We start from the raw sequence: 144,179 nt of genomic DNA on the forward strand, positions 1-144,179 counted from the left end.
ATAAATACGCCTTTCAAAATCCCATAGAAATGAATTGAGAGGTGCGGAATTTCACTCTAATGGCGGAACTTCACTCTTTGATAAATTTACCCCAATGTATTTTGATTTATGAGTTAGCCCCCTCCATCTTTAAGATAAAGTTTATTGTTCATTTTACTAGATTAGCTTCTGAATAAATGTGATAAAAGTGAAAGCAGTAAAAAATCTGGAGGAAAAGAAACGGGCAACAGTGACAACAGCATTAGGGTCGCCATTAGTTACTGAAGCAAGGATTCCATGATGAACAACCTTGAAAAGGCCAATAGATTATATGCAAGTACATGTAAGTGCTGAAGTTAATTAATGGGAAACATAGTTTGAAGGAGTTAAAAAGTGACTTTTGAAGCAGCTACTATAATGAAATATACACAATATCATTTATGGTACATAGTATAGCAACTTCCAAGGGGAATGCAAAAAGGAAAAGCAATAGTCTAAGATAATTAATGACAGTGTATTCTGTGAAAGCATAAATATGTCTTTGTGTACCTCCCTCCTCAATACAGATCTTCTCTCTCTGATGTCATTGTGTGAGGCGCCAGGCACATGGGTCCCATTTCCATCTGTTGTCATCAATGTGTTGTGCTGCATTACTATATACCTCAACTACAGTATGTATAGTTACAGAGTGTAGCTCCTAATGGGCTTCTGACCACTGTTGCTCAAAAAGCGCAGCCTTGTAAAGTGAAGATGCAGAAAACATGTGAATGAATCCGTTTTTATGATCTTGAACATCAAAATTTAAACTCTGCATGTCAGCATGTTCTGGCAAAATCTTCCCATTTGCAATGATATTTACATCCGATATATACAGTACCTCTCACTGCAAATACAGGGCGAGAGGGGGACATTATCCATGGTTTATCAGTACATGTTTTTCCTGTGGTTGTTAAAATTAGACTCAACCATCAGTGGCCAAAACAATGCAGTGGGTATGTACAGTATAAGAAAAGGAGCTTGTATACATGAGGCTAGAAGGGACATTCTAATATGAATGTACTGTGCATCAAATAAATATCTGATATAAAATTCTTACTATGGACACCAGGGCAGCCATTAAGTTTGTTGATGTGTATTTATTCCCGGCAAAATTAGGATTACTTATGTATGATCTCGAGTTGGAAAAGCTCTAGCTGTTACATTTATATTAAATAAGATAGATTTTGTGCAAAATTCATTAAAAAGGCAACAGTTTTGATGCCAAAATACTCATCAAGCTCGAGTGAAGGATTCGAAGTAAAAAAACTTCGAATTTCGAAGTGTTTTTTGGGCTACTTCGACCATCGAATGGGCTACTTCGACCTTCGACTACGACTTCGAATCGAAGGATTCGAAGTAAAAATCGTTCGACTATTCGACCATTCGATAGTCGAAGTACTGCCTCTTTAAAAAAAACTTCGCCCCCCTACTTCGGCAGCTAAAAGCTACCGAAGTCAATGTTAGCCTATGGGGAAGGTCCCCATAGGCTTGCCTAAGTTTTTTTGATCGAAGGATATTCCTTCGATCGTTGGATTTAAATCCTTCGAATCGTTCGATTCGAAGGATTTAATCGTTCGATCGAATAATCCTTCGATTTGCGCTAAATCCTTCGACTTCGATATTCGAAGTCGAAGGATTTTAGTTCCTAGTCGAATATCGAGGGTTAATTAACCCTCGATATTCGACCCTTGATGAATCGGCCCCTTAATGAAAATGCAAGCATCCATAAAACCATAAAACTTCTCTCCAAATAAGTTTGATGTAAAGCTTATTACTGCCTTCTGTGATGGTGATATTAAATCCTTATTTTTGCTTTTTGTTTTTTTTAATGCCACCTCTGTCATGTTACCTGGAAAAAATATACCAAAGGCTTTCTGGTGTCCTTTAATAAACTGACAGCTAAACTGATGTGGCCACAGTTGCTATAGAGATAATAATTTTCTTTTTCCTGTTCTCGATATTGCAATAATTGATGTTTTTGAGCCTGCTTTGAACAAATATTTGTCTGCCCTTAAGCGTGTGAAATCACATTATACACGTCTGGTATTGCAATATTAGTTATATTTATTATAAACTGTGTGTGTTTTAAAGGGCTGATGTGAGATTTGATGTTGCAGTGTACTTTTTGGAAGATTTTGCATAATTCCACAATGTCCAAACCAATAACCAAATATACTGTAAATACCAGTAGTACATATCATCTAGTTCTGCCCAAATAATTCAAAGGTGATGGTGCATTATGCTCTTTTTATTTCTTAACTCTCAAGTCTAAAAAGCATAAATAATCCACATAATTATATAAATGTGAAGGAGTATGTTTAGTAGGATATAAAAAATATATTTCATCAAAATGTGAGATTAGAGCTAACCAAAGACATCCAGCGTGAAAAGCTGAAGTCTGGCTTGTGCACATTAGTACCGTGAATTTACAGAGAATGAAACTGGAAAAATGGAAACCCGGAATTATATATTGTCAAATATGTTTTAGTTCACTGATGAGAATGATGTATACAGTAGTCTCTGTAAATCGCTGCAGAATTGCGTTGACACTATATAAATAGATAAAAAGTGTTTCAGCTACCATGTATGTCAGACAATAAAAATTAATATTCCTTTAAAATGCATAAATCCTAAAGTTTGAATGTAGTTCTCTGCGTTTTCCTGTTTTCCTAAAGGATTAATGCAGTCCCTATAAGACTATATTGTTTTGAAAATATGTTCTGTAGCTTTGCAGAGATTGATATAATCCTTATGAGACAGGAGAAGACCTTCTTTCCCTTGCTGATTTGTTTTGCTTCTGATTCACCCTGAGCAACCTTCTTTCCTTAGTAGAAGCACACATACAGTATTATATACAGCAGGTGACCCTGAAGAAGACATTATAGTTGAAAGGATTGAAATATGTTGGGATATTATTTTGATGTTATAAAGCTTCTTTTTTCCCAATTATATTGTTGTATCGATTCCCCTGTTTATACTATGTAATGATCTACCTATTACAGTACACAGGGGTGTCCAACTAATCCCCTACTCTGAGCACCCAACATATTAGTATTTTTATAGCCTCAGAGCTGTTTTACTTCCATCTACAGTACTTTACATCTTTAAAGGAGACACGAAATGGATGGTTGGAGAATAAAGGAAAAAAAGTTGAAGGAAATAAATAAAGGGACGGTAAGGCATGAAAACAGCAAGCACAGTTGCGCTGACATACTTCTCTTAACAGTCAGTTGAAAGTTCTTTAAAGGGACTTGTATCAAAATGCGCTCTTTGCTCTTATGGATAGTTGTGCTTGGAGCTACTCTGTCCTCCCTGCCTTCAGTTCTGAACGTAGCACAACTGCTCATATTGAGGCAGTATAACCCTGCAGCTACTGCCTGGTCAGGATCTGGCAGTAAAGGTGGTCATAGATGTTACAATTACAAGATTTTTCCAGCAAAGATGGTTCATTTCAACACACAGCGGAATCATCAGAAACAGGTAGAAACAATAAAATTCTACCTGTTTCTGTCGATTCAACATTAACAATGTTCGGGTGCCTTCAAATGGGCCTGATCAAAATTTTCTGGCCAGCCCAACCAACGAGCTGACCGATATCCAAGTCTTTTGCCGATATCAGTCGGCTCATCTCCCACCATACACATACCGAATATCATATGTAAATTAATTTTGTACGATATTATCAGTGCATCTATGGCCAGTTTAATTCCAAGGTTCCCTTCACACCCAGCATCAATAGCACAGCATACTTGTGCCTAAAGAATTGGATGCTGAATACCAGAAATTGTCAGCTGGGCTTTGTCACAATTACATCTGATTCATGAGGAAATGCACTTGTAGTTGAGTTCATTTTAGTAAGTCAGATGCAACACCCCATGCAAGACCCCCTTCCAACCTCAGCGATGCTGGAATTCTAGAAAAAAACACTGGATTGCACTTTGCTCACTGCGCAATTGGACGCAAATGAGGCCTACATTGTTAATAGACTTATACTAGCATAAAATGTATAGGTTGTGATCACTGAAAAAATAGTAAAACTAGAAGGGAAAAGTAGGAGATCGATAACTAAGGAATATTACACTTACTACTGTCATTCCATCAATTTTTATGGCTTGGTGAGAAATGGATGCGACTGTGGCATATTGGCCAAATTAGAGGCAACTTTGACTAAACATTAAAGAGAGCCCTGAGCATAAAGCTGAAGTTATTTTCCCTGTTTGTGATACTGTATCTAAGAGTAGACATATGGTGGTGGTGTTGAAGATGCAGTTCACATTTTAAAGGAGAACTAAAGCCGAACTAAAGAAGTAGACTAGAAATGTTGTACATTATGTTTTGGGCTTCTGTACCAGCCCAAGGCAACCATAGCCCTTTAGCAGTAAAGATCTCTGCCTCAAAAGATGCCCCAGTAGCTCCCCATCTTCTTTTCTGCTGATTCACTCCACATGCTCTGTGCTGCTGTCACTTACTGATCTTAGAGAATGACTCACAATATACAGTACACATAGAATATAAATGTCACAATATAAGACTGATTAATAAGTAATGCAGATAATTACATGACAGCACAGAAACCAGTGCAATTGGCATCGGAATTTAATAATCAGCCCTGTACCATCAGCTTATATTACAAGCCAACCTCATTTTTCTTCTTGATAATTTGTGAGGACCCTTAAAGCGATCCTGTCATCCGAAAACATGTTTTTTTCAAAACACATCAGTTAATAGTGCTACTCCAGCAGAATTCTGCACTGAAATCCATTTCTCAAAAGAGCAAAAAGATTTTTTTATGTTCAATTTTAAAATCTGACTTGGGGCTAGACATTTTGTCAATTTCCCAGCTGCCCCTGGTCATGTGACTTGTGTCTGCACTTTAGGAGAGAAATGCTTTCTGGCAGGCTGCTGTTTTTCCTTCTCAATGTAACTGAATGTGTCTCAGTGGGACATGGGTTTTTACTATTGAGTGTTGTTCTTAGATCTACCAGGCAGCTGTTATCTTGTGTTAGGGAGCTGCTATCTGGTTACCTTCCCATTGTTCTATTGTTTGGCTGCTGGGGGGGGGGAAAGGAGGGGGGTGATATGACTCCAACTTGCAGTACAGCAGTAAAGAGTGATTGAAGTTTATCAGAGCACAAGTCACATGATTTGGGGCAGCTGGGAAATTGATTATATGTCTAGCCACCTGGACAGATTTCAAAATTGAATATAAAAAATCTGTTTGCTCTTTTGATAAATGGATTTTAGTGCAGAATTCTGCTGGAGCAGCACCATTAACAGAGTCATTTTGAAAAAAAAGTTTTTTTCCCATGACAGTATCCCTTTAAGCTTTAGTTCTCCTTTAAAACACATACAGTAAGTATTTGCTTTGAAATGTACATAAATGGGACTACAGACTTCCTGTCTATCCAAACATTTATATTAGACTTTCCTCGATTTTCCAGTTGTATTTCTGAATTTTTACATAGAGTGTAGCTTCGCACTTGGATTCCTAGACACCCCTTTAATATCAAGTGTAATTACTGTATTTTATATTCACAACCAGCGTGTAAAAGATTTTATTGTAGACCTAACTTAATATTAGAATAATTATATTCACTGAGATTCACACATTTCTATTCTATGCATCAAAACTGGTTATTATTTAATGAGTGAGACTTATTAACCACATATATATTCATGAGCAACAAAAGGTATTTTAGATTAATCCATAGTTAATCCATATTTTTTTACGGAAACGTAAAGAGCAGGACTGATTTGTATTCCAGCCTTTCCTCGCATGATCGCATTTGTTTATGTTTTGAAAACACTTGTCTTTTTCGTTAAGGAACAAAAATGAATTTACAAACAAAAATCATAAACAAACACATACATAACTCATTTCCACCCACATGAAACTGGAGTGGAAACCCCATGAATAAAGCACATCTCCTCTAAATATTAATACAAATATTTATCCTCTAGGAGCTAACGTTTCCTAAACAGGATTGCCAGTCATCATGACAATTACTTTTTCTATTTCCCAATACTGAAACTGAGACAGAATATTCTCAGCTTAGACAGCCGGTTTTCATTCAGTGATCCCATACCTTAGCTTTTGCTCAAAGCACAGGGCTTGTTAATGTATGTCAGTTGCTGTTTATTTAGAATATTAAAAAAATCAGCGGCAAATAAAGCTCAACTTTTGACAGATATAGTAGAAATCGAGTTGTTTTCCCATTCTTGATTTCAACATTGAATACATTTTTTACCCCACATATTTTTTTCTCATTCATGAATTTTGTTCTTTTTTATGAAAGTTAAATACATTTTTCATATTTTTATGTTGTTTTGCCAGTGTTGATTTTGTTCCTACAGTATTTTTGCCATAGTTACTAAAGCATTTTCTCAACAACATTTTTTGTGGGTTTGGGCAAAATTGTTGCATGTTTGAACCCAGGTAAAAACATCTCACATTGGATGGCTAAATAAATACTTTTTTTTATAAATAAATGATGATAAGAGATTATATACAGGGTAAATCTGAGATATTTGTATCTACACCGGAAAACTACATATAATGGGAAAAAAAATGTGATTGTCATTTTTGCTGTAATTGCCAAAAATTGTTGCAAGACACAACCGCAAAACATACTAAAGGTACTCCTATTGGTCAGTCATTAGGTTAATGAGCTTTATCAATGGCAAAATCCCATAGAGTAAAAAGGCGACTGTAAGGGGTATTGGCACAGACAGGTGAGGGCATTTCTCAGCAGAGGATTTAGATTTTTGAGGGGGGTCTTGGAAGAGCCAGTGACAATTCTGAAATTTACATTACTAAAGGTACAAAAGTATCTGGGAGAATGAATATGTTTAGGATATGACGGCATGTTATGATATTACATTTAAATTTCCAAAACATTCCACATACTGATGTACATTGTTTGGCAGCTGCTACTATCTCTGATTTTTATGGAAAGAGACTGCTCAAGCACCTATATATTTATGATGCTCTGAAAGCCTTGTTTTTTATACTATTATTTGCATTCTGTTAACATGCTACTGAAAAAATCAAATGTGCTGTCTACTTAAAATCAATATGCATATTTCTTGTATGAAACTTTTATTACTTAAGGCAAATAATATAGGATTTCTCTATAAAAACACAAATATTGCACACATTGTATCTAAATCTGGATAAAGGTACCAAAATGCTAACTCATTTTCTAATATGCAGATTATCTGGGGTAACCAGAGGTCTATAGCCTCATTAAAGGACATCTAAACCCACACAAAACATTTTAATCAGTGAACAGTCTCTACAAACTGTTTGTATACCTGCCACCTGGTTGTTAAAAGGTTAATAGGAAGGCTGCAGCATCGCCTTAATCAGTTTGAATTACTTCTCCTCCTCTAACCCACTCAGCCCCCTCCCTCAGGAATTTGCTTTGGCTGTTGGCTACTGGGCTTAGTTCTTTTCAACTCAGGTTACTTAACAAGCCCACCATTGTAACAGCCAATGAAGAGATGATATTGCTGGTTTCCATAGAAACTCTTCTCTAGCTGTGTGGTCCTATTTTGCCTCCTAACTTCCTCTCCAGAGCTCAGCTTAACAGTGCAGTACTCATTCCAAGCAGGACTTTTTCTGCAGATGTCACTGATAATGTGTCAGAGGGAAAATGGCATCTGGTGAAAGATTCTATTTGTTTTAGAAAAATGTGATGGTGCTTGCAAACGGAGGGGATATATGTTGTACAAATTATGCCGTTTAGGTGGGGATATGTGCCCAGTTTAAATGCATCATAGGAAAATGAAGCATTCACATGTCCTTTAAATCATTCAGCCAAATCATTTAACCAATTGTAAAGATATCCCTCCTATTTGTGAATATCACAAGGGTTATTTTTATTTAGGAACATAGCTGCAAGTGGTGCATCAATAGGTGTCACAAATGCCTTTTTAAATCCCCGCACGACTGCAGTTAGACTCGAGTTCTGTGAACACTGCATTGTGAATAAAAACAAAATGGCAATTTGCATTGGAAAATTGCAATTTGCACACTGCACTGATTTCATAGATGACCATTTACATCTTTATCAAATACAGCACCACGATGTAAAGTTTTAAAGTAATCTGAACACAGCAATACTCCCAAAATGAATTCATTTCTAAAACATAGGTTGAGAAAGAAGATTATTTGTGGTGTACTACTCGAAAATACATTTTGTGACAGTGAACCTTCATAAGCTAATGATATATGTCATTATTATAGAAAGATTTTATAGAAAGAGGGCACTACACAACAGTGCCTTTTAAATGGCAAAATCCTTTATTGGGGAATGTTACACAACATGTTTTGAGACCACACACTTTTTCAAGTGATAAAAGCAAAATCAATAATAATCATATAACAGTTCATTTATATGTAATTTGTACAGGGGATTTTCCTGCCAAGGGCTGATTTTTGAGTATGCTAAGCCAGAGAAATTGCCCTCTTTGCTCTCCTCTAAAATCAGAATCTGAAAGAACTGACTAGGATAAACATAAGTTAGTGGTGTAGTTTGTCTTACTTTTCTAACAATATTGTAAAACCAGTTCTGCTATTACTTTTGTAGGAACAGGTGTCCCAGATTTCTTTCTTTTCCTTTTTTTTTTTAACTGTGCCATCAAATTAAACAGTGTGGTATCTGTCTCTGAATGGAGTGACACACTGACAGTTGTTGTCAGCAAGGTGCCTAATGACTGAAAGATGTGCTTGTCTTATAACGGAATTCAATAAAGCGTAAAAGAGAAGCAAAACGCCAGCATTGTGTGTCGCTTGGTAGTAGGTGGCAATTCATTTTGTTAGCTGAGGAATCAGATAATATTTGAAAACTAATATAAAATACTCACAGTCAAGGAAAATTGGAGGGATTGTATGGAATAATCTATTTTTGTTTGGGCCTGTGTATCACAATACAAATAAATAGCCTTCCCTTGCAGGTATTACGATTTCATGAGTGAGGCTGAAATTCAGGTTTTATAACATATATTTTTAACTGATTCGAGTGTGCATGGTGGATTATTGAGCTTCAGAGCATCTTTCAGGTTAAATAGCAATAGTGCGGAGGGAACTTTGCATACATAGCAGTTCTAAATGGACTGTTATCTCTCATTTTCTCCTGCTGCTTAGATGCACTGCTATAAGCATCTTCTCAGCAGTCTGTATCCTGAGCATGCTGTGAGTCGTTTCACCAGCAGCATGACTTCCCCTCTTCATCTCTCATCTTTATTCTGCCCTCTGAAGAAAATAGAGAGTTAAATGTGCATTTGTGCAGGCAATGATCACATGTTTAGCTGAATACTCACTGACCATTTCTGCTCTTCAATTAGTTAAGCTGTCACTTTAAATAAAGCAGAGTGCTCTGTTTGACTTCAGTCATCGGCTTCCAGTACATTTGCAAACATCAGAGAAAAGATTGCTTGAATCATATAAGGAAAACGAGGGCATGCCAATAGGGACGTATTTATCCGATTTCAAAGAAGTTTAAGAATAATGGTGTATTAAACCTTTTCTCTACCACTCTGGGCCATTTAAGCAACATCATATGCATCGTGCTGCTTGCAAGAGAGGCTTTTATGCCATTTAATTTGTCTTTTTTATACTGTTTCACTCCACTTTTGTGCATTTATATTTAGTTTGAACTCCTTAGAGAGTGTAAAACTTTACATAGCATAGAACTTTACTAGCGCAGAGATATACTATGCAGTAGTTACAAAAAAAATAAATACATTTAAAGGCCCTCTAAATCTCAGTAAATGCTATTTAGCATTGTGCAGAGTCTAACATTTCTGGCATAAAATGAGATGTAAAAAACAAGAACCAGTGTAAGGGGTAAAAGTTTTGCCAGCCTTTATTTCATGCAGTCCCCAGGAGAGTTTTGACCTGCTAAAGGTTTGGCCTGTGCTTTGCTAGTTCACTATTTGGCCAGGCTGTGTCAGGATTTGCTAGTCTTTAAAAAAGGCACCACATGTTCTGTCTCTGTAGTCTCTAGTTGCTGGAGAAGGTAGTGTGGTAAAGGGCCTGGGAAAGAGGCACGTCCCAGCAGGAGAAGTACTGTAAGGGGGTTATTTACTAAACTCCAAATGCAAAAATCACGAAAAATTTGTGATTTTTTTTTTTACAAAATAGGACTTTTAAAAAAAACACACATTTTTTGGAATTTTTTAAACCCCAAGGATGGAAAAGTCTGAATCTGAAAATCCGGCATCTCAGACCTGTCAAGATTGCATATAAGTCAATGGGAGAAGTCCCAATGATTTTTTGATGTGCACTGGGTTTTTGGCAATACCCAAAGTTTTTGTAGTTTTCGGACAAAAAATCCAAAAAAATCGTGAAAATCTGATTTTTCATGATTTTTTCCTGCAAACAAAATTTTCGGGAAAGTGTATTAATAAAAAATTTGTGCGGATTTGGTCGCAGTTTTTTTAAGAAAATATTGAGATAAATTCAGACTTACCCCCTTGGTGTAAGGAAAGATTTAAATGTACTCTCTAGGAGTAGGTAGCAGGATCAGGATAGTTAGTAGAGCAACCAGAGGCTCCAATGAGGAGCCTAGTAAGGGTTATGGCTTGTGGTTTCAATGCCACTAGTATATGGACTTAAGTGGTTAGGCTTAGGAACAGAGAGGTTCTAGAGTAATATACTACTCTATGCTATGCCTATCAATGGGGATTGTTTAACCCAATCATGAGTATTGTGAACATTACAGCTGTGATTGTGAGTACTATCCAGGAGTAGAGTATTCAAAGCATTCGCTGAATTGATTTATGATTGGACTATCGGAACTACTCTCACCAAGAATATGTGTAACATTTGTCCAATAAAAAGTCATAGTTTTGTTTCAAGAATCATTGGTGCCCAAGTTATTTGAAAGAACAGCTTGGTATGCGTGATTCAGTGTGGTTAACCCTTCTTCCAGTAGTACAGCAAGGACCCACCTGATTAAAAATGTTTCCTGTAACACATACTCTACTGGGATTTGCAGAGAATTGCAACTCGGGTAAAACAAAACAAGGTAAAAGATACTAGTAAGCAAAAAGGTTAGAGATGCACCAAATCCACTATTTTGGATTCTTTGCTAATCTTAATTTGCATATTCAAATTAGGGGTGGGAAGGGGAAAGAATTTTTTTCTTTCATGTTCAGTTCGGCCGGGCAGAAGGATTCGGCTGAATCCGAATCCTGCTGAAAAAGGCTTAATCTTGGCCGAATCCCAAACCAAATGCTGGATTCGGTGCATCCCTAAAATAGGTGTTAAACTAGTATTGAGTTGTAGTCACTAATTTAGACAGTATTTTCCACCACATTGCAATTTCCTCATCTCCTCATCAGTCTGTTGCAATGACTTTAATAGATTAAAGAGTGAAAAAAACTGCATAAAAGACAATGAAATTCAATACAATTTACATTCATTAATGTATTGTTTTAACATTATTTGGAAATGCAGAAACTATTGACAATTTCTGTCTGTATATTTTACCTGACTCATACCATTGCAATATTGTATCAGTAGTTAGCTCTCCTCAACACTAACTTGCAATTCCCACAATTCCTTGCATAGGTTCTATAATTGCCAGACCTGAGGTGAAGAATAACAGAATTGTGATTCAGGTGTTATTTCAATTACAAATAAATCATTGAAAATTGAAGCAACAGAATATTAAAGACGTGTTAAGAATACAGTTTTCTTTCATGATGGTACAGGTATGGGATCCATTCTCTGGATACCCATTATCCAGAACTCTCCGAATTATGGAAAGGCTGTCTCCCATTTCAAACAAATAATGCAAATTTTTAAAAATGGTTTCCTTTTTCTTTGTAATAATAAAACAGTACTTTGTACTTAATCCAAACTAAGATATAATTAATCTTTATATGCATGATTTTCTAGTAGCCTTAAGGTATGAAGATCCAAATTACGGAAAAATCCGTTATATGGAAACCCCCAGGTCCTGAGCATTCTGGATAACAGGTCCCATTCCTTTATATCCTCTTACTTTAAGACAGATCAAGATTATAAAAAAAAAAATTAACTATGAACCATACACACCTTTATAAAAACAACGATGATTAAGTAATTGTAATAATATATTATTTCCATGATCATGATGCATGGTGTTAATGTGTAAGGACACAAACAGAGCTTTACTAATATGCAGTTTATTTATACTAACTTTTACACCTTTTGACTTAAATTTTTTTATATAACTATACAAATATTCTCATTTGAGTCTTCTATACTGAGATTATTCTGAAAGGATTGCTTAAATAACAAATAGGACTGTCAGAAGTATATTTCTCATGTGTGAACACCAGGGGTTCAACTTGTAATTCTTGGCTAGATGTTCATAGATATAGAAAATAATTGCAGTTGTTATTCAAGGCTTTTGTACTGTAAATGTAGATAGTGTAATTCTTTGTATTCTATATGCAGTCATTACTATATTGTTCCCAATCATTTGAGTCCTTTTTTAAATTCAAGCATATTCATGTAATATGTTCTATAGATTTCAGTCATTTTTGGAACAAGGAACAAATCTTTTCATGGTAATTTTTTTATACTTTATGGGGTCTATTTATAAAGCTTCAATTTTTTGGTCAAGTTTTTAAAGCTGAAAACTCAATTTTTTACATTACTGTCGAGGTCATGTAGCAGTCAATGGCAGATGATCCCTTTAACAGTTGAAACATGTTTTTACCTTCAGAATTTTCAATAGTTTCAGGTTGTTTGCACTGGTTTTCATTTGATAATCCAATAAATTTGAGTTGTTGTGGTGACTATTCGATATAGTCGAGGTTCGATAAAGTCGAGTTGTTATGAAATAATTCACAAGGCTATTTAATCTAATGAAGCCTTCAGATGAAATATATCTCCTCATTTTGTTTTCTTATCATAACAATGAATTGCCTCACTAAAAAGGCATTGAAATTGTTCTACCTGTTGGATTGGGAGGGTGCTGATTCCTCCATCATTGTGCACCAAGCTTCTATCATTTTGAAGTCCAGGGAGTGTGGGTTTGGATACAATTTGTTGGTATGACACAATTATTTCCCTATTTTAATGGTGACTACTGTTGACTCTAAACCCACTAACACCTTTTTATGGTTTAGGACTGTCAAGCTTGCTAGCATTCTCTATATAGTACCTACCATTTCATTTTTCCTCCATGCTTATTACATTATAACACAATGTCAGTCACTCTCTACTAAATATAATAAAGTGCTACTTTGCATAAAAAAGGACATTAACATGAGGGATGAAAACATATTTTTGACTCTTTATGAATCTCTGATATGCCTTACTTTAATACAGTATGCAAGGGAGGTGCAAGTAATGTACTGTTCCAGGGAATTTATGTAAATAAATGCAGGTAGAGAGAGCAGGAAAGAGAAAAAGAAAGGAAGAGTGGGGAATATGTTTTGAGGCTGGGGAGAGAAGTCAGGGCTGATACAGCAATGACTGCTTCTGGGGGCAGTAAGCTGGTGTGAGGGCTACACACCCTGGTGGTCTAGTGGGCCGGCAGGGGCGCCCACCGCACTCTCAGTGGAGATGCCCACCACTGCGTCCTGTTGCTTCAGTGTGTGCCGGTAACTAGGGCGCGCCTCTTCTGTATTTATAGGTGCTTGCGCGCTGGAGCCTATAAAATGTTTTTAAAGAGACATTTTGGATTTTTGCACTGCCCGTTATAGGATAATTTCTAGTAATTTCCTGGTGCTTCTGAGCCTGTATTCTGTCTGATTTCTGATACCTGTTGTGACCCCTGCCTGTTTTTGACGATTCTGACTTCCATAATCCTGACCCTGCCTGGTAACCGACTCTTCTGTATCCGTATCCCTTCTGATTGATCTCCTGGTTTGACACTTGCCTGTCTGACTCCGCTTGTACACTGCCTGCCCTGACCCAGCCTGATTGACTATGCCTTCTGTCTATGCCTTGTACCGTGACCTTCTGCCCAAAAGACTTTGCTTTACCATCGTGCCCCTTTGCTCGTCCAGAACCCTACGCTTGGCACCTTTCTTAGTAAGACCTGGCGGCATCCGATTCGAGGGCTCCTCCCGAGGTGAAAGGTGGCTGTTAAAGGCAGAAGCGAGAGCCAAGAACAGGGTGCTTAGCATTGGTTCTGGATTTAGGGTGCCAACTGTGACAGCTGGTCATGTTAGGCTGATAAAAGCTGTCAGCATATTGTAGTGACCACCAGAGAAGTACCTAAATCCTCTACAATTGACTATTTACTTAAATGAGAAAGATATGACATCACTAATAAAGGTGCTTTCAAGTCCCAGTGAGAGTTTTTGGACTAAAAATGCCTATACTAGGGCAGTCAAACATATCTCAATCAAGCATATAGGAGGGGCTCAAATACTATTCTAGTTAATTCTACTTTCTTGCCCAGTAAACACCATCTTCTTTACCTTTTTTAAAATAAAGGTTGTCTTTTAATGCTAATATAGCATCAAGGTCTTCCAGGCAACAAAAAGAAAATCCGAAAACTGAGCTGCTAGAGTAAAGGAAGGAAGATTTACAGTATGTACAATGGTCTTTCAGTCCCTGGGAGAGAAGATCTGAGGTAATCATGGCAAAGACAGACTAAGAGAATAAGGTCTGATTAACTTACCATCCAGTCAGTATAGTACTAAGCTAAGTAAGTCTGCCCTTTTCTCTAAAATACTTTCCTTGAATAATTTACACTGGAAAACACTTGAAATGAAACTGCTGCTTGGCAAAAGAAATAGCTATATAACAAACTGTTTGTTTCACAGTTGTGGAGTCTAACAGTCAGCTTAGGTTTTTATTAGGTTTAAATAATTGGGCTCAACAATCCCTTTGTATGGCATATTTTACTTAGAGGAAATAAAGATTTAATACTTTTCTAAAAAGAAGAATATATTTACATAATGCGATTTGGAAACTATTTTCAAGAACATTTGAGGCAATAAAAGCTTCAGTCACAGTATATTGAGGTTATTAGCTTATATAAAACTGTAAACAAACCAAGAGGTCTATTCAAGGATACTCAAAGTACATATGAATTCTAAACCGAAAAGAAAGTCAACACACTTTTACAGATTATTAGACAGGCCAATAATTGAAAGCAATAAATACACATTTGTTTAAATTAGTGAATGTCTATCCCATAAGATAACATCTTTATTGCTGGTTTTCTTATTTGCTTCATTGTTAGTCTGATGCACAAACAAGTATAGTCCAAATATACTGCACTTCACCATCTGATTGTCAGCCATTATAAAAAGCTTATTTATCAAGCTTTGCATTCATTTTCTCCATTTATTTTATTCTTTATACTGTTTCTTTTCAGCATAAATAATTTTACACTGCGTGAGAAAGAGGCCCCAAATCTTTCAACAAACTTCTTGTGTTCTATCTATACAATCATAGGGTGTATTTTTTTCTGTGACATCAAATTTTAAATCTCATTCGAAGACTGAAGCTTTCACAATAAGCTGCGTTCAGACTGGATTTTATAAACGGATTTCTTATGTACATGTCACTGCTAGCCTTCTAGTGAAATAAGCAAGGGCTCAGCTATCCTTGTTCAACATGAATACAATGAACAGGGCTTGCACTGAACATACTTTTTACCTATTGTTTTAACCACTATCTATGTTTTTTTGTTATTTCTTCAACTAATTAGTATACAATCCCTCCGTCCCCTTTGTTATAATCTTATGTAAGAGTTTTTTTTAGATTTTAAACATGCTTTATGAAGGTGAATGCATTAACAATACAAGTATGGGATCCACTTTCCAGAAAGCTCCAAATTAGAGGAAGGCCATCTCCCTTAGACTCCATTTTATCAAAATTAAATTTTTTACAACTATTGTAGGGTCCCAAATGGTTAATATGCTCCTATGGCTTTAAATCCCTACACTCCTTATCTCCCTAGTTGCTGGGCAGATGCCCATGTATCTAGTTGTTAATTTACATATTTGTGCTATTGTCCTACAGGCCTTATGACCACTTCCTGACATACTTTTACATAGTGCTCGGTTAGGGGTGGATCAGGGTTGCCAGATTGGGCTATTTTTAAAACTAATTGGCGGGTTTTAAGTCCAAACCTGCCACAGTACAGATTTAGGCTAGTTTTGGAAGTTCCAAACAAACAATGAACAATAGTTGATAGTAGCAGTATATATATAAAAAGTATTTCTGATCTCTATGTAACTCACCAGTTGTGAGAGGAGGTCCAGGTGCACCACTCTGAACCCTCAGCTTAGGGGAGTGGACCACTGTGTATAAAAAAGAGCAGGCACTTCCAAAGGCCAATCCTCCAGGCAGACTTGTCAAATCATGATTTTCGGTATACAAGGGTACAGCCTTATGTGTTTCATATCATTCAGATACTTAATCATAGGCTGTGATTAAGCATCTGAATGATGTGAAACGCGTAAGGCTGTACCCTTGTATACCGAAATAAAATTACTCATGATTTGACAAGTCTACCTGGAGAATTGGTCTTTGGAATTGCCTGCTCTTTTTCCTACATAGTTTTGAAAGTTGCTGAAGGTTTGGACTTTTAAAACCCTCAAATTTTTAATGCAAATTGAGGTGACACCGGAGTTCGAGTGATGGCCCCACTGCCCCAGCTCCCATTTTGCGGTTCATTGTTGTATTGAGATTGGGCTCTTGTTCAGTCTGTAGAGTGATTAAACTGACACACACAAGTAAAACAAACATAAGAGACCCCTCCATAACATAAGAGGGACCCCTCCATAAAATGGCTCAGCAGCTATTCCAACATAACCAGGCACTCTGAAGTCCGGGCAGAAGTCAAAGAGCCTCCCCCCAAATGAAGCTTTATATATGTTTCCCCCACACAGGATATAAGAAGATTTATACATTTTAGCAGCTAGCATACTATATATGGTAAAAACTACACTTAGCATACTATATATGGTGAAAATCAAGCATTAACCAGTGACACATTCCTTGAATTGCCAAAAGCTCTAGACGCCATCTTTAAGGTGTTGTTCTATTCTCTCTATCTTCTGCTCTGTGAATCACTCATTTTCCTTACAATTGTTGCTGCTGGAGGAATTTGCTTGACTTAGAAAGCCTACTAACATTAGTACCTCCCAGAAGCCCTGCTGTGGTTTCAACTGCCAGTCTCTGTGAATGTACTACCTGTATAAGGTACAGGAAATGTAACTGGCAGTGTATGAATTGGGCTAGTTTTAGGCTACTTTTAAAATTGCTTTTGGATACCTTTTGGCTAGTTTTTTTATAGTCTGACTGGTTTTGAAATATAAACCTGGCAACCCTGGGGTGGATCTTCCTCGTTGTCTTCTGGATGTTGACCCAGCTGGATGTGTTCTAGGGAGCCTGGGTACAACAAGGCCCAGTAAGGTAACTTTGCCCTAGAGGGACCAGTACCTCTAGTGATAAGTCAGGAAGCAGGGACCCAGTAAATGAGGCTAGCGAGAGATATGCTATTCCTTTCATAGCACTTTCTAGGAGAGCAAGACAGATAGGTTAAACAGCATGAGCAGCTTGTGCTCCTACAAGGATTGTAGCAGGGAGTGGTTTCCCTAGTCTATATGATTGCCTATAGTGAAGGGACAGCAGTTGGATAGTGTATCAGGTTTTAGATTCATTCTCCCTGATCACTCCACTGTATGGGATCAAGACCACTTTTAAGGTATTTCATCCTAGAGGTGTAACGTGTTACCTTGACTACTTCCACAGGGTGCCACGCTGTGCTGTCTCTGTCTTACTGTCGTGGAATTCATATTGAGTTCTGCAATTGCCTCTGTAGATTGTGAGTATTAACCCTGCTGATCCATCATTTCTTTTGTAAATAAGGTGTTTGGTTGTTTGCTGCAAGAACCTCCTAGTGTCCTTTATTTTATATTTAAGCACAGTATCCTATGGGAGTTGTTGTTCCACTACACCCTTCCTTCATTGCTTCCACTTAGCAAAGGTCCTGCCTTAAGTATTAGAGTCGAATGGAACCCATGCTCTATAACTTGAGCTTCATATAGCCCAAAATAAAATTACACTATTCACTTTTTCTCTGTAATAATAAACCAGTAGCTTGTACTTGATGCAAACTAAGATATAATTAATCCTTATTGGCAGCAAAAATATCCAGTTTATTTAACATTTAAATGATTTTCTAGTAGACTTGAGGTATGAAGATCCAAACTACAGAAAGATCTGTTATCTGAAAACCCCCAGGTCCCAAGCATTTTGGATAACAAATCCCATACGTAAAGGGTATATAGTGAAGTCAAAAGTATAGTGACCATTCATACAAAAATGGTTAATAGTAAAAGCAAGAGGAACAATTTTTAAAAGTAAGAAAAAGTCTCATAATACCATCCAATATTTGTATGTTAAAGGTTGCTTTGTATGTATTATTGTTCATAACTTCTCATAATAACTAATACACTTGTATGCACATGTATAAACATGTTGTTTTCTCTCTTTAGTTTAATCGCTGCAGAGTACATATTGAGCACAAAAATGCAAAAAAAATAATATTCTTTGCAATTGTCTTTATTTACCACTGTCATTTATTTTCTTTTGTTCTAACTAATGAATGATGTATATCAATAAACATATGCTCATCCAAATGTTTAGCAAAAAAGGATGAAAGAGTTGTGAGGTCTGCTAGCAACAAGCCTTTGGCAATAACATTTCAAGCATTAAAAAGGGAAGAAGTGTGAGAATGTATCAGTATTAATACAATATCCTATGGGACTACTAATTATTATAAACAATGCACACTTAATTTAGTTTGTATGATGCCTATGTTCACTTAAAGGACAAGGAAAGTCTAAAATAGAATAAGGCTAGAAATGCTGTATTTTGTATACTAAACATAAGTATGAACTTACTGCACCACAAAGCCTTATCAAACAATTGATTTATGCTTTCAAAGTTGGCCACAGGGGGCTGTCATCTTGTAACTTTGTTAAACATCTTTGCCTGACCCTGACCCTGCACATGCTCAGTGTGGTCTGGGCTGCTTAGGGCTTGAATTCTGCATGGCTGGTAAGTAAGACGGTGCTCCCCCTGCTGTTCATAAGTATGATTGTTTCCCTGCTCAGCAGTTAGGGACATCTGACAATTCCTATCCACAGCAGTAAATGAAGGGAGATTTTCACTGCATACAGTCAGGTTTCATATAAAAACGGTACACATTTTTTAATTAAAGTATATTGAAGATAGATTTCTTTTTCATTAAAGAAAGTAAAAATGGGATTTTATTTTTTTGCCTTTCCTTGTCCTTTAACCTATAATATATGTCCATTGGCCTCAAAGCTGGGTAATTGGGAGGCACAAGATGCAAGAGGAGATAAAATAAGTATTTTAGAGCATTATACCCAGTCAAAACGTTGATCATAGGAGACCCTACATGGATAGGGAATCTTTCTATATTTACTGGGATTGTCCAACCACCGGTTTAGCAAAAACTGCACTATATACAGCTAAGAGACGGTTGCACTGATGGTTCTACCAATACAATGGTAGACAGAGGAAGGGATAAGAAGTGCATTTTGCAGGGATGGCTCTCTTTGTACTTTGTGTTTTCTGAACTCCTATCAGAGGATAACCCCACATGGCTCCCACTTTACCTGGCTTTCTAGAGATTGCTCTGCCACTTAATTAGTATGTTATACAGCTAGAAGATATACAAGTCCCTTGGATAAGAGGCCTAGTAAAGTATATTATAGCACACCTGGAACCTCTAGAGATTGCCTATGACTAAGTGCTAGGTAAGCATGAAACGCGTTAGGTGGCATAATGGGGTAATTTTTTACTTCTAATATGTGAAAAAAACGAATACTTTTTCTCTTTAAGCACGGTTCTGGGATTATTTTTCAAAAGTATACAGCTAGAAGATGGCTGTACTCTTGCACCACCAATGTAAATTTAAACAGGGAATGGAAGAAGAAAGAGTGAATTCTTAATGTAAATGTATTTAATGGAAGATGGCAGTAGATATCGCTCACTTTTTATAGAGTACTGTAGATGTTTGTTCCCATCACTCACAGTACATAGTGGGCTGTACATGTCAATACCTGCAATGTGCTATAAATAATGTACCAATGGCTCTCATTGAAGAATACTCTGTAAATATGATTCACTATTGCTGTCTGTACAGTGCAGTTCATGGTTTGTTGCTCTGACTTTCTAACTTGTCGCCTCCTGCCTAAACCAGGGAATATAAATGATTAATATATTTTAATAAGGGGATTTGTTGTTCACAATTGTACACTTTTTGATGGATGTGGGTTAGAAATCTGCCTGTTAGTTTAATTTCATTAATACCAAAGGATCATGGAAAATGTATGACGTTATATTATAAAGGGCAAGGGTTCAAGCCAAATAAATATAGTTTATTTCTACAATAACCTTTTATTGGACACCATTGCTTCAGGCCCTAACTTGAATGCTGAAATTATGGGCAATAGTCGTCCAATAGATACCATGGTGTTGGCAAGTACTAGGTAGAATAACACTGTAAATCAAAATAACAGAAGTATTGCTGTAAGGGAATGTAATAAATTTATAGCAGTTTATATTGTAAACTTTGTCTATGGCTTTCAATAGTTGAAATATAACTTCAAATGAATGCATAAACCTTAGTATGCGATCATTAAGTTTTTTTTTTTCTCAAATGTTCAGTTCAGGTCACTGAAAATTTCATTACTGCAAGCACATCAAATAAATGATAATTCTCCCCCGCTGTAAATTACATTACAAGGATTTTGAAAATCACAGGAGTTCTGTGACCATATAAAGGCTGAAGGAGAATGTTAACAAAATATTATAAGCAATAATAGTGATTGGATTTCTGTTATCTGTAGCCATAAGGCCTAATGGACTGCTGGATCAGTTGTTATAGAACAAATCAACGAAATAGGAAATAGAAAAAGTTGTTTGTTCAAAGAGGAGACTAGGGGAAATGTATATGTAGATATATATATATATGTGTGTATATATAACAGTCAATATGTGCACCAGCACTCACCAGAAGTTCATCGATTTGTGGGTGCTCCTCATTTGAGAACAAAAGCTGGCTCTCGCATACCCAGTGTAAAATGCGAAGTCTGGTGCTCAGTGGTAGAGGTTCGGCCACCTCACAATTGAATCCATAGAGAAGAAATCCACGGCACACAGGCTGCTGCAAGCAAGGAACCCCTTGCACGTTTAATGCGGAAGTGAGCAACGTTTCGGGGTCACGCCCCTTTGTCAAGCCCTTTGTCAAGGCTTGACAAAGGGGCGTGACCCCGAAACGTTGCTCACTTCCGCATTAAACGTGCAAGGGGTTCCTTGCTTGCAGCAGCCTGTGTGCCGTGGATTTCTTCTCTATGCTCCTCATTTGAGTCATGTATTAGGAAGTATCAGGAGCACTCACGGATATAATACTAAGGGGCACATTTACTTAGGGTTGAATATTGAGGGTTAATTAACGATCTTCTGTCCAAAGACTTTGCTCTACAGTCGTACCCCTCTACCTTCCAGAATCCTCATCTTGCACCTCTCGTTTAAGTCCAGGTGGCATCCAAATAAGCCGAGGGCTCAACCCGAGGCCCAAAGGCGGTCACACTACTGGTGAAGCACGAGCCGAGACCAGGGTGCCTGGTGTTTGTTCTGGTGTTGGGTGCCGACCGTTACAATGTTAATCCATCGATCAAACGATTTTCCTTCAATCAAAAAAAGCTAGGAAAGCCTATGGGGACCTTTAGCATAGGCTAACATTGAGGTTCGGTAGGTTTTAGGTGGCGAAGTAGGGGGTCGAAGTATTTTTTAAAGAGACAGTACTTCGATTTTTAGTTTGAATCGTTCAATTCGAAGTCGAAGTCGAAGGTCGAAGTAGCCAATTCCATGGTCGAAGTAGCCAAAAAAATACTTTGAAATTCAAAGTATTTTTTATTCTATTCCTTCGCTCAAGCTAAGTAAATGTGCCCCTAAGTGAATTTATTGAAGTTTTACAAACTCCCCCACATCAATTCATTTTGGTTCTCCTTGAACTGTCATCAGGATGACGGTTCAAGGAGAACTGAAATGCATTGATATAGGGGAATTTGTAAAACTTTAATAAATTCACTTTGCATTATATCCATGAGTGCTCCTGATGCTTCCTAATTTATATATATATATATATATATATATATATATATATATATATATATATATATATATATATATATATATATATATATATATATATCTATATATATATATATATATATATATATATATATATACAATATCAAAACAGGGGGGTTGTGGGAGCACTCTAAAGGCTTTAAAGTATATATAAGTATAATAAATGCTATTGCATATGTACCCAAAACAGGGGTTATTTTGTTACAAAGTTATGATCATAAAATTGATAAGCCACCATACCACGTCAAGGTAAACCCCGAATGGCGGTCCCTAACTTGTTTTATATTTTATGTGCATTTTAGCATTACCTGTAATCAATGTCCGTTGAACGCTGTTTTTTCACTAAGGGCTAAATCCTCCCCAGCCAGCAATCAGGCTTTTAAAGGAGAGATATTCCCAAAACAAACGCCCAATTTTAAAGGCATAGGATCACCACTAGTTTAAAGGGGGGGTATGGGGTGCTACAACCACTGAAGCTATGCCACAGCTCCTGGCTAAATATACAATATCAAAACAGGGGGGTTGTGGGAGCACTCTAAAGGCTTTAAAGTATATATAAGTATAATAAATGCTATTGCATATGTACCCAAAACAGGGGTTATTTTGTTACAAAGTTATGATCATAAAATTGATAAGCCACCATACCACGTCAAGGTAAACCCCGAATGGCGGTCCCTAACTTGTTTTATATTTTATGTGCATTTTAGCATTACCTGTAATCAATGTCCGTTGAACGCTGTTTTTTCACTAAGGGCTAAATCCTCCCCAGCCAGCAATCAGGCTTTAGCCCTTAGTGAAAAAACAGCGTTCAACGGACATTGATTACAGGTAATGCTAAAATGCACATAAAATATAAAACAAGTTAGGGACCGCCATTCGGGGTTTACCTTGACGTGGTATGGTGGCTTATCAATTTTATGATCATAACTTTGTAACAAAATAACCCCTGTTTTGGGTACATATGCAAAAGCATTTATTATACTTATATATACTTTAAAGCCTTTAGAGTGCTCCCACAACCCCCCTGTTTTGATATTGTATATTTAGCCAGGAGCTGTGGCATAGCTTCAGTGGTTGTAGCACCCCATACCCCCCCTTTAAACTAGTGGTGATCCTATGCTTTTAAAATTGGGCGTTTGTTTTGGGAATATCTCTCCTTTAAAAGCCTGATTGCTGGCTGGGGAGGATTTAGCCCTTAGTGAAAAAACAGCGTTCAACGGACATTGATTACAGGTAATGCTAAAATGCACATAAAATATAAAACAAGTTAGGGACCGCCATTCGGGGTTTACCTTGACGTGGTATGGTGGCTTATCAATTTTATGATCATAACTTTGTAACAAAATAACCCCTGTTTTGGGTACATATGCAATAGCATTTATTATACTTATATATACTTTAAAGCCTTTAGAGTGCTCCCACAACCCCCCTGTTTTGATATTGTATATATATATATATATATATATATATATATATATATATATATATATATATATATATATATATATATATATATCACTGTCACTCGAATTTCTAATGAAAGACTCTCTTTATTATTCATTCATTTGAATTCCTTTGAGTGCTTATAGTAGTATTCACACATGAGACCGGCGCTTGGGTTGTATGCTTGTTAATGGTGTTCACCATATATTCATACTCTAGGGTTGCACTGAATCCTCTTTTTTTGGATTCAGCCAATTCCCAAATTTTTCACTAAGGATTTGCCGAATCCCAAACGAAATCTGAACCCTAAGTAACAGGGAAAACACCAACCACAACAGCTGAAGACTATATTCCAGCAGGTCCAGATTATCACAGTAAAGTAATTAGGTAATTACAGTATGTGCAACTAAAACATAAAATGTAGGTCCATATGGGATACGGTATTTAAACCTAAGTGGTATGCAAATAAAATTTATACTACTATACATACTGCTTTTGTTGCTCATCTACCTAATTACTATACTGAGATGCTTGGGACCTGCCAGAATATAGTCTTTAGCTGGTGTGGTTACTATATTTAATGTAATTAGGCACAGATCAGGCCCCAAGTCTCTAAAGACTTGTAATTCATCTTAAAGGAACAGTAACATCAAAAAGTAAAAGTTTATTAAAGTAATAGAAATATATAATGTAGTCTTGCCCTGCACTGGTAAAACTGCTTTGTTTTCTTTAGAAACTCTACTATTATTTATATAAATAAGCTGCTGTGTTGCAATGGGGGCAGCCATTCAAAGGAGAAAAGGCTCAGGTTACACAGCAGATAACAGATACGCTCTGTAGAACATAATGGTGTTATCTATTATCCACTATTTAACCTGTGCCATTTAGCCTTTTTTCAGTTTCACCATTGCTACACAGCAGCTTGTTTATATGAACTATAGTAGTGTTTCTGAAGCAAACAGATCAGTTTTACCAGTGCAGGGCAAAAGTACATGATATTTTCATTGCTTTTAAAACACTTTTGGTGTTACTGTTCCTTTAAGTGTTGATACAAAGAGGGAAAAACAATCTGTGAGTGTGTGACAAAGAGACCTATTTATCAAAGGTCAGATTTTAGTGGTTTCAGAGGATTTAAACCAATATTAAACTCTATCCCCCATATGTAATAAAAAGCACTACCTTTGCTCAGGAGCAGTAACACAAAGCAACCAAGCAGATGTTTGCTTTCAGACAGGTGACCAGTAAATGCTACCTTCTGATTGGTTGCTATGGGTTACTGTTACTGGGCAAAGTTAGTGTCTTTTATTACATAACCCCCTATTTCTCTAAAATCATGAATGTCATGAGATTTATCAAAAGATCTGAACATAAGTATAAACATAAAAAAAGCTGGACAATGCACTTAAAAATACAAAAGCCCCTAAGGTTTTTTGGACTATTATTGGCAAAAAAATTATGAAAACCTCTGAAAGTCTAAATTGATTAAAAATTGTCCAACAAGATCAGCATAACTCCCACTGACTTCTAAAGGACCTTGACAGCTTTTACCTGGCAAATTTTTATATTAGAGGTTTTCGTGGTTTTTATACTTAATAAATCTCGAATTTTCAAAGTTTTAAAGAAATATAGAAAAACTAATTTTTAGTGAAAAAAAATAAATAAAGGATTCAGTTTGGCCAGGCTATTGGATTCCACATATATATATTTTCATATTCTGGCTTCTTGCAGCATCCGGGTTTAATAAATCTAAAAAAAATTGAGTTTTTTTTCCCTATGAATAATGTGTATTTTTGCACCAAAAAGCCTGACCAGATAAATTTGAGGTTTAGTAAATACCTCCTTAATGTCACTTGTGTCAAACAGAAGTGAAAGCTGAGCTAATATGTTAGAGATACAACCAATAATAACGAAGGTTATTATTTTGTTTGCTGAAAAAAAGATTGAAGTGTATCATAGGGTCAACAGAGGAAAAAGACAAAGAACCAATGATAATTCTGTCTATCTTTAATCAGAGATGGGCATATCAAATTGCAGTGGAAAGTTAAAAGCTAAAAGAGTATATGATAGACTTGCTGCAGAATATTTTATGGTAACAAATACAGTGTGATAAAACAGACTTGGATTAAAGTAGAATTGCATTATTTTAAGATGATGAAGAAGAACTGGTGAGTAAAGGTTGAAGCTGAGGAACCTACACTGAGGTATGGTGTGAATGTACAATTCTTGTGTCATAAAAAAGGCAAGGAAAGGCAGGGATGTGCTTGAATAATGCAGCAAAGGAGGGATTTGGAAAGGCTGCGGATGAGAATGAAGTGTAAGTTTGGGAATATTTATTGATGGCCAAGAACAGCTGTAAAACTAGTATGACTCAGTTATAAACTCAGTTTATTTCCCTTTCACGGAAAAAGTGCTATGCATTTCTGGCCGAGTTTCACTCTTTGTTTGCTTATCATCTAAAGTTCCACGAGAACAAAAAGATACAGTAACACATCAAAGATGAATTTCCATCTTCCGTTAAACTACAAAGCTACTAGGAAAATGAAATCAACTGTGTCTTATCAGAGTGCAAAGTCAATATCCTTTCTATGTGAGGGCAACTAGCATGTGATAAGTTGTCCATTGCTCCATTATTATGAAGGCTTTCCTGTACTTGTCTGCTGTGTGAACATTCTGTGGTAATAGCAGGATGAAATTAGCACACAGTAATTTACAGCTACCGCTGAGTGTCAGCAGGTAGTAGTTAATTGAACACCAGTTTATCTCTAATTACCATTCTTTATAATTCAGAACATTCATTCTGAAATGATAATTTCTTTATAGTGGTATTTGTGACATCTTAAAGTAGGTCTAAGGAGACTCAGGATTTTAACTTCCTCATTATACCGAAATTAGTGAATCTTTAAAGTTGAAGCAGTGGGACTTTATGGAAGGGAATACTGGCTTTTACAAAATGCTTTTGATTTCAGATCTGTGCTGGGTTGTAAACTCTCCCAGGCAGGGCCCTCTGCCCTCTTTCAATAACAGGAATTTGTTTCTTACATTATACAGTACTGCATTTGGCAACTCTATGGCTATCATAGTATAAATATTAATACAGTATATCAATAAAGTCCCTCTGGCATCTAAAAACCTCTGTTTATGTTCATAACAATATTTTCAAATTACTTGCAAATATGCAGTCTTTTTAGTTTTATATTAAGGATGTGGTACTTTAAGTTAAAAATAGTTTGCATTTGTTCTATTCCTGTGTAAATAATACACAACAGTACACAAATCTGTCAGACAGGTCGCGTGCCACAATGACATCAGGGAAAGACATCAGTCTGTCTACATCAAACTCCTGCTCAAAGAAAAAGAAGGTAAGGCACATTAATAATCATAGGTTTACTTTTGTTAAAAGTATGGTTGCCAATAACAAACAAATAGCATTTAGCCTAGAACAGGCAACAAAAAAATTATAGCCTGGTCTGCTTTTTTGCTATGGGTAAATGCAGTGTTGCAATATAGCACCTGATTCTCTAGATGTAATGTTCCCAACTGTTGGGACGTTTAGGGGCAGGATTATGGTTTGGAATATTTGGAATCGATTGGTGCATTTTTGGTGAGGAATGCACTGATTTATACATCGGGGAGACAAAACAACTGCTCACCAAGCGAATGGCTCAGCATAGGAGGGCGAACTCTACAGGGCAAGACTCGGCTGTTTTTCTACACCTAAAAGATAAGGGACACTCCTTTGAAGATAGCACTGTCCAAATATTGGATAAAGAAGTCCACTGGTGTAAAAGGTGGAGAAACCATCCCTGAACAGACGCGGGCCCTTCAACACCACCTGTCTGCTATATACAATGCTGTTCTAACATCTGGACAGAACAGAACACTTCACACATCCATTTATGCAACTCTCACAAGTAACACCTGTTTCTAGGAGTTGCATGACACATTGGTAATCCTATCACAGTAACTACACAGAATCAACACCTCAGTTACAATGTGCCATTGTGATTGGATAAGTGGAAGAGTCTATATGCGGAGAACTTCCCACACCAGTTTTTTTTAATTACTTATATAAGATATACTATGACCTGGATGAATGAAAATCTTCATAGTCACATAGTTACATAGTTTAATCGGGTTGAAAAAAGTCAATCACACACACCTCCATCCCCTCAAATTCAATCAACCCCTTGGTGGGCCTGGCCTGCATTTGAAGGAGGAGTTTGGATGTTTGTGCTGTGCCACAGATTGTTTAGAAATAGTCTGTTTGGCATCTGTTTATCATCTTTATTGGATTTCTGATCAAGTGCTGCTCTAATTGTGGCGCAATGCAAGCTGATCCTTTCCTTTAGTTTCCTACTGGGCAAGGACATTTAATGATATACACCATGTTATGAGTGGTGCAAGAAAGTCTGTGTCTGATGGAAATGCCCTCCCGGGTCATTTTCGGGAAATCAACTCTTTATTTCTTCTGTGTTCAAAGTGAATCTTCATACGATTGATTGCTGTCAACTCAAGATCAGTCCTTATAATTGGCCGTGAGAATGCATTACATACAAAGCATCTATAAGGTTTTCCGAGATCCAGCAAAGTGAGCCTGCCTCATCCAATATTGATTAATCACCGTTTACTCTAGGACATCTTTGCTCCATGCCGTGGTGGTCAACCCCGACCACTTCCTACTGTTCTTGTGGCCGCTGCGTCGCCTCCTTGCCTGCTGGTTAGCTCCTTGCCATGCACAACCTCTAAAAAAATTGTGCAAAGGCTGTGTGTTGTGTCTACTTCCTGCTCCAATCCAATCCCAATCGTGCTGGTTTTACTAACAATATTTATATATACCACGGGCAAATCTGCCGGTACTCACGTGTATGAGAATATAGAATGCCTTGGTGCAGTCCAATGTAGTAGTAGCAAAACCAACAAGCCAAAAAGGTCTGCAATCACAGGTCTTATGTAGAAACAATTAGGTAATTTTATAAGTGATGATGGATGCCTTTCTCAAAGTGAACAACCACAAACAACTTGTGTCTAATTAACATGTGTGGGGGGAAGGTGCTAGTTGTGACATCATATTACATCAGCAATGAGAGGTAATTTGAGCAATAAACATTTGCACATAAACTTTTCATAATGAATATTAGACCCATCGCAAAGACCCTGCAAATTTTGTTCAGAGTTTAAACTCTTCAGGAACTCCTGCAAAGGCTGTAATGTGATCTGAAATGTTGAACAATAAATCCTTTTTTATTTTTCATTAAGACCTGGGAGTGCTGGACTTTGTACTATTGTGTGATATCCATTTTTAATGTAAGAAATGGTGCGAAAAGTTCACACGATGCATCATGTGTTTCACTTCATACTTTCTATATAAATTGTATATACACATACTGTATCTACTGCACTGATGATGTCACACAGTGATTTTTCGCTTAATTTCTTGCATTTAAACTTGGGGGGAGGCACTGTGTGCTATGCCTTGAGAAAGGTCCCTACCTAAATGTTGACAATAAGTATCCGTTTCTTCTTCACCACATTATAAAGTCCAGGAGTGAGTGATATATATTTTGGATTCCTTCTACAAACGGTTACCGATATTTAAACACATTGAGTTGTTACTCCCAGAACCTGATTTTCTGGACATAAGGCTCAGGTATAATTAGACATCATGACAACATGCTAGAAGGGTCATGTGACTCCCTAAAACATGTGTATTATAAAAAATAATGTATCCCCTATTGTTACATATGAATATATTAGAAGTCAATTTATAGTTCTATGCCCTCTATAGAAGCACTATACTCAGCATGCCTTTTTATGTGCACAGAACACCTCAGTGATGTGTAATATACTTAGTATAATACACAAAAGCCATGAATATCTTGTAAATGATATCCTTATAAATGGTGAGTAGTGATGTCATCAGTTATAAACGGTGAGTTCTGATGTCATTTCTGTTACATGACTCACTAAAATGTGTGTATTATAATAAATAAAGTACCCCCAGTTGTAAAATATGAGGATATTAGAAGTTACCTCAGAGTTCCATGACCTGTATAATATGGTCATGAAACTCCTCGGTAACTTATAATATCCTTATATTTTACAAGAAGGGGTACTTTATTCACTATACAGTATATTGAACAACAGAGGGTACCATATTCCATATATAACCCAATAGTGAATTGCCTTTCCAATTATGATTTAGTAGCTTAAAAATGAACCATTCCTTCTCAAGTAGGGTTCATGTTATTACATCCACCCCTGAGCACACCAACTGAATCAATGACATTTCTAAATTTGGATTGAAAATGCTGCATTTTCTCACCATTTATCTACCATATGTTTCTTAAAGGAAAGCAAGGCTTATTTTCATGCTGCATCATCTATTTCACTTATTTGCTTTGCTGATTTGTATTGGCTTTGGCTTGTATTGTTTTTTATAGCTGAAAAGACTGACGTACACTGCTCACTATTACAGAATTAGCAAACCACACAGTAAAAGGCTTTGTGTTTCATTTTATAGGAGCTTACACTAAAGGCTATTTTAATACTGCAATACACACTAACATTATGTATAGAAGTTACTCAGTGACACTGATTATGGAATATCTAAATTGCACTATAATTTGTTTGTTCCTACTTACGTCTACAAAAATGCCCGCACTTGATTCATAAAAATGTGATTTCCAGCCATGCAGAGAAAGCAAGAGCCTGATTTCTGTGTTGAAAAGGGAATATGGGTTTCTGATGGTTTATTTTTTTTTTATTTTAGTGTAATAATTGTGTCTGGGGTCTGGGGAGGAGTTCTTTAATATGGTATATTTTTGGAAATTTGTATAGAGCTTTATATATGGGGTTGACAGTAACTGGGTTGGCGGGTTAGGTTTTTATGTTACTGCTTAATGTAAGAGCAATCACATATAGAATTCATTATATCTATTTATTTTCACCTTTATTTGGAACTTTATTAGCCTGGAACAATATAGCAATAAGAAGGCTTTATAATTGTGATTTAAAAAGCTTAACGGCATAGAATTGAATAGTCAGGCTGCGGTGAGGTTCAGCATCACAAATGGTTTAACACAGGCTCAACTCTACACACTATATCTGTTTAATTCAAATTTTTTTATCAGTCCATTGCAAACGAGACAGTGTCTGTGAGATAACAGGTCATGCGTGTATTTGTGCTTAAAGGAAGATTACATGGATTGTGTAAGTGGGAGTCTATGCAGCTTCCCTTGCAGAGTAAAGAAATAGTAAAGAAAGAGGCTCTCTCCTTAATGTGCTATGTTTAAAGGTAAGAACTAATATTGGTATTGGACATGTTATGCAGAATGCTCAGGACCTGGGGTTTTACAGAAAAGGGGTCATTCCATAATTTAGATCTCCAGAGTTTGTCTACTAAAAAAATCATTGAACATTAATTTAAGTCAATATGATTGGTTAGCCCCAAATAAGGATAAATAATATCTCAGCTAGCAACAAGTACAATGTTGTATTTTATTATGACAAAGAAAAAAAGAATCACTTTTCAAATTGATTAAGTCTATGGGAGATGGCCTTCATGTAATTCCCGTAATGGGTTCCTGTAAAATGGGTTTCCAGATCCTATACCTGTACAGGAAAAGCTATAGGCACAAGAGTTAATGCGTGCCCTAATTAGGGACACAATAAAGAGATAAAAATCTACAAATAAAGATTCCCTGGCTAGAATAAACTGTCAATATATTTACATTAACTTTTTTGGGAGAATTTGTGATTTTAAAAACTGCTTAAGCGTATAACGTATTTTATGTTGAATGTTGAAATGACACCATTTACGTTTGAGCACATATTTATCCATGATTTCCAATTAGTTTTAATGAAACCCAAGGGAACTCATCAACAGTTGTTTATCTCTATAATTTTAGAAAGTCTGAGGCATAAGCACAGCAGGCACTAACTTCTTAAACTTTACAACCAGAAGGGGCAGGACAATATTATTTCTTCATGCAATTTGCTATTTAGTATTTAAATCTTACTTATGTACTGTACTGGTATGGGACCTCTTATTCAGAATGCTCGAGACCTGGGGTTTTCTGGATAACAGATCTTTCTGTAATTTGGCTATTCACAATTTAAATCTACTAGAAAATCATGTAAACATTAAATAAAACCAATAGGCTGGTTTTGCTTCCAATAAGGATTAATTATATCTTAGTTTGGATCAAGTACAAGCTACTGTTTTATTATTATTATTATTACAGATAAAAAGGAAAAGAAATTAAACTATGAATTATTTAGATAAAATGGAGTCTATGGGAGACTCCCTTTCTGTAATTCTGAGCTTTCCAGATAACAGATTTGCAGATAAGGTATTCCATACTTGTACTCCGGTACAGTTGTTAACAGGGTTTCTTTGATCAACATGAAACACTGACTGAAAAAAGGGACTGTTCAATTATCACAAATGTGCCACAAAATATCAATGGAAATTCATGGACCTAAAGGTGTCAGTTACTTTTTAGAAAGACAGTATGCAAAGTGCAAAAACTGGTGCAAGATGCTTTTTTTTACACTTGGCACACAACTATTTTTAGTATATCATTGCTGCAGGTTTCTATGCTCTGTTTCGAAATACAGAGACCTGTGGCCAATGAATAAGCAGTGTTTTATTTGCCCCCTGGACTTACAGGACATTAAGGTAGTGAGAACAGCAGCCCCTGATGCTGCGCTATTCCCCTTGGGCAGGATTTTTTGATCCTGGGCAGACATGTTCCTTAGATTCCTCAGATTGTGCTCCTTAATGCTCCTGTCCGGGTTAATAGTAAATTACCCTTATGTGGGTTCTACTATATGTTAGATGTTTGACATGACAGGGGCAGCGCCAATCTGAATGGCCCCTCCCAACAACACGTCCGCACGTCCGCACAAATAAACAGCAAGGGGTCACCCTGCACTGCAATTTACCTTGTGTGCCAGTGTATCTTTCCTGGAACCCTCCCAACAACACCAAGTTCCTCCCCCTTCCTTTAAGGAGAAGGAAAGGCATGATTACAAAACAGTCCCAAAACTTTGGCAATTACACCCTGTGCTGAAACGCTGCATTACCTTTCAAACTTGCCTACATTTCACTAACTTAGCTGGTGCCCAGGCCCGGATTTGTGGCGAGGCCACAAAGGCCTGGGCTTAGGGCGGCAAGTCTGTAGGGGTGGCATGCCGCCCAGCCACCTGCATGCGCACACATGGACCTGAGGAGGGAGAGGGGGTTGCGCGCTGCATTTGGCGCGTCGGGTGCTAGGACCCTGTGGCGCAGAGCAGCCTCGGGGAGGCAAAGGCTGAAATCCGGCCGTGCTGGCGCCATGTTCTAAAATCTCCACGTCACTTCCCCATAAAACTTAGTTGCCCACTGATTTCCCGTGCTTGCGAAATCATTGGTTAAACACATAAATGAATGCTTTACTGATTATAGACCTCAGTCAGACTAAACACACAGCCTTTCCTCCCCTGTTCGCAACACAATCTTCAAAGCGGAGCAGGGAGTTTAGAACGCCATTACATCACTATGGTAACAGAAGTTCTCTCGGACTGTGAAGAGGCATGCGTGGCAACCTATTACTCTTAACCATTCTATAGCATAAAGAACCACAAAGACTTCCATTTGAATAGGTGAGGGTCGACAGATTTTATTTTGAACATGTTATTATTCTTCCTGTTAACCATAACAAAACTTGCCATCACCAAACGTCAGTCATCCAAATGCCAGCCACTGAGGCCGGGGTGGGCATGTAGGTAAATCCAATACAGCATCTATAACAAATGGCAAAGTTTTTTACCCCGTCAGCTGTGACAAAGCAAAGCCACGTATGAACAGACCATGGAAATATATATATATATATTTAAATACATACATAAGCATTAATATATTGAATATTGACAAATAGAACAGATGGGAGGGTGGGTGGTCAGTTCCACCAGCGCTCCAGGAATCCAGCAGAGAAGAAGAAGAGGGTAAGGCACACCTATCCTTTATACCAACCCTCCGCTTCCTATTCCCACCAATCCCCATCTGGAAAACCCTTCCCAGAAATCCCTGCTTCCCTCAGACCACCCCTCCTTACAGTCCCAGGCACCTTCGCTAGGCACCCTTTGGTGCCCTCCACTCTGCTTACAAGATAGTGTTGCGAACAAGGGAGGAAAGGCTGTGTGTTTTGTCTTTTAGGTCTGTAATCAGTGATGCATTTATTTTTGTGTTTAACCAACGATATTGCAGTCACAAAGTTTGAATAGACTGTTACAGGTGATATGTGGCACGAATGTCATTTACTGCACAGGGAAAGCATTAGATTTAATTGCGCGTGCCCAGGGCTTGGGGGAATGTTGTGCGCATGTACAAGCCCATAGATTTTTATTAATAGAGGGATGGTATATATTTTAAATTTACTTCCCAATAATTTGGAATTTGATTTCAGAATAATTTCTCATGGCAACTCAGTGAGAGAAATGTTTCTGGTAAGCAGATGTTAACATACTGGCCAATACTTTGAGCTGTATTTGTATTTTAACTTTAGTTCTCCTTTAAGATAACATGCCAAATCCATGAGATATTTTGGGTGCAAAAAGAATTAACAAATTCACATAAATAAGCACCACATACCTCCCAACATTTGAAAAATAGAAAGAAAGAAAACATTTTGACTGAGCCCATTTTATGGCCACACACCCTAAATACCACATCCATTTTACAAAATTTGGCAGGTTATGGCAAGTTTCAACACATTTTTTGGGGTTTCAGGGCAAATTTTTATGTGTTATTACAGTTTTGGGCGTTATTCACGCTCCTCTATCCTCCATCTGGCCCCTTTCCTCACTTTGACCCCAGGCCTAACCCCTGTTACCACTATAATTGGCTCCCCCCAAAGGGAGCCCCTCCAGCTTCGACACTACCTTGATACCACCCCCTACACCACTACCCCCTTGCTGGGGAGGGTTGACAAGAGCTTTTCAAGGTAAAGGAGAACATCCCCATTACTTCCTTCCCATGTGTCTTGTCATGGCCCTGTCGTTACCAATTCCTGGCTCTCTCCCCACAGGCATTCTTTACGGACACATTTTTCCATCATATGCAGTGCATGTTATACAAAAATGTAGATTTCCATATGATAATATTTATGTGGCCTTGTACAGTGATGGTTAACATGTAATCATGGTTAAAGAGGTTGTTCACCTTTCTGATGTAGAGAAGGCTATTTTTAAACAATTTGCAATTGGCTTTCGTATTTTATTATTATTCCAGTTATTTAGCTTTATATTCAGCGTCTCTACAGTTTGAAATGTCAGCAATTTGGTTGCTAGAATCTAAATTACCCTAGCAACCATGCACTGATTTGAATAAGAGACTGGAATATGAGAGGCCTGAATAGAAAAATGAGTAAGAAACACAATAACAACAACATTTAGTGAACACATCTTTAAACAAAGATCTGTGTGGTGCGGGAATATGGGAATTTGTTCTTATGATCATACTCTAAAAAGTTTTCCAGAAGTCTCTTTCAGAAATACCCAGTACTGCTGCAAGCTATTTTAGATCAGAATGTACCTGTAACTATCTGAGCCAATTTGAAAAGCAGACATAATTTAATGCCAGTAAAGTAAGCCAAAGAGGATAAGGCAGGTAGAAAAGGCTGACACCACAAATTTACTGTATAGACAGAAATCTTGAAGAGACAAGTAGATAAGAGAGGCAAAAGCATATTTAGCAGAATAATGCAGGTATTCAGACTTTTGTGTGGCATTTCTCCATTAATATTGCTAGTATGCAGTAACTGTTGTTATAAACCAAGGGAAAAGAGATTCATTTAGATATTATTTGGGCAATTAATAACATAGAAACGCATGTAGCCATGTAGCTATGTATGTAGGTTAATAAAGCCGTGAAGAGATACTGCAATAAAATAACTCAAATTTTGTTGCTAATAACTGGATTAATATTTATCTACCAGTCCCCTCCATATATATAATAATATATCTTCAGTATCCGCACTCCAGTCAAGCGATCTCAGGGGTGCACGGCCAATTCTCAATCATGTAATCAAAGTTTGGAATAAAGCATTCCTGGGTCAGCACTTCCCTTAGTGAAACAAGTGTCTTTTATTTTACACACTGAGCACTGTGATGTGTGTAAAATAAAAAGTAATTTTTCTGCAAATTGTTGAGTGCTGCCTCATTGATTTGTTTGTATGCAGGTGGAGAGTATTGGCTAATAAGGCCACACACCACTACCTTTGGACTTTATCATTCACATCAGTCCCTGCCCCATGTAGTGTCACATACATTAGGTTTGTCAGGAGCTTGTGTGTATGTTTTTTGAGGAAACATGGAATACCTAAAAGAAACCCAGCATATAAACTCCTTGCAGGTAGTGCCCAAGCCTGACCTCACCACTGCAAAACAACATTGCTGAAAGTAGACCCCATGGCTGCGGTTGGGCCCGGGAAAAAGAGGGGCCCGGACCCCCCCTGAGTGTGGACTCCAGGGAAGTAAGATGCAGGGAGGCAAGAGGTTGGGCCAGAGCAGGACAGGGGGTGGTAAGGGGACAAGAGTAAGTGGACATGGGGTGAGTAAGGATGGCTGTGCACAGAGCCCCTCCAAAGATTTCTTTGGCGGGGGAAGGCACACATGTTATGCCACTGCTAAATTCTGGGAAAACTGGTCAAAATGTTTAATTGTTTTTCTTAGAGGAATGGTATTTTGATCAAAATAACTTTAATCAAATATCTAGACCTTGCTCTCAGTTGTGGTCACTTGCTGAGCTTCAGGCTTTATGCACCCTCCACATCAACTTCCTCTCACTTCAAGTTTCATCAAATGATACTTTTCACCGAAAGCTGACTCTTATTTTCCAGACTCAATCTGATCACAAAACACAGCAATAATGCTAAGATTCCTTTTAAACGAAGAAAATGAACTGGTAAATCAGCAGATTATAACTACTGTTTAATGAGGTATCTAAAGCATCCAATGGACTCATTGTTCTAGGCTGAAACATGAGCGTTTTGGGATACATCATTTGATAAGTGAAATGCTGATCTGACTTAAATTAAAATACTTTTATTAAAATGCAGATGAAAATATGGCAAACAGCACACAGAAGTGTCATTTTCTCTCATACTTTGACTATTCTATTCAGTTAAATGTAAGCTCCATTAAATTCCTGTCATAAAATTAGTTTTGCGTTTCTTTGTTCTGTAACACTACTAATCATGCTTGAGGAAACCCAGTCTGTAGCAATGATATATCTGGGAAAAGGTACTCTACAAGAGCAAATGTTTAAATTAACACACAATGTTAGTTCATGTAGCTGAAATTGCAGTGGAATCATTTTCAATAATGGCCAATTTTGCACAAAAAAAAATTCTGTCTCCATTTTTTAATTTTGATCATGACCTTTATTATATTCCTTGTTCAAATATGTAAGACATATTGAAACCCAAGTACCTTATTTCCCCCAGTGCTCCACAGCTTGCACTTTCAATGAAGCACAAGCTACGAATCACATATTATATGTGTGATTTTTTCCATTTTTTTTCTATCCTCTACAGAAGAGAACCACACTGCCTCTAAAGATTTCCTTTTTTTCGGCATGAGTGCTTTGTCCACACGCAATAAGTGAAAAGCAAGAGGGTAGAGATAATTTCATCATTTGTGATTGAAAGATTCAGTAGGATTTGAGATTGATTATTTATATCCAATCCGAAATTAGTTACTTTATTAATTATAAAAATTACCGTCCTCCAAAATTGTTCTAAGACTGGACATGTAAGCCAAATATGCTCCAGCACATCCTGGACATGGGCAGGTACATTTTACTTAATCTAACAGGGGTATAATGCCATCTAGTGATTCATTTATATGTCTATAGCCCCATATATCCTTAGGGTGCCGACCCCACCTATTCTGAATCTCTACAAGGGACATCATTTTATTTTCGATAATGAGATCACTAATACTCGTGAGTCTATTTTCCCACAAATTCCGTCTATCGAATGATCCAGGTTCCATACTGGGAGCAAATTCCAGATTGTACATTAAAGGGCATGTAAAGTCTAAAATTGAATAAGGCTAGAAATGCTGTATTTTGTATACTAAATATAAACATGAACCTACTGCACCACAAGCCTAATCAAACAAATAATTTATGCTTTCAAAGTTGGCTACAGGGGGTCACCATCTTGTAACTTTGTTAAACATCTTTGCAAGATTAAGACTGTGCACATGCTCAGTGTGATCTGGGCTGCTTAGGGATCGTCATAAACAAAGCTGCTTGAGTTCTGCATGGCTGGGAAGTAAGGCGGGGGCTCCCCCTGCTGTTCATAAGTATGATTGTTTCCCTGCTCAGCAGTTAGGGACCATCTGACAATTCCTATCCACAGCAGTAAATGAAGGGAGAATTTCACTGCATACAGTCAGGTTTCATATAAAAACGGTACACAATTTTTTAATAAAAGTATATTGCAGATAGGGTTATTTTTCATTACTATCACCTTTACGTAAGGGAAAGGTGATAGAACACATTTTTATTTTGATGCCAAACTTATAATGTTGCCTTAATTAGAGGATGGTCCGAGATACCCCCCAATAAAGATTTATTCTCTATCCATAAAGTGTTTTCTATTGGGTAATGGACTAGAGATCGCTCAAGGATAATCCAATCTTTTTCTTTTTTTGCAGAGAACCAATCCAGGACCCTCGAAAGTTGGACAGAGACGTAATAAAGGTATGTGTCTGGTAGACCTAATCCCCCTTTGTCTTTGGGTAGTATCAATAGTTCATGTTTTAATCTAGGGGGTTTCCCCTTCCAGATAAATCTGGAGATTAAGGATTTAACAGAAGTAAAAAAGATTTGGGAACAAATATAGGGGGTACTTGAAACAAATAAAAAAAAAACAATATATATATATATATATATATATATATATATATATATATATATATATATATATATATATATATATATATATATATATATATATATAATCAATAGGGTGGCACACCGCTTGTTGGTTCTATACCTGGGTGCCCGGTAAAAAAATATGTAGTGCAGAAATGATCAGCAACACCAGGGTTTCAGTGAAAAAGCAATATATTCACATGTGCATATGTAGCCACATGTATGCACATGTGAATATATTGCTTTTTCACTGAAACCCTGGTGTTGCTGGTCATTTCTGCACTATATATATATATATATATATATATATATGGTTTATTTTTCATTGGGAAAATAGAGCAGAATGAAGACCTGCTGAAAAATTTTCCTCTTGTTATTTCCTTACAAGACCCCAGGAAGGGCACAAACTAGTAGCCATGGGAACATGAGCTAAATTACTCGTAAATCCATAACAGGCAAAAAAATCACTCATCCCTATTCTTAATAAGTTTAATTTCAGCATTCCCTTATTAAAGAGGTCAACTGATCAGGAGAAATATTTCCATTCTAAACTGGAAAATTTAATTTCACTGATTGCACTGTAGCTGATTTATCTGGTTTATTAAAGCAGTGGTTTACCATTTAAATTAACTTTTTATTATTCACCTTTCCATTCAGACCCGTGCCTATTCATATTTCAGTCTCTTATTCAAATCAATGCATGGATGCTAGGGTAATTTGAACCCTAGCAACCAGATTGCTGAAATTGCAAACTTGAGAGCTGCTGAATAAAAAGCTAAATAACTCAAAAACCACAAAAAATAAAATATTAAAAGCAATTGCAAATTGTCTTGGAATATCACTCTCTACATTACACTAAAAGTTAATTTAAAGGTGAACAACCCTTTAATAACCTGGTTAGTCTTGGGTGCAGGAATATTTTTGATGATATTTTAATGACGTTTATCATGCAATACCATAAATCATTATTTATCATTGTTCATACTGGGAATAAATGAAAAACATTTGGTCTGCAGTTGGAAACCCATAGTAAGCTATGGGCAAGTAGGTTTGATCAATAATGATGGCAATTAAATTCCAAACATCAATCAATCCATAATAGATTCATTGTGCAACAGACATTAAGCTAATAACTACTGATATGTATACACAGTGAGAATTCTTCTTTTCTTAAAGATTATTGATAAATTAGTCTTTACTTTTTCTCTGGTTGTACAAATCAATACAATGGGACAGCCTTTGTATACGTATATACCTACATGACTGCAAATATCATTTTACCTGTATAATGGTTACATTTTTTTAGCAGGGCTTTGCTTTCCTTATAAGGAGTCCTACAGTATGGGGCAGATTTATCAAGGGACGAAGGGAAATCGAGGGAATTTTCGAAGTTAAAAATTCAAAATTCAAAGTAATTTTTGGATACTTCGACCATCGAATAGGCTATTACGACTTCGACCATCGAATAGGCTATTACGACTTCGACCTTTGGTTCGAAGTAAAATCGTTCGACTATTCGACCATTCGATAATTGAAGGACTTAAAAAAATTTCGACTTCAATACTTAAACCTTACTTCAACTTAAACCTACCGAAGTGCTATGTTAGCCTATGGGGACCTTTCAGAGCATATTTCTACGTGTTTTTTGTATTTGAAGGAAAATCGTACGATCAAATCGTTCGAATCGTATGATTCGAAGTACGATCGTACGATCGTACTTCGATCAGAATACGATTGTACGATGCAAAAAATCCTTCGAATTTAACTTCGAATTTCGTAGTATTCAATTTGATGGTCGAATTTCGAAGTATTTTCCACTTCGAAATTCGACCCTTGATAAATCTGCCCCTATGTATACCATCACATATGTTTAACCTTTGACCTAGGCACATTCCTAAAGGTATGTGAAGTTATTCAGTAGTCAAGCAGAATCTACTACTTTAACATCTATCCAATGAATTCTAAAAAATGGCCATTTGTAAAGTTGAAATGGTATAAATATATTTCTTAAAGATGTGCTTGGCATCAGCAACATTCTGATTCTCACAATTGGTCTTTACAATTGTGTGTAATAAATCTTCCATGGCACACTTTTCTTTGTCTCATCTTTGGTTTATACAGTTTTAAAGGTGTTTATAATGTATACATGAAAATGAAGGTAATAACAATAATAACAATAATTATAACAATAATAGAAAGTATAATATTTACACCTGCTCTGTTATGAATAAAGGGGGATTCTTCTATTTAACCCAAGCAGGAGAAGGGGTGGGATGGTTATTTCTTTAAATCAGATGCAAAAATTGAACATGCATAAATGAAAACAAACAGTGGTGCTCATCAAATTTAATTCCATGCAGCATGTGGTGTGTCTGGATTTTAGGATATAATAGCCCACACAGCAGTGATTTTTTATGAAAAGCCCTTGCTACAAATATGGGACCTGTTACCCAGAATGGTCAGAACCTGGGTTATTTCCCTAATTAAGTCTACTAAAAAAACATTTAAACATTAATAAATCCCAATGGGATGGTTTTGACTCCAATGAGGATTAATGATATCTTAGTTGGAATCAAGTGCAAGGTACTGTTTTACTATTACAGAGTAGTGATGAGTTAATTTGCCCTGTTTCACTCTGCTGAAAAATTTGAGTAACTGCTGAAAAATTCGCAAAATGGAGTAAAATTCACAAAATGCATTAAAGTCTATTGGCAACTTTTTTCTTGTCGGGGTGACTTTTTCATGGCAAATTTTTTGTAGCAATATTTATGGGTGTGTGAGTCTGTAGGCGACATTCCAATTGCATTAAAGTCAATGGGAATTTTTTGTCAAGTATCTTCTCACTCCAAAAGCATTGGACGTTTTTGTTTTCACTTCAAATGCATTGAAGTGAATGGCCGTTTTTTTCTCTGCCAATTTTTTTGTCACAGCTTCGCAAAAAAACCTGCTGATGGCGAAATGTGGAATGTCTCCACAAATCTATGCATGGTGAACAAAATTGTCTCATCACTGTTACAGAGGAAAAGGGAATTATTTTTTAACAATGTGTATTATTTGATTAAAATGGAAAGTTTTAAAAGTGCACCTGTGTGTCATACCTGTGGTGATTCTCATTAACTACAATGGTACACAACCTGCAGTGCTGCCCTGTAGTTTGGTGCTACCTCTAAGTATCATGTTGTTTAAACCAGTGATTGCCTTGCCAGAAGTAGAAAGGCCGTTGCATGGTTTTCTTGGAGTGAAACTTCTCTGAAGGATTGTCCTGATGGCTGTGTTAAGCTCCTAGTTTTGTATTTTGCCAGTGCAGCTGTTTTTCTGCCTCCATAATAACTTGGAGCCCAAAATGTTCTCAAGGGACAGATAGGAGAATAAAGCAGCCTCGTAGGGAAAATCCAAACTGACTGTTAAGGCTACTCAAAGAAAATATGTGGGCTGAAATCCTGCAGTGCTGCAATTGCCTCACTCAGCATAAATGTAGATTTCTTGGAGCTTGTTACCTTCACTGTTTCCTTGCTCTAATTACTGCTTCCATGCGGCATGCTATAGTTTTGCAATTAAAGGAATTCTAATTCTATAGATCAAGATCTTAAAAGAGAGAACACATTGTCATGTATATATCTATTGTGGTATGGTGACAAAAAGGTCCCCAGTTTCCTGGGGAAAAGTGATTGATGGAATGTATGTTGGGCCTCGGATTCTCAGATATTGTTACTGAGGTGAGACCAGTAGTGCTGTTAGCAGAGAAACACTATGTCTCTCTGCAAGGTTTTTGTTATTGATGATCCGGGGCTGGTCTTACTGGGAATCCGCAAGAGTAGGGTGGGACAGATTCCCAAATCCGTAGGCCAGGTTTTCAAGAGGCCCTAGGCCTATTTAGTACACCTGATGCTGAGCAGCAGTGCTGAATGTGTGTGAGACAAACTGCTGGAGTGCTCAGCTTCAGGAGAGAAAGAGAAACATTTATTTTGTGTTAGCCAGAAGGCTGCATATTTCTTTTGAACTGCTGTTTTTCGGTTACCTTCCCCCTGCAAGGGGAAATTTCTGCAGCCGCTGGAATCCCTTAAACCAATCCTGGTGTGTGAAGTCGCCTCATTTACAGCCTACCAGTGAGTGAACCCCCACACTATATACAGTCCTGCAGTTAAGAAGGTGTTTACAAAAGCTCAAAGTAGAATTGTTTCTTTGGAAGAGGTCATGCCAAATAAAGTGAGAAGCAGGTATGGTCTTTCTCCACCCAAAGAAAATACTCTTTTCACTTCGTTAGAACTGATGCATGGACACTGCCTTGATGGGGGATGAGCTGCATTCTTTGACTTTGATCTTTCTTTAATTTGGATCTACATACCTAATCAGTCTAGGAAATCATTTAAACATTATTTAACGAGGTTGTTCACCTTTCAGTTATCTTTAAGTATGATGTTATATTCTGAAACAATTTGCAGTTGGTTTTAATTGTTTATTATTTGTAGTTTTTTTTTAGTTAATTAGCTTTTTATTCAGCAGCTCTCCAGTTGGCAATTTCAGTACTCTGGTTGCTACGTTCCAAATTAGCCTAGCAAACATGCATTGCCACAGTGACTAAATTCATCTTACATCCCCAATTGTTAAATATTAACATTTAAATTAACCCAAAATAAGTGTCAAGACTGCGTTCACACTTCTTGCTTTCTACAACCACTACTTTATTCAATAAGGCATAATACACAACACCAATAAATACATTACTGGATAACGCATCTGACACAGCTTATTAAAACAGTCTTAAGGCATACTAACTTTACCTGCATGGTTACCAAATCTTAGCATTGTTGCAGTGTTCTGTGTTCTAGGAGGTCAGGATCCAAAGAGAAAGATGTTCCCAATTCCCTTGCACTATATAGTTCTTTCCTCCTCCTCATTTACTTTATGTCATAACCGTTTTCTTGTCCAGGGACAAAAGACCCTTCTCAGCCTCATGGAAGACATATGTGCTAATAAATTTGGTCTCATATTGCAGCTTGTGAGAGGGTTTATACATTCCTTGGAAAGTGCCATATTTCCTTTCTCTCAATTTCTAGAGACCACCCCCCCATCTCATGTGGTCACTCTGCAGCTGTCCAGACCTTATTAACCAATTCTTTACCAACCACAATCCATTCCATCACTTCTGTTATCCTACGACTGGTCTGTCTCGAATTAGCATTATTAACACCAATGATACCAAGAGAAATAATTTGCTTCTATACTGTACAGACAAATTATTATTGTTATAATTATTAACATCACGACCAATACCGGTACAAAAGGTGAGGAAGGCCCTGTGTAAAAGAGTTTACAATCTGAAGGGAATAAGACACAAGGTGTGGGAGTGGGCAAGATCAGAATTAAGTGGGTGAGAGATGTGGTACTGTATGTGTTATTGCATTTGGTAGTTAAGCAGAGTGAGGGTAGATTTCTCTAAATAAGTATGTTTTAAGAGATTTCTTAGAAGGAGAAGGAAAACTACAGAGGCATTTTATTGCCAATAGATTAGCTGCAATAGTGCAAGCTAGACTGCTATATTTATTCTGCAGAATGCTTTACCATACCTGAGTAAACATTTCTAGAAGCTCTCTGTTTGTTTAGGATAGCAGTTGCCATATTAGCTTGGTGTGACATCACTTCCTGCCTGAGTCTCTCCCTGCTCACTTATAGTTCTGGGCTCAGATTACAGCAGAGAAGGGGGGAGGGGAAAGAGGAGCAAACTAAGCATGCTCTCACCCGGGGCAAGGAGGTTTAAGCTGAAAAGGGAAGTCTGATACAGAAGCCCATGTGTACACAATAGAAGGAAAGAAATGCTGAGTTTCTTTTGACAGAGGACTCAGAGCAGCATTACTTTGAGGGTTTACTGGTGTATTTACTGTAGGTGGACCTTTCTGATAATTCTTACTTAATTTTAAGCTTTCCTTCTCCTTTAAAAGCAGAAAGGTTGGGAGAAATAGACCATGGGATAGAATTCCAGAGGAGGGGTGCAGCCCTTGCAAAATTTTGAATGCGAGCATGTGAGGAGGTAATGAGAGAAGAGTTGAGTAGCAGGTCAGTAGAGGAGCGTAGCAAGTGGTTGGGTGAGTAAATAGAGATGTGATCAGAGATGTACGGAGGAGCAGAATTATGAAGTGCTTTGAATGTCAGGGTCATTAATTTGAATTTTATTCTGAAAGGTAGCGGAAGCCAGTGCAGGGATTGGCAGAGGAGGAGCTGTTACTGAGGTGTATTAGCCTGGCAGCAGTGTTCATTATGGGCTAGAGAGCTGACAGTCTCTGGGGGGGAGGCCAATTAATAGAGCATTACAGTAGTCTATACGTGCTATTAGAGAGTGAATACGAATTTTGGCGGCATCTTGGGTGATAAATGATCGTATTTTGTATGTTCCTTAAGTGAAATTTGACATGATGGCAAATAAACAAGCGAATAACTATTTAGCAACCTACAATCCACAAAGGGCTCTCACATGAACATTTGTCTATTCCCCAAAATGACACATCAGTCCGAAAAGCAGCCCCAAGATTATAAAAATGTAATTTGGAATATTTGGATAAAATGGAGTCTATGGAAGAAAGCCTTCCTGTAATTTAGAGCTTTCTAGATAATAGATTTCCACATAACTGATCCCATGTCTGTATTTATGTTTTAAGTCTCTGCTCACAGTTTCTGCACCTAATATGTCACACTGTTATAGTCAGAGCACCTTGGATATCTGGGGGGTTATTTCTTAACTCAGAATTTATCTCATTATTTTATTAAAAAAACCACAACCAAACTCCCATGCCCAATTTGACCTTATTTATTATTTAAAAAACTCAAATGAATTGGATTAAGAAAAACCCAATACAATCAAACCAAAATCATAATTTTTCTGACTTTTTTTCAAAATCGCTACATTATTTTGGGTTTTTGCCCAAAAATTCAGAATTTCTCCACAATAATTTTAAATTGAGATTGGTGCCTCTCCCTCTGACTTATACAGGACCTCCACAGGTCTGAGATGGCGGATTTTTGAATTTTGACTTTTTGCAGGATCTGGGTATCATAAATCTTGAAAAATTTGATTTTTTTTTCCATGAAAAATTCCAGTTTTTGTCCCATAAAGCTCAACCAAATTCGAGGTTTAGTAAATTACCTCCTTGGGTTAATGGGTTGAGTAGAAGACCTGCTGAAATAATGTCCTGGAGCATGGTTGCCATATAAAACCGCTGCTTTTCTTTTTAGGAGCTTTGTCTTGTTCACAATTCACTCTTTAGTAAATGTGAGAAGTGATAGAATAATTGTGTGATCAGTTCTTAAAGACACAGTGAAATTATACATCAAATTAAAAAGTAAATGAAGACATACTCAACAAAATTATACCTATACAATATAATTATCTATATCATGCTCCAGGCTCATACCTCAGAGACACAAATGGCAATAAGACCTTCACATGTCTGAGATGGCAGATTGTATTAAATAGCCGCAGGTCCACTGGCCAAAGATCACAAAACAAGTTATTATCCAGAATGCTGGGGATCTGGAGATTTCCAGATAAGGGACCTTTCCGTAATTTGGATCTCCATACTAAAAAATCAACATCACCTAATAGGACTGTTTTGCCATCCATAAGAATTAATTATATCCTAGTTGGGATCAAGTACAAGGTTATGTTTTTTATGGTAGAGAAAAGGGGAATCATTTTTAAAAATTTGAATTATTTGATTATAATGGAGTTTATGGAAGAAGTCCTTCCCGTTATTTTGAGCTTTCTGGATAACAGGTGTCCAGATAACGGATCCCATTCCTGTACCAATGTTGTTGCTATGATTATATTAGCAACCTGAAATTTCTTGGGAAAGCATATGAACATATCATACGTATTATTAAGGCCACTATGTTTTAAATTAAGACCTTGTGGTAGCACTGGAAAAATTGTACAGTGCATGCCTCTATGTCAGAAGATGAAGGGGTTACAGGCTTCTCTGGAAGCAAAATGCTATCCTAAATGTCTGCTTTGATAGTGAAACAAGCTATTCTCAGCTTGCATTTATAAGCAAATTAATCTTACAAGTCATTGCATGGCATGCATAATTAAGCGGAACTAGTCCTGTACAAACAGGATGCCCACATATACTGTATGTAATAATTGAATGATATCCTGATATTCTCTTTGAGAAACCATGTACTGCACATTACTTAATATGTTGGTAATATCTGCAGAGGCTCCCTCTGGACAGGTATATTGTCTTTTTTGAGGCCCCCAAAATTGGATGGTTCAGGTATAAAAACTATTCACAATGTAACTATAGGGTAAGGTTGCCACCACTCCAGTTTTGATCCAGACAGCCCAGTTTTCAGAAGGTCTATACTTTTCCTAATTTGGAAAACCGGGCAGGATTCCCCTTGATTGAAGCAACGATTGACCAGTCACCAGTTGCCACACCATAATCCTGCCGAAGCACCGTGCCGCGTGTCACAACCACGCCCATGTGATATCAACTCCCACCCTTCTCCAGCTATCTGGAAGGGGAAATGTGGCAACCCTCCTATAGGGGCCTCTACAGCCCACTGGGCTAGTGTGAAGATGCAACAAATGCAATTTGTCTGCTTATCAGACTTAAACCACTGCCATCCACAGTGTTTCTACTGCAGAATTGCTGCAAGCCTCTGTGACTGTGGGTGTTCCCTTTGGATAGAACATTGCCAAACACAGGCAGTAGAGTTTTTCCCCGGCCACCAGAGGCCACTGTAGGACACAGAAGGGCTATAAAAGGAGGTTCCCTTCCCAAGGTGAGCAGTCTTGATGGGAAGGCATGGCCGACGCAAGATCACCTGGCTGGTGTGAAGACCTACAACGGTAGATAGGGGAAGATAGGATAGGAAAGATCAACGTGAGCGAGCACTAGGTGCACGAGATAGTCAGGATATTTAGTAAGGGCAGTTGTGGCCCCATCAAGGAGGAAAGTGGAGTTAGTTTCCTATGGGCACTCCATAAGTAAGGAAATCAGTGGTAGTCTAGGACCAGGTGGGAAGGACACCGGGGCTTTAGGCCAGGACTTGGATGGAAAAGGGTCCTAACCTGGAAAAGTGGAGGGGTATCACCCAGAAGGTATCGGGCTACTATTGGAGAGTGGGGGGATATGGGTGGAGTATATAATGGACCACTAGGCGGTTAGGTGGAATCCAAAATCCTAAGGAAGGTGTGCCTATCATAAGAAACTGATTTGTTGGAATATATGTAACTGAATGTGTCTGAAGAAGTATTTACTGGAGTGTGAAAAGAGTGCCTGACTGAAGAAAAGCCTCTGGTGTGCCTGTAAATAAAAATCTTCTGTTCAACTTTTCCAACGAGTTCCGTGTGGTGAGTAATAGTTGGGTTTCCCCTTTAAAATCTGGAAGCCCCTCCCACATGCTCCCTGGTTCAAAATTTTAATCTTTTGGCACGAACCAATGCAGTATTCCCCGGCTGCAAGTATTTGTTAGGTGAGCACTAAGGAGCACACTTTTCCACCCCTTAGTCGTTACCATTAGCAACTCAAGAAAAAATAAATGATCCCTTATATCTTGCAATGTTTCCCATTAACTGCTACTTGTGGGGACTTAGATATACAAATATGGAGCCATTATACAACTTTTACTAACTAATGTCCCAGTGATTGCCTCTATTTTTGGGGGGGGGGGAGAAGGCATAGGTAAATGATGCTAAGACATATTCGGAGGGTTTGAACTTGATAGCCTTTTTTATACCCAAATTATCTATGCAGCTATTTACTTGAATATTCTGAAAGCGCATAGTGAGCAGACTTCTTTGATACACAGGATGCACTTGGCAAACCAACATTTTTTTCAGCTGTGTGTGCCAGATGTTTTATCTTACATCTACTGTGTAGCTAATGTAGTCCTCTTATGCTTCCTTCTGCAAAATTATTGCCTCATGTAGTAACCGTCTTTTCAGTTTGGTTCATATAACAGCAAAATATTGCATGGGCCACCTCCATAAGGATAAAGCTTATTGAAGTCACCACTTAAAAAAAAACAGAGCACTGCTTGATTTTTAGTGTTGTTTTTTGTAGTCTAAAATGTCTTTGTTGTTACTATAAACCTTTTTTGACACTACTCATAGGAAATGTATAAATAAGAAATGATTATCCACAAGTAGACTCTTCGTTCTGGATATGCATCTTAATTATCAGTAAATAAATCACATTGGTTTGTAAAAATGTAATTTCGATTAATTATGAAAATCAATTATTTCTATGGAGAAACACCAGTAATTTCTTCAGGCTGTAGAAGTAACTTTAACTGGAAGTGTTTATTTGATTACTTTTTTTTTTCTCAGCGATTCCAGCATATGTTAAGAAATTCCCATTCGGACACTTATAGCTGAAGACAGTGAACTGTTCAAATCCCGAAGGCAAGCAGAGAATTGTTTGTTTTGAATTTAATCAAACAAATGGGAAAGCAAATGCACTTAGAGGATGACTTGCAGTTCTGTGGTTAATATAGCCACTACAAATAGAAAAGCCTCCAAAATGCTTTAAGATTTTTTTTAAATAAAACTGCATATTAGCAACTATCAACATCATGTATACCATTCATGATACAGATATTCTACCAGTGAAAAACAATATAATACAAACCAGTGAATGACATGATTTAGAATCGAATTTAAAGGAATCTAGTAAAGAGATTAAATATTATTATTCCCTAAATTAGAGATACCCTGGAAATAGTAGATAAAATATTGTTTTAAGAGCAGCTATAGGGGAACCTAGCATTTGTCTGCTGCATATGTAAATGCAATGTCGAACTGGCCCTAGGAAAACTCCAGGTGGGCCCAGGTGTCCTATTTTATAGTCCTTTCCTCTTTATGTATAGGAATAATGAAGCTAAATTACTGAAAGAATAGAGTATAGTATGTTAAGGAACTAGTAGAATAAAAAGATTGAGGGAAAATAATTTGGAGAGTTGTCCCTAAGTGGGGTTTCTGGTGGGCCCCTGGTATCCCAGTCCAACACTGTAAAGTACAGTATGCAGAGTTACTGAGGAATCCTGTTCTCTACTATTTTGTGCACCCTCAGCGGAAAGCCCAATATGTTGCAAGTGCAATTTGTGAAAGATATACAAAAAGGGTAACATTTTATGCCTTTCCTAACTTAGCTTACTGTCAATGGTAAAACTGATTTTCCTGCTAATAATTTAAGTAATGGCAATACCCAATGGATTATTTTTCTAAATATTTTCCAATAGAAATACACCAGTTGTAAATGAATTTACTAAATTAAGTTTTGTAATACATTTTTTGTATTGAAAAAAGCCAATGGATTTTTTTTTTGTACTATTACATTGACCCGATTCTATATTTCATAATTTAGCTTTTTCTTCCTCTTATCTTGAGCAAAATAGAGAAGGAGGAGTTTAGAGGGAATAGATTCTGTAGGCTTCCAGTAATGCCAATGGCAGTAATCAATGTTGCCTTGTTTCCATGTGCACAATTCAGTAGAACCAACTACATTGGCGCAACCTCAAGTAGCTCAGGAGCACTAAATAATATAAGTACCTCTCTGAATACTGTCAAAGCATTGAATTTTTTGTCCATTTGAGAGCTTTGCAGCTAGATCTTGCATTTGAAAATAAGCTATTTTATTTCTCTTTTGTACATGACTGAAAGGTCATGCATATCAGTGGAGGAGCAGCCACAGCGAGGCTTTAGCAATGGGAAGATATTGTGTGATTTATAAAGTAAGAACCTTTCTGAATAGTTTTAAAAGTGCTCAATGGTGTGTCCATCTGAGAGCTTTGCAACTAAAGCTTGCATTTATAAATGAGCCCTTTTATTTCTCTTCTTACATCACTGAAAGGTCAAGCATATCAGTGGAGGAACAGTCCCAAGCAAGTTTCATGCAATGAGAAGATATTGTGTAACACTTGTTACATAAACATATATTTGGCTCTGGGCGCAAATAGAATCCCTATGACAATGCCAGTTTGGAGATAAAATGAATTTATATTCATGAAGTGTCCTTATTCCACTGCTGTTGACAAGAAACTCCTTTCAGCACTTAAGAAAGGATGGGATAAATCCACATACCTGAAAAGTTGAGATCTGCTTTTTGGGTGTCTGTTATCACTTAAAAAATCCTCTTACACTTCAGAAATATGAGAGTCAACTTGTTCATCACTCTTGCAGTCTAGACTGATTTTAGACAGGATCAGTCTGCTCCCATAATTCCAGGACATTATATTTTGTGTTATGAGGAACTACTAATTAAGTGTCATTAATTTGGATAGTTTAGATTCTTGTTTAATGTCTATAATGATTTTTTTGTGATGTAAATATAGAAGGGGTTATGTAATAAAAAGCACTGTTTGCCCAGGAGCAGTAAACCATAGCAACCAATTAGCATGCAGCATTTGTTTAAAAAGCAAAAATCTTATTGGTTGCTTTTAGTTACTGCTACTGGGCAAACGTAGTGCCCTTTATTACTTAACCCCTTCTATATTTACAATACAACATGTAAAATAGTTATACACATTAAACAAGAATTATAACAAGAATCAAGAATATAATTTTTAATGTTATGTTACATTAATTGCATGAAATGAGCAAAACTCCTAGATCTTGGGATAATCAAATATGTTCTATAATAATGGCAGGGATGTTAAACAGAAAGTTCATTGCTAGATACCATATAAACTCTTGTTAAATGTCATATAAATAGTCCTGAAAGCTGTGGGAAAGATTACTATTAGGTACAATATCCCAATTTTATATTGATTTTATTGCTTTTTCTTTATTTATTTTATTGACTGATTGATATCTACAGTATTAAGAATCCTTTGGGGGGTTTCTTTTCATATTAGTAAGATTTATATACTTGTGTTTTAAGTAATTCTATCCATCTGTTTGTTTGCTAAACCAATCTGATACACTGTAGATATCACTAAATATTATTTATTACTAAATAATTACTAAATAATTTGTAATTTCATATGATGTTTGATTTATGTCCATATACAGTAACTATAAATTAACTTTTAAGTATGTATAATAGTTTATATTAGTTTTTTCAGTTTTCTTTTTTAATTCTATAGATTTTTATACATTAATTCATTTAATCATGAATAATCAGTTTTCCTCATATAATTCTGGAGATCTCACAGTTTATTTTGTTATAATGCTTATTTGACTTCCTACATGCTTCTAAAAACCCAGTGTGAAGGTCACATTTTGCAAGCTTTTGGGGAAAACAAATATACTTTGACCTAAATATTCTTGGAAGTATGGCAGATACAGAAATATTTTTTCTTTGTCCAATCAAGTTAAGAACTGGCATAATTGTGAACCTTAAATTGGAGGGCTCATGTACCAAGAAAGTCATTGTATACAAGCACTCCTTAGGGCTATATTCTAAACATTTAGAAAATGTGGTATTTCTTTTCCAATTTTGCTTCATTATTTTCCTATTTATATAATTAAGTTTGTATTCTTGAATCTAATTTATAAAAACCTTTCAACAGACGACCAATTATTTTTGTATTGTTTGGACCAGCCCCAAACACACACAGGCTCGCACACATAAGAGATCTACCTAGTACAAATGTTTCCCTAGACTTCCTCAAAAGCTTTATTTATGATCGTCACAAGCAGCCAAAATGTTATTAGCTCAGCTGTACCAGCATCCTCACCAGCAGGAGAAAATGAATGCACACCACGAAGTTCTGAACTTCTGAGTTTATCTTAACAAATACACAAAAAGTCATATCCTTTGCAAATCGAAATATGGACTTAAATAACCCTCCCAACAAAATTTGACAATGTTCTTCCCCGATAAAAGCATTTTATTTAGCTGTTATTTGAAGGACTGTTTTATTGGTCTACTGATGTATGAATGTATCCCTTTCCCATATTATTCTCATATTCTCTTATTTTATATGTTCCTAAACCAACAGTATATTGCTTGGTGGAGGAAAATGTGATTATGTTGATGATGATAATAAACTAATTTATTGAAAAAATATGTCTGTGTGTATATATATAGATATATAGATATATAGATATATAGATATATAGATATATAGATATATAGATATATAGATATATAGATATATAGATATATAGATATATAGATATATAGATATATAGATATATAGATATATAGATATATATATATATATAGATATATATATATAGATATATATATATATAGATATATATATAGATATATTTTACAGAGATTAATAGAATGCAAAATAAACTGAAAAGACAGCACTGAAACATATTTTAACCTAAGGGTGATGGCACATGGACCTTCTCAACCTCAGATTTCACTGGGAAAAAAAACAGTATTTTCTATTGTGTAAACAGTGTGTTGCCCATGAATCATTAGGACTTTAGTTGATTATATTTTTGTTAGTAAATTTCTGATATGGAGATCCACAAAGCCACCTAATACTGAAACCCCCAGGTCCTGAGCATGTTTTTAAAGGACAATGTCCTGCATTGCATGGAAGTCTGATATGCAGTGAGTCTCTGGTTTTGGTTGCTTTTGGTTGGGCAGCGCACAAATTTCTGTTACTTTTAATTTTTATTTATTTTTGAATACAGGTTATGTTTGAGTCAGTGTAGAAATTTCGAATGGTAATTGCCATCTGAACTGGTTTACTGGAGATTAAAGGAAGGCACTAATGATAAAGGTGGCTTAATCCTATTAACCTCATGTAGGGACCCATAGGGTTAATATGTCCCTACGGCTTTAAATCACTACCCTCCATTATCTCCCTAGTTGCTGGGCAGATGCCCATGTATCTAGTTGTAATTTACATATCCCAGTTATTGGCCAAGAGGCTTTATGACCACTTCCTGACACACTTTTACATAGTGCTTGGTTAGGGGTGGATCTTTCACTTTGGCTTCTGGTTGCTGACCCATCTGGATGTTCCCACTGAGCCTGGGTACACCAAGGCCCAGTAAAGCCAATTATGCCCTAGACGGGCCAGTGCCTTTAGAGATAAGTCGGGGAGCAGGTACCCCGTGAACGAGGCCAGTTAGATAGCTGTTTATACTTGTCTCTCCTCTGTATTCTGTGCAAGGAGGGGAGGCCCCACCTGCCCCACCCTCTGTGAGCTGGAGCGGGAGATAGAAAATGCTGCTCCGACAGAGAAAGGGCTCTATATATACTATCAACTATATTACAATAACCTTTTAAAAATAAACATGAAAAAAGTGTTTTGTGAGACTCAATTGTGATTATTTATCATTATTATGGATACTGAAAAAGTTATCAGCTGGAATGAAAACAAGACTGAATCTTGGTTTTAGAGCACAATGTCCCCTGTGATCACTGACAGTTAGTAAAATAAGTTGAAAAACATACAAAAGCCGTCATACGGTAGTTTGATCAGGAATGCGGCTTGTAGAGCAAATTCATGTCAAAGACTAACAATGAAGAGTAAAAAAAGATGATTTATTCATAGTATCTTAAATAACTAAATATTAATTTAAAAAAATCCTGCTGATGGATAATAAATGTGTGTGTGTTGTTCTGCCAGTCATCACTAAAGACTGATACCTTGCAAGCATCAGAAATTAAATAAGGATATAAAAAAGTAAGAAAAACGTTAGGTTAGGTATTTCTTAAAAGAACAAAATATATCCACTCCTTTTCAGTGGAAGAATGGAGCTTTATGTGTTATGAAGTAAAGGGTTTTTATGTAAATGAACTGGTTGAAGGTGTCCCTGGGGAGCTGGAAATGGGCCATTCTAACCAATGAAAGATTGACAGTACCCTTATAGCAGGTTCAAATAGAGTAAGAGAGTCATTTACTAACAATTACATTTCATTTATTCCACGAATCTCTAGAAATTTGTGGTTCTCTCAAAAAAAAAAAGCTCTAAAAATTCAAGATTTATGAAGTGTAAAAACCATGAAAACCTCTAATACAAAAATTTTCCAGGTAAAAGTTGACGACGTCCTATAGAAGTCAATAGGATCCTATTGGATCATTTTGGACTTTTTGAGGTTTTTATATTTTTTTTCTCTAGGAATTATTCAAAAATACTAGAAGCCTTTACAGATTTTCAAGGTATTTGTATTTTTAGTGCATAGTGTAGCATAATGTTCCATTCAGCCTTTTTTATTAAGATTTTTTAATAAATCTCATGACATTTGTAGTTTTAGGGATTGTGAGTAGAGATGGCGCGAACTGTTCGCCTGCGAACTTGTTCGCGCGAACATCGGGTGTTCGCGCTCGCCCGAAGTTCGCGAACGTCGCGCGACGTTCGCCATTTTGGGTTCGCCATTGTTGGCGCTTTTTTTTGCCCTCTCACCCCAGACCAGCAGGTACATGGCAGCCAATCAGGAAGCTCTCCCCTGGACCACTCCCCTTCCCTATAAAAACCGAAGCCCTGCAGCGTTTTTTCACTCTGCCTGTGTGTGCTGAAGAGATAGTGTAGGGAGAGAGCTGCTGCCTGTTAGTGATTTCAGGGACAGTTGAAAGTTTGCTGGCTAGTAATCGTTTTGATACTGCTCTGTTATTGGAGGGACAGAAGTCTGCAGGGGTTTGAGGGACATTTAAGCTTAGGTAGCTTTGCTGGCTAGTAATCTACCTTCTACTGCAGTGCTCTGTATGTAGCTGCAGTGGGCAGCTGTCCTGCTTCTGATCTCATCTGCTGACTGCTGCAATAACAGTAGTCCTTGTAAGGACTGCTTTTATTTATTTTTTTGTTGTTTTACTACTACTACTACTACTACTATAAGAGCCCAGTGCTATTAGTCTAGCAGTGTTGGGGAGTGGGACTGGTGTGCTAATCTGCTGCTCCTAGTAGTTCAGCAGCACCAACTTTAATTTTTTTTTTTAATATTCATTTTTTTTTTTATTTTACTTTTTTTTATTTTACTACCGCTGTAGTAGTGTATAAGTTGACCTTTTAGGCATTATTTGCCCTGTAGGCATTTTTTGCCCAGTGTGTTATTCAACCAACTGCCATCTAGCTGTGTGACCTTGTTCACATTCTGTCTAAATATCCATAATATTACCGTCTCCAGAAAAAACACCGGAGTGACTTTTTTCAAGCAGCCATAATATATTTTACGTAATCCGTATCCATCGCTGTAGTAGTGTATAAGTTGACCTTTTAGGCATTATTTGCCCTGTAGGCATTTTTTGCCCAGTGTGTTATTCAACCAACTGCCATCTAGCTGTGTGACCTTGTTCACATTCTGTCTAAATATCCATAATATTACCGTCTCCAGAAAAAACACCGGAGTGACTTTTTTCAAGCAGCCATAATATATTTTACGTAATCCGTATCCATCGCTGTAGTAGTGTATAAGTTGACCTTTTAGGCATTATTTGCCCTGTAGGCATTTTTTGCCATACGTTGACTCAACGTATATGGCAAAAAATTACTATTTTCAGCATTTATATGGCATATTTTTTCTGGCAACTGTGCTTCAGTGGCTGCGACCAAAAAAACTGGGCAAACAATGCCTACAAGGTCAACGTATGGCAAAAAATGACTATTTTCAGCATTTATATGGCATATTTTTTCTGGCAACTGTGCTTCAGTGGCTGCAACCAAAAAAACTGGGCAAACAATGTCTACAAGGTCAACGTATGGCGAAAAATTACTATTTTCAGCATTTATATGGCATATTTTTTCTGGCAACTGTGCTTCAGTGGCTGCGTCCAAAAAAACTGGGCAAACAATGCCTACAAGGTCAACGTATGGCAGTTGTTTAAAGAGAACAGTAGATTACTAGCCAGCAAAGCTACCTAAGCTAAAATGTCCCTCAAATCCCTGCAGACTTCTGTCCCTCCAATACAGAGCAGTATCAAGCAGATTACTAGCCAGCAAACTTACTATCATCTGTCCCTGAAATCACTAACAGCTCTCCCCCTACACTATCTCTTCCAAGCACACACAGGCAGATTTTTCAGATACATTTTTGCCCTTGATCCCCCTCTGGCATGCCACTGTCCAGGTCGTTGCACCCTTTAAACAACTTTAAAATCATTTTTCTGGCCAGAAATGTCTTTTTTAGATGTTAAAGTTCGCCTTCCCATTGAAGTCTATGGGGTTCGCGAACCGTTCGCGAACCGCTCGCATTTTTGCGCAAGTTCGCGAATATGTTCGCGAACTTTTTTTCCGACGTTCGCTACATCCCTAATTGTGAGTTTATTCATGGTTTCAAAAACCCATAAAACCACGAAAATTAGACAATTGATAAATAGGCCCCCATGTCAGGACAGAAAAAGTTTTAAAAAAAATGGCTTTTATGTCAGCAGGCAGCAAACAGGTTGAAAAAGAACGGCAGTTTTCTTTCAAAAACTGTTTTAACAGAAATAGCTTTCAGTAGCAATAACAGTTCACCAAAAACACAATGGCAGCAATTTAACAGACCTCTGAGCAGGTAACCATGTGTGTACGTATGCATTGACTTCAATACGTCAAGTTGAGAGACCTCTCTCTCTGTTTCTTTCTTGGTAAGAGATCCTGAGAGACTGACCAGGTGGGCTAATCAGGCCCAGCTGATGAACCGGTAGCACCTCACTCTGCTACAACCCAGTTCCTACAGAATTGTCCTTGTTTGAAGAAAACCTGTGCTGGCTGTTTTTTTGCGATCTCTCTGCACAATACACAGGGAAGCTGAATTATTACATTTTGAGGTCGGGTACGTAAAAAACGATAAAGGAAAGTAAATGGCAATAAACGTGTGCAACTTTTGTCTGTGATCAAGTTTTCCTTCCTCAAGCAAAAAGTACAGATAACATAATAATACTTTTTACTGAGAAAGTTATTATATTCGTGCCCCCAAAAATAACAGTTTTACGCAGGCCATAAGAAATGTATGTACAATGACTGTCAAATAGTGATGGGTGAATTTGGGGCATTTTGCCAAAAAATTTGCTAAACGGCGCCAGAGTCTCTTTTTTGACGCCAGCGTCCAAAAAACGGACGCTTGCATCAAAAACTGACTCCGGCACCGTTTTGCGAATTTTTTGGCAACACGCCCCAAATTTGTCCATCACTATTTGACAGTCATTGCACATACTTCGCTGCGAATTTTCGCAGCGGTTTTGCAAATTTAGTCACCGGCGTTGAATCGCAGGAATTCACCGCGAATTTGCGCCTGGGGAAAAAATTTGACCATCACTACCGTCAAATCAACATTACATTGTGAAATTTACATTTTTGTCCTTATCTATGCAAATTGTTTGTCTCACTTTTATTACATTCCCCCAAAAGTGTTTACGTCATTCTTACCGTCTTGAATACACTCTGTTAAACTCAGCCTTGTGTGAATTGTTGAAGAACGGTGTTATATTTTTGAAATACATTCTTCTTGGTCATTTCTTACAAATCATGTGCATTTTTTCCAAAGACAAGAAGACTCTTATAAAGGCCACAAAAACCAATAGATAGCATTGTATCCGGAGATAAACCATGACAAACGATGTGCTGAAATAAACAGATGGCAAAGTCACTGCTGAACAAGATAAAGTTTATCACAAACAGATTGAGGATCATTTTCTCCATCAAGGGACAAGACATTTCTTTTATAATTTGTTTCTTTTATAAAAATAATTTAACTGATCATAGTAAGGCCACCAATACTAATGCACAGTTAGTTTCTATTTTGTTTATATGAGAATATTTTACTAAAATGGACCTTTTCTTGCTTTCAGGGCTACCATTTGCACCTAACAATGTTATAGATGTATAAAACATAGCCCCAGCAGACAAACTTGTAGAGTTCCAGCAATATGCATTTTAAGTCATCATATTCCTTGTGGAGACAGTACCTCTATACATTATACACTAGCAATGCTTTACAAACCCTTAAAATAACCACAACACAGAAAAGGACAGGACTAAAACTATTTCACATAATGTACACTAATGGTAATAATATATCACTTATTACTGTTGATTGATGACACATTTTATCTCAGTTCCTTTTGCAGTTTTCAGTAGAGTTCAGTGTGTGTGTACATGCAAAACAAAACAAGTGCTCATTTACTTTTCATGGTCCATTGGAATATTACTACAGTGCATGAACCGAATGAAGCCATTTAGTACACATTATGAAACTGTTACCATACCAACCACCTTTTTTTTTTTTTTTTACCAATTTGCTTAATTAAAATTATGCCTTCAATTCTATTTTTAAACACAAAGAGAAATAGGTTCATAGCATGGTTTGCATAAATTGTGCCGCCCACAAGTGTCAAGTCAGCCTTGGACAGATTTAGAAAATTGCAGCAGTTACTATGAGATGGTCCCCTCTCTTTTTAACTCTTTTCTTTATGGGCTCAATTCGCTTTGTTATACTATATAGCGATATTCCTGATATCTGAAAAAGTTGAGGATTTTATTTATAGTAAAGTATTTTAAAGTATTAATGGAGAGTATTTTATTTATTAGGAACAGTATTTTATGACCAACACTCTAGAATACCAAAGACAACTGTGTCCCTCTTCTAACAAAATGATATAGAATCTATATAAATTATAGAATTAAATAAATCTATATAAAGATAAGAAATAAAATGTAACAATAACTTTATTTATCCTTATTATCCTCCATCTGACTACTAGTGACACCTATACAGTGGATATGTAAATTGGTCAGTTTAATTATATAATTATTCATTCTTTATAAATCTATGTAAAGATAAGAAATAAAATGTAACAATAGCTTTATTTATCCTTATTATCCCCCATTTGACTACTGGTGACACCTATACAGTGGATATGTAAGTTGGTCAGTTTAATTATATAATTATTCATTCTTTATTCAGCTAGAATATCAATACTCACCCATAACCTTGATACCTGGGGAGCCACAAGTCTCATTTTCTGGGTTTTAGTGTTTTTTGACCACGACTAAACTGGCAAACTCTAAAACGATGTATCTTTTGAGATTGATTATAAAATCAGAATAAAAAAAAGTATTCATGAAAAATTACACCGAACTCTGCCCTAAAAAATCTGAATACCTAGAAAACCTCTAAAAATTCATGTTTTTCGTACAATTCCTAGCAAAGAAAAAATACAAAAACCTCTTAGTCCAAAAAGATCAGCCGGCTCCCATTGACTTAAATAGGACAAGTTCTACCTGGCAAAGTTTTGTATTAGTGGTTTTCATGGTTTTTACACTAAATAAATACATTTTTTAGAGATTTTTAAAATAATGAGAAAACCACAGGTTTTTGAGAGATTTGAAGAAAAAAATTTAAATTGGATTTTTAGTAAATGACCCCCTTAATGCATACATAAAGTAAAGTTAAATCTTAGCACTCAGATCTTGTTTATGCAATTGACTTTTGAGCTTTCCCAGTTTAGAAAATTCAGAAAAAAAGCATAAAAAGTAGTCTGGGATCTGCTATGATTTCTCCAGTTCTCGGGGATTATTGTATTTCTTTTGTTTTGTTGTTTATTAGTGGGGCCTGATTCATTCACCACAATAATATAGGATTACAGTGAGACACAATGCTCATGCATCTGTAACAATAAAGCATTGGACTCATACCCTGCAGAATAGAGTTAATCAACCAAAGTATCTAGCTGGTTTGAATGAACAAATGAAAATGTGATTCAACCTTTGCACGCTGACTTACAGAAATATTGTTTTCCATCTGTGTATGAGTATTCTAGCATTTGAATGCTTGTGCATCACTGGGTTTCATTTCAGATGCATTGAGACGTTTGTGTTAGGTAACCCATAATCTGGTTTATCGGAACTATGAAAGCTTATAGCTGTCTTATGAAAATTCTATTTTATTTCAGTAAACCCTTGTTTAAATGTTAATATTCTTTGAGACATTATTATAGTTTTTCTTATTAACTCAAACCCCATGTTTACCCTGTTCTGTACTGGGTGAGGAATACAGTGAAAACTGCAGAATGCCATCAACAACAAAACATCACACAGAAGCCAACTGTAATTGGATTAGCCTTTATCATTAGGGCTTTATATTTTTAGAAATAATTTCCCAAAATCAGATTTGCCTGTTGATACCTGTAGATAAACATTATGAAGTGTCCACAGTTAATTCATTTGTGGTTCTGGTGATATCATTTAAACCATCAATGTATTATTATTTTTAGAAGGACTGTAAAACACAACAACTTACCACAGCAATCCACAGCTAATTATAGATTTCCAACTGTAGCAGAACTATAATTGCTAGCATCCCTGCTCAACTATTGACAAGCACATGCCATCAACATGTCAGCTACTTATCAGGCCATGCATAATATTACATCTTGCTGCAGAGTTTCCTGTTTAATCACACTGGTAACACATACATGTGTTCAAACTGTTATATGCTAACATGCATATGGTGTCTATGCTAAATATTATTTAACTCTGTAGGTATTCCTCATACATATTCTATTTTCTGTGAATATAACATTTTATATTTTTATTCATATATATATATATATATATATATATATATATATATATATATATATATATATATATATATATATATATATATATATATATATATATATATATATATTTATTTTTTTTTTTATTATTTGAAACACAATTTAAACAAAAAAACCAATACTAGCATGCCACCATTGCCCCTTTTGTGCAACTGGATCATTGTTTCCTTCATGAGGTTTTCACTTTTCAAAGCACTTGAGCACAGGATTCAGTACTGAAAAATAGCAACTCTTCGACCTTATTCACTGCTTCTGTCCACGGAAGTCAGTAAATGCAAAATGAAATTGTGAAATAATGGTCAGGCACAGGTCTGGGCTGCACACCTTACAGTGTTTAATTACAAAACTTGTTTTGGGTTCTCACTTTTGATTACTCACTGTCTTGGGAGCAGGGTGTTCATTTTATAGGAAATACTGTACCCCCGACTGTAAAATATATAGTGATAAATGAACCCTCTATATGTAAAATATATAAAGAATATTGTATCCCCTATTGTAAAAAAATAAGGATATTCGACTCCATGGAATTCCATGATCATAAAAATGAGTAATGCTTTTTATACAGGTCATGGAACTCCAAAATACCTTATAAGAACCTCGTATTTTACAAAAGGGTTCCATTATTATTATAATACACATGTGACATCACTAAACACCATATATAATTTACAGGTAGTGATGGGCGAATTTATTAGGCAGGCGCAAATTTGTGGTGAATTCCCACGATTTGCCGCAAAAATTTGCTGGCGTCAAAAAAAATGGACGCCGCCGTCAAAAATGAGACGCCGGGGCCGTTTCACCATTTCGCTAATTTTTCACCATTTCACAAATTTTTCACCATTTCGCTAATTTTTCACCATTTCTCTAATTTTAAACCATTTCGCGAATTTCGTGGGAAATTCGCTAAATTTCCGCAAAAACTACTAGACTTTACCAAGGAGTTCCATAACCATATAAAGGTACAATGCCAAACGCCAAGTGCTTTCATATAGGTCACAGAACTCCATGCACCATTTATAAGAATTTATTTTACAGGTTTTTCATGGTTTTGTATTATAATATAAAGATACACACCCTCAAAATATTTCTCTTAGAACCCTCCCTCCAATAAATAAGTGGGACCATTTTTGTGAAATATACCAAAGCAGGGTCAAAAACTAAAGAGCAATGGGTGAATATGTGAAGGATAACATAGTGATAGGTGAATCTGACACTTTGATGAAAATAAAACACATTGAATATAACGGACATTTTTTCGTGTGACATTTTTTTTTACTATACATTAGAGTCTATGCTCATTTTTTCACAGCGTAATGCAGCAAAATATTTTGCTCATCCCTAGACAACAGTCATCAGAATATTTAACTCTTTAGCTTCTCTACCAGTTATATGCCGTGCACAAAGCATGATACACTGTGGGCAAACTACTGAGTGGCAAATAAATGAGTAGTCTATGACACAGGTGACCGTAACTCCAAAGGGAACATTTCCTAAGCCAATATAGATTGTTTTTTTTTTGTTTTTATTCACACTGTACCATATTGTACTTTATTCATTCTCAAATATAAATCCTAGGCCTTATCTGTAAATGACTATTGTAGCTGTAGCTTACTTAGATACTTGAGACTGACATCTGACATCTCTACCTTGTTCTCATTTTTTCTGAGGTCTTAATACATTTCTAGCCATCATTTTTGGTTGGGATATATTTTCCCATATTTATATTGTCTTTTCATAGCTAGTGTTCTTTTTTAGTTAGTTGTTAATAGGTTTGAAAAACGGTGTGATTTAACACATTAATCTTTGTATTCTGCTATCCTTACTCAGCAAAATGCTGAGCAATAAATTGTCCCAAAAAATGAAATGCTGTAGTGAGAAATTAATTTCAGATCCTTCAAATTTTCTAGGTATAACAATTAGATGACATAGTGGAAGCTCTATTAAAGCTTTGCCAAAGTTAAATAGTGAGAGACGGATGGCTTTAGAGGCATTTAAAGGGATACTGTAATGGGAAAAACATTTTTTTTCAAAATGAATCAGTTAATAGTGCTGCTCCAGCAGAATTCTGCACTGAAATCCATTTCTCAAAAGAGCAAACAGATTTTTTTATATTCAATTTTGAAATCTGACACGGGGCTAGACATATTGTCAATTTCCCAGCTGCCCCAAGTCATGTGACTTGTGCTCTGATAAACTTCAATCACTCTTTACTGCTGTACTGCAAGTTCAAACAAAAGAACAATGGGAAGGTAACCAGATAACAGCTCCCTAACACAAGATAACATCTGCCTGGTAGATCTAAGAACAACACTCAATAGTAAAAACCCATGTTCCACTGAGACACATTCAGTTACATTGAGAAGGAAAAACAGCAGCCTGCCAGAAAGCATTTCTCTCCTAAAGTGCAGACACATGATCAGGGGCAGCTGGGAAATTGACAAAATGTCTAGCCCCATGTCAGATTTTAAAATTGAATATAAAAAAATCTGTTTGCTCTTTTGAGAAATGGATTTCAGTGCAGAATTCTGCTGGAGTAGCACTATTAACTGATGCGTTTTGAAAAAAACATGTTTTCCGATGACAGGATCCCTTTAAGGGAGGAAGTCTAAATTACGGGGGGGGGGCAAATTTTAGGCAACCCCAGTAATTGCAATCACTTACCTAATCTATTGCAGGTGCTCCTGTCAGCAGAAGCCAGCAGAGGGACTTTTTTGTGAGCAACATGAAGCAATGCTCTTCCTGCGTCTCCCTTCTTTCCGCGAGTGCACCTTCATTACACAGTGATGCTCGCTCAGAATTAACCATGGCCGGTGCAGGTTTCTGCTAAGAGGAGCAGTGGCCTGGGGTATCAGGTATTTGACACTCCCCCCAGTGATTTAGGCTATCCTTTTTCCTTAAATTCCTCATTCATCACTAGTTAATAGTACTTCCATTGGAAGGATCTGAGATTCATTTCTCACTAAAACATTTCCTCTAAGTTAAGAAAATTGTGCATTCAGTTGCATGTCTTACACGTCTTTGAGAGTTAGACTGCAAAGAGATATATCGTTGGCAACAATGGCCCTGTAAATTGATTCAGTATCATGCAATTACTAAGCCATTCCCAAAATGAAAATATTCATTTGATAATTAAGTACACAAAGAAATGCAGTATTTATTATACACAGTGACTGTTATATAAAGTAACTTGGCTATTGATTTAATGTGAGTACTGAGTGTGTACAAGCTCTTATTATATATATTTTAAAGAAGAGGTATAAAAACGAAGCTATATTTTGGAAAGAAATGCCTTTTTTATGCCGTAAATGCAAAATAAACCTTTTTTAGTTTGTGTAAGTCTAGAAATACAGCTTGCTACAGTTTGCTTTGTAACTAATAGTTACACTGATAGAGCTGCTGTAGATATCAACCCACTTCACACTTGCACACGCATCTGAGATCATACTATGCATCTTCCCACTTGCACAAGAACAAAACATACAAGGGTTTATTCTTCATGGGCCAAGATAAAGAACTGACGACTGTCCCATATTGCTCAGTTACAGGTGCAAAGGACAGTACTGTTGGAAAAATGGAGACCAGTACAGGTATGGGATCTGTTATACAGAAACACATTATCCAGAAAGCTCCGAATTACAGGAAGGCCATCTCCCATAGACTCCATTTTAATCAAGTAATTTGAAATTTTAAAAACTATTTCCTTTTTCTCTCAAATTTAAAACAGTACCTTGTACTTGATCCCAACTAATATATATAAATAATCCTTGTTGAAGGCAAAACAATCCTGTTGGGTTTATTTCGTGTTTAAATGATTTTTTAGTAGAGTTAAAGGAATAGTTCAGTGTGAAAATAAAAACTGTGTAAATAGATAGGCTATGCAAAATAAAAAATGTTTCTAATATAGTTAGTAAGCCAAAAATGTAATGTATAAAGGCTGGAGTGAACAGATGTCTAATAAAACAGCCGGAATCCAACTTCCTGCTTTTCAGCTCTATAACTCTGAGCTAGTCAGCGACTTGAAGGGGGGCCACATGGTACATTTCTGTTCAGTGAGTTTGTAATTGACCCTCAGCATTCAGCTCAGATTCAAAAGCAAGAGATATGACCCATGTGCCCCCCCTCAAGTCTCTGATTGGTTACTGCCTGGTAACCAGGGTAACCAATCAGTGTAAACCAAGAGAGCTGAAAAGTCAGAAGTAGTGTTCTGACTCAATATTCAGAACAAGATGAGCGAACAAAATCAGATACGTGTAGACCTGCTGTTTCAACACACACCATCCATCATGTGATAAGCATTCAATTTGAAAATATAGGAAACAGACCAGGAACAGGCAGTACTTTAGTCTGCAAACAGCCTTTATTGGTGTATTTTCACTCACGACATAGTAGTGTTCTGACTGACATGTTATACATCAAATCACTCCAGTCTTTATACATTACATATTTGGCTAACTAACTATATTAGAAACATTTTTTATTTTGCACAGCCTATCTATTTACCCAGTTTTTATTTTTACACTGAACAATTACTTTAAAGGGGTGGTTCACCTTTAAAGTTACTTTTAATATGTTATAGAATTGACAGTTCTAAGCAACTTTGTAATTCCTTATTTATTTTTTATAGTTTTTTTAGTTATTTGCCTTTTTCTTTGGATTCTTCTCAGGTTTCAAATGGGGGTCACTGACACCTTTAAAAAACAAATGCTCTTTAAAGTTATATACTTTTTATTACTCATCTTTCTATTCAGGCCTCTCCTATTTATATTCCAGTCTCTTATTCAAATCAGCCCATGGTTGCTAGGGTAATTTGGATCCTAGCAACCAGACAGATGAAACTGCAAACTGGAAAGCTGCTGAATAACTCAGAAACCACAAATAATAAAAAATGAAAAGCAATTGCAAATTGTCTCAGAATATCCCTTTCTACATCATACTAACAGTTAATCTGAAGGTGAACAACCCCTTTAATCATGATCATATTAATCATGATCTTCTTATGGAGGCAAAAAAAATGGGAATTGTACATATTATTGTAGAACTCAAGTTATTTCTGAAAATATGCTTACTTGGACCAACACCACCGATGTATGGAAAACTAAAGAACTTTTCGTGGATATTATTGCTATACCAAGTAACTTGAATTAGAGCTTCCTGGAATGGCAGGTGATACACTGTAAACCCAAATAAAAATATAATCCATGAAAGGAGAACTCAAAGTAAGAGCAGGGAAGCATCAACCTTAGCAGTTGAGAATGAGTGTTGGGAGATCTGTTACTATGTTTTACTTAAGCTGGCCATAGATGTTGAGATTTTTAAAAGATCAGATCCTGATCGTGAGACCAGGATTTTCTCAGAACGATCGTACGATAGTACAAATTTACCATCAACTAAAAAGACCAATTTGCCAGGAAAACAAAGGGGAGCTGCCTGCTTGGCCCTGCAAATATAGATAGATTGCACTGGGACCGACAAAGATTTTTTGACCTGACAGATGTCGGATGAAAAATCGTAAGATGTACGATCATTCGAATCCCACTAACCGCATGATAATTTCGAAGGATTGGTCGGGCTTCCCTAAAATCAGTCGTTTGGCAAGAAGAATCATCGCGTCTATGGGGAGCTTTACTTGCATTTGTAAAGTAAGGAAAAGATGAGTACATTACCTTTTATCAGCACTTTGTTTACAGGTATGGGAACTGTTATCCAGAATGCTCAGGACTGGGGTTTTCCAGATAAGAGATCTTTCCATAATTTGCATCTGCATATCTTAAGTCTACTAGAAAATCATGTAACCATTAAATAAACCCAATAGGCTGGTTATGCTTCCAATAAGCAGGCCTGGATTTGTGGAAAGGCCACCTAGGCCCGGGCCTAGGGCGGCAGGATTTTAGGGGGGTAGCATGCTGCCCAACCACACCCACATTGGTTCAAAAACACTGGGGATGCGCTGGAGATACAATCATTATTTAAATTTCCCATGCACAAATCCCCATTGCTCCAGTCCAGATGATGAAAATTTGCAGAAATAAAGGGGATTGAACAGGGGCGACAAACGGCAGTGGGCCTAGGAGCGCCCATTATGTAAATCCGGCCCTGCCAATAAGGATTAATTAGTCTTAGTTTGGTTCAAGTACAGGGTACTATTTTATTATCACAGAGAAAAAGGAAAATGTTTTTTAAAAAATCTGGATTTTTTGGTTAAAATGGTGTCTATAGAAGATGGACATGCCATTATTCAAAGCTTTCTGTATAACGGATTTCCATATAACGGATCCCATACCTGCACAACACATTGATTTGTTTGGACTGCAGCACACTGGGCATTACTGTGTATGAATAACCCGTAATATAGTATACATTTGAGAACACTTCTGCTTTTAAACTATAATAGGTGAAATACTGTAGACATATTAGAAGAAAACAGGCTTATTTAAATCATCTGGCACACAAATCCATCCAATTCTTCCTGAAATTAAATGCTACTGTATGTTATCCAAGTTCATAAATAAAGTCACTTTTATATATTGATACAAACAGAGCACATGTAACTGATCTGGAGCAAACATACATACATTATAGTTTATAAAAAAAACTGATTATGTATAAAGTTTTCTTTTTCTCGAGGAATATAACATTCACTTTAGCACATTTTAACTTTTCCTATGCAATCAATTATATTTCTATTGTTGTACAGTTCAGTCAAGCAAGTAATTAGTACGCTTGTTTATACATTTGTTTTCTGTGTTTATCTGCATATTAAAAATGTTTCCATTTGCAGATGCTCTACACACCATCATTAATTATGTCTACTATAATTGCTGTAATATTGTCGGAGGCAGTCTAAAGGAGTCCTTTAAATAATCGCACCCTTGTAAAAAGGTGTTTTTACTCCAGTAATTCATAAATGAACACAAGCACTTTGCTGCTCACCTTGAGTGAATGTAAATGCTGGGAATCCTATTCAGATCCTGTAGTATTAATAAGTGCTGTCCTTTTAAATAAGCAATTGCTTCTGGTAATTGCGTCAGTATTTTTAGTTGTCTACGGAATACTGACATTTTCTATGGAATACCAGCAAAAACTCAAGGGAATATTGCCTCTGGATCTCGGGTCAATTGCTTCACAGGTTTGATTTCTCATGCACTTTTTCATGTACACTGCGTCAGTATTTGCACTTTATGTCATTTCTTATTTGTCATAGGCAGGTTTGTGATATTGTAAGTACAGGTATGGGACCTGTTATACAGAATGCTCGGGATCTGTGGTTTTCTGGATAAGGGATCTTTCTGTAAATTAGATCTCCATACCTTAAGTGTACCAAAATAAAATTTCAACATGACTTTGAGCCAATAAGATTGTTCTGTCTCCAATAAGGATTATTATATTATTATATAATACAAAAAAGCCATGAATATCGTACCAATTATATCCTTATAAACGGTTAGTTCTGATGTCATCAGTTATAAACTGTGAGTTCTGATGTCATTTCTGTCACATGACTCACTGAAAAATGGGTATTATAATAAATAAAGTACCCCCAGTTGCAAAATATGAGGATATTAGAAGTTACCACAGAATTCCATGACCTCATGTTTTTATATGGTCATGAGACTCCTCGGTAACTTATAATATCCTTATAATTTACAAGAGGGGGTACTTTATTCACTATATTGTTGTATCGAGTACAACGTACTGTTTTATTATTACATAGAAAAAGTAAATCCTTTTTAAAAATTAATTCTTTGATTAAAATTGAGTCTTTGGGAGATGACCTTCACACAATTTGGATCTTTTCTGGATAACAGGTTTCCGGATAACAGATCCCATATCTAATATTTGCCTGCATATTTATATCACTATTGCCAGTGAGTCCCTTCACTTCTTTCCCTGCCTGTTGGCATCTTTGCTGTCAAAACCTGCTAAAGTGATTTTTTTCCAATCGGTTTTTCATTGTATTTTCTTTGTATGCCCTTTTATAAGGGATCTTGTCATAATTATTCAACTGTGTAATATTTTTTTAATTCAGTAGATTAAAAATTGCTTGAATACCAGGATGGAATTCAGTAGCTTCATTTAGCCATGTGAGTCCATCAACAATAACCCTGCACATGCTTTCCACTGATACTTTATCCACTCAAAAGATACAGTAGATACTTGGCTGGATATGCCCTACTTTCTTAAGAAAAATAGGATTACCTTGCAGTATCCATTTATTGAAACTCAGAATCTGCAACCTGCCTTGGACTCTCAATATCAGTATAAATATCTTTTACTTGTTAGCTTACTTTCGTGGAAGCTTAGAAATAATTATATATCTTTATCTTGATTTTGCAGGTTGAAATACACAGCACGATAAGACAAAATTTTGAGGGCCTAATGCCTCTCTAAATGTGCTTATGACTACAAATAGGAATGGTCATGGGTAAATATATGTACAGTATGGGCCTATTTATCATGCCGTTTAAAAAAACTGTGACACAATACAACACACATTATCAGGCATCAATGTGTTTAAAAAAAGATGAGATTATTAAGCTTTTTATTGATTTTCAGAGATCATGTACCTTTGAGTAAAAGTCCGGTGAAGTGTAAATAGAAGCAGCTATGAGAAAATATGATGTCCATCCATCTAGTTTTTTTTGCATTTTTTGTGTGTGTTTTTTTTTCTGGGATGCAACGAATCCAGGATTCAGTTCAGTATTTAGCAAGGACTTTGCAGGATACAGATTTGTCCGAATCCATTGTGCCTGGCCGAACCTGAATCCAAATCTTGTATCTTTTTGTCACAAAACAAGGAAGTTCACATGGTCCTCTTTTTCCCTTCCCATCCTTCATTTGCATATGCAAATTAGGATTCCAATTTGGTTTCGAATCTATCACAAAGGATTCTAATTAAGGATCCAAATTAGTAGATTCAGTGCATCCCTACTTTTTCCACCAGAACTTAAATGTGCCCCATTGACTTTAATGAATCATGCGAGGTCTGAAGTGATGTAAAATAATGGCATCATATCCAGTGTTTGGCCGGCGTAAAATAAAATTCACACCTTGATAGATTCACCAAATTTTAAACAGCTTTTTACATAGTTTTTCTGGTCTTAATTGTTTTACACCATATGATAAATAGGCCCCTGTGTGTTTAAAACCTTCCCCAGCCAGTAAACACATCATTAGCGAATGCTCAAGCTGATGATCAGAGATACCTGGAAGGTCAAACTGTATATATTCATGTTCCCTTTTCATGACAGTTTATAGGACAAATAGGACAATTTGGTAACCTAAAGTTTTTAGGTAGTATTATACAAATGTTAAAAATGTGAAGCCTTAGACACAAAATAAAGTTCAAAGTGAAGTTTTTTTTACCCACAATGCAGCACACCAATGCACACAAGAGTAATAATGCCATTAGCATAAGACTTACTTGGGACAAATCAAAAGCACCTGTTGATGCAACCAGCTAGTGGAACTACCTCCACATCCATACTGGCAATAATTCCAAAGCAGGCTGGGCAAGCGAGTTGCTAATAGCAGATTTGGCTTCAAGTACCTTTGCAATTTGAGCTCAATTGTGTGTCCATTTATAGTGTTTTACACTAGCAACCATCGGTAAAGCTTGTGCTATAATCAGAACTGAGTAATGATCAGCAAAACGGCCCATTTTAAATTTGCAAAATGGCAAAGTTTTGCAGAAATTTCACCAATTGCATTGGAGTCCATGGGCATTTTTCCCTCACTTTATTTCTTACATCAAATACATTGATGTCCGTGGCCTTTTTTGTCATGCCAAATGCATTGGAATCTGCGGGCGTTTTTCTTGAGCCAAATGCATTACAATGCAATGCACCAAAGAGAAAGAAGAGGATCTCACGAAATCCAAAACTCTGAACAAGGGGAGGAAGCAGGGAGGGGGTCAGTGGTGGATGAGAGATTTTATCTTTAGGGGGTTAAGATATTCTTTAAAATACATTTGTTGTGCTGTCACTTAGGGGCCTATTTATTAAACCTCAAATTTTTCTGGTTGAGTTTTTAAAGGGGAAAACTTGATTTTTTTTAGAGGAGAATTGTTTTTTTTTAGAGATTTATTATCCCCCAAAGCTGCTAAAAATCCAAATCTGAAAGTACTCCAGCTAAAACCTGTCGAGGTCATGCACTGTAGACAGATATCTCTGAAGAGGTTTCTTGACATTTTGATCTTCACTGATTTTTTTTCGATAATCTGATCAATTTGAGTTGTTGCCGTGAGTTTTGGTACATCAATTTGAAAAATTCACACAATACGAATTGACGCTTGATTTTGTTCATTTTTTCGCACCAACTTTTTTGAGAAGAATTATTGGTAAATTAATGGGGTTTGGGAGTTTGATCGAAAAAATTTTATTACGGTGAGAAAAAGTTGAGTTTTAGTAAATACCCCCTACTCTTTGAGAATGTGCCATACCCCCCTCACTGAAATTCTCACTCCTCCCTAGAACTAAGTACAATCTAAGCTCCTCAGTATAAATCATACTTTAAATCTGTGTGTATTGTTATTTCCAATCTCGGTTTGTTATCTGATGATCCTGAGCTTACATTTTTCACTTTTAAAACTGAATGTATTTATAAAATCCCGCATGCTTAAGGAATGAGTCATTTCTGAGAAATACTATAGAGCGAGCTGGTTTCTATGCAACCGTGCAGGGCAAATATCAGCTGGCTTCTGATCAGCCATGTATTATGTGGAATTTTGTGGGTTTGGATTCTATGCTTTAATTTTTTGGTTTTAGTGGGATTTTCTGTAAATGCTATGTTATGCTAGGCTTAGAGTGACTAGATGACCACCTTAAAGGGTTTGTTCATTTTGGAGCACTTTTTACAGTTCAGTTATTTTCAGCTAGTTTGCCAGGAATATATACTTTTCAATTGCTTTCTATCTTCTATTTGTGGCAATTTTTCTAATATTGAAGTGTATCGTTTCAGTTTAAACCTTCTTATGTCTTTCTGAATAAGCTCTGGGAGGTTGTCACATATTCTGTTCTAAATTTACACATTTAGTAGATACAATTCTTATCTTTGTCCCTGCTGAGCATAATCCCTGAGTTTCATTAAAGGAAGTTGTAATTGATAGAATAGTTGCTCATATTCCACAGATGCTGCTGAAAAATGTATCAACTAAATGTAGAAAATTGTAACAGTTCAGCATCTGCACCTGGATCACTGAAATATCAGAGAAACAAACCGTAAACTTTAAACTTCAATTCAGGAAAAACATTAAACAAAATAAAACATGGAAACAATTGAAAAAAGTCTTTATTTCTGGAGTTCAGCCTGAAAACATCTGAACTAAAACAGTTTTTTTTGGAAGGTGAACAGCCCTTTTAACCAGGTACACAAAAATGCATCCTAATATTTGCCCTTATTACCTAAGGTGAATGAATGTATGGGGTGACTAAAAGAGAAGCTTCTACTAGATGTACAGTGAATAAAACATTAAGTTAGTGCTTTTCTGTAGGTATTACTCCTGCTGAGAAGCATTGGGGCTGTGCTTGTAGTCCATAAACACCAAATATTTACAGTGCAATAATGAAACAGTATAATGAAGGCATGCCAACTGTTCCCTGGTGCTATGTGCCATGTTAAATAAGAAGGAAAGTCATCCTGCATTTGGGGGTGCCAAATGTTAGGCACCCCCAAGTGATTGTATCGACTTACCTGAAACCCAGGGCCGGTGTTCCTATCAGCAGAAAACTGCACCGGCCCGGGGGTTATACAGTGAGCACCACGGAGTGCTTCTCTTCCGTCTTTCGCTTTCTTCTCGTGGCTGTGCATGCGCAGTAGAACGAAAAGCCGAACTTTACCTAAAAAGTCGGTTATTTCGTTTAACCGAGCATGCGCTTGCCCAGGGAAATTAGAAGAAAGAGTAAGACGAAAGAGGATCGCTCCGTGGTGCTCACTGGTATAACCCTGGGCCGGTGCAGTTTTCTGCTGATAGGAGCACCAGCCCGGGGTTTCAGGGAAGACAATACAATCACTTGGGGGGGGTGCCTCACATTTACTTAAAACCAATAGCTTCAGGGAGAGTGAATTAAAAATGCATATGGATTATCAGAGCTGCTCAAAATTTAGGATACCCAACCCTCTGCTCAGACATACTGTTCCCCACACTTATAGGTAAAAAGGGCCCTTGCTAGCAGAATGGAGCTTAAGTTTCACTCTAATATTAATTTACTATAAGGCAATGTCCAAACACAGACATTTTTTTGGCTTTCCCTTTTCTTCTTTTTCTCTTTTGTTTTCTCGCTCTCCAACCCCTTCTTTATGACATAGCACAAAGGTTCCGACACAAGTGCTATGCGCAGGCCTCTTGGATATATTAGAGCATTTTACTAGCTGTTCAGTGGGAATAGCTACAATGTCTCGAACTCATTAACTCATCAGGCACCTGAGATACTTAATCAATCAGCAACTTTATTGAACAGAACATACAGTACAAGTCCACACTGCTCTAAGCATACTAAATTATCACACAACACAAACTTCTAATGATTTCAAATAGAAACCACCATTCTTTTTCTTTTTTTTTTTCCCTACTGTATTTGATTATCCATGAGAAACCTATCGCTGTAATATCCACGGGAAAAGAACAGGATCTGAGAATGTATCCGTAACATTCAACAGTAATTCTCAACATCCACATCCACAGATACTAAAATAATGTTGTATCGTTGTCCTTGTTTTGCATTCTTTCTACTTTAGAAGAGCCATGGTGAAGCAGTGTAAGGTAATGATGAGTCATATGTGTCATGCTGGTCGAGATGGCGCATTACATAACCAGCCGTCAGTTTTAGAAGCAAGCAGACTGCATGAGTCAGTTACCTAACTGTGCTTTCTGTAAAACAAACAGCTTATGATATATATAAAAATGGGTTCATAAGCGAAGCATAGCTGTTGAAATGAAATAAAACCGAAGACGGATGTCAAATTATTGTCCTCCTACTTATGTTCTGGATCAATTAAAGCCGGGGCATAAGACAAACTTCCCAAGGGTACACTTTATGTATTTTCTTTCACCGGCCACAGTTTTGCAATTTATAAAATTAAATTACTTCATAATCTGTTTATTGTTTCACTTCTACCTGATTTATGTCTTTTTCACAGCCCAGTAATTACACTGGTAAATAATAAATATGAACATTTTTAATGCCTTTGTGCTCAACTGCTGAAAGTCATGGACTGTCAGATAGACGTGAAACGAGAAGCTATATTTCATGGCAGAACTACAGTTAAATGAATACTGGGAATTGCTCATTCTAAGGTAAAATGACATGACTGAACAGCAGCACTATATTTTTCTGTGCAGTTCAGTAATTGCTTGCAAGGTGCTTTGTACCAACAAAAAAAAATCAGCCCCTATTCTACAGCAACAGCTTATAGCCCTACCCTGAAAACAGAGCCAATTATACAGTACAATTATATTTTTGGACATAATATAAATAATAAATACAGTATATAAAGTACCAGAATCATATGGAAAGACATTGGGGCTTATAGGAAAAACATTCAATAACTGTGAATGCAGGTAAGCAAGAGTGCTTTAACCACTGCATTTCTCCCTGACAGGGCTGAGATGGTTAAAACATAAAAGGGGTCATTTACTGACACCTTGGACTCAAGTGCACAAGCAGTATGCGATGCAAAAATTCTCATATAAAAAGAACTGGAATCTGCCAATGATCCCTAACTTGAATTATGAGCAGGTTGGTCATGACCCCTACACTGGCTTCTTTTAGGAGTGATATCTGAATGGACATAAGCTTTTAGAGGCAGAAGTAAGGAGGATTATGGGAATCATACAATATCTAAAATGCTGGTGTGGTCAAGTGGAATGTAAAATGAGAATTCCCAAGCAACACTCCATCTGACAACACCAACATCTTGCTAACAGCATCAACTGCAGGTAAGAACATGTTTTGAGCATCTTTTGGCAACTGTAATTCTCCATGAAAGGTATGTGACAGTCAAAACCTAATGGACCTGACTTATTCTATAGCAGAAGAAGATGCAGAGAGACCCATCTGCTTTGTTTATAGACAGCAGGCTACTGCCAAAGCAAACTCATCATTCCCTCAAGCAAGGAACATTCAGCTCTGCTCTCAAATAAAGAACTTTAGTCTCCAGGAAGAACCAGCAACAACGGCATATTTTGAAAAAACAAAAAATATATTCAGTGAACCAACCAAATGTTTTGGGACCTTTCTCAAGGCAACTACACCCTACACACATTGTGATATATATATATAGTATATCCAGTAAATCGTTAACAATTAAGGAATGACATCACATTAAAGGAGAACTAAAGCTTAGCTAAAGAAGTAGCTAGAAATGTTGTACATTATGTTTTGGGCTTCTATACCAGCCCAAGGCAAACTCTGATCAGTGTCTCCAATGATGCCCAAGTAGCTCCCATCCCCATCCCCATTATTTTCTGCTGATTCACTGCACAATATTTAGCACATATGGGGGCAGATTTATCATGGGTCAAATTTCAAATTTGAAAAACTAATTCCGAAATTAAATCAATGTTTTTTTTGGGCCAAATAGTTTTCCCCCCAAAAAAACTGTGAGTCCACCAATTGACTCCAAATAGGTTCTAGGAGGCCCCCCATAGGCTAAAACAGCAATTTGTCAGGCTTTGGATGGCAAATGATCAAAGTCGAATTTTTAAAGAGATAGTACATGATAAATTTTAAAATTCGAATTTTCGTTTTTTTTTCAAATTTGGACTATTCTCTGGTCGAAGTACACAAAAATTAGCTCAAAATTAGATTTGAATTTTCACTTCAACCTTTGATAAATCTGGCCCATAGAATATAAATGTCACAATATAAGGCTGGATTCACCCCTCTGTCCCTACACAATGATCAGGGAAGTTGTGCAAATTGCCCTGGAACATAGTTCTAGAGCACAGTGTCTGCTGTTGTCACTGTTTCCAAAATCCCGCTGTCATGGGATGGCCCTCCTCTCGTTCCTTGAGGCCTTAAAGAAGAACTAAAGCTTAACTAAAGAAGTACCTAGAAGTGCTGTAAATTATGTTTTGTGCTTCTGTACCAACCCAAGGCAACCTCAGCCCTTTAGCAGTAAAGATCTGTGTCTCCAAAATTGCCCCAGTAGCTCCCAATCTTCTTTTCTGCTGATTCTTTGCACATGCTCTGTGCTGCTGTCACTGAGTTTAGGGGCCGACGCACAATACACACATAGAATATAAATGTCATAATATAAGGCTGATTAGTAATTAATTCAGATAATTACTACACGGCAGCACAGAAACCAGTGCAATAAGCATCAGAATTTAATAATCAATCTTGTAGCATCAGCTTATATTACAGACAAACCTCATTTTCTGCTTAATAATTTGCGACGACGCCTAAGCTTAGCTTCTCAACAGCTGCTCAGAACCCACTGAGCATGTGAGTGTCACAGACACTTTCCAAGATGGTGACTCCCTGTGACAAGCTTGAAGTCCTGGATCATCGCTGCTATTGACAAGCTGAAACTTTAGGCTGGTGTAATAAGTTCAGTGTATAAAATATGGCATTTTTAGCCACATTCCTTTTTAGGGTTTAGTTCTCCTTTAAAGGATATTCATTAAAGTTATTAGTGCAACATATTAGCCTAGGGAAAAACTTCTCATTTGGTTATAAAAGTGACTCGTGCATAATAAATTACCATATTAATTTTTAGTAAAAACATATTACAAAACCCAATTAATTAAAAATTGATGTAAATTGTGATGTGAATACTGTGCACATATAAAGAATATAAGAATTAAAAATACATCCAGTAAATCTACAAAGCAATGTTAGCTGCAACATATTATATATTGCTAACTCAATCTTAGGGGACCCCCTAATATACCTTCCCCTACTTATCTAAACAATATACGTCATCAAATGTACAGTAAGTAACATACAATAAAAGACACCTTATCAAAATCAACAGCATATCATGTACAATATATATGGATATTAGGTTACAGACCCATATCTAATAAACCAAAATAATAAATAGTGAATAAAGTACCCCCTCTTGTAAAATATAAGGATATTATAAGTTACCGAGGAGTTTCATGACCATATAAAAACACGAGGCCGAAGGCCGAGTGTTTTTATACAGGTCATGGAACTCCGAGGTTACTTCTAATATCCTCATATTTTACAACTGGGGGTAGTTTATTTATTATAATACACAAATTTTAGTGAGTCATGTGACAGAAATGACATCAAAACCCACCGTTTATAACTGATGACATCAGAACTCATCGTTTATAAGGATATAATTTACAAGATATTCATAGCTTTTGTGTATTATACCCAAATACAGGTACTGTACTCGTCAACACAAGCAAATCATACATGAACATAGAAGACATATCTCAAACTATGTATCATACATGTCCATATATAGAATTTGCCCATCATGTAGGTAGAAAACAATTCAATGGTAGAGAACTATTCAAACCACGGAGGGATACACATTATAATTCAAATGTCCTAAATGCTTTCCTTTGGAGCAATAGTTGATCTAAATTACCTCCTCGAGGTAAATCTTGAATACAATCTATGGGATGAAGCTGGATGTTTGGCTTGCAGCCAGTTTGGTGTCCTTTTTGGTTTAGGATCAAGTGCTGTTCGGATGTTGCACGATGCATGCTCACTCATTCTCTCAATAAAGAATCACAGGGGTATTTAATAATACCTGGCAGGCCCGGACTGGCAATCTGTGGGTTCTGGCAAATGCCAGAGGGACTGCTATAAGGTCCCATTGAAAGTCAGTATTTAGTGGGCTGATTGGGCCTCTGTGTACCTGAAATACCAGGACCTATTTTAATGCTCAGTCTGGACCTGCTGGCAGGGCATTCCACAACCTCTGCCTTCACCTTGAAGATCTACCTAAGCTGCTTCAAATTAAAGTTATGTTGCTCAAGTCTAAAGGGGTGCACTTTAATCTTCCATCCCTCTTACTGATTTACTTACACATTGCACTCTCTCCTGATGATTAATATAAGGTTGTTCACCTTAATATTCTTAGTTAATTATATGGTAAGAACAGCTTTCCAGAAAAGAGACAAATCTTTCAGGAACAAGGTTAATTAATTGCATAAGACTTTGTTGAGCCCCACAAAGTGCAGGACCAAGGGAGTAAATCCACTAATAACTTTAGGTTTTCTAAGAGTCTCTGTATTATTCCATTGCAATCATATTTGTACCTTTCAGCCCTTTTTTACCTTTAAAACCAATGATGCCGTATGGTAGACCTGCAAAATCATTATTATCCTTTTTCATATGCAGGTTCTTAAACTGTGTTAAATACAATTTCAGCTTTTATTTGAAAGACAACTTTGACAAGTTTTTTTTTTCCCAAAATGAACTGATGCATATATAAAATTGTCTGGTACATCTGTGCGATGAGTGCATGTCAAGAGCCAAGAATGTGGCACATTAAATGATGGGGACCTGGAACAGCCACTGTCAATCTCTGTTCAACTAATAAGTCATCCTCACATCTAAAAGTCTCGATTTGGCTTCCCATCATCAGTTCCTTCTCTCTGGATCTCGGAAGAGACATTCTTCCGTCTGCAAAGAATAAACATGCAAGAGGACAGCTCCTGCAACAGATATGGCAATATTCATTTCTATGATAATCACATTTTCCTTGCAGCCAAGAAAGCAGTCACACTCACCCAATTAAACATGAACCTAAAGTTGGCTTTTCTCGGAAATGAGCTGTGCTGTCATTTTGCAGGCCACTGAGCACTGCCTTGCCATATACAGATGGATGTCTCTTACACTTTTCAAGTACTGACTAGCTTGCACTTGCAATGGGAACATTGCAAACTCATTACTTTAAGTATATGCCCATATAGCTGTCAACTGGCTTTATTAAAAGTACTTCTGAACCAAGCTTGCCTTTTATTAAAATATTGTATAATATGGTAGGATATCTCAAAAGATACAAAATAGGGCCATAATTTCATAGGTTCACAATTGACATTTCTATGTGACTTTAGTAGTGCCATACTAAATCTGTATTGTCCAGTACAGTACAATGAGCATTTCAGAGCAAGCTGCACTATCCACAGCTCTAACTGGACAGGGTCATCATTTCCTCGGGGGAAGGCTGGAGGGACATACATTCACATTCCAGAGCTAAATCGGTATTGTCAATCTTTTTTCTCATTCCACATTGCCACATAAATGCACAATTCTCAGATGCAGAACCACGTCTAGGGGAATAGAAAAATCAGTCTGTATTCCTATTTGTATACACTGCAACAGGCTCAATACACTTTCACTATTGTGGGCCTATTTATCATGCTGTGTATAAAGAGGAGTGATGCATTACCAGTGAAGTTGTCCAGGGCAACCAATCAGCAATTAGATTTCATCAGTTGGAAAACAAAAGCAAAGATCTGATTGGCTGCTATGAGCAACATCACCAGTAATGCTCTTGTTCTGGCTTCATATTATATTTATATGAAATCTGAATTCCTGGTCAAGTGGCCTTTCTTGGTGTCAGTGCATGACTACTGTAAGGCATTACTGGGCCCAAAGATCAGTCTGCCATGGTAAGGAATCTATCGAAGTCTGATGAAGTTCAATGCAATTTCTGGTCACACTGAGGTTGCAGCATACTATGAGTTTCATACAAGCCATCACATGCTCAAAAACTGCAATCAACCCCAACAGAATTTAGTGGATGGTATTTATAAGTGCTGGCATAATTATATGGATCAGATCTTTCATATGAATAGTCTGTCTAATGGCACTTCTACGTAAACCTCAAAAGTGCAAGAGTCTAATGGTGGAAAAAAAGTCAAGTCAAGTCAAGTGGACCAATCATCTAACATACATAATACATTATTATATTAAATTTCATAAGGTTCTAACTGAAAACTGTAGAAAATATAAAACAGCAATGGTATTGTTGGCTCCTATGTTAGTAAATTAGCCCGTAATCTCATATTAAAGGGGTGGTTATCCTTTAAGTTAACTTTTAGTATGTTATAGAATGGTCAATTCTAAGCAACTTTTCAGTTGGTTTTCATTATTTAATTTTGATTGTTTTTGATTTGCTTTCTTCTTCTGACTCTTTCCAGCTTTCAAATGGGGGTCATCGACCCCATCTAAAAACAAATGCTCTGTAAAGTTACACATGTAGGGGCAGATTTATCAAAGGTCGAGCTTTAGAGGTTTGTGAAGTATTTTTTTTATACCTCAAGTGAACTCACAACTCCCAAAATTCCCAATTTAATAAAAAATGGAATTGAAAGTCAATTTGGGGTGAACAACCCCAAAACTCAAATTAATGAGGTTTTCGAATGAAGCCCACTGAACAAAAACCTGCACATCAAAAAGACCATTCAACGGTTCAAGGGTTTCCACATGACCTCGACAGTTTTTAGTTGGAGTATTTTCGGATATAAGCTATTTCCAACTTCAGGGTGTAATAAACCTTGAAAAATGTGAGTTTTTTCCAAAAACTTGAAAAATCTGAGTTATTTTTAAACCCCAAAGTTTTTTTTTACTGAAAACTACCCTCGAAACATTTGTATTTTTCGGGAAATCACAACATGACCTTTGGAAAATCTGTCCCTTATTGTTATTGCTAATTTTTAACTACTCATCTTTTTATCTAGGTCCTCTCCTACAAGGTTGGACTGGGCCGACGGGACACTGCGAAAAAACCTGGTGCACCCAGGCTCTTTTGTGCCCCGGGTGCCCAGACCCACTCCTGCACTCCCTCTTATACTGGAAAAAAATATCAGCATGCACGTGCACTTGTGGTGGGGGTGCAGGATGGCGGCACACAACAGTTTGCAGCGGGCGGCCCAGACCCACTCTTGTACTCCCTCTTCTGCCAGAAAAACTTACCAGCGTGCGTTTGTGCGCACATGGAGGGGGTGCAGGAGGTATCGGCGGAACACTGAATAGTTTGCAGCTTGGGGGCTTGGGGAGATGGTGTGCGGGCAGGCCCAGATTTGTGGCAAGGGCACATAGGCCCGAGCCTAGGGCGGCATGCCGCCCAGCCACATTATGGGGACGTGTGCGTCCCCATTCAATTACACCAGCTGCGCCGGAATTTTTTCCCCGGTGCGCTGGGAAGGGGTAGTGTGGGCGGGTGCTAGGACCGCGCGGCCGCCTGGTCAGACCGCGCGGCCTAGGGGCGGCCGGCAAAGAAATCCGGCGCTGTGTGCTGGGCCCTGAGGCTGCAGGCCCAGTGGGCCTGGGTCCCCCAGTCCGACACTACTCTCCTATTCATATTCCAGTCTCTTATTCAAATCAATGCATGTAACTAGGATAATTTGGACCCTAGCAACGAGACTGCTGCAATTTCAAACTGAAGAGCTGCTAAATACAAAACTATTAAACTAAAAAAAAACACAAATAATAAAATAATAGAACAATAAAAAAAAGCTAATTGCAAATTGTCTCAGAATATCACTCTCTATGTCTTACTAAATTAATTTAAGAATGAACAACCTGTTTAAATGTAGGGATTAAAAGGTGTTGCTGTATATTCCTCTAAATCTGTACCCAAAATCTATTCTATCAATTAAAATAATGAAATAAATCTATTCCCTTTCCTTTTTGAATATGAAAAAAAGGCATGAGATGACCCATTCCCATTTATGCAGCTTCTCTTTCTTTTTGCACAAACTGAAACACAATACAATACTATTTTGTGGCACCTATGATTGTAAACCCCTGGAAATCCTATTATTCAAAATGGCTAATGTATGAATGCTATGCTCAAAGGGCAAAAAACGGAATAAAATTCTGTTTTTTTATTGCATACCAAGAGCATTACTTTGCCAGCATTCTGGTGTAATTGCAGGAGTCTGCAGAGCAACATTCACACTTACATTGTGTCATTGTGAATGCAAATTGTGTCAGTGCAGAGCTCTGATAGTAACACCTTCTAAAGGCAATTGCTAAATCCAGTTCCTTTATAACCATGTGTCCTGTACTTTACACCTTATTCAGCAAAGCAGAAGAAACCAGCAATTAAGTGCAAGGAGTAAGTACTGAGGAGAATAGACTGTTATATTGTGCATGTATAGTGTATATATATATATATATATATATATATATACACATATATAGAGAGCAAGTGATGTATATTCTGTTAAATTAATTAACCCAGAAAAGTTGTAGCTTCTTTCTCCAAACATAGTTTAGCTTCCACATCAGTTCTTTTAATGTAGTCCAAATTAGTCTAGCTGTAGCTCAGAAAACACTCAATTGTTTCAGGTTGTTAACCACAAATGTCTTATAAAATGAAGCATGTTTACTATCGTTTTGCAGAAGTCAAATCTTCCCTTATGAATTTGGCAATGCACAAATTTAAAGATACCAGTGTGGGATTGTTATCATGCTCAAGTCAAAGCTGTCAGGCCTCATTACTTCCAAGACAAAAATTACAGAATAATGCATTAAATGCTTGAATAGAAGTGCACACTATGGCTCTGTACAATGGTGTCACGATGACACCATCAGATTCTGCAATGAACTGCATCTACTCAGCCTCAGGTTATTTCAGCAAATCACTATGTGAGCAGTATAAGTGCTCAAAAGAACATACAGCACAATATGAAGGAAAAAAACACTGGGGCCCTTTCCTATAGCTCATTGTAATTTGATTAAAAAAACCTATATAAATACAGGTATGGGATGTGTTGTCTGGAAACCCCAGAAAGTTCCGAATTATGGAAAGGCAGACTCCCATTTTATCAAAATAATCCAAATTTTTAAATAATCCTTATTAGGAAGCAAAACCATCCTACTGGGTTTATTTAATATTTACTTGATTTTCCAGTAGACTTAAGGTATGAATATATTACGGAAATATCTTTTATCTACTGATGGGTAAATGTATTATTAATTTCCAGGTTTCGACGCTGGTGAATAAATTCTCGAATTTGCCGCGGAAATTCACTGGCGAAAATTCAGACACCATTGAGAATTAAACGCACGCCCATTATGTTTAATGCATGTCATATTTCACGGGAAATTCACACATTTTTCGGCCAAAACTAAATGTGACAAATTCGCCCATCACTACTGTTATCTGAAAAAACCCAGGTCCTGAGCATTCTGGATAACAGGTCCCATACATGTACAAGCAAAAATATCTAACCCCTTCACTTAAAAAAATTCTGGGTCCACTCCTGATGATATAAGCAAGAAACCAACCTTATAGGAAACCTAGAAGTTCCCCTATAAACCCTGCATTATAGAGCTGAATCCCACCACCGCTCTGATGCTTCCCATCTCAGTCCGAGGAACTGCAAAGAGGGATTGCTTAAAATTCTTTAGCAGTCAAACTTTTTATTCATTACAATTTCTCTAAGTCATTGTGCTAATTTTCTTTCTACGCATGGAAAAATTCTTAATTTGACGGCTGCAATTATGTTATCTCTGTAAAATACTGATGTGGCTCTACTGAGAAGATTTATTAGGAACTCATTTGTTTTAAATGCACACTATGTTGTCATCTGAGTGTAAAGCAGTGTACTACTGTTTTTATTATTCCCTTGGGTATTACTGGTGGGTTTCATATTTAGGCATCCTAATATTGTTTCATTGAAACTAAAATCTTATCCTTTTAGATTTGATCATAATTTAGTGACTTACACCCTGCTTTTACGCCCATGTTTGTTGGTTCCTAAAGAAGAGATGAAGCAGACTTTATCGGCTGATTATATCTTATCCAGGGCAAGGTAGCTGAGTAACACCATTTATTGCAATGGAAAAAAAGTGGTGTGTTAAATGGCAATACCGAAATATTGATCTCTGTGGTTGCATGGTAAGAATTAAGATTTAAGTACAGGTATGGGACCTGTTATCCAGAATGCTCAGGACTTGGGGTTTTCCATATAATGGTTCTTTCCATGATTTGGATCTTTTACTAGAAAATCATGCAAACACTTAATAAACCCAATAGGCTGGTTTTGCCTCCAATAAGGATTAATTATATCTTAGTTTGGATCAAGTACAAGGTACTGTTTTATTATTACAGAGAAAGAGGAAATCATTTTGGATTATTTGGATAAAATGGAGTCTATGGTAGATGACCTTTCCATAATTGGGAGCTTTCTGTATAACGGGTTTCCAAATAAAGGATCCCAAACCTGTATAAGCAATGGCAAAAGACAACTAACCTTTTTTTCAGCATATTTTGGAGGCTGAAAACTCGGCTTATACTCGAGTATATATGGTAGGTCTCTTTAGAGACCAAAGTAATGAGGCTGAGGGGCAAATGTACTTACCTCTGAAAATCCCCAGCACTGGCATTGCACACATCGAAACACTTCGCCAGGCGTAAATTCATCTGGACAACGCTAATTCACGAAGATCCGAAGTTGCACACAGGGTACCGAACGCTTGCGAAGTTGCGCTAGCGATAATACGATCAGCAGTTCGATGCTACACTAGCGTTGGCTGATTAGCATACGGCATGCAGTTAAAGTACAATGGACGTATATGTTGGAGCAAATACATTACACTACACAAGGCCAGGGAACCTTAATAAAATAAAATAAAGGTGTTATATTGCCCTACACATGTGCCCACTGTATAGTTTATGTGCCATATGTAAGGAAATGTAGGGGGGAAGCTGGGTACCCTTAAAAAAAATGTACGCACTTTTGCAGGCTATCACCCTGAAAAAAGGAAAAGACGCCAGCGTTTTTTGTGACTTTTCAATTTTTAACAAAATTTCAAGTACTCTCGAAGTACATTGCACTTTGCCTGGTCTGAAGTCTTGCGATAGACTTAAACTTAGGTAAAATCAAAAACTTAGTGAATTTGCGTAGTGACGCTCTTTCGCCAGAGCGAAAATTCGCCTGGTGTTAAAGTGCGGTTGCGCCAGAGTCTCCTTCGCTAGTGAAATTACGCCTGCGACCGTTATTAAATTGGCAAAGTGACAAAATGACGTCACGCTGGCGAATTTTCGAAAGCATTATCCACTTCGCCCATTAGTAAATTTGCCTCCCAGTGTCTGGATTCTGTTAGTATTGGCCCACAATAAGCAAACTCAGAATCCAATTATTAAAGGGGGAATATAATTAATTATCACAAGCAATGTTTAAAATGTAATTTTTAAAAATGCTTAGCACTGCTTGCAATGTAAAATCATTCGCTGGCGAATATTACATCGCTAAGCAAAGGTTAGCATTAACACCTGCTCTGGAGTTTCATTAAATATTTTGATGCAAAATACGATTTCCAATTGCAAAATGTTATTTCATACACTGAGAATGTTTGCAAAAGCCATTTAGTCACAACTGATAAAAAAAAGGACACAAAAATGGTCGCTAACATTCGCAATGGTCTTTGAGAACATTTTTTGCTATAACGAAACATATTACATTCCCCCAATAGTGTCCTTTGACCCTTACTTATTGTCAGAGGCATAAGAAATGTCTTTAGGCTCATGAGTGCGTCATAAGAGTAGTTTTCTTCAGTTTACTTGGCGTTTGAGCTTGTGCAAGGCCTGTGGGAAGACTTTGTTGAGTTTGAGGCCTCGCAATGCAGTCCTTTCTGGGAGCATGGATAAGCTTCTCTGCAGATGCAGAACATTAAGGGGATTATTTATCAAAGGTCAAATTTTAGAGTTTTTATACCTCGAATGAACTTGAATAAACTCACAACTCACCTGATTTCGAATGGGAAAACCTTTAATCAGCCAGTTAAAAAAACAGAATCGCTTGATCTGATCAAGTTTAGGGGCAAAACCCTCTAAAAAAAACTTGAACATCATGAAGGCTATTAATATCTTCAAATGGTTCAAGGGACCTCTGCCATTGATTCCAACATGACAGGTTTTAGATGGTGTATTTTCAGATTCTAGCTACTTTTAGGGTTCAGGGTATAATAAATCTCAAAATATTCTTTTTTTTTTTTTTGAACGGAAAATGTGAATTTTGACCAAAAAAATCAACTTGAAAACTCGAATTTTCATGGAAAAGAAAACTCGAACCTTAATAAATCTGCCCCTTAATCTGTGCCATCCTTTCAAAGACACTCATTTGGCCATTGACCTAAATGAGCAGAAAAAGGAGTATACAACTGTTTGACATGAGGGCGAGTTGGTCAGATGTTGTTTTCTTACAATTAGGAACAAATGTACCTCTATTACAAATATGGGTAATTTTTGGAGTTTGAGGAATACGTGTTTAACACACACACAATACATTTTATTTTATAATTGTATTTACATTTCATCTATGGGGGTGTATTAAATCATTCTCATGCATTTTATCATGTCCTCCTAAAATATGCCTATAATCCATAAATCACACATTTTTTTCCTGTTAGAGAGGATTATGCAAAACGCTTTCGAATGCCAATGCATATTAATGCCGACATATTACATAGAAACAGGATTGCAGCACATACAAAACCCCACATGCTTCACTACTGATTAGCATCTTAAAATCTAGTGCACTCTGCTGCAAGCACAATGGCCTGATGGGAGAGTGCTGAGCTTTCTAAACATTTTTATGTTTACTTTGAATTGAAATTGAAAAAACGAAAAACAGAATCCATTGTTGCGCTATTGATAAGGAATATTATAATATATTAGTTCAAACTTTATAACATGTATAAGACAGTAGAGGATCTGTTACCCGGAAACCCGTTATCCAGAATGCTCCAAATTACATTATCTCACAGTGACTCAATTTTTAATCAAATATTTCACAATTTTAAAGGAGAACTAAACCCCTACCATCCATAGTCCCCCCTCCCTGTTCCCCTCCACATAGGTGTTAATACCTGTAAATGCCCCTAAGTCTTTAATTACCCTTCGATCCAGGTTCAGCACAGGGGAGCTCACGGGCAGCATCTTCACCGCTCTGGGAACCTTTGGGTCCCTTCGCCAATTTCCGTAGCTGTTGGTTGTTCTGGACCAGAAAATTGCTATAACTGCGTATACACCGATATGCCACTTACTTACTAAAGACTCCCGAAACGGTGAAGATGGTGCCCGTGAGCTCTGCTGGGCTGACTCTGCATCGAGGGGTAATTAAAGACTTAGGGGCATTTACAGGTATTAAGACCTGTGTGGGGGGAACAGGGAGGGGGGACTGTGGGGGGTAGGGGTTTTCATTAGTTTGGGGGTTTAGTTCTCCATTAAAAATTATTTCCTTTTTTTCTGTAATAATAAGACAGTGCCTTGTACTTGATTCTTACTACGGTATAATTAATCCTTGGTTTTGGAGGCAAATTGAATTTATTTAATGTTTAAATTATTTTTTAGTCGATCCAAATTACAGAAAGATTCCTTATCTGGAAAACCCCAAGTCCAGAGCATTCTGCATAATATATCCCTTACCTGTATTGCCCAAACCAACTAATGACACCTGCCAAGCCCTATATGAATATAGAAGTAAATAGGGATGCACCGAATCCAGGATTCGGTTCGGGATTCGGCCAGGATTCGGCCTTTTTCCGCAGGATTCGGATTCGGCCGAATCCTTCTGCCCGGCCGAACCGAATCCGAATCCTAATCTGCATATGCAAATTAGGGGCAGGGAGGGAAATTGCGTGACTTTTTGTCAGAAAACAAGGAAGTAAAAAATGTTTTCCCCTTCCCACCCCTAATTTACATATGCAAATTAGGGTTCGGATTCGGTTCGGTATTCGGCCGAATCCTTCGTGAAGGATTCGGGGGTTCGGCCGAATCCAAAAAAGTGATTCGGTGCATCCCTAGAAGTAAACAAACATAAAAGTAAACTAATTAAGGGATTTGTTTAAATATTCTTCAAACAGTCAAGAGCCAATGGCATGGATTTAGAGGTGGTGGGGTGCCACAAAAGTACACAATTACATGTATAGACTGTCTGTCTAGACCCATCCAAATTTGCTGTAAATTGCTATAAGACTTGGTAAGTTTTAATGAATTGGTCTGTTTTCTATTTATTTGTACCAGCAGATTGGCAGAGATAAGTACATCCCTTGCAACCCTTTGGTTCTGTATGGCTAAACACAGATATTACATCTGCAGTGACTACCTAACAGCAGCTAACAATCTCATTTTGTTGGCCTCAAGCACAATAAGATAAAGCACTCACACAAAATCTCAAGGACCTTACATTGTGCTACACGAGCCTTGAAAGTCAAGGTCATTACTAGTTCCAAGAATAACAGTTTTTAAATACCAAAGGAACTATTCTAGTAAAGAACGTAAAAAAATGCAGTGTTTATATGTAGAATAGAAATAGAAATCAGCGTCATACACCTCTTAGGAACACTAATCTGTGAAGACATTATATAATTAAGAATGTAAATGGGGAATTCTAGAAGGGTAAGAACAAGTTTGTATTCTTTTGTCTCGGGGCTTTGGCTAGTGCTTGCAGTTATACGCTACAGCAGATGTTTTGTATTGTAATTAATGCACAAATTCCTCCTGACCTTCATTACTTGCAATGCAGTGGGGATACTAGTGGACACTTTGACATTTGTACTTGTTCATGTAAGAAACTTTGCTAAATGGGTACAAAGAGTGTAACTCTTTACTATCCCCAGTTTGTGTTTGGAGAACTGGCATAGCCAAGACCAAGGATGACGAAGTATATTCTCTAGTGACATGGGATTGCTAGAAATTGTAGTTCAGTAAACAGATATTTATGAAGCAGAAAGTAGTACTCAGCAATAGGAAAAAACTGAACAATTTTTGTGTGCTTGCCTTAAAAATATTCTCATATTGTCAGTTTTAGGGATCTATTTATCATGCTATGTAAAAATCGAAGAGAACCAGTACTGGTGATGTTGCTCATAGCAACCAATTAAATTTGCTTTTATTTTCTAACTTTTGAAATCTAATTGCTAATTGGTTGCTATCAGCAAAATCACTGTTAGGGGCATATTAATCAAAGATCGAAGTTCGAAGTTAAAAAAATTTGGAATTCAAAAAGACCAACCGAGGTCAAAGTTTTTTGGGGTCGAAGTGGGCCGAATCATACGATCGTACTTCGATTCAAAGTTTTTTTAACTTCGACCTTTGATCTCCCAAACTCCCCCAATTGCCTGCATACAGGTTGTAGGAGGTCCCCCATAGGCTAAAACAGCACTTCGGCAGCTTTTAGGTGGCAAATGGTCGAAGTCAAATCTTTAAAGAGACAGTACTTCAAAATAATTCGACCTTCGAATTTCTAAGTTTTTTCAAATTCAAATCGAAGTTGGACTATTCCCTAGTCGAAGTAAAAATAGCTCGAAATTCGAAGTTTTTCAATTCGAAACTTCACCTCGAACTTTGATAAATCTGCCCTTAAATGTTTCTCTCCATTTTTTACACAGCATGATAAATAGACCCCATAATGTAGGTTGCTAGACACAGAAATCTTATGCAAATAATCATATGACCGCCCACCCCTCTGCCGTCTCTCAAGCATGTACACTTCAAGCTGACTTTTATACAACTGCAGCTCAGGGAACAGAACTGCTGGAACGTTCCTTTGTTGTTGGAGCAGGGCAAAGTGGTGACCATAAGATAGACCTACTGTAGAAGGAAGATGTTGGGCACTGGGTTGCAAATAACATTCTGCATAAATATACTGGGGGTCATTTATAAAGTTTGTGGAGCGCATATTTATTCGCCCATGCTTTTTCCTGAACGCTAAAATATTGCACAGCTGTGCCCGTCGCATTGTGAATACATTTTTGCAAATGGCTCGCAAATGAGATGGGTCTTTGCGTGAGTGCGACCAGTGTGCGAGGTAGTTGTGCGCAAAATAGGGTTGAAAGTAACTTAAATTCGCAATTTGCAAAACTGTTTTGCGAATATTTTCTCCGCCACCAAAGGTGTGGCGTGATTCAAACGCAGGGTGTGCTCATAAATATTTGCAATTTGCAATTTTGCCATATTTAAAAAGCTATTATAGACATTCAAATTGTAGACAACAAATTTGCAAATCTCTTATTCAGCTTTATAAATATAACCAGGTGCAAATATATTCACTGTGCGAACCAATCTGCCCTGCGCAAAGTTTATAAATGAGCCCCACTGTGTTTGGGAATCAGTATTGCAGCCCAGTGTATTATTATAGACAATGTATTTCTTTAGGAGATAAATTGGCCTTTATTGGCCCACTCATTTAAGGGGTAGTAAAGTTATTTAAATGATTTAAATATTAAATAAACCCGATAGGACTGTTTTGCCTCCAATAAGGATTAGTTATATATTAGTTGGGAAAAATACAAGGTGCTGTTTAATTATTACAAATAAAAAGGAAATCATTTTTAAAAAATTGAATTATTTGATTTTAAATAGAGTCTATGCAGTGGCGTAATTAGATATTACTGGGCCTAAACCCGGAGTCCCGGGATTGTTACTGAAATTTCCAGACTTTAACTTTTAACTTTTTAGCAGTAGGCACGGAGGATTTTTTATCAGAGAATAGACAGAGGCAGCAAAATTGCCTTTACATGAACTTTATTTCATAGTTCAACAGGACACATTTTGTTGACAGGTTCTTATCAGACACCTTTGACAAGCCATATTAGCCACAGTACCAAAAATAACTAATGATCGTCTCAGCACTAACATATACATAGGGGCAGATTTACTAAAGGGCAAGTGGCTAACTCACATCCCATCCGCAGGGACATCACCAATTCACTAATAGACGCAGGTGTCAATTCGCTAGCGAAAGAGATTGTCACTAGCGTTCGTTCGTACGAAAGGCAAAAGGTCGTTGCTCCGCAAATTCAGTAAAGTGCGGATTTTACTGAATGTTACCTCTTTCGCCAGAGTTGACTTCGCCACCTCAGACCAGGCGAACTGCTAAAATGTAGCTAGATCTTCCTCAATCTTCTGTCACTTACATTATATCCTGTGTGCCGAAAATGCATTAACGTTCCAAAAACGCTGGCGACTTTTCCTTTTTTGAAGCGGGATTGCCTGCAAAAGTCCTGACAAACTTTTTTTGGGTAACCAGTTTTCTCCAGACATTTCATAACATATGGAACATTCATTTTACAGTGGGCTCATGTGTAGGGCATTATATTAACTCTCTTGTCTTTATTAAGGTTCCCTGGACATGTATAAGAAAAAGTGGTGACTTCAAGCATTTGCACCAACATTTATAATAAAGACCTCCATACAACTTTAAATTACTCGCCATATGCAAATTGACCTAAGCGCAATATCACTGGCGAATTTTCACTAGGCACAAACGAACGCTAGCGCATCGTCACTATGAAATGCTTGCACTGCCGAAGTAACAAAAAAATCCTGAATTGAATTTTTTTTTTTAGGTTGCAACATTGCATATTAGTGAATTAGTGCAGTGGTAGCGACTTTGCACCTGACGAAGTGGTGCGATGTGTGCGAATTCGCCCTTTAGTGAATCTGCCCAATAGTTTTCCTTCAGTATATACAGAATATGCCCTGTACAAGACATATGGAACAAAATTACAGGCAGACTTGTTTCTGCACACTTACACTCACAAACTCTCCGTCTTCAGGCAGAGACATTGCTTTCCTTTCAGGCAAACAGGGCAATTGCAAGTAAACACACCTATATTGTCAGATGAGGGTTATTTAATCCAGATACCCGTATAGAAATACTGAACACTTTCTGCTCTTTCGTAGGGTAAAGACAAACAGAGGCCGAGCTACTAGTAACAGGTACTTGCCATGGCTACAAAATAGACAATAGTGATGAATGGCTTTGCTAAGACTCTACTTGTGTTTTTAGCAATTCTCAGTATTGTCTATTGCAGTGCATTTTGTAGCCAAAACAATGAGTGTGACTAGTAGCTCCAGTGCTCACCCCACCCCTTTAGCACTTCTCCCCATGAATACAGATGACAGCACTGATAATTATTGAGCAATGCATTCCGCCCCCCCATGCGCCACAGTTGCATAACGCAGCCTGCTGGTGTGTGCAGGCCAGTCCAACCCTGTGCTCTGCATAATATAGCATTCTAGGAGAAATTAGGCCAACTTTTGTGGCTTGGAAGTCCAGGCAGAGGTGCCCTGAAGAACCCTGGAGCTACTGCCACCTGCCAGACTGTTGATAACTCTAGGGTTCTCACTGTAGGTTGCAACAATAGACACACCAAAGTAGCGACTACAGAATTTAATACAAACATTGTTTTGAAGTGCCACAACCCCCTCTAAATATACTAGATGCCAGCAACGTAACTAGAGGGGGGCGGGCCCTGTCGCGGGACGTGCAGCCGGGCCCCTCCATACTCCTGGAATCTGTCCAGAATCATCGGCGCGTGAGCTGCCGGGGGGCCCTGAGGGGGTGCGGACCCTGGCCCACTCGCACCCCCTGCTCCCCCGGTAGTTACGCCACTGCTAGATTCACGTTTATCTCTCGGCAGGACAATAAACCCAAGCACAAGGCCAAAGTAACACTGATGTGGCTCAAGAACAAAAAGGAGAACTATGTATTTGTTAAGAACCTTATAAACATCAAGTGTTATGTTAATTTTAACAACACAACGCTTATCTGTCTTGGAATTACAAATAGGTGAAAATTTACAACACATATAAAGTTTTGCCATTGGCAAAAAAGAAAATCTGATAAATAATAAATCAGATCAGTTTGCATACATTTAGTTTAATATGAAACTATTAATACTTTGACATTATCTATGATATGATTTATCTATGTTAATTTATACAACCTAAAGTATAAATCAGTGGTGTCCAAAAGGTTACAGATCATGAGCAACCAGTAGTTCACACCTCCAACTGTCCAGTTTTTGGTGGGATAGTCCTGATTCTGACCGCTCAACCCGCAGTCCCGGATTGTTACTGAAATGTCCTGACTTTCTCTTTGAGCTCCTGCACTGAACAGCCACAAAAAGATACATAGTTTCTAAAACTGAGGCAGGTGCACTTAGATACATTTGTAACAATTTAAGATAAGCAAAGAAACAATTGTAACTATTTAAGAAAAGCAGGTCTCTTGGGGAAACTGTGACTTGCAGCTTAAAGGGCATTTCACTTTTATTAACAAAACTGTAATAACACATAAACCCTGAACTCTAAAACCCCCAGAAATGTGTTTAAACTTTCCATAACCTGCCACATTTTGTAAAAAAAGGATGTGATATTTAGGGGGTGTGGCTATAAAATGGGCATGTTTCAAAAAAAAATCCCTGCACTACACGTGGCAAGTGTTTTTGTCCTTCTTTCTATTTTCCAAATATTGTCAGGTATAGTAGTGGTAAACAGTATAATACAACATAACCACAGCCGCTCCATTAGAACCCCACCATTATTCTGATTTATAACTGTTATGTGCAGGAATGGTGCTATTTATTTATGCAATAGGCAATGCATTTTAACTCAGTATAAAAGTTTGCAGGTAAACAACACCTTTACTAAAATCAACAAATTCTGCAAATACGTGTTGGCTGTTCCTAAAATGCCACCTAAGCAATGCATGTTTGCCCAAGGCTTACTTCAGGTAATTGTGCTAAATCTAATTTCTTATGGACAGATGCCATTCATTTATAATTAAATCTGCAATGGGAATTTAATCTATACATGGCAAAGGCACGCTTAAATAAATCTAGTACATTATACACTTTCAAAATGTTTGCAATGCTGGTGCTTAAAGGTAGATTTGTCAGTGAACCGTTATTTGGGGAATAAAATTAAAGTCATTAAGTAGAATGTACAAAAAAGCTACATTGCTAGAAAATGTTTATAATGTGCATTTTAATTGCAGTCGCTGCTTTTTTAACACCTGCTTGATGGTGGCATTTCTAATTCTTAAATAAAAAAAAGTTGTGTTTAAATTTTTTGCCACTATGATTACATTTCCCTCTTATTAGTTAAAGGAACATTGAACTCACACACCAGTTGGAGATTTTAAAATGTTACCGTTTATATGAATGTTTGGTCACATGGAACACAATTTAATTGTAATTTCTGAATATCAACAAAGCAAACAGTATGCATGCTCGCACACATTTGCACAGTATAATAAAATATCTATTTTAGGCATCTGTTCGATGGTTCAAAGACATAATCTCTTGTTAAACCCTCTTAAGTACGCAGTTGTGTGACTTGAAAATCATCATCATCATTTATTTATATAGCGCTGTCAAGATACGCAGTGCTTTACTGCAGTTATAGCAAACAGGGAATAAATGGTGGATAACAAACAGATAACAAACAAGGATTACAGAATACAATAGGGTTAGAAGGACCTAGAGATTAGAGTTTACAAACTAAAAGGGTAGGGTACAATTGAGACATTAGGATTATATAAACACTTTGTCATTTTTGATACAGCAATGATTAATTAAGGTACATCGAATAAGCCTCTTTAAACAGATGGGTCTTTAAGGAGCGCTTGAAAGTTTGGAAAGAAGCAGAATGTCTGACAGCTTGTGGCAGAGAGTTCCAAAGAAGAGCAGAAGCCTGAGAGAAGTCTTGTAGAAGAGAATGGGCAGAAGTGATCAGAGGAGAAGTGAGGCGAAGATCAGAAGCAGAGCGTAGGTTTCGTGAAGGAGAGTATTTGGAGATTAGAGATGAAATATAGGGAGGGGTTTCATTATTAAGGGCCTTGAATATGAGTGTAAGTAATCTGAATTTGATTCTAGAAGAGATTGGGAGCCAGTGAAGGGACATGCATATGGGAGCAGCTGATGTTGAGCGGCGAGCTAGATGAATGAGTCTAGTGGCTGCGTATAGAACAGATTGAAGTTGTGAAAGGTGACTTGTTGGAATACCTTTGAGGAGTAAGTTGCAGTAATCAAGGCGGAAGATGATGAGAGACTAAATCAGTGTTTTAGTTGATTCTGAACTGAGATAGGGTCGTATTCAAGCAATGTTGCGCAGTTGAATACGGCAAGATTTTGCAAGTGTTTGAATGTGTGGTGAAAAAGACAGATGAGAGTCTAAGATAACTCCTAGGCAGTGTGCCTGTGTGGTGGAATGAAAGGTGGTGTTGTTTACAGTGAGTGATATCTGAGGGACAGGGAAAGATCTTGGAGGAAATATAATGAGTTCTGTTTTAGAAAGGTTCAGTTTCAGGTGGCGCTGTGACATCCAGGAGGAGACAGCAGAGAGACAGTCTGTGACTTGGGAAAGGACAGAATTAGAAAGATCAGGAGTAGACAAGTAGAGTTGGGTGTCATCAGCATAAAGGTGATACTGAAGTCCAAATGACTGAATAAGTTTTCCTAGTGAAGTTGTATAGAGCGAGAACAGCAGGGGGCCAAGAACAGAGCCTTGAGGAACTCCAACACAGAGTGGGAAAGTAGTAGAAGTAGAGTTAGAGAAGGAAACTTTAAAGGAACGGTCAGACAGATAAGATATAAACCATGAAAGAGCAGTGTCCCGAATGCCAGCTGAGTGTAGAATGTCAAGGAGGAGTGTGTTTTAAACTGTGTCAAAGGCTGCAGAGAGATCTAGAAGGATTAGAATGGAATAATGACCTTTAGACTTTGCCAATAGAAGATCATTGGTTACTTTGGTGAGTGCAGTTTCAGTCGAGTGTGATGGGCGGAAGCCAGATTGCAAGGGGTCGAGGAGGGAGTTGTGAGTGAGATGCTGGATCAGGCGTTTGTAAACAAGCCTTTCTAGTAATTTGGATGCGAATGGAAGAAGGGAGACCGGTCGATAGTTAGTGGGAGAGCTGGGATCAAGGGAAGGTTTTTTGAGGATAGGAGTGATTAGTGCTTGTTTGTATAATGATGGAAAGGTACCAGTAGAGAGTGGAAGATTAAATAGGTGGGTAAGTGCAGGAGAGAGTGTATCAGAGATTGGGTGGAGGAGGCGAGAGGGAATGGGGTCAAGGGAGCAGGTGGTGGGTTTTGAGCTGGCTAGAAGTTTGCTAACTTCATCTAGAGTTGCAGGGGTGAAGGAGTGCAAAGTAGATGTGAGTGGACTGCACGTTGGTCTGAGATTTTTGTCGGACGGTATGCTCAGCCTAATGAGATCGATTTTTTCATTAAAGAAATGAGCAAGGTCTTGGGCGGTAACATTAATAGATGGAGGAGGTGGAGGGGGGCATAAGAGTGAGTTAAATGTGGCAAACAGCTGCTGTGGTTTGGAGGACATAGTAGATATTAGAGAAGTATTGTTCTTTGGCTAATGATAGAGCTCGGTTATAGCAGGAGAGCATGAATTTGAAGTGGATGAAGTCAGGATCAGTTTGTGACTTTCTCCACCGTCGCTCAGCTGATCTCTTGTTAAACCCTCTTAAGTACGCAGTTGTGTGACTTGAAAATCTGTCCTATATAACAATATTTCTGCATCAATGATGTAGCAAAATATTGTGTTGAAAATATCTCCCCATTATGATACAATATTTTAAATACAGGTATAGGATCCGTTATCCAGAAACCCGTTATCCAGAAAGATCAGAATTACAGAAAGGCCGTCTCCCATAGACTCCATTATAATCAAATAATCCAAATTTTTTAAAATGATTTCCCTTTTCTCTAAAACAGTATAAAACAGTAATTTGTACTTGCTCTAAACTAAGAGACGAAACCAGCAAAACCAGCCTATTGGGTTTATTTAATGTTTACATGATTTTCTAGTAGACTTTAAGGGGCAGATTTATCAAGGGCCGAATTTCGAAGTAGAAAAAGCTTCGAAATTTGACCATCGAATTGGAATACTTCGACTTCCAATATTGAAGTTGAAGTTTTTTTTCATTGAATTTGGCCAGTTGCGGTCGAAGTAAAATCGTTTGATCGAACGATGAATACGAATGAAAACAGACCTATTTGGCCAAAAAAAAAAACCCCTTCGAAAAAATTTTTTTAAAAGTTAACATAGGTAAGAAAGGTGTGTCGGCCCATATAAATAACTTGTACAGGGCCCCAAAGTTTCTGGTGGTGACTCTCCACCTGTGTTTAAATAATAAATATTATGCTTTCTGTAAACTGTTCAGAATTTGATTTTGGGTGTTTATATGAGCATTAAGGTGCAATGTAATGAAAGGAATAAATTTGCCCAAGTGCAGTAACTCCTGGGCAACCATTAAGAAGTTTGTGACCAAAAAATGTTACCTACTAATTTGTTGCTATATTGTAGGTGAATAAGCCAGCAACAAACTGTGCACCTTTTATTCAAACCCCCCTATTAACGCATAACTGGTAAAATGCATACAAGTTGTGTTGCCATTTTTAAATTCAGTGTGTGCATGTGATGCGTTATATTTAACATGCTAGTGTGCATGGGGCCAGAAGTGTTGTTAGTGTGCAAGTCATTAGGTAAACGTGTATGGGGTACAAGAGGGCAAATTGAGCGTTGTAAGTAGTGATGAGCGAATCTGTCCCATTTCGCTTCGCCGAAAAATTAGCAAAACCCCCGAAAAAATGTTGCGAAGTGAACTGAAGTTAATGGCATCATTTAGGGGGTTATTTATCAAAGTCTGAACTCATCTCAATATTTTCTGCTACAAACTCCGATCAATAATTTGCACTTATTTATTATTACATTTTGCAGAAAATTTGCTTTGCGGTAAAAAAATCAAACCCAGCGCACATCAATTCTCCCATTGACTTATATGCAACATTGACAGGTCTGAGATGGCAGATTTTCCTCGGGGTTTAATAAATTCCAAAAAATTTGTGGTTTTCTAAAAAGAAAATCACAAATTTTTCATGATTTTTGCATTCGGAGTTAAGTAAATAACCCCCTAATTGTAAGTAATACCTCCTCAAGACCAGTGTTAATTCCAGGGCTCCCTTGTCTCCCTTTCAGTTTGCACTCAGATTATCAAGGCAGCCTAAACCATAGTGATGGAGGTAGGTGCAAGTTATAATAAGCATGTGTAAGATCAGGTACCTTTGTGTTTACCTACATGTATATAACACAATCCATTTCCAACACAGCTCCTATTTAATGAGCTTATGAAAGCTCATTAACTTATCTTTTATAAAAAAATATAATAATTCTTACATCCACTTACTTCGTGTTGCAAGGGTATTTTTAGTGTAAGCATATAATCATTTTCACTTTGCCAAAACTTGCAGATTTCCAGTCGGTCTGTAAAGCTTCTCAAAGGCAGTCATTAACCTAGTGAATGATGCAAGGAGCAGCCTTGTCAACCATCTGTAAATTTACTGGCATTCGGGATGGGGTCACATTTTCATGTGTCATTAGGAAAAGGGAGGATATTAAAAAATATGATTCACTTGTGACAGCAGTAGAAGGCACTCAACAGCTGTCTGAGCGGTCATTCTGGTACTGTGCCGAGATGGCAGCCACGGATACAGGAAAGGGATTTACAGTTTATAAAATGATCATGCTTCATTATGAAGATAATTTAAAAAAATATTAGGAATCAGTCAAAATGTTTCTAAGGAAGATGAATGAAGGGGCTAGCAAACTTGACAAACAGGGACCATATAACAAAGACTGAGATCAAACCAATGGGATTATGTTATAAAAGTTTGTTGCTTTTTTCACACTATTTAATATTAATCAAGTGTTTGGGCTCGAGCAATCTTTAAGGAAACCCCATGTGAGTTAATGAACTTGTCCTGGGTTTTGGGCCAGATAACCTCATTAATCTTTTTTTCCCCACAAACATAAAGGTTCAGCAGTTTTTTTTATTTATTTATTTATTTTAAATTCTGGTGGAAAAATATGAAGATTGACAAGATTATAAGGGTTATCTGGCCAAATAACCAGCATAAGTTCATTAACCTCAAATAGGACCCAAAGTTTGTCCACGTGCAGCAATCCATAGCGACCAAACTGGAGGTAGTTGTTACTGGTCACCTGTTTAAAAGCAAACATTAGTTTTGTCTACTATGGGTTATTGCACCTGGGCAAACCTAGTGACATTATTATTACATATGGGGACAAGACTTCAATACATGCATATGAAAGAAGTTTGGAGAGTACTGTTTGCAAGTAGGGAAACAATATACAAATTAAAAGAAAATTTGATTTCTATTTAACGATGTTACCCCATAATATAGAATGTAACAGAATATTTACCTTGAGTTAAAGAGAACACAACACTAAACATATGTTTCAATGCCGTGAGTAATCAGGAACTTTAAGTACGTGCCCTAATTCAATGGCAATCTACTATGATTCTAATTATTGCTGCGCCAATTTATCAAGGGCTTGTAATCATTTTGGCCTGGGGAAAAATGCTTGTTTTGCTGCTGGTTAAAAAGGAAAACAGCAAAACAATAGGTTCATGAATATGATAATAATCCCCTTAGCAGTGGAATGGCCCAGACGAGGTTCCATCTTAATCACGTTCGCTCTTCCTGCTAGAGAATAAAATATGAATAAAAAAATGAAATTATTGCTGGCTGATTTCACTTCATTTGTCTTAGCAGCTTGCTGTTTGCTGTATGACAAGACCTCAACTTGGCCTTCATAAGAATATTCATTACTGCAATAACAACACTATGTACAAGGTGAATTCTTCCTAGACACAACATTTTAGATACCTGCTAATTCTGTGTGTGGCAGCATTATATGTACATAGCACATTAGTAATCATTCATTGAACATGTCTTTTTAACCTATTTGAGTCATGTTCCGCAATATATTGCATGTATGCTTTCCGACAGAGTCTGTTGCCTTAATATTCACATTTCATTATAGTCTGAAATAATGTTTCACAGTAAATTGAACTGTCAGTACAGAATGCACCTATACTAATCTAGCAATTCAGCCATTATCCAATCCAGAGTGTGGCAGTGTACACCACTCTCATTCTCATATATTATTATCATATACTTATTTAAGGGCTAGGGAATTCTTTAGGAGAATGAAGTGTCAAGTATTATGTTGTGCAGCTCCTAAACAGCAAAGAATCTGTAATGGCAAATGGTTCTGTAAAGTATTTAAAGAAAATTCAGTGCAATTTAATTCATCCCTTCCCTAATCATTCCCTGTGGTTCTGTTCTATAGCATCCTGTAAAACTGTTATCTGGAAACCTATTATCCAGAAGGGTCTGAATTACATGAAGACAGTCTCTCATATTTATCAAAATAATTAGAATTTTTAAAAAGGATTCACTTTTTATCTGTAAAAGTACCGTGTACTTGATCCAAACTAAGATATAAGTAATCCGTTTTGGAGGCAAACCAATCCTATTGGCTTTATTTAATATTTAAATGATTTTCTAGTAGGCTTAAGGTATAGTGATCTTAATTATGAAAACATCCATTATCCAGAAAACCCTAGGTCCCGAACATTCTGGATAACAGATCCCATATCTGTTTAGTAAACATATGTCTTTGAAAATGCATTTATATGTTAATGTAGAAGGAGCACAGTACCACTTTGCCATACACACTACATACATTAACACAATACATTAATACTAATGGCAGTGACAATAGCTAGTTGAAACACTGCATTAATCCAGGCATACCTTTTGGATTTAGGAATTGATTTCGCTTTATGCAACAATAATGATTTTAGGGTTAGCGTTCCAAGTAACAAATTTAGTTAAATTTGATTGTTGGTTCACAAACTTTTTTGACCTTCGTCAAGCACTGCCACTTAAAAAAGGTGCGTACCCCCCAAAAAGTATCATTTCATTTACACTGCAATTGGATTTTGGGATTTGGCCAAAACTCCAGATCAATGTTCCAAGTGTTAGAGCCCATAGGACCGGAGTAATGACAATTTCAATAGGATCATAGTGTGCCCGACCATTTGGACATGTATGCCAGGTTCGCGGTCCGTATTGACAAATCATCCTATTAGATTACAGATGATTTTACATGTCTTAAAATTTAATCTTCTGATGCACATCGGTCGGTTAGAGGCAGATTTATCAAGGGTTGAATTTCGAAGTACAAAAAACTTCGAAATTCGACCATCGAATTGAAAAACTTCGAATTTGAATACCGAATTCAAAGTTTTTTCACCAAATTTGGCCATCGAACGATCGAAGTAAAATCGTTCAATTGTACAATTAAATCGTTCGAAACAAACTATTCGAACGATTTTAGCGTACGATCGAATGATTTTTTTCGATGTGTAAAACTTAGAAAAAGTTTGTAGAAGGTCCCCATAGGCTAACATAGCAATTCGGCAGGTTTAATTTGGTGAAGTATTGAAGTCAAAGTTTTATTAAAGAGACAGTACTTTGAGTATGAAATGGTCGAATATTCGAACAATTTTTACTTTGAATCGAAGTCTAAGTAAATTCATAGTCGTAGTATCCTATTCGATGGTTGAAGTATCCAAAAAATTACTTTGAAATTTGAACTTTTTGTACTTCCAAAATTCATTTGAACCTTAGGACTAGTGCTTCTCCAAATTACAAGCACACACCCTGGCCCTCCTGGAACTCGAATCCCTGGTGCCCAGCGAAAATAGGGGATCGGCCAACCCCTCCACAGTCCAAACGAAAAGAAATTCACTGGCATTCAGATAATGCTCTCAGGGTGAAACCCTTGCTTTAAATTTATTTACTGCTGGCATGCCACATTAAATAAATTTAAAGCAAGGGTTTCACCCTGCGAGCATTACCTGAGTGCCAGTGAATTTCTTTTCGTTTGGACTCTGGGACTAGTGCTACATAAGTTTGCTTTTCCTACTCTTAACTAGGGTAAAGTCATCTACATGCTAGACGAGAAGCATGGGCAATGCTCCGAGTCCAGCTCTTGCACTGAGTCCAGCTGTGCACCATCCCTCTCTGGTTTCTATGGTCTCAGTGTTGATGCACAGGTTACAAAGTCTACCCTCACTACATGACTGGTCCTTATTGACCTGTAATTAATTGAAGCCAATCAAACAGGTAGTTTAGTGACTTGTTTCCTATGTGAAGCTTGGTCCCACTTTGTAAGGACTGCTGGCCTATTCTCTCCAACTCAAGATAGCTGTCAAACACTACAGTACTTCTCCTTAAAACAATTGTGAACAGCATGCACAATGGATATACTGTATAATGTAGAAAGCATAGTAAAGCATCAACACAAGCAACACCCTCTTCCCAACTATCACTTCCAGTTATAGCCTCAGGGCAGTGCACAGTCCAGAGTTCACCTCTATACATGCTTGTTACTAGCCCCCTATAGTAATGGGCGAATAAATTTGACTGGCACAAATTTGTGGCAGATTTCCCACAAAAAAATTGTTCACTATTTTTGTTGTGAAAACGTTTGATTTGCTAAATTTTTTCATGAAAATGGTCGAATTGCTCGATTTTTTGTGAACTTTCAGGTTTCGTGATTTTTGTGAATTTTTCACCGTTTTGCGAATTTTGCAGGAAATGTACGAATTTTTCGGCAAAGCGAAACGGGAGAAATTCACCCATCACTAGTCCCCATGATACATTCATTAATTTACCTTCAAATAACATTTTGTTCAACGATGCACATCAAAGTCCAAATCTACAGCTAGTAGACATTTTCCATATTTTGTTTGGCTCCACACATAATTTGAATAATTATTATTTTCACTCTGTTGTCTTTAATTCCTTACATTTAGCTTATATCATTGTACACAAACAAGACCTTACACCTCAGGATAAAGTCCTTGAATGTGTCAGCCTTGTCATAGTCAATTACTGTAGCTAGCCTTCTTTGTTGAACAGAGGTAAATGCACTGCAGCAATAGCCTTGAAGGAAGTATGCCTAAGAGATTTATTTACGAAAGGACAAGTGGTTTTACATTGCTATTTGTGATGAACCAAATACTTCTGCAATAATTACTGTATTTCTTTTTTTTTTTTTGCCTATTATCGTGTAAACCTAGGGAATTGTGTTCTTCAACAGAACAAACATACAAAAGTGTATTAAAGTTAATTTAATGTCACAGTCATTGACAGAGCCAGTCAAATTTTCTCAGCACCATCATTCACATCTGGGAGCAGAACGCCACAGGTAAGACAAAATGTGTCCTGTAATAAGTCTGCATTATTTGAACCATAGTGACATTTCCAGTAAGTTGTAGGTCTGGCTAATTGTCTGAATCCCTGTTAATTATACCAGCTGCTATAACCAGAATGACTATTTCTTTACATGTTGTATATATGCAGGTGGAAGCATTAAGATAGAAAAATGCTCCATTTTGATTCTAAACAACTGTATAGATGATTTATTTAGCTAGTGAGCTAAACTGGTTCCTTAAATAGAGAATTGGTGCTTTTCTTGATGCCGGGCAACAGATACCATAATTTATCCTTGATGTGCTTTGTTTGAATGAGTGATCTGCTAGTGGTTTTAACCCACAATGCAATTTATCATGAAGGCAATTTAAAACCTGTCATTTCAGAGCAAACTAAGATTGAAAGTGGGCACTTTGCCCATATCGTTTGTTAGGTGAACATTCTAGCAAATGATAATGAATATATAACTATAAAAATGAAATTATATAATTTTAATATTACAATATTGACATGTTTGCTGTATATTTAAAGGAGACAAAAACCTGTCCAAAACACTCACTGTATAAGAGCTAAAAGGATTCTTCCTCCACTTCTGCATGCTTTCCTTTCGGCCAACCAGATCCTGTGCCTGGTTCAGACATGGAAGTGACTTGATTGGCTGGGAGGCAGGAGAAGTGCCTGAAGTTTGTTGAGTATGTTTTGCTGAGTACATCTAAGTACAATGCTGCAAACTAGGCAATTGGAAAAATGTTAATTTCAAATGTAATAATTCCACAACTAAAACTGGAGAATTCAAGTAGAAGTTAACAGGAGTTGTTTTAGGCAAAATGTAAGGATTGTTTTCAATTTAATTTTTTTTCTTTTTCTTTTTTTTGAGATTTGGTAGACCTATTGAAAAAAATGAGTAGAATTAAATATATGTCTTTCTCACATTTTTATTTATTTTTTTCCACACATGCATACAGTTGAGTCTATTTAAATTTAAAAAACCTATAAAATACACAAATTAAAATTTTGATAAATAAGTCTCTCCATCTGACAAACGTATTGGTTATAAAATCACAAACTTGTATTTCGATACTCAAATACAAAGCCTTTATACTGCCCGACTCTTTTACCATATTGCACTATACTCTTCTACTCCCACACTCTTTTATACTTTCCCACTTCCACACACCACTTTAATGCTATCATACTCATGGAAATATATTTAAATACCAACACACTCTTATACTCCTTAAAATGCCTGTATTCTTATACTCTAATACTCCCATAATCGTAAGGCTATGGCAGACAGGGATATTTCTCAACCCAGTTTAATCTGCTCTACAAATCTCACAAAAATGCTTTCCTACTGTAATTCCCACAATAAAGTAAATCACCTATGGGAAAACATACATGACACGTTCAATGAATCTCCCAGTCTTCCATAACCCTTATGCTTCAATACTCCTATCTATAGTCATGTACTGAGAATATCCCATACTCCCAGATCCCAAAATGCTTTTATATTCCAAGACTCTCAATTAAAGGCTACAAAAATGCAGATTGATGGTCACACTGTTGATAAATAAGCAGAAGAAATATGGCTTCATTTCATTTCTTTGTTAACTCCAAGATCACTTTTTGACTGTCTCATTAGTAAATGGTGAGAAATGATTCAGCTTTTCTCAGAATAAAGCAATAGACCTTCACACATTGCACATATAAATATGCCAGAAACACTGACAAATTGCATGTGTCATACTAACCCTTTGTAATTTTTCTGCTACTTAAAATATTACCGAGCTATTTTGTTACATAACTTTAAAAAGTACAAGCCTTTACTAAACACACAAAACAAATGTGTCCACACCAGGCAGTGTTGGCAACTGGAAAGAAGGATTATGCATAGTGAGGATCTTCAAAAAATTTAATAACTTACTGTGAGCTTCAAAAATCACATCATAGTCCAAAGTTTGCGGTTTATGAGAAGTAAAAAAAAAAAACGAAAGACATGGCTTTAGAATTCTTTCTGCGAGGGGCAGGGAAAGAATGGCTTCAGTTATCGAAAGTTAGATAAAGACAGAGTAATTCAGAATACAAGAGAAGAATGCAAGAGAAGCCTAAATGAACAAGGTTCACAAAACACCCTTTTGGAAAACAATTTCATTTGACAGCTTGTTGGAAATGAACCACTACCAAAGTACATTTTTATCATACAACTCCCTTGAATTTGCAAATGACATTTGGATGACAATGTATCGTGCATTTTAGCCTTCAGTAGAATACATCATATAAGCAATTTCAAATATGTCATTTCAAAGGAAAGAAAGATTGGACTGTGTAGCGCACAAATACAAATGCGATAAATATGATCAGAATGAAGTCTTGTTTGTATTCTAAAGTTGTGGTTGATTGATTTGTGAATTGGATTTGCTGCAAAGCCAAATGCCAGATGTGGAATTCACGTATTTCGAATTTACCAACATCTAATTGTGCCCAAGGCTAATCTAAAACAGTTTTACAAAAGAGGGCCTTAGTTTACTAAGCAGTAAACTGCAACCATCTTTCCCCTATTCCACCAAGAAAAGAACATGAAAAACCATGTACTGTAATAATGTTAGCATTTTAAAGCCATTTAAAAAAATGTTGATTACGTCTGTTTATCTAGCACAAAGGCATGTTAACTGATATGAGTGTGAAGGTAAATTAATATCAAGGTACTTGTACTTATCCAAATAATGCTGTAATATGAAACAAAAGCTGTTATCTCATCTTTTTTAAATCTTATCTCCAATGTCCCTCCATTTTCCAAACTGGTTCTTAAGCAATTATAATATGAATTCAAAGACACAGCGGTTATGGGAAACCATTGGCCAGAATAAGGACTTACATGCCAAGTTTTATTTTATGTTTGCTCTTTGGATCCTTATAATACACACAGGCCAAATGCATATATTTTCTTTTAGTTTAAAGACAAAAAAAAAAGCAAGATTGATTTGGGCACATGAATGAGAGCGAATGGAACGCCTTGTCTGAAAAATCTATTTTAAGTCCACCAATTGACTCCAAATAGGTTCTAGGAGGTCCCCCATTGGCTAAAATAGCAATTCCGCAGGTTCTAGATGCCTGAATGGTCAAAAGAGACAGTACATGATAAATTTCAATATTTGAATTTTCTATTTTTTTTTCAAATTCAAATCAAATTTGGACTATTTCCTAGTTGAACTACACAAAAAATAGCACGAAATTTGAATTGTTTGAATTCAAAAATTCACCTCAACCTTTGATAAATCTGCCCCCATATATTTGGGTCCTGGCCTTCTATTGGATAATAGAATAAATAAAATCAGGCTATATTTTATGGGGGTACTTTATGGTTCACCCTTTCTTAATTCCTCTTAAAAGTTAAATAGTGGGCAAATCCCTTGCTATATTTTCCTGCAACTACAACTCACTTTGTTTTGCATGTTACTAGCTAGTTTTCTGTATCAAAAATCTACAATATATAGGGGTATATTTAGCAAAGAGTGAAGTTAGAGTACACCACAGTCCTCTAGAATGAAATTCTGCCATTCTCCATTCATTCTATGGGATTTCTAAAGGCATATTTATCAAAGGATGAACTTTAACTTTCATCCATTGATAAGTACAAATCTCATAGAAATGAATGGAGAGTGGCGGAATTTCACTGTAGAGGAGTGTGGCGATCTGTAACTTCACTCTTTGATAAATATACCCCATAGTGTTGTTCAACCCAAAAGGAGGTGAAATTAATCTTTTTTTCCTATTAATTTTCAGGGCAATTCCAACAAATGGGAAACTGTGCTTTTTAAGTGAGAATGTACTCACAAATTTCCTGTGACATCACACAAGTTGTTTGCTAAGTTTCACAATTAAGTTTTTCGTCAAAAAAAACACTGCAAAACAGCACAGAATGAAATAAAAGAGAAATATTTTTTTTTGACGTTTAATAACTCTGTCCCCTAACCTACCGAAGATGTAAATGTTTTGTTTAAAACACATTTTCATTTAAAACTATTATTTATTTATTTTAAATACTTATTGGTGTTTTGAAAGCTAAAAAGTAGCAGAAGATTTCGGAAAGTCTGTTCAGACACAACTTCAGGCTTACTTGTTTCAGGTTAAAAATGCTGCACTGTCTAAAGCTGAAATCCATTTCTTTAAGTACAGTATCTTCTTAAAATAAATCATTTCATGTAGTTTACCTTTCTAGTAACAACAAAGAGATCAAAGGTGTGCCATTATGTTTCAGTGAAAAGTAAATTATGAGCTGAGTCAGCATTAGGACAGAATGTGAAAATGCACTTCAGTGTCAAGTAAATGGCTTGATAAGAGTCATAAAATGTGCAAGGAAAAATCATTGTTTATCTGTAGTCACTTTCAGAATATTCCATATATCAGTTATAGCTGGTAAAAGCCTCTAGCGCCGCAAAACTGTTGTTCATCCAACATCTGAAAATGCAAAATTTCATATAATAAATAAAATTACGTTTTCAAAACATGTGGTTTGCCGTCCATTTTTTACACTGCCTAAGATTGAGGAAATTTACAAGACCAGTAGATCACTGTTGGAAACATGCAAGTGTTTATTTTCAAAGAAGAATGGTCAAAATAGACACATTCTTGTCTTCAGCTGCTTTGTGCACTTATATTGTCTACGAAAGAAGCCCAAAAATGTACATATTCCCCATTTCTAGAAAAAACAGCTGGGATGCAAGGGATTCATTTGAAGCACTAATAGAAATACCATATTTTATTTAAACCTAGAGTAAAATATGACTTCTTTTAATGATCAAATGTATTAATTTTCATTTTCATTTAATCAAAATCACATTTTTTTAATTCAACATATTTCTTTCCATTTTCAATTTTTTTTTACAATATTAAAATCTCAGCATGTTTTAGAAGGAAAGATTTTAATTTTGTAAAAGAAAAATAAATATTTAGACACAATTCATGTATACTGCTTTAAAATTGCAACTCAAAAAAATAATATATTTGCCTCTAAACATTGTCATGACTGTAGTTTTGGCTAGTAAAATCAATAGCAACAGCAAAGTCTTGGGAGTTTGATTTCAGATGGAGGGGAATGTGTTTGACATCCTGCCTCTGCTATACAATGGAAAATAATACAATTGAGTATGAAATGAATAGAAAACCAAATTTACTGCAAGGGTCATTTACACTTTTTGTACATGCCATATTTTTACCAACAATACATTATTTCAGATTTCTATCATAACTGTGAGTTGCACCAGCCAATGCATGAAAACGTTTACATTTGTATTTGTGTATTCTCTGTAAAACAGGCGTAAACTGTTCCTAACATTGGGGATTGTGTCACTTTCATGTCGTTAAAATGGCTTCTGCACCTATTAATGCAATCCACTGTTGGAACCCTGGAATTATCACCACAATCATGGTGTTAGCAGAGTTAGAATTCTCCTATCATCAGTAAGCCAATTTGCACATGATTTAGCAGAAGCTGTACAATGGACACAATGGTACTTAGCACAACTATATGAAAGTGCAAGGTGCATCATGAAAGTATCTTTAATAAATGGTGTCAATAAGCTCAAATTTATGTCCATTTAAGTGCGACCACACTTTCAGATGCATTCATAAATTATCCTTTAACTGTTGGAACACCTCCATAACATCTGACTCAGTCTTGGCACTTGTAATGCAGTGACAACTAATTGTAGCTCTTATCCTCCTGTTTCTGTTTGTTAATCCCCCACCCATGTAGATGTGCATGAACCTCCATCCTCATCTCTTTAACACTTTGCACTTTATAATCTACTTGCGTATTTATGTTTTATTATATTTTTATTATCTTAAATTATATTGTTGATGTGAATACTAAGTTTTATCTGTCAAATTATATGTTGAAGCACCAATAAACCTATCGTGTGGCCGTACCCTCATCGTAAACCAGCCACAGACACAGATGATCTAAAGTAAAAAACTTTATTTCACCTACCATTTCAAGCACAATGAATGTTGAGACAGATGGCCATTCTGTTAAGTACTGTGTTTTGTCTCTGTGTATAATGAAAAATACATAAGCCTTCTGTTACAAAGTGCAAAAAAGACATTTAAGCACCTGTTTCAAATTATTCTGATACTATAAATGTTCTTCAAAATTGGAAAGCCTAGTGTTTTAAGAAAGTGTGAAGTGCCACAGTGAGACAAACTAAATTGGCTAGGCTTAGGTCCAATAAGCAGCGAAAGAGAGAATTATGCTTACAAATTTTGGCAAGCGGCAGATAATAAAAGTGAACTCGCTCAACGCTGAATCTTATCACGGTGGAAATATTGTCAAATGGGGACGTTTTTTCAAAAATGGTAGTTCTGTATCTATACCAAGGCTTTAACATTTTAATAATCTCTTTGCTCAAATAGGTGTTTATTACAGGTGTTTGCTTAAAATAAAATGCAGGGCACGTGTAGCAATGTTCCAGTCTCAGAATAGGTCAGATGGCAAGTCATTAGAATGCTTTGATGCACAAGGTCCCTATTTTGAACTGTTCTTATTTTCTTTCCCTCAACAGAGTGATTTTGTCAAAGTGTTATGAAGTTGTCAACTGTGTAAATGAAATCTTTTACAGGAACATCTGCCTTCTTGATGCTTTTCTTTCTAAAAGACTGGTAAATGACTGTTAACTGCATATTATCAAATAATTAACCTGCAAATATGACTTGAGTGTGGCAGCGAGCCATAGGAACCAGATGCTGTCCCTGGTAGGTCTTTTGGAAAGCAGGTCAGAATTTCTCATCTAACTACTTACTTATATAGATAATGGAATCATATGGTACAGTTCACTAATTACCCCAAATGACACAAAGGAACTCATTAAATCAGCTCTTAGCTGGAATTAATACTGAACTTCTGTACAAACGCCCTTCACAAAAACTTTGTAAAACAAAATTCTTGATCATTTTATATGTCTGTCTGGCATGTGACTACATACTGTATGTTCTGTAAGAAATCACAATGTTCTTAAAGCAGTTCTGTTAATGGCTTTCTATGTCTAATACAGGGCCATACGATTATATGACTCAAAGCAGACTGACAAGTACTTGGTAGAAAATGAGAAAAGAACATATGCTGATTAGACTAAGATTTGTCAAAAAATATGTGTCTCAAAGACAGAATATATTTAATACAAATGTCTGTATCTAAATATTTTTGCAATTTGGATTTTCATACCTTAACTTCTACTAGAAAATTATTTATACATTAAGGGGGTTTAGAATTTGTATACCTCGCATGAACTCACAACTAGAATGGTTTCTTATTTAAGAAAAAGCTCAAAAGGAAAAAAACTCGATTTAGCGAGTTTGAGTTGCCAAAACCAAAAACTCAAGTTATTTGAGTTTTCTGGGAAAAAAAATCTTGAATCACTCAAATTGATTGAGTTTTCGGGCAAAGCACTCCAAAAAAACTCTCAAAGATCATGAAGGCTATTAACATCTTCAAAGGGAGACCTTTGCCATTGACTCCTACATGACTTAGATGATGTATTTTTGCATTTAAGCTATTTCCAGTGTCAGGGTATTATACATCTCCAAAAATTCTAGTTTTCTTTTTAAACCTTAAAATGTGAGTTTTGACCCAAAAAATCACCTTGAAAACTCGAACACATACCACTTCTGTGCTTGTCCCTCCATCACCCACTACCTTAGCTTTATTGCCACATAATTGTAAGCTTGCTCTCTGGGGAAAGGAGGGACGAGGTCACCAGTCATGTTGCCTAGGACCCACTACTCACAAGGACATTGCTAAGTTTAACACCTAGGAAGTGTAAAGGGTTAATATATTATTTTTTGTCATTGCATATTCCAGTTACTAGATAGCAGTTTTGGGCAGGGAATTCCCTTTAGAAGGTGCTTGGAAGCAAGTATCTCTCAGTGTCAATCAAGGGAAGAGAGTCCCTTATCCGGAAAGCTCTGAATTCTGGAAAGGCTGTCTCCCAAAGACTCCATTATAATAAAATAATTCACATTTCTAAAAGTGATTTCTTTTTTTTTCTGTAGTTATGAAATGGTACCTTGTCCCTGATCCCAACTAAGATAAAATAAATCTCAACAGGACGCAAAGCAATCCTATTGGATTTAATGAATGTATTTTTTAGTTAATTTAAGGTATAGAGATCCAAATTACGGGAAGATCCCTTATGCGGGAAACCCAAAGTCCCGAGCATTCTGGATAACAGGTCCCCATACCTGTATAAGGAAATTAGTATTGACCCATCCGCTTTTGAAGAAGATGGTGTGGATCTTTTTCATCCTATGAGTGGATAACATCAAGGGGGTAAATTCACTAAAGGTGGAATTTTCGCCTGTGAAGGCTTGACCACACGTCGCCTGGATCAAATTTGCTACCATTACACTAATTCACTAAAACATTTCATAGCAAACTTTCGCTAACATTCGTTTCTCCCTAGAGAAACTTCATTAGTACACTTAGGTCAATTTAAATAGGGAGGGTTCATATACTGTAGGTTGTATATATGACTTTTTAGAAATGTTGGTGCAAATGATTGAAGTGGCCACTTATTATTAAAAATGTCCAAGGAAGCAAAATAAAGGCAAAAGATCTTCCAATGCCTTAGACATGAGCCCACCCTAAAGAAATGTGACTTTCCCCTCAAATTTGTTTTTAATATGTACTACTTTTAAAGACAATTCCGCTTTAAAATATGAAAAAAAGGCCAGTGTTTTTTAAAAATGATATGACTTTGGCATACAGGATATGATGTCAATGACATAAGATTGAGGAGGATGTAGCTTCATCTTATCAGTTTGCCAGGTCTAAACTGGTGAAGGAAACTCTGGCGAAAGAGGTAACAATCTGTAAAATTTGCATTTTAGTGAATTTGCAGAGTAACGTTCATAGGGCATGAAACTCCACTAGCGATGGTCTCTTTCGCTAGAGAATTGTCCTCTATCCTGATAGTAAATTGGCGATCACCCTGTGGATGGGATTTCTGCTAGCGACAGCCACTTCGCCTTTTAGTAAACCTGCCCCAAGGATTCTGGGGCAGACTACCTCAAAGAGGTGCCAGAGGTGATCCTGTCATCAATCCTAAATAGTAGTTTGTGAGAAATAGGAACAGTCCACTACCTGAACAGCTGAGGCACCTCAAGGAGAAGGACATGGTCAACACCCTGGTTTTACCTTGCTAGTCAGTGACAGTGACACACATAGGGGCAGATTTATCAAGGGTGACATTGAAAATTGGAATTTTCGAGTTTATTTAAGTGTAATTCGACTAGGGTATAGTCCAAATTCGATTCTAGTTTTTAAAAAAAATCTGTCCCTTTAAGAATTTGAATTTGACTGTTTACCATCTATAACCTGCCGAATTGGTGTTTTAACCTATGGGGGACATTCTACAAGCAATTTGGAGTCATTTGGTGGACTTGAAAATCTAAAAAAATTTTGGAGAAAAAACTCGAAAATTGAATTCGATTCGAGTTTGCGGGTCGATCCTATTCACCCGAATTTATAAAATTCAATTTTTTTTATAAATTTCAAATGGTTGGTTTTTTTTTTTTAGAATTTTGAGTTTATGGGAGTTTTAAGAAACTCCCATAAACTCGAAATTGTACCCTTGATAATTCTGCCCCTAAGGGTAAGGATATTGATTTGTATCAGTGACTCCCTTGATGTGTGCTACATCCTAATCTAGACATCTGTGTGCAAAAAGGCTCCCCAAGTGAAGGGAAAGTCTGAGGAAGGTGGTTAAACACCCTGTGGATCTTATACTGTTTTGCTTGTTTATTTTATTAGTAGCTGCATGTGCATCACTGGAAGGACCTTCACTAGTGAGTAAAGCTATGATTCAGTTCAAGTGCAAGAATATGTGGACCTCTAATATGTTACATCTATAATTCTCCTCTTTATCTCTAATGATGGTCTTGGTATGAAAGGGTTGATTTAACAAACTGAAAATTATTCTAACCGATAGTAAACCATTAGTGATGGGCGAATTTGCGCCGTTTCGCTTCGCCGAAAAATTCGCGAATTTCGCGCGAAATCCGCGAAACGGCAAAAAATTCGCGAAACGGCGCCGGCGCCAGTTTTTGACGCCGGCGCCCGTTTTTCCGACGCCGGCGTCCGTTTTTTCGGAAATTTTTTTTTGCCGCCGGCGAATTTTTGCGGGAGTTTCGCGAATTTATTCGCTGGCGGCGAATCGCGCAAATTCGCCGCGAATTCGCGCCTGGCGAATAAATTCGCCCATCACTATAAACCATGTTAGAGTCCTGTAGTGGGTTTGGAAAACACAGAATACCTGTAAAAGGGGTCAGGATTTAGGTGGAAAAGTCCTGACCATATTGGCAGTCCACAGGTACCCAGCAGAACTAGCCAGTAGGTTGCAGCAGCTACACAGCAGTAAATCACTTCCAGTTCCCTTTGCAGAACCTGCCCCACTACAAATGGAACTTCTGCGGGTTACAGAGGCAGTCCAGGTGAGTGGGTTCGGATCATGGCGGAGGTGTATGGGTCTGGGTTGGGCGCAGGTCTGAACCACCCGAGACTCTACACCATATTACATACCTCTCTGTCTGTCCCAATTTATTTCCCAATTATAATCCCACACCATCTCTCACTTGTCAGATGCCCAGATGGCCCTGTTGAAGTTCATCAGGGACCTAGGGTTTTCTGAATATAGGCTCTTTCTAAAAATCACAATCCCATATCAAGTCTACTAAACATTACATTTAAACATTAAATAATAATAGGATTGTTTTGCCACCAAAATGGATTCATGCAGCTCAGTTACAATCAAGCACAGGCTACTGTTTTATTATTATGGAGTAAAAGGAAATATATGCTGAAACTATTTGGGAAACGTCTTCACATACATTAGAGATTTCTAGATATTGGGCTTCCAGATACCAGATCCCATACCTGTACTTTTCAACACACAGTTTATCATAAAATATACACAATGCTGCATATTTGTTAACATTGGAGACAAACATCACTTGAAAAGCAACCAACCAGTAATTAACGAGTAATTAAATTTGAACAGTCACCTACAAGTTAGAAAAAACTATTGTATATTAGCAAAATTCAAGCTACTTTTAAGTTCTGGTTTTCAAGATTATTTCAAGCGTTGGCAGACTTATTGAAAATTAAGATGGTATCAATATTACAGCGCAGAATAAAGACTTTTTAATAAGAAGTTGAATTACATACATTGTGCAAATGTGAGTACACTCTTTTTCCATTCATAGCTGAGGTGCCCCCAGCTTTGCAAACAGGAGGAAAAATGTTTCACATTGAATATATTTTATTTCTGTTAATTATGTTTAACGCATTAAATTTCCCCATATTGCAGTCTTTTGCAGTCTTTTTTAAACCATCGCTCCAATTTCGATTCCGTCTAGAATCCAATGTGCATAATTATTTATCAAATATTGAGTTTCTGAAATGTTAGTTTTTTCTACTTTGAAAAACTCTAAATATAAAAAAAGTCAAATTATTAATACAAAAAATTAAATAGAATTGAATTTTTACTTTATTTACCATTTTCGATGGGTTGAAAAATTCTAAAAACTTGCTTTGAAAAAACACATTAAAACTGCCATAGACAGCTCCCATTGACATCTACCTGAAGTTTTACATTCGAAATTCAAGCATAATTCGATTCACAAGTTTTAGCCCAAAAAAAAAAAAATCCAAATCCGAACATTGATAAATCACCCCTTGACGTGTTATAGCATTTCAGTGTTTTATATTACAGTAAGAAAGTAGATGAATTGACACGATTTAACAAGAAAAACAGAGGCACATTTATTAAATTGAACTGGGAAATCCTAATGGATTCCCAGCAGTGTGAGTTGTAGCACATTTATTAACACTTTCAGGGGCAGGAAAACGTGTTTGTTTTTTTACAGAACAGAAACCATTGTTAACACTTGGCAGAAAAACTGCACATTCTTCCCAACACTGAAATATTTATTCCAAATGTTCATTTATTTCTAGGGATGGGCAAATTTTTTCGCTGTGTTTCGCCGCGCGACAAAATGTTTTTGACACCCATAGAATGGACGTCGGCGACAATTCGCCGGTAGCGAATTTTTGGTGAAACAAAATGGGTCAAATTCGCCCATCCCTATTTATTTCGGTCACATTAAAAAAAAACTGTATCATGGAATCCATTGCCTTATCTTTATCTACTGTAACTACTGGATTTATTAATCTCTCTCTCTGTACTGAATTTATCCATCTCTCTATACTGTATAACAGTACATAGAAAGCACAGTTTTTGTTTTTCTTTGAACATAACACCTAAACCTAATCTAATAAAAAAAATAAGAAATATACAAAATGCTATCTCTTGTAATGTGGGTTATTTATCAAAGTCGTAAAAAATGTGTCACTGTAAACCAATTATTTTCTGTCTCATTCCACATTATGGACAGTCATAACAGCTGACTTAGTCATCATTGGATCCATCACATTTCATTGAAATGTGCACACTGTAAAATCTGGGGAAAAAGCAGAGCATTTTGCATCCCAAATGCATCTTACTGCATTGAAACAAGCTGGTTGTGAGGAGAGAGAGGCATACGTTTTATTTGTTAGAAACCCTCTGAGGATAATATCAGACCATCAGTATCGCTCGCACTTGTACTCTGAGTGTATAGGCAAAAGCTGATAAACTAACTGGAATGCATAATGAGCTCAGCCTCTGAAGCAAACAGATTCAGCTTTTTGCAGATCACAAAAGTCATTTCTGTTTCTGATTCCTAACTCGTTGGGTCGTTATGGGGTTAGGTTTCATGAATGATAATTGACAGTTCTGAATCCCAAGAGTGACATTCTCATTGGTGCCCTTGACTGTGCTGTGCTTGTTTTATGGAGAAAGCCTTTGTAGGCAGACCTTAATAGCAGCTACTGTTTAAGGTACAGAGATGTGTTGTATTTCTTTTTACTTGGGATAATTGCCTATGTTTTATTTGAATAGTTAAACTAGTAATTTGTACGTTAATGCCTACATGCCAGAATTCAATATGGTTTCATTTTAATGTTGATAAGTCAAATACATGCTCTGCTTGCAAATATCTAGAAGATATATGATTATATATCACTGATAAATAAAATGAATAGCTAAAAAGGGCATTCATTGCTGCTAGTAATAATTGAATATTTCCTTACAATGTTTTTATCATCATCCTTTTATTTACCTTGGCAAGAACATAGGACGCCTTATGGAAAAAGGATTATTTATACTTCCTTTCGTAAGGGGCTGGTAGGTGGGTTGGTGGTTGAAGTTGTAGGTTGGAATGTTAAAGTGGAGACCATCATTAGATGCAGTTCAAGCCTCTTGATGCAACTGGCTATGTAAAGCCAGGTTCTAGGGTTTTCCATTGTCAATAGGTGCAGTTGCTCACCATTCATCAGAAGAAGTAGGATGGATGCATTGGTAACCAGGAGTAAATTGCATCAATATGTGCTTTCCATTGCATCTATTTTACAGCACCCACATTTATAGGTGTGTTCCTAATTGATCCCTTGGATGAGAAATGAACAAGAAATCAATAAGATATTAAAGTGTTGTTTAGCAATAAAAGTGCTTGTGTAGCTTTGGGGTGAGCCTTAGTTATTTTATTAACTCTTCTTCTCAGTCAGAGAACCATGTCCTCTTATTAAGACTGTGTAATTTACATTGTGACAAACTCAAAGCACAATAATGGTAATCAAGGAAGCCATTTCTAAGGGGATTGTTCATTAAAGTCCAAATGACAAAAGCTCAAAAAAATCTAGGTTTTTTTGACTAGAAAATCCAAATTTTTAGTGAAAAAAAAAACCTCGAACTTTCCATGATTTATTATACCACGAGGATGGAAAAAGTCAGAATCGGAAAATTCAGCATCTTAGACCGGCCAAGGTTGTATATAAGTCAATGGAAGAAGTCCCAAAGATATAATGGTCTGCACTGGATTTTGTGCAAAAATCTGAACATTTTGTGGTTTTTCGGGCAAAAATCAGAAAAATGCATACTAACTATCTAGTTTACGGGCCCATTTACAGTACTTAGATCGAGTGAAGGAATAGAAGAAAAATACTTCAAATTTCAAATGGTCGAATATGGCTACTTCGACCATTGAATAGGCTACTACAACGTTCGACTTCGATTCGAACAATTCGAACGATTCGAACTAAAAATCGTTCGACTATTCAACCATTCGATAGTCGAAGTACTGTCTCTTTAAAAAATTCTTCGACCCCCTAGTTCGCCACCTAAAACCTACCGAGGCCAATGTTAGCCTATGGGGAAGGTCCCTATAGGCTTCCTAACAATTTTCTGATCGAAGGAAAATCCTTCGAATCGTTAGATTCAAAGGATTTAATCGTTCAATCGCACGATTATTCCTTCGATCGTTCGATCGTAGGAATAGCGATAAATCCTTCAACTTCGATGTTCGAAGTCGAAGGATTTACATTCGGCAGTCGAATATCGAGGGTTAATTAACCCTCGATATTCGACCCTAGGTAAATCTGCCCCTACATGTTTATAATGAGTGGTTTGCTTGGAGTCCCAAATAGAGAGTTATTTTCCCTCCAGAATCACTGGATATCTGATTCCATAAATAAATGCATCGAGAGTCCTCATCTACTAAACATAGATCTAATTTCTCAAAAACTCTGGTCCCCAGCTGGTAAGCAAAATCACCTTGTTTGGCAGAAAAGTGGTCCAATTATTTACAAACAGAAATCACACCTAATCAGCTTTCCATTCACAAATATAATAAGTATATTATATTATATTATAATAACTTTACATCTTAAAATTGAAGAGTGCAATATTTTAAATTGTCCGAAATATTCTCAGCCAAACGTTCACTCATTTCATTGCTTGAACCTCATGTTAAGCAATCTTTTATTGAAACGTGGTCAATATTTTGGGACCAATTTGATTCTAGTTGCAAATCTCGAACTTTGGGATTTCCACAGTTATAACTCACTCTGTAATGGCCAATATAAGTACTTCTATATCATATTGAAAGAAATTATTCTACTTGTTTAGCGCTTAATATTTGCTGAGCGTTGTTAGGTTTGGTTTAATATGGTTCACTTACTTCAGATCTAATTACAGTCTAGTTGATGAAACCAATTATTATTTGCAATTTGTTGTCCTTCTATACTATTAGTCACCTTAAACTGTATAGATTTGTTTCATAGTCCAGCATTGGACTTCTGTTAAAATCTTGCTTGTTTATGTAAAACACAATAAAAATCTTGAAACATATGAAAAAAATTCATACGATTTGAATTTTCGGACGGTTTTCATGATTTTTTTCGAGGTTTTTTACCGAACTGGAATTTTTTGGGAAAATGTATTGATAAATACAGGATATTACCCGTGTGGTTATAAAACGGGAAATAACCCGTGTGGATTTGGTCGGAGTATATTTCAGAAAATAATGAGATAAATTCTGATTTTGATAAATAACCGCCTAAGTGTACAATGAATGCTGACACACCAAGGCTTACATGGTTCTGTCTTGGGTCTTAAAGAGTAAATACTGAGATTCAAACTAAGTATAATAGCCAGCATCAGAGTATAGCATTTACTTATAGGTATGGGTCTATTATCCGGAATACTTGGGACTAGTGATGGGTGAAAAATTCGCGAAACGGTGCAAATTTTTTCTGCGAATTTTCGCAGGCGTTTCGTGAATTTATTCGCTGGCGGCGAATCGCACAAATTTGCCGCAAATTCGCGCCTGAAGAATAAATTCGCCCATCACTACTTGGGACCTGGGTTGTTTTTTCCAGATAAGGGTTTTTTTCTGTAATCATAACCACGCTACTACACAAAACATACAGTAATACTAAAAATGTTTAAAAAAGAAATAAGCCAAACAGGACTGGTTTGCCCCCAATATGGATTTAAGCTGTTTAGCTTTAGTTCAAGTAGAGGGTACTGTTTTATTATTAAAGCAAAAAGGAAAGCATTTAGAAAAATTACAATTACATAGATTCTATAAAAGATGGTCTTCCCTTTAATCCCTTGAAGCCTTCTCACCATTCCATATTAAGTACACTCATCAGAAGTGTATGCCGTCCTCTACAAGGCACAGTGCATGCTCTTATATTAAAGGCATATTGTTAGCAGTAAAAGCAGGGACTATGTGTAAAGCCTGTAACCTTTCAGAGACCTAGTTAAAGACTTCATGCAGCAAACAATTTTCCAGTCACTTAACTCTTTTTTGAAGGTTCAGTCTAAAGGAATGTACAGTATATTATACAGGAAAAAATGATCCATGTCAGTACCTTTGATAGTATGTAAAAAATGACTTGTGTGAAAAGGATAAAACTGCAAATATCTGTTATATGCTTTCAGTTGAGACAAATCCTTATCTGAATCATTGTTATGCTCTTTCAAACTGTTAACACTTCCACTCCTGCAAATACAAATGCATGTAACATTTACAGGTGCGCTGTTATACAGGCATACTATCCCTAATCAGGCATGCATACCTGGGACCTGCTATCCAGAATGCTTGGAACGGATCTTTCCTTAATTTGAATTGTCATACCTTAAGGCTACTAGAAAATCGTGTAAACATGAAATAAACCCAAATAGGCTGGTTCTATTATATCGGAGTTTAGATCAAGTACAAGGTACTGTTTTATTAATACTGAGATAAACGATTTAAATTTTAAAAAAATGTGGAATATTTGGATAAAATGGAGTGTATTGGAGATGGCCTTTCTGTAATTCAGAACTTTCTGAATAACAGGTTTCTGGATAACGGATCCTTTACCTGTATATTCTGTAAAAGGGCACCAACTGCAAAGAGAAATAAACGATCAATGATTTAATGCATTTTATTACTTTTCCTAGTAATTTTTGGTTCAAGCCCCCATATTGAAGTCAATCATTTGCCCCCCTTGACTCACGACAAGGTTAAATAAGTATATTTATTTCTGTTCGGCCCTTGTTGCAAAAATATATACAGCAGGAGATCAAATAAAGGTTTCCATGATTTTTGACCCTGTGTCATTTTATCATGCCATTTTATCAATAGTCTCACAGGAGTAGCAAAGGAGATGGAAGGCTTTTAATAACTAGTGACTTTTCTCACTGCTTAATGCATCTCCCCCATTGAGCCATAGAACAAGATGCAATTATATTCCGTACATAATGTCAATAAGCGCTCTTCAGCATATGCAACTTTATTCTGTTATTAGTCGTGAGTTAAATCAGCAGGATCAGAAGTACAGAAATCCCGTTGCGCCAACAAATTGCAGCTGTGAAAGCGAAGACCCTCAATTTGCATATTTATTTAAGAAAGCGTAATCTATTTCTCATTTCCTTTTTTCTGGGCTCATTTGTTTGTTATTCTCCACAAGATACTCCGGTCAGTGTGTCTCTTGAACGATTATTTAAAACTGACATCAATTCCAAAGCAATCTGCAAAGCTAACCAAAACAGGGAGATATAAATTGGTGCAAAGGGTAGAAAGCACACATGAAACATCACCTGCTCGCTCGGTTCCGAGCAAGTGATGAGCTACACTTTCTGCTTCATTTAATCTAGTGTCTGTATAGATATGCCATAATTACACTGCTCCTTATCGCTAGCACTTATCTTTCATAGAAATTTTAACTGCCACTCGGCACAGTGAGCACACTGTTAAATATATTTATCATTCAGTATAAATTTTTGCTTTATTCTATGAAACTGTTTTCCATTTTAACGTGAGCGCCTTGTTCAGAGTAAACGGATTGTACATTGCTTGGTGCATAGATTTGTGATTTTTTTTTTTTTTTTGTATGTCTATTAAATTGGATTCCATTGTAAAGAGGTTGATCTGCATCTGCTGAAAGCTGCACAGAAGAAAACCCATAAAGAGGTAGAAATTGTATCCAGCACAGAAAATTACATTATGTTGTACCGTCAGACATAAAAAGGAGGGATGTTTTTGAGTAGTTATGCATTTTATGGCATAAAACTATTGCAAATGCGAGCAGGGAGTTAGGGAAGATTAGACCCTGGCAATGCGGGAGGATTAGGGTCCTTATTAGAGAGGATTTGTTAAATAAATCAGGCTCAAACATACTGCCGTCCAATTAAAATGCCCACACTTCAGCTGTTGAACAAGGTGCCACCAGAATGAGGCTCTAAGAGAGTAGCGCCTCTGTTTGTATTAATACTGCCAATGTTTACTGGAGGGGTGGCACATAGGGGCATTTATGTCCCTTATAGCGTTTCTACCTTGCACATCATTCACTTGCACTAGAGGACACAAGGTATAAGGGAACCCTTACATGGATTCCTTGAACCTGTGGGGCAGATTTACTATAGGGAGAAGTGACTAACGCTGGCGATGATGCGCTAGCATTACCACTTTCAGGCACTTCGCCGATTTACCAATGGGCGTAGCTTCGCTCGTGAAAGAGACAGACGCTAGCGCTCATTTGCACTCCATTGCCAGGCAAATTTTCGCTCTAGCGAATGGACGTTACTCCGCAAATTCACTTAGATGTGGATTTTACTGAATGTTACCTCTTTTGCCAGACTTGCTTTCGCCAGCTCAGACCAGACGAAGTGCATTGGAGTGCATAGATCTTCCTAAATTTTCTGCTACTTACATCATATTTTTAGTGGAAAAAGTTTCTAAGTCCCACAAAACACTGGCGTCTTTTCCTTTTTTCAGAGTGATAGCCTACAAAAGTCCTTTTTTTTGGGGTAACCGGGTTCCCCTATACATTTTCTGAAATATAGAACATAAACTATAAATAAGTGGGCTCATGTGTGGGGCATTAGAACAACTCTATTTTTAAGGTTCCCTGGACTTGTGTAATGTAATGTATTTGCTGCAACATTCAACTTTATAATTTCCCGCCGTATGCAAATTAGCCTGAGCAAAGACCTCTAGCGAAGTTTCGCTAGGCATAATTGAACACTAGCGAATCTTCGCCAGCATTCTGTGCCCTTGACGCAACTTCGCATTTTAGTAAATTAGTGTTGTCTGAGTGAATTTTCACCTGGAGAAGTGTAATGATGGGTGTGAAGCCGTCACTGGCGAATTTTTGCAGGTTAGTAAATTTCCCCTGTAAGGATAAGGCCAGACGAGGAGATTCGGGGAGATTTTGTCGCCTGGCGACTTATCGCCATGTCTTTTGCGTGACTATCTCCCCGAACGGCCTCAGTGTCTTTTCCCCATAGGCTACAGCGCAAAATCGCCTGTGCTAATGCACACGCGGCGATGCGTTTTCAATAGTCGCCCAAAGTTGCCTCACTGATGCAACTTTGGGCGACAATTGCGTTTTCAGTAGTCACCCAAAGTTGCCTCACTGAGGCAACTTTGGGCGACTATTGAAAACGCATCGCCGCGTGTGCATTAGCGCAGGCGATTTTGCGCTGTAGCCTATGGGGAAAAGACGCTGAGGCAGTTCGGGGAGATAGTCGCGCAAACGACGGGGCGATAAGTCGCCAGGCGACAAAATCTCCCAGAATCTCCTTGTCTGGCCTTACCCTAAGTGCTGTGCTTTGAGCTTGGAGGAGTGCTACATAGGTGGAATATCTCCAGGCATACAGGGCCTCCTTAATCCTTGCATCCCCTGCACTACTGCTGTGCTCAAGAGATCCACTGATACATCCAATATATTATTTCCGTAACTCAAAAATGTAAACTTTAATGCTATACATAACAATTCTGAAGAATATGTAAGCAGCAGAACTTTTTACTTTGAAGGCATTTTTTATTTCTATTTCTATTATACCAATAGATTATTATTAATAATATGTATTTTTTAGAGCACCACCATATTGGGCAGTAGATTACTTTACTCTGAAAGAAGCAAATAAGATACACATGACCACAGACAAATCAGGCACATGAGATAATTCATATAGTCTTACAAAGCCATTTACCATATTTCATTAATGATGTCTGGAGGACATGGGGTTTTCCAAACACAAAGTAAAGATCTAATACAATACCTTGAAGTTGGTTGATATCCGTTTACTTTGTTCTGATGTGGTTGTTGTAGATTTATGTCCTTCATGTTCCACAAACCAATTTCCACTCACAATATAGTCTGAGACAGCAATGATAGTTTGTCAATAAAATGTTAACAGAGTTTAGGGTAGGGCAAGCGAAATGCACATAACCAGTCACTGACAACCATATTGATGGATATAAAAAAGCTATGTGCTTGACTGCTTTGACGTGTATTAAGCCCTATTGTAGGCTTGCCTGTATCCCATGTGTCCATTAAAATGATGATTGCAACCCTAGCTGCCTTTCTGCAGTTTCCTAAAGTCTGTTGAGAAGGCATTACAACCACCTGGGCAGTGTGAAATTGTATCACCATATAAAGAATGCTTCCAGTAACAAAAATATGATATTACAGACAAAACACACACCCTACAAAGGTTCTGCACAGGAAGGGTAAAGGGAGGTTGGGTGTATTTTTGTAAGGCATACTATGGAGGGGACGGCATGAGTCCTTCAAGGACTTTTACTATGTTAGAGAACAACTAATTCTAAGCAACATTTGAATTGACCTTGAAAATTTAATTTTTTTCTTCTGACTCTTTCCAGCTTTCAAATGGGGGTCACTGACCCCATCTAAAAAAAACAAATGCTCCGTGAGGCTACAAATTTATTGTTATTGCTACTTTTTATTACTCCTCTTCCTACTTTCCTATTCATATTCCAGTATCTTATTCAAATCAATACATGGTTGCTAAGGTTATTTGGATCTAGCAACTAGATTGCTGAAACTGCAAACTGGAGAGCTATGAAAACCACAAATAATAAAAAGAAGTACATTGTACTAAAAGTTAATTTAAAGGGGAATAACTCCTTTCAGGCAGGGAATGATTATTATGCTGACAGATAACAGAGTGGACAGAAGTTCAGAAACAGACAAGACAGGTTTGGGGTGTAGAGGGTGAAGAATCAGTGATGGGAAGGAGCAAGACAGAGCAGATGCAGAGACTGGTGCAGAAACGTGACTTGAGCAGGACTGGAACAAGAACAGGACTAGGTGCAGGGAGCAGGAACATGATTGGAGTAGGACTAGCAGAAGAGAGGAGCCAGACCAGGGGAGCAAGAGCCAGGGATGTTCCACAGTTCTCAGGCTAACAGGGTCCAATGCTCAGGGAAAGGAAGAGGTGAGCATAACTTGTATAGGGAAGAGTGAGCCATAATTGACTGACCCAATCCGACCAACAAGGCTGCTGGGACAGAAAGGAAAAGCCAAGTGAAAAGAGGGAAAGTGAGAGATAGAGACAAAGAGAGAGCTCCGCTGCTCTTCTGGACCAAAAGGCCAAAAAGAACAACCAGGAGGTTCCAGGCCCAAGATCCAGCAGAGCCTTACAATTGTTTACTCTGGTCAAATGAGGTCAATCCCAGTTCCCTGTTTAAAACTTCACGACTTTTTAAAACCTAAATGTTATTGCTCATCTTAATTCAGACTTTTCCAGTCCATAAGAAATATTTAGCATGGGTCAGGTGTAAGAAACAATCACCATTTGAACTCACTGACAATGTTCAGATGCACAGCCATAGATTTATAGGGATGATGGTGATCACGTCCATCTCGCCAGGGCCAGGCAAAAAGGATGAGATAATTATTTGACTAGTAATCAATTTTAACACAAATAGCTGTAATATGTATACCCCCAGCTGTGGCTGAATGTCAGTTTCTACTCTCCTCGAACAATTAGTGCCTTTTAAAGTATGCGGTAAGGTATAGATTAGTAGCATCTATAAAGACAGAAGTCTCAATTCACTGCTCTGATGTATCAGAACGCAGTCTAGAGCACATTATTATTATTATTAGTATTATCATTATATTTATATTGTTATTATTATATTTATATTATTATATTATATTGAGCAGCACTGTAAAAAATGTATTTATACAAAAAAATCACAGGAATTCCATACATAGAACATGCAGAGTTACAGTACATACAGAAATGCCAGTACCGGTACAAAAGTTGAGGAAGGCCCTGTGCAAAAGAGCCTACAATATAAAAGGGGACAGGAATGAGACACAAGGTGTGGGAGTGGGCAAAATAAGCAGGTGGGATATGTAGAATATGGTATTGCATTTGGGGTGAGTGAGGGTAAGCTTCACTAAATAAGTGTGTTTTAAGAGATCTTTTAAAAGCAAAAAGGTTGGGAGAAAGTCGGACAGACTGTGGGAGAGAATTCAAGAAGAATGCGAGCATGTGAGGAGGTAGAGAAGAGTTGAGGAGCAGGTGAGTAGATGAGTGTAGTAAGTGGTTGGGTGAGTATCTAGAGAGTTCAGAGATGTAGGATGGGGCAGAGTTATAAAGAGCTTTGAATATGGGGTTATTCATCTGAATTTGTGACATCCAATTTGAGATAGCAGACAGGCAGGAGGAACCCCAAGTTAAGAGCTCTGGGTTAAGATCTGGAGAGCAGAGATAGATCTGAGGATCTTCAACGTAGAGGTGGTATTGGAACAATATGAGTTGATTAGTTTGCCAAAGGAGAAAGTATTGAGAGAAAATAAAAAGGAGCCCAGGACAGAGCCTTGAGAAACCCCAACAGAACTAGGTTGGGGAGAAGAGGATATTCCATTATAGGAGAAACTGAAGAAACAATTCATGTGGTAAAAAGAGAACCAGGACAGGACCATGCGACAAAGGCCAAGCGAATGTAGAGATTGGAGGAGGAGAGTATGATCAACAGTGTCAAATGAAGCAGAGAGATCAATAACTATTAGTAGGGAGAAATGGTTGTTGGCTTTTGTTAAAAGGGCATTAGTTAGTCAACTAAGGGCAGTTTCAGTGGAGTGCTGTTGCCTAAAACCAGATTGTTGGGGGTACAACAGGTTATTGTCAGAGGAATAGTGTTAGTCAGTTGTAAACTAGGAACTGAAGTAGTTAAAGAAAGATAGGTCGGGGGTTATCAATATTGGAGGGATCACAAGAGGGTTTTTTTCATAATGGGGGAGACCACATATTTTAGTTGAGAAGAAAAGATTCCAGTTGAGACCAAGAGATTTAATAAATGAGTACAGGCTTGATTAGACAGGGATTAACATTGCGGAGAAGTTCAGAAGGAATGGAATGAAGTGGTCTTCCTCATCAGTCACAGGGTAGAAGGAGCACAGAAGAGACTGGGGAGTGTGGAGGAAGGGTGGTGAATGTATATGGGGGGTTAATGGTGTAATGTCTCTTCTGATGGTGTCAAATTTGTTTTTGAAGTGCTCAGCAATGTCTTGAGCAGAGACGTACAGAGATGTACAAGGAGGGTGTGTAGAAGGGGAAAAAGAGTGTTATAGGTAGAGAAAAGTTGTGCATGTTTTTTTAGAAAGGGAGTTAATGGGTGTAGTAAAGTATGTTTGTTTGGCTTGGGAAAGGCTAGTGTCATAGGAGCACAGGGCTGATTTATAGCTCCAGAAGTCCAATTCTAAATAGGATCTGTGCCAGCAACATTCAAGTGCACGTGAGTGTCTTTGGAGAGCTTTTGTATGAGCAGTATGCCTAGGTTGAAGCGGTTTGGGTCTAGTGCATTTAGTTGGTGAGAGTGCCATAGTAGCAGATAGAGGTAGCCACATTAGGACAAGATGTGGCTGAGATATTAGAGTCAAGAGAGTCAAAGGAAGAAGAGAGAAGTGACACATCTAGTGCTTGCAAGTCACAGTAGGTACCTATTTGGGGAACAGCAGGGGGTGAGGAGGGAGTTAGTGACATTTGAAATGTGAGCATATTGTGATCAGAGAGGGGAAACTGTGAGTTAGTAAAATTAAAAATTAAACAGAATCTGGTACATATAAGATCCAGAGAGTTACCTGGTGAGTGAGAGGGGGAGTCTGAGCACAGAAATAAACCTAGGGAGGATGATAGTGAAAGAAGTTTAGAGACAGCAGGGTTGTTAAGATTGTTAATGGGTATTTTAAAGTCACCTAATATGATGGATGGGGCATCAGAAGAAAGGAAATAAGCAAGCCATGCAGCATAGTTGTCAAAAAAATGTGATGTTGGTCCAGGAGGTCAATATATCACAGCAATGCGACGTGAATCAGGAAGAAAGAGCCTAATGCAGTAAGTCTCAAATGAGGAAAATGATAGAGAAGGAACAGGTGGAAGAACTTTAAAAGCACAGCACATTTAAGTAAATATGAGAACAGCACTAACACAGATACAAACTTATTCTCAGAAACAAAAGTACTGTAAGTCCCAAATGCTTGTTCAGTTATGCAGCTTTACTCATAATTTATTCTACAATTTCCTTAAGATTTTCCCAGCTCAGAAGTGAAGTGTCATGATATTTTTTTCTGAAATTCTAATTACATTCTAAAACTGCAAATCTCAAAGTTTTATTTCAATAGTGGTTAGATCTGATGATATGAGATTTTGATTTCCCATCTGGCTGGTGAAAAATGCGCAGAAGGGAAGTTTGAACTGAAGAAAAGGTAGAAAAGGTAAAGAAAAAAAAACATTGCATATGGATTTAAATCAGCTCTAAAGATATCTGCTAATTTTTATGCTGCAAAATGCACAGCCTACAAATGAGGCAAAAGTCAAGAGGTAAATGGAATACATATTAATATATTTGGCTTCAGGCTCAAACAAATACATTTAAAATGCTTCAGCTGTCAGACAGCCAAATCAGCATGCTAAAGTTGTATGACATGACGACAGATCAAGAAAGCTGCATAGAAACTCAGCCACGTTTAATCCCTCTCTCTTAATTCCAAAAAAGCTATGTCAGTGCCCTATTATTTTTAGACACATACAAGCTATAGTAAATAATTTACAGGTATGGGATCTGTTATCTGGAAACCCATTATCCAGAAAGCTCCTAATTATGGCAAGTTCATCTCCCATAGACTCAATTTAAATCAAATAATTCACCTTTAAAAATTATTTTTTTTTTTCTCTGTAATAATAAACCAGTATCTTGTACAGGTATGGAACCTGTTATCCAGAATGCTTGGGACCTGGGGTTTTCCAGGTAATGGATCTTTCCGTAATTTGGATCTTCATACCTTAAGTCTACTGGAAGATCTTATAAACATGAAATAAACCCAAATAGGCTGGTTTTACTTCCAATAAGCATTAATTATATCTTAGTTTGGATCAGGTACAAGCTAATGTTTTTTTATTACAGAGAAAAAGGGGAATTCATTTTAAAGATTTGGATTATTTGATTATAAAAGAGTCTGTAGGAGACGGTCTTTCCAAAATTTGGAGCTTTCTGAATAACGGGTTTTCCGGAAAGTGGGTCCAATGCCTGTATTTCATCCAAATTAAGATAATAATCCTTATTGGAGGCAAGACCAGCCTATTTGGTTTATTTCGGGGGTTATTCATTAAGGTTCGAGTTGTGTTTTTCACAAAAATTCTAGTTGATTTTTTTTGGTCAAAACTCAAATTTTTGGGTTAAAAAAAAACTTGAATTTTAAATTATTTTTTAAAAAAACTCATATTTTTCAAGATTTATTGTACCCTGATCCTGGAAATAGCTTGAATCAGAAACCACTTCAGCTAAAACCTGTTGAGGTCATGTAAAAGTCAATGGCAGAGGTCCCTTGAACCATTTCAAGATGTTAATAGCCTGCATGATGTTTGAGTATTATTCAGACGTTTTTCCTGACAATTCGAATAATTTGAGTGATTCAAGTTTCTTCCTGAGAAAAACTCGATTAATTTGAGTTTTTGGGGTTTCACAACTTGAACTCGCAGAATCGAGTTTTTTCCATTTGCGTTTTTTCTTAAATAAGAAACCATTCGAGTTTGAGTTCATTCTAGTTAATTTCCACATTCGACCTTTGACCTCCTTATAATATTAAAATATTAAAATAATTTTCTAGTAGACTTAAGGTATGAAGATCCAAATTACCGAAAGATCTGTTATCTGGAAAACCCCAGCATTCTGAATAACAGGTCCCATACCTGTACAAAAATGTTACATGTAGATTGGATGTTGGAGCAGTGTTAGTTTCCAGTTGCCCTGGATGTTTAATCTAGTAAGTGCTAGATTAATTGAGGATACCCATTAAAAATGGAAATCTGGATCTCCAGTTGGAACCTGCTTGGTCTTCTCTGCTCTTATAGCTGTCCTCATATGTACTTATCTGTTATGTGATCAGGTCAAAGACAGCAAAGTTCTGTTCTATTCAGTAGAAAAAAGTTGTTCTGAAATATTTTGTAACAATACCTGGTGGTCCAGTGGGGACGGGATTGCCAACAGATTCCCTTGCGCAAACATCTGCAGCCTTCTTCTTCAGTTGCGCTCTTTTTATTCGGTGTGCTGTATCTGACATCATCACACTTGGTGCAATTCAAATATTTAAAGGGGTCTCATCCTTTTTGTTCACTGTTTAACATAGGTCTATTGTCTATTGCTTATTGTCTGGTTTTCTGTTCTTGACCCGTGCCTGTCCCTGAACTCTGCTGATTCGCTGCCTGACCCGACCATAGCCTGTTTTCTGATTATTCTTCCAGATCCTGATTCTATACTGCGCTGACGGACTGGCTATTGACCCCGGCCTGTGCTTTGCTCTAACCCCGTTCCTCCTGTCAAACATTTCAGTTTCCTCGTCTGCCAAGGACTCTCACCTTGGTTCTCTCATCTGAGTAGTGGAGGGCTCCTCCCAAAGCAAAAGGCAGCTATTATAGGCAGAACCGTGACCCTGGCATCTGTTCTGGGTTTTGGGATATTAAGGTTAAATGCATGCTACATGGCAGAATTGACAGCATCTCCCTATGGCATGGATACGTGGTGTGCCCACGTAAACACTTCTTTTCTAGTATGAAGGCATGGAAATAAATAGTTTTGCCTCACTTTTATTGATACACAAGTGCGAAAATTGCTTCTTTGCTGTGATTTTGTGTCACTGGGTTTCTGATATTGAACTAATTGGACTGATGGAATTGCCTAAAACTATTCAACATTTCTCTTTAAATAGAAATTAAGAAAATCTAACGCACACGTATATACACAAATATGGGACCTGGTATCCAGAATGCTTGGGGTTTTCCGGAAATTTTTTTTTTTCTTTCCAAAATCATGTAAACTTTAAATAAACCCAATAGGCTGGTTTGCTTCCCATAAGGATTGACGGTGTCTTAGTTTAGATCAAGTACAAGGTACTGTTTTATTATAACAGAGAAAAAGGAAATCATTTTTAAAAACTTGGATTATTGGCATAAAACAGTGTCTATAAGAGACTGCCTTCCCATAATTCTGAGCTTTCTGGGTAACTGAACCCATACCTATATATGTATGCCATGCCTCATACTTGACCAGCCATGCCATGCCTCATACTTGACCAGACACAGAAATGTCTTCAATATTTGAAGTCAAATTTATTTTTGTATTGTGTTGCAAGCTATTACTACATACTATACATCTGCCTGCAGGATTTCTTTTTTCCTTCCATTGTTCTCTGCCAAGGTTAGTTTTCTTGATAAATTGGACAGCAAATAAGCAGTTTAAAAAACTTTAATGATTGTATCCACCTCTTCAAATAATCTCAGTAGGCTATTTTATGTCACCAGGATGGCTCAACAGTGATAGATCATGTTAAATACTGAAGAGGTCGCAATTTCTAATTATGTCAATGGGCTGGTTACCTATAATTCATTGCTCAGCTGGGCAGATTTCTACAATCTTTGCTAATTTACAAGTAATTCACTTATTGATTGAAGTTAGTGCAATGTAGCCATCTGAAAACAATCCTAATTAACTTATGACTCCTAATCATGCACGGATTAGTTTGCCCTGTTTTCATTACAACTTCAGTGTTCCATTTACAATGTAATTTCATTTTCAGTGGTAACCACATCTTATAAACTGGGGGGGGGGGGGGGTACAGAGAAGCAAACGTTCTATCACAACATTTGGTTCCAGTTTCTGTATTTGTGTTTGACTGAATTTATAATGCATTTTCTGTACTAAAGAGGATTATTTTTCCTTCAGTCATATGACACTTTTGAATGCAGGATTCCTGGAGTAGAGCAGGTTCTGTATATAAAAAAAGTTTTGTAGCCTATCTGCCATTGGCAAAGACCATCCTATAGTACAAAAAATTTGCAGGCATGCAGAATTTTTATTGGACCAGGCAAAAGCCTAAAGTTCTTCACCGACTATGGCTTTGTCTGGTTCACAAAAGATTATGTGTGACTTCATGGTAAATGTGAAGAGTGCAATATATTGCATAGACTGTCCTGCCCTCTCCCGATACTTAAATGGGACTTGGGTTTCAAATGAAAGGCTCCCAGTAGATATACTAACTTACACAATAAAGACTCAGTAATTTCTATGACCATGTTTGTAACATCTAGCAACTCTTGATGTTGACCTTAAACTCTTCGCAACTCGAATTTAATGATAAGGAGAAGCCATGTATCAGGACCTGCCAAGAACCCTAGATCTTAACAATAACTGATTAGTGCAATTTCTCGCTGAGTTACAGGAGGCTTTGTAAACTCAGTTCTTGATGAGCATTTTTACTACATTCACTACCATTTTAAACACTTAAATTTTAGTAAAGGCCAGCTGATGTCAATCCTTCAGTCAAGGGGCTATATAAATGTGCCTCATCTACTCCATTGGTAACTAAACTCTTGGCCAGTGTTCTGATTTCTGACCTGTCCTTTTATTCATTTGGTTGTCTTATTCCATTTCTTTCTCTACCTGACTCCTGCCCTGCCCTCTGCCACATTGAACACATTTTCCTACTACCTGCTCCAGCCCCTAGCCTTTTCAACATTCCTTGTCTATGGCCTTGTCTATTGGACTTTGCTATTTGCCTGTTGCAATCCCTGGACCTTACTTGCCTGCTCTTTTGCCTGCCCTGATCTTTGCCCGTGTTTTTACCATGTTACCCACCATATAGACTTCAGTCTGCATTCAAAAGACCCCAATGACAGGATGCATACAAATAGAACATTAGTAATAACTATTATGCATTGTTTTGTTTGCATTTTGTCACATTGTAACAGTCACGTTATCAGGAACCTTGTACAGTGGTAGTACCTTCAGACGAAAAGGGGGACCCTGTGGGTTCCAGTGTTCACTGACGCCCTTTTGGGGCCTGGGCTTTCTGCTGCGGAAGCCAACAAGGAAATGTGTAGCAAGTCCGTAAACAAGGTACTGGCAGGGATAAGAGCAGACGTAGACAAGGTCAGGAGAAGAGTTTGACGCAGGCGGCAGAAATCATAGTCAAGGGACGGGCAGAAGTTGAAACCAGGATTTCAGGAAACAGAAGTAACTCTTGAGCAGGAACAGATAAACTGAAGCCAGCTTGGGCACTTCTAAAATGGTGGACTGGCCTTTTAAAGAGAACTTAGCTGCAAAATTCAAAAGTCGGCGCACCTTGGTGACGTCATGACGCTCAGTGCCATGACGCAAGCGTCAAGACGCTCGACATCAAATGCCAGTGTCACTAGGGCCTGGAACTCGGAAGTGCGCATCTGCGCACCACCATTCGAGGAAAGACGCGCCGGGAGGTAAGGGACAGCAGCGATCTCCCGGCACATCTTACGCACATAAACTATGATATTCAATTATTCATGGTCAAAAATTATGATCACAGCTATTTTAGAATTCAAGTTTCCCAAAATCTAATATTTGAGATTTATTTTATGCAAAAAACTCAAAAACTCAAATATATAATCCAGCAGCTAAAAGCTAAGTTTATGTAGAAATCAATGGGAGGTATATTTTCCAAATTTAAGCTATTTAAAATGTTATTTGCAGACTCATTGAAAATCATAACTGGAATGTCATTTCACTGTGTTCCAGTTGTTTTTCAAGTTTTAAGCGATACATTTTTTTGAAAATCAAATTTATTCATAAATAAACCCGCAATTAAGATTTTTGAGTTTGGAAAAAATGCAAACATGGAGGTTAACTTGTAAGCATCCTATATCAGCTTCATCCTATATAAGCCAAAATAATTGATCAGATTCGGCAAAAAATAGATGAATTCAAAATTATTCACTCACTTCAATTATACCATTGAAATCTACTTTAATTGGTACTGCCCAAGAAGTCCTAGAACTGATTCTCAGTGTTGCCAACGTTTTCACTCTAGAGAAGTCACTTAAATCTCCCTATACATAGACTGTTGTCAAACAGGAGCTTGTTGTGTTGAATAACTATGTGTACAGTTACTGGCAACCCTCTATAAGAATGAAAATTTTTCAAAACAATATAAATATAGGGTAAATTTTATTAGATATATCTATGTTTATTTAGAAACTGTTCCTCATCAGACATATTTGCAGGATATCTTGTTACTGATGCCTGTTGGAGCTTTATATATTAATTTCTTATTTGTACTTAAAAAGAGCATCTACATTTGAGCACAACATTTTGCCAGGAGGGTTGTGTTTCATATCAATCTCAGTTAAAGTGCGGATATTTCACAACTGTCAGTTTGGAAGATAATTCATTTTTATTTATAGAGTCCATGTAGAATATGGAAATTGTATTTAATGTATTAAAATAGGGAGAAAACCTATGATGTGCTATCTGCTTGTTAGAAATATAGTATATATTTAGATATGCTTAACTTTAGCTCTAGAGCTTAGGTTAGTTCTACTTTCATCCTTACCTCATCATCTTGGTCTTATTTGTAAATAGCTATTGCCTGTCATTCTGATTCTAGCTGCAAAAATGATTTGTCAGTGCTGTTGATGTGATTAATTTATTAAGAATCCATGGTGCTCTCATGTGCATAAACCATACATTTGCTGCTACATATTTTTTAATAACCTGTTAAGCTTCTGTCCAACACAAAGCCATTGCAGCTATTAATTAATGTCTTCTAAGGTTAAGCAGAGAGTCCTTTAAATAATGTCCACATCCATTTTGTAGCAGGCGTAGAGAGACCCACTGATGTCATATGTGAGCATACACTAACACCATGCCGTATGAAAATACACTGCAATTGGCTGAAAAGCAAACAAAACCCATGATGCATGACTCGACCCACAGAGGCAACCATAAAGGACTTAAGGTCCGCGATTCTGAGGCTTCTTAATGCCACGACCTCCCTTTATCAGGTGGTCATGGCAAAAACATTGCACGCATGTGCACACGCTGATAAAACCTGCTGAATCCAGAATTCAAGCTGCTTATTGGCCTTGTTTGGTGCCTGCCCAATAATGGGTATCTTTGAAAATCCTATCAGACTAGGGCTGCATTAACACACTGATGTGGCCTCTTTCACTGTCTCCATAGACCACCATTATGATCTGACATTTGGACCTGGGGACCTGATTTGGTATTGGAAAAAGATCTGCTCATTTAGCAATCTTGCCAGTAGGTATATGTCCTGCTTAAGGCTAGGTAGATAGAACAGGCAAACACCCTTATGCAGATCAGCCTGGTGCACAGTCTTAGAGGCTCCGGCAGCCTCACAAATGCTCAGGAACAGGAAAAGATCGTCACACGGGCATTCAAGTTGCAGGATATACCTGCTCGTTTATTGTGCGGAATGCAACGTTTCGGGGTCACACCCCTTTGTCAAGCATGACCCCGAAACGTTGCATTCTGCACAATAAACGAACAGGTATATCCTGCAACTTGAATGCCTGTGTGACAATCTTTTCCTGTTCCTGCATAAGGCTGGGGCCAGAAGATCCCTACTAATGCAGATTCTCCACAGATGCAGATGCTCCCCCTCTTTCTAATTGCGGGCAGATTTCAGCACAAAACACAAAATCCACAGCATCTGCCTGCACCCAAGTAAAAACAATGCTTCCAGGTGCTGGCAGAGCAGAAGGTGAATAGTGAAGCAGGGCAGGAGATTCTCGGTCTGCAGAGAAACACCGCTTTTTGCTTGGGACTTGAGGTTTTTTTTTTCTTTAATTAGGATTATCTACTGAAAAAGATTTAATTAGAAATAAATCCAGTTGGATTATTTTGCCCACAATATGGATATATGCATGTTAATTAAGGTAAATTCATGAGATTATATGCTATTCCTATTTGTATTGTGTTTACAACATGATTTCATGTGTGTGGTTCAGTTTCATGTTTTAGGACTTTTACTCACGAGTGTTTTTTTGTGTGCACCCCTGCGTTGCTCTTTCTTCTGTTCAGCCTCAGGCGGGCGCAGGAAGGGAGGAAGGGTGGTACGCGGGTGGTTCTTGCGCCATGTGATGGAAATAGGCAGAATCGGTTACAGGCAGGATTTAGCCATATCAACCACTGGTGATGCTAATGGTTGTGCCTACCAGGGGAGTTGGGCGGCGGAATAACAGATTGGCTCATAAGACGCTCTGGGGTGTTTTTGGCAGCAGTCTCTGAGATCTGTTAGGCAGGACGATCTCCGTTCTCTTCCTGTTCCGACCATAGTTTGAGAACACACAATATCATGGCAGTCCTATTACCGTGATATCTGCTCCCTCTGCAACCATTCCCTATACCCAGCACTACCTAACAGAGGAGTGAGATTCGTTGATTTAAGTTAAGTCATTCATACACTTGGTAATCCAATCCTCTATATTCCGTTGTTGAGCAGGTGACCTTGACAGTGTCGGACTGGCCCGGTGGGCCCCGGCCCTCATGGGCCCCCGCCAGGCCAGACCCCCTCTCTCGACCTGTGTGACTCTGTGCTGCTCTGTGCGCACATGCACTTGCGTCGCCGATAGGGGACTGGGGGTCCGGAGGGGGGCCCTGGACAGCAGTCCCGGTGGGCCCTGGGCCCCCCAGGACGACCCTGGACCTTGAGTCAGTATAGCTCTCTCTCTCCTGATTTCATTTTTTAACCCTGTGATTTCTGGGCATATTTTTAACTACTAAATTTTAATCTCACTCACATGGTGGGAATCTCCAACATAGATTGTGGGGTGGTGCAACTTCATGGGTCATTCTCTTACTCTTTTGTGGTTTGAGTGCAGGAGTAGACGCACTCAATTATTGTGAAGGGGGCTGTACTCACACAAATGCATGTATGCGCCAAATGCAGGTGAAATGCAACATGCGCCAACCTGCATTTGGCGATTACATGCATCTGTGTGAGTTCAGCCCCCTTCACAATAATTGAGTGCGTCTTCTTCTGCGCTCCCCTGCGGCTGAACGGTAGAAAGCGCAACACAGGGGAGCGCATGAAAAAATGCCTATGTTTAAGAGTCCTTATAGTATATATAAGGGTTAAATTAGTTATAGTTTGGCTAGTAATTTTGCTACAGGCTTTAGCTGCCATTCTGTCTAATCAGTTGAATATTTTTCAATATGGAACCTCAATCCCCTGCTGTATTTCCTGTCCATGCCTTGTCTATGGATTGTCTAAACGAGGGAGTGTGTTTTAAGACTGGAAAGAAACTGGTACGATTTATCCTAAAACCCCCTGAAGGAAAATAAAATCTACCGAAGGGAGAGTCTGAAATCAACATTCCTTTTATGTATACCCTTAGGACTTTTATGGACCTATTGCAACAAATACTATTATTTTATCAAATATTTTTTTTTTTTGGCAGTATTGATAGAAGTTAACCCTTAACTAGCATAACAATTCATTTACCTGTATATATTTACTCAGACATATGAGGGACTTGCATTTACAAGGAGAGAACAGGGGATGATGGTGTTGGTTGCAAGCTGGGCATGCCTATATTATTTTTAAATTTAAATATGAATGGTAATATTTAATGGCAGAAGAAATGGGAAGGAATTGGGAAAAAATAAAGACTAGAATTACAGGAAACCATTTTCATAGCACAGTGACAACTCTGATAAATGCACTGTCAAGCATTCAAATGCCACTGAATTTTGTCCTTGCATCAATTAACATTTAATTTGACTTTTACAACCTTACTTATCACTACTCTTCATTCCTTCAATATTAATGATTGTTACAATTCAGCAGTGTCTATTCCTGGCCTGCTGGCAATCTCACAAACAGGCTATCACATTAACCCCCTTAACCGCGGAGGGTCAAGATGAATCAAAGTCATCACAATGAGTCCCTCTGATCATTAGTACTGAAAGAGTTTATAAAGCAAAATAAGCTCATGCGTAAAGCCAGCTCCACTCGTGCTAAATATGGAGACAAAATACTAGGTCCAGTGATTATTCCCCTGAATGGTCCTATAGAAAATCATTTGGGATGCAGTATATGCCCCACCACGCTCACCTGGAAGTCCATGTTCTGTGCAGCCATCATTTTTCTGTTTTTAGAAAAGTGGATTCTATAACCTGTGTTTACTTGAACTTTTCTATTTAAGAAACAAAATTGCACCAGTTATTCTGCAGAACCATACTTTTTCCTGCAGTTAAGCAAATTTCCTACCAAACATGTTATTAGTATAAATCTGAAATGCGTCGCTAGGCATTTTTAAACATCTCTGCATAGAAAAGCAAAGGGAGCTTTCTGGAATCAAAAGCCGAGATACAGATGTAGCTAGATTGCTTTGTGAGTTTAACCTAATATAACTTCTCTCATTTAACCTACCCATCTCATTTAGCACAGAGAATTGTGTCTAATTAAAGAATTGAATTTAACCTATTATGGAGGAGGCGAAGATCATGTTACACGATTCCCTGCAACTGGTCCTTGAGTTTCTTTTGCAGTTTGTCAGTTGCTGAAAGCAGCAGGGGGCAGACAATTGAAAATACTCATGTACTCTGTAAAATATTCAGTATACTATGGTATACAGCTATGCAAGTACTAGGAATTCCTGTACAGTACACAAACTAACCACTCCGTGCACATACATACTGTATCATTCCTGTATAGTGGAGGCTTACAAAGTGAGAGAGTGATCTTAAGGGTAGAACTCCACAAGCGTTTTTCGTTGGATCGACGCCCACCGACAAACCGCACATGACAATTCGGATGGAGACGCAGACGTAAAGATTCTAATTGGACTGAATGAAACGTCGCAAATAAAAACTACATTACATCCGACAAGACTGTCAGACGTGGACACAGAAAGCAGCGTTTTCATCCGGGAGTCGGACCATGTGGTTGTTACCTCCGACTTCATTCAGTACAATTATATCCTGACGCGTGTGACTCCATCCGACTTGTCGCGTATGTTTTATAGGTGGGCGTCGATCCGACGAAAAATGCTCGTGGAGTTCTACCCTTAAAGTCAGTTTTCTGGATGTGTTCTGCTATACTGTTCATTATAATATCAAGCAGATAAATCTTATCTATAAACGCCAATGAACCAGGATCCTTCAGTTATCAAAATAAAAAATGGTATATCCTTACTTGTCTATACTAATCAGTTACATTTACTGGACAAAAGCTCTATACTTATTGCTTCAAAAATTCGCAAGGGGCCTATTCATCAAATTTAAATTTTGCGTTTTTCCTTTGATTTGAGAAAAATTTAGAGAAAAAACATGGAAACTAAAATTATGTGCAAGTATTTTTGAAACCTCCAATCGTCAGGATTTATTAACAAAAAAAAAAACTTCAAAAGAGTTGCCAAAAAAACCTCAGCAAATAAAAGCTGCTATGGTTGTAAAGAAGTCAATGGGAACAACTTTATTTTTTTTTTTAAAGTCTGGTGGAAAAAAAGGACAGAATTTTTTTTTTAATTTTAATTATAAATTAAACTTCTCCTTACACACTTGGATGGACAAGTGACAAAGCATGGGGTATTTTTCAACCTCATTGAAAATGAATGGAAACATTTGATTATTAACAGTATGCAAAAAAGGAATATTTCTTTAAATAAGCTAGCGGTTGAGAAAAAAAGTTTGTCATTCATGTTTTGTTTTGTTTTTGACCTTGAAAATTAGTAAATAAGAGATCAGCTGACCAGAAATACTGCAGCTCTAACGGTAACATATATGGTTTGTTTGTGTGTGCCATGAAGTGTAGGACCCCAGGGGGCGGCCCTTGATTTTTAAAATGGCAGTTTTGTATTTAGGATTCCCCAATGGCACATTCTATTAAAAAAGTTTATTATTATGAAACAGGCTTATTTAGATTAAGCAAGCTTGCCTCACATGTCCAATTCAAGTAAAACTAGGGGACATCTTACAAAGCAAATGGCCAAATGCTGAGAAGAAACTCAGTCCTGATCTTCAACCTTACTACAAGATTAGACACTTACTGTCCTTAGAAGATGGCTATGCTGTCCGTGGAGCTCACCGTTTTCTGGTACCAGAAACCTTGCGAGAAAAAGCTCATACAACTTGCACATAAGAGTCATCAAGGAATTGTACGTACAAAACAAAGACTACCAGAACTATACTGGTGGCCAGCAATGGATGCTGATGTGGTAACTGCCATTCATTCTTGTGTTACTTGTCAGACTCATGACAAAACAGCTATCACACATACACCACCACTTCAGCCAGTACCTTTCCCTGATTCAGCATGGGAAAAACTTGCTATTCATATTGTCGGTCAGTTTACAGATGCTCCTATACATTGTAGATTTGCTATAACTTTGATAGACTATTACAGTAAATGGCCTGACATTGCATTTGTTTCTTATATAACATCAGCTACAGTAATAACATTTCTGTCTACAATCTTCAGCAGAGAAGGTAATCCAAAGGAGTTAATATCAGACATCGGACCACAGTTTGAATTGTTTCTGAGAGAGAGGAATATTGTGCATAGGAAATCTTCAGTGTATTACCCACAAGCAAATAGAGAAATCGAGCGATTCAACAGAAGTCTAAAAGAAGGAGTACAGACAGCAAATCTTACTGGGAAATCTTTTATAACACTAATTTGGTTTATGTCTCTTTAAATAGCAATTTACCCTTGGCAATCCAGGGGTCCTGAGTCCCTTTTGCATATGAAAAGTACTGGGAACTGGGAATTACAGCGCAGTGCCTCCACCTAGAGAACACTGAGGAACACACCTCAGGGGGGTTCCACTAGGAATAATAAAACACACAGTTTGCAATTGAACAAATATAAACTTTATATAAACAGTTTAACACTGGGGCAACTAATACACACTTCACTCGTACACGAAGTGGCTAACGCTAGCAATTTATAGCCATCGTTGCCACCCACAGAGACCTCAGCAATTTACTAACAGATGCAGGCTCCAATTTGCTAGCGAATGGGACCATCGCTAGCAGTCATTTGCACTCTATTGCCAGGCGACTTTTCACTCTGTCTACTCCGCGAATTCACTAAAATGCGGATTTCACTGAACGTTACCTCTTTTGCCAGAGTTGCCAGCACCACCTCAGACCAGGCAAAGTGCTATAAAGCAGCTAGATCTTCTTCAATCATCTGTCACTTATATCAGCCATAAATGCATCAAACTTCCAAAAACGCTGGCGTCTAATCATTTTTTCAGCGTGATTGCCTGCAAAAGTCCTTACAAACTTTAGTTTGGGGAACCATTTTTTTCCAGACATTTCCTAACATATGGAAAATTCATTTTACAGTGGGCTCATGTGTAAGGCATTATATTAACTCTCTTGTCTTTATTAGGGCAGAGACACATACGGCGATTCTGAGATTAGTCGCCCGGCGCAACTAAGCTCCACAAACTGCTTTCCCTGCCTTTCCGCTGGCTTGAATGAAAATCCACTGGCTTGGATGGCACTCGGAGCAATTTATTTTCCGAAGTCGCCGAAAGTTGCCTCACGAGGAAACCCGCTGTATGCAAATTGACCTCAGTGCAAGATCACTAGCGAATTTTCGCTAGGCAGAAATGAATTCTAGCACATATTCGATTTGAAATGCTCGCACTGCTGCAGTAACTCTAGCGAAAAGTCGTCAGCGTTCGCTGCCCAGGATGAAACTCTGAATATTAGTGAATTGGCGTAGTCTAAACACATTTGCACCTGGCGAAGTGTGGCGATGGGCGGGAACCAGATGCTGGCGAAAATTCGCCAGTTAGTGAATCTGCCCCATAGGTCTACGGGAGATGTACGATCAGTAATTCAGACCTTTTTGGATAATGCATCCCATACCTGTATAACAATACAGTTATGCAGAATTTGTGCTTACTCATACCCATTATTAAATAAACCCAATGGTGTCATCTCAAATGTGACAATAGTCTTGTTTCTTGCTTTTTTTCTGAAGAGAAAGCTCCTGTGATCCTGCAAAATAAAACAAGTTTTAAGACAGTGGAGTGAGGCAGATTACCTGACTGTCTGCAGGACAAAACCTCTCCTGGGTAGCACTGGCAGATGATTGATGTGATGATTAATAAAACAGTCAGGAATATGACCTATGTATGCCAGAAATAGTACATCTGTCAATAGAAAAAAAAAGTTGCCTGGAAAATGGTTGCAATTGATTATTAGGTTGTACAGTATTTATTTGATTCAGCTGGGGCAGATCTGTTGTGTCACCTTGGAAACTGATGCATTTAGTCCCCAGTAGCTTGTCACTGCTGTTACACTGTGTGAATGACTGAGATATAATGGGTTACAATTTCACAGGGAATGTCATTACAATTAAACTAAGAATGTTTTCTGTGTCCCTGAAACAGAAATGTTTAACAATCTCATGGCAACTGGTAAAATAATTAGCATTTGAAACTGTAGTTTCACCTAATTGTAGTTGAAAATAATCATTGTCATATATATGGAGTAGATGACTGTAAATTATATGATATTTAGGGGGAATGTAATTAAAGTCACAAAGAGAAAAACAATTTGCACCAATAAGACTAAGGGTAGTACTACATAGACGTTTTCAGCTCAATCCGACGCGCTGCAACAAAACGCATGCGACAAATCGCGACGGCAGCATGCAGCGTCTGCATCTGACAGTCGTGTTGCGGCAGATCAATGCTGCAACTTCATCCGACATTTCTATCTCTTACCTTATTTCCGTCGCATGCAATTTGTTGCATGCGTTTTTTGTCGCAGCGCGTCGGATTTCACTGAAAACGTCTGTGTAGTCCTACCCTTAAAATCCACATCTCGCAATGTAATATTGTTCCTTAAACTGTTATTGCATTGTGATCAAAAAATGTAAAAAAAAATTGTTTCCTTGTAACGAAAAAAAACAACAACTTTTAAATCGCAAAGCTTTTATTAAGAAATTATTTACCGATTATCTGCATGTGCTCCTCTTTAGAAACTGACAGGGCGACAATCCATTGTGTGGCGCTGGATTTCTCCTCCCTGCAATCTATAAGAGATAGCCAGGGAGGAGAAATCGCGTGCCGCACAATGGATGGATGGATGGATAAAAGTTAAAACTGTCTTGTTGGTTTTTTTTCATTACAAAGAAGCAAATTTTTTTTTAAAAAAAAATGTATGTTACTGGTCCTTTAAGAATTGCTTGAAGGTGTCATATTCTTTTGGAGCAAAAATAACGACTTTTTCAGTAAGAAGTTTTAATACATTTAAAATATTCCGTATGAGGGCTCATATATGAACAGAACTTCACAGTACAGTTTTTTTGCCATGTTTTTTTACCCAGAATGCAGCATATATTTGTCACAATGCTAGTGTAATGGCAGGCGTATGCTAGGAACATGTGCTATTGATCTTACATATTTTGATGATTAGGGCACAATGATAAGAACATTTTTGGAGTGAGTACATTTAGGGGCAGATGTATGAAGGGTCGAATATCGAGGGTTAATTAACCCTCAATATTCGACTAGGAACTAAAATCCTTCGACTTCGAATATCGAAGTCGAAGGATTTAGCGCAAATCCTGCGATCGAACGATCGAAGGATTATTCCTTCGATCGAACAATTAAATCCTTCGAATCGAACGATTCGAAGGATTTTAATCCAATGATCGAAGGAATATCCTTCGATCACAAAAACTTAGGCAAGCCTATGGGGACCTTCCCCATAGGCTAACATTGACTTCGGTAGCTTTTAGCTGCCGAAGTAGGGGGTCGAAGTTTTTTTAAAGAGGCAGTACTTCGACTATCGAATGGTCGAATAGTCGAACGATTTTTAGTTCGAATCGTTCGAGTCGAAGTCATAGTCGAAGGTCGAAGTAGCCCAAAAAACACTTCGAAATTCGAAGTTTTTTTACTTCGAATCCTTCACTCGAGCTTCATGAATCGGCCCCCAAATGAAAGGTCTCGATGAATGCTATGACTGCAGTCTTAAATGAGTGCTATGATCTTCATTTTCTACCTGGGCAAAACATGTAAAATCTATTTCAGAAATGGTATATCTCCCCTACTTCCTGCAGAACACACCACACAGAAACTTTTTTATGACAGTGAAAGGGTCTTTTCCCAGCAGCAGTTTTATCTGGGGACCAAGGTCGTAAAACAGGCTCTGGGAAATGTATTCTAATGGGATTCTTACAATTTGCTGAAAATATAACTGGAGTTGTTTTAGATTCCATACCCTTTTCTGTCTGCCACTATATCAGATTGTCCTTTCCTACCCTAGGAAGTCTATCCCCAGATTGTTGTTGTTTAGAAAAACACAGACATAAAACTATGCTGCTATAGTTTATGGCAAAATAGTAAATAATCTAAAGGCATTTCAGTTTTCTCAAAGCTCATCTCATTGAAGTTTTCTTTTGCATCTATGGAATACGATAGACAGGTATGGGACCTGTTATCCAGAATACTTGGGACCTGGGGTTTTCTAGATAAGGGATACTTCCATAATTTGGAACTCTATACCTGTACATACAACTCTACAATGTTGCTTCCAGAGGACAAATTAATTACACGAAGGCATCCAAAATGATTGCCTCAATTACCAAAGGAAATAAGATTACCATTATTTTATGATAAGTTTAGCAAGGTACGTTTTTTTCAGGTCATGATAATGTAGATACATCATGCACAAAAAAGATGTATTATTTATTTGTTATTTATTCTTTCTTTTTTACCTCTAGCAGACTGAGATTATTTTATTGTATGCACCTGGATTGCTCTAAAAGCTATTTGAATAAATTAAATGAAGCATCTCAGCTTTCCACAGGTTGTTATGTGTATGAGCCTCTGTTCTTTTCAACCGGCTCACAGAATTGTTGCATAACCTGAATTATTTGGTAATGAACAGTGGAATTTAATTGCTGGACATGTCTAAATTAAGGTGCGTGCTGGGGTTTAGTGCTATGGAGTATGTAGTATCTCTTCAGATTCAGCATATGAAATATTTTGCTAATTACTGTATCTGGGTTGTATTAGTGTTTGAATAGTCTCATTACCTACGGATATGCACTGCATTTATTCACTCGCACACTCTAGCAGTCTCTGCAGGGCAATCATTTTTTGTATGTGTATACAATTTTAATTACTTCAAATGTCATGTACATTGTCCATCCTAAAGAAATGAAAAGCAAAAGCTGAAGATTATAATTAAATGTACACAACTGGCTATTATATCTAAAAGAGATGCATAAGCCTTTTTGCTGAGCACCAGTGTAATTACCATCTAGGGTCTAGTTTAATATTCTGAGTAACCAATA

Source organism: Xenopus laevis, chromosome 5L, assembly GCF_017654675.1.
Source record: "Xenopus laevis strain J_2021 chromosome 5L, Xenopus_laevis_v10.1, whole genome shotgun sequence".
NCBI classification, from domain to species: Eukaryota; Metazoa; Chordata; class Amphibia; order Anura; family Pipidae; genus Xenopus; species Xenopus laevis.